At 43.8% G+C, this 144179-nt stretch overlaps 5 protein-coding genes across 9 annotated transcripts; all 5 read right to left on the reverse strand.

The window, feature by feature from the left end:
* Positions 1–39074: 39074 nt before the first annotated feature.
* Positions 39075–40508, reverse strand: LOC133900499 (two pore potassium channel b-like). The gene has a single exon (XM_062341658.1). It carries the CDS (start codon positions 40355–40357, stop codon positions 39284–39286), a length of 1074 nt encoding a protein of 357 aa, XP_062197642.1. The 5' UTR covers positions 40358–40508; the 3' UTR covers positions 39075–39283.
* A 6759-nt stretch (positions 40509–47267) lies between these two features.
* LOC133899992 (ubiquitin carboxyl-terminal hydrolase 5-like) lies at positions 47268–57143 on the reverse strand. 5 transcript variants are annotated; one of them, XR_009906479.1, is made up of 15 exons: positions 56741–57143; positions 55407–55646; positions 54560–54704; positions 54265–54324; positions 54094–54189; positions 53528–53938; positions 52584–52724; positions 52334–52504; positions 51558–51815; positions 51319–51467; positions 50683–51168; positions 48619–48892; positions 47981–48180; positions 47685–47783; positions 47268–47540 (listed from the first exon to the last, which is right to left on the reverse strand). XR_009906479.1 is itself a non-coding variant. In XM_062341056.1 (14 exons), the coding sequence occupies exons 1-13, from the start codon at positions 56869–56871 to the stop codon at positions 47998–48000; spliced, it is 2745 nt and encodes a 914-aa protein (XP_062197040.1). In that variant the 5' UTR covers positions 56872–57143; the 3' UTR covers positions 47268–47783; positions 47981–47997. The 5 variants fall into 5 exon arrangements, 3 of the variants coding, with proteins under 3 accessions (XP_062197040.1, XP_062197039.1, XP_062197041.1); XR_009906478.1 differs by having other exon boundaries at positions 47685–48180; XM_062341056.1 differs by having other exon boundaries at positions 47268–47783.
* Positions 57144–80483: 23340 nt separating this feature from the next.
* LOC133900691 (ER lumen protein-retaining receptor-like) lies at positions 80484–83390 on the reverse strand. Its single transcript, XM_062341904.1, has 6 exons — positions 83116–83390; positions 81951–82216; positions 81598–81713; positions 81074–81147; positions 80916–80979; positions 80484–80839 (listed from the first exon to the last, which is right to left on the reverse strand). Exons 1-6 carry the CDS (start codon positions 83204–83206, stop codon positions 80803–80805), a joined length of 648 nt encoding a protein of 215 aa, XP_062197888.1. The 5' UTR covers positions 83207–83390; the 3' UTR covers positions 80484–80802.
* Positions 83391–108833: 25443 nt separating this feature from the next.
* On the reverse strand, positions 108834–110277 carry LOC133900683 (uncharacterized). Its single transcript, XM_062341894.1, has 2 exons — positions 109572–110277; positions 108834–109378 (listed from the first exon to the last, which is right to left on the reverse strand). Exons 1-2 carry the CDS (start codon positions 109873–109875, stop codon positions 108996–108998), a joined length of 687 nt encoding a protein of 228 aa, XP_062197878.1. The 5' UTR covers positions 109876–110277; the 3' UTR covers positions 108834–108995.
* Positions 110278–111561: 1284 nt separating this feature from the next.
* Positions 111562–120022, reverse strand: LOC133900400 (GDT1-like protein 3). Its single transcript, XM_062341525.1, has 9 exons — positions 119683–120022; positions 119504–119557; positions 119273–119401; positions 118921–119019; positions 114345–114417; positions 113564–113649; positions 112663–112746; positions 112264–112323; positions 111562–112077 (listed from the first exon to the last, which is right to left on the reverse strand). Exons 1-9 carry the CDS (start codon positions 119752–119754, stop codon positions 111889–111891), a joined length of 846 nt encoding a protein of 281 aa, XP_062197509.1. The 5' UTR covers positions 119755–120022; the 3' UTR covers positions 111562–111888.
* Positions 120023–144179: the final 24157 nt, after the last annotated feature.

Consider the following 144179-nt stretch of genomic DNA (forward strand, 5'->3'; position numbering starts at 1 on the left):
GAGAGCCTGAGCTGGCTGGTGAATCTGCTTTGCATGGAACTGGCACGCCCTGCAGCGCCGAACCAGCTCGGAAGCATCCTGGAGAGCTGTAGGCCAGTAGAAACTTTGCCGGAAGGCTTTCCCGACCAGCGTGTGGAACGATGAATGGCCACCGCACTCGCCCTCGTGGACTTCAGCGAGAAGATCGCCGCCTTCTGCCCGAGAGATGCATTTCAGGAGGACACCTCCTGCGCTACGTCGGTAGAGATCCCCATCTACTCTGGCATAGCGTTTGGACTGCCGAGCAACCCTTTCGGCAGACGCCTCATCCCCAGGTAGGAACTTTTCTTTCAAGTACCCTCGGATGTCAGACATCCACGAGGCATCTTGAGAACATTCGGCGAGCACAGCGCACTCGCCGGACGGCGGCGCCCTGACGGGGCTTCCCACTGAGGGCACCGCCGGGGTCCCCTGAATTGAGTTCGAGGTTTCCCCTTCATCCTGTTCGGCAGGCAGGACGGAAGGCCGTGCGAGTCTTTCTTCAAAGACTCCGGCAGGAGCGCGCGCACGTGAGGAGGCCAGGCGAGAGAGCTCGTCGACCGGAGCATTGTCGCGGCGAGGGACATGCCGTAATTCGAGGCCGTCGAAGCGTCTCTCGAGCTTTCTGACTGCATCCACGTACGCTGCCATTTGAGGATCCGTGCACTGGTACTCCTTGGAAACCTGGTTGACGACCAGCTGGGAGTCCCCTTTGACCAGGAGGCGACGAATCCCGAGCCCCACCGCAGCCCGGAGGCCGGCGATGAGACCTTCATACTCCGCCATGTTGTTGGATGCGCGGAACTGCAACTGTACGACGTACCGGAGCTCTTCACCCGTTGGGGAGGTGAGAACCACTCCGGCCCCTGCGCCTTTCAGCGAGAGGGAGCCATCGAAGTGCATAACCCAGTACCCGGGCGCGTCGTGCCCAGGATAGGCAGAGATCTCTTCTGGGATGACGCAGGGGACGGGCGTCCATTCTGCCAAGAAGTCGGAGAGTGCCTGGCTTTTGATTGCCTGGCGACAGACGAAGTGTAAGTCGAACTCCGCCAGCTCGACCGCCCATTTGACAACGCGCCCGGTGCCCTCCCGGTTCTGGAGAATGGGTCCCAGTGGATAAGTGGTAACCACCGAGATCTTGTGCGCCTGGAAGTAGTGGCGCAGCTTCCGGGAGGCGACGAGCACGGCATAAAGTAGCTTCTGCGCCTGGGGATACCTTGTCTTGGCCTCCCGGAGGACCTCGCTGACGAAGTACACCGGTCGCTGTACCCGGCGGGCCCGGATGGTGGCCCCACCCGGGGGGCTGCCACAGCCCCCAGGGTCGGCGGTATGGTCGGGGCTGGCCGGGCACTTGGGCTTGATTCCTTGGCTGGGAAGAGCAGTGTGCTCGGGCTCGACCCCTTGCCTAGGGGGAGCCGCGAGGATAAGTGAGCGGTCGGGGGCCTCTGGGAGCTGGGACCCAGCACCCGGCCCCGAACATTCGTCGCGCTCCACCACCAGCACTATGCTCACGACCTGTGGAGTGGCCGAAACATAAAGTAGTAGGGGCTCACCTTGGGAGGGAGCCACCAAAACGGGTGGCGAGGTAAGGTACTTCTTTAAGTCGCGGAAGGCCTGCTCGGCTTCCGACGTCCAGTCAAAACGACCGGATTTCTTCAAAAGCTTGAAGAGGGGGAGCCCTCGCTCCCCGAGCTTGGAGATGAAGCGCCCGAGGGCTGCCATGCAGCCGGCGAGGCCCTGGACCTCCTTGAGTCGAACCGGGGGTCGCATCTGCTCGATGGCCTGGATCTTCTCCGGATTGACCTCGATTCCTCGGCCAGAGACCAAGAAACCAAGGAGCTTGCCCGCCGGCACCCCGAAGACACATTTCTCCGGGTTGAGCTTGAGGCGGGTAGAGCGGAGACTGTTGAAAGTCTCGGCAAGGTCCTCGAGCAGGGTGGCGCGGTCTCGGGTTTTGACCACGAGATCGTCGATGTAAGCCTCGACGTTGCGGCCAACCTGCGAGTGAAGAGTGATACGAATGGCGCGCTGGAAGGATGATCCAGCGTTGCGCAGGCCGAAAGGCATTGACATGTAGCAATAAGTCCCCACCGGGGTAGTAAAAGCAGTTTTTTCCTCGTCCCCTACGGCCATGCGAATCTGGTGATACCCAGAGTTTGCATCTAGGAAGCACAAAAGATCACATCCCGCAGTTGAATCTACGATTTGATCAATGCGAGGTAAGGGGAAGGGATCTTTAGGACAAGCCTTGTTAAGGTCGGTGTAGTCCACGCACATGCGAAGCTTGCCGTTGGCCTTCGGGACGATGACTGGGTTTGCTAGCCAGTCGGGGTGGAGGACTTCTCGGATGAATCCGGCGTCGAGGAGCTTGCGGACCTGCTCGCGGATAAACTCCTGGCGCTCTGGCGCCTGCCGCCGGACCTTCTGCTTCACTGGGCGGGCGTCCGGACGCACAGCCAAGTGATGCTCGATCACCTCCCTAGGGATCCCGGGCATGTCGGACGGTTGCCAGGCAAACACGTCCACGTTAGCCCGGAGGAAGGCGACGAGCGCGCTTTCCCATTTGCTGCCCAGGTCACTGCCGATACGGACAACCTGGGTAGCGTCTTCGCCCACCTCAACCTCCTTCGTTGGAACAAAGGTGTCGGCGGCGAGTCGGGGTCTGGATGAAGAGGGTCCTGGGCCCCCTGAAGAGCCATCAACCTCGGCCTGCGCTGAGACCAGAGCCATGTATGATTGTTCGGCGCAGGAGACGGCGCCGCCGGAGTCGGCGATCACGGAGATAGAGCCTGCGGGGCCGGGCATCTTAACCGTAAGGTTGCACGGCCATCATAAACTTGGCGAGCGCCGGACGCCCGAGGATGGCGTTGTAGGGGAGAGGGAGCTCCGCAACATCGAAGAGGACGCACTCCGTGCGAAAGTTGTCCCGGCTCCCGAACGTGACAGGCAACTCAACCTGCCCGAGGGGCAGGGAGTGCCCGGGGGTTACTCCACAGAAGGGAGTGACGGCTTTAGGCGTCGGGAGGATACTTGCAGCTTCTCAAAAAACCTCTTTGGAAAGGAGGTTGAGGCCGGCGCCACCGTCGATCAGCACTCTGCCGACCTTGACATTGCAGACAGTGGGGGATACTACCAAAGGTAGCCGTCCCACGGCTGCAGTACTGGAGGGGTGATCAGCCATGCTGAACGTGATCAGAGCATCCGACCACCTTAGGGGTCTTGTGGCCTCCTCGCTCGGGGTTGCCGAGCATACTTTGCGTCGCATGACCTTGATGCCACGGCGCGAGCAGGGTGTGTAAGCGCCCCCGTTGATGAAGGCGACGGTATGCTCGGGCTCCTGGAAGCCGAGCTCGGCGTTGTTGGGGACGACCTCGGCATCGCCTCCTCCGCGGGACTCGTCGCGCTCCCTCTGGCGCTGCTCTACGAGTCCTTTGACCGTACGACACTCCGTGAGGTCGTGCCATCTGGTCAGGTGTATGGGACACCATTTACCTGGCTCGGGCCCCGCGGGAGCGGGGGCCCTCGCTGGAGCAGGAGCTCGGCCAGGGGCCGGGGCTCTTGCTGGAGCTGGCGCCCTAGCCGGTGCCGGGGCCCTCGCGGGCACAGAGGCCCGAGGAGGAGCCCGAGCAGGGGACCTGACGGGGCGCTGATCGACACCCGGCCGTCGCTCTTGCCGGTGATCGGGCTCTTGCGGCTCTCTGTGAGCGGGGACTTGGGCTAGCTCAACGGGAGCGGCCTCGCGCTTCCTTCTCTTTTTCTTTTCCCGCTTATCAGAGCGGGAAGAACTTGGCTGATCGGAAGCGGGGCGAGGAGCATGCCACGCCCTGGCCTCCGCAGCCTTGGCGCACTTATCGGCCAGTGCGAAAAGTTCCGCAGGGGTCTCGATCTCGTGCGTACCTAGCTTCTCGAGCATCCGCTCATCACGGACGCCCTGCCGGAAAGCAACAATAACAGCATGGGGGGCCACTCGCGGAATAGTGTTGCGAACCTGGCTAAAATGCTGTATAAATCGCCGTAGCGTCTCCCCTTCCTGCTGTTGGACGGCGTGGAGGTCGCACTCCAAACCGGGACGTGCGAACGTGCCCTGAAAGTTGGCCACGAATTGGTGGCACAGGTCATCCCAGGAGCCGATAGATCCTGGGGGTAAGTTCATAAGCCAAGAGCGGGCGGAACCCCTCAAGGCAATATGAAAATAGTTTACCATCACCTTTTCGCTGCCTCCGGCCGCTTGGACGGCCGTCGTGTAGATCTGGAGGAACTCGACGGGGTCGATGGACCCGTCGTACTTCTCCGGCAGCTCGGGGCGGAACTTGGAAGGCCACCTCACCCGGCGGAGCTCGGTGGTGAAGGCACGGCAACCGGTGCCGTACCCCGCAGCACGAGCGGGGGTTCTCGGTGGCGAGAAGCGGCGAGCCGGGGATCCCCGGTGGTCGTGGGCCGGGAGAGAGGAAGCCTGGTCCTCTGCCCCAACCCCCTGCCGGGTCTCCCGCTGACGTTCGAGAGTGACTCGGGCATCTTCGTGGCCCCTCCGCTTGTCAAGGTGCAAACGAAGGTCCCGGTCTTCGGACATGGCCAGGGGGACGGCGCTCCGCCTGGAGACCCCTCGGCCCGTGCGGGTGTTGCCCGCTGAGGAGCCGGCTCTGGCGGCACAGTGCTGAGAAGTGGTGCGAGGACTCCCGGCCTGCACCTGGCGACGAGCAGTGCCGACCAAAGCGACGACATCTTGCATCCACCGGCCTTCCGGAGTGTTTGGCGTGGCCTGAACGGGCGGGTGTCTGAGGAGAGCATGTGCTGCAAGCAGCGCGCTCCCTGGGCTGGCTTCACTGAAAGCGAGCCTGCGCCGAGATGGCACCCGACGTGGTCCAGAGGCGGACCTGGCGGCCGGGGTCCCGACCACCTGCTGGGGGTCGGAAAGTATGTCGATAGTGGCGGCGGCGCTGATGGGCCCAGCGCCTTGATCCCCTTGGGCGGGAAAAACCGCGCGCGTGGATGGCGGCTGCCCCGGGCACGCAGCAGCGACGGGGCTTTCTCGGTCGTGGGGCAGCGCTCCGTTACTGGAAGTGGAGCCGGAACGCTGGAGACGGTGCCCACCGGCCATCTTTTCCCTGTGGAAAAAAAAGTGAAACAAACAATCCAGGGATATTCCCCCCTACCTGGCGCGTCAGCTGTCGGAGAGTGAACTCCTGTCGCAGGGATCCCGAGAGACCCCTTTTTAGAGATTCGGCCGGGGGGATGATCCTGGAAAAGCTTGTGTGGGAAATAAGCGGGAACGGAAATAAATGCGATGGCTAGTGGGAGACGATCACCCTAATGCAAGGAAAAGTGGGTACGCCGGGTTTTAGACAGGTTCGGGCCGCACGGAGGCGTAACACCCTACTCCTGTATGAGCGCTATATTTATCCTTGAAGGGGATTCTTCAAGGAGGTATCTGGTTCTAAGGGGAGAACTGTTTACAAAGAGCTTGAGGCTCTTATGTTCTAGCTTAACTTGAGCTGGTTCGAGTGTCTGTCGATCTATCTTTGGCCTGGTTCGCCGGAGATTGTTGGTTGTCTGGTCTCTTGGTCGTCTTGTGGTCGGGGGTTGTCGCTCTCTCTTTTAGTGTTCTCCATCCTTTCCTTTTATAGGCGCGCCGACCTCAACATATCCTGAATGGGAAAGAGGGGACGGGAATGCCAAAGTGCCACGGAGAAAAAGGCGTAATCATTTCCTCTTGGCGAAGTGACAGGGGCGGTGGAGAAATGCGGCGCGCATTCGACCACCAGCTGCTGTGGAAGCCTCTGGGCGCCATAAAAGGGGCCCACCGGGCAGCCTCAGAGGTGCCCGGTGCGCCCACCCCGTCTTGTCCTTTCTGACAGGGCGGGGTGGCCGACGGAGAGCTTTGATCCTGGCAACGTTATCCTGAGGCACCCGGATGAAACGGGACGGGACCCGTGCATTTAATGGACCCACGCCCCCCCCTGCCAGTGCATGGCAGGGTCTGACACTGGGGCGTGGGCAGCTGAGAATGTCAGGACGTCAGGATGTCAGGCCGCGCGTGCCTATTAAATGCGGCATTGGGCTTTTGACTGGATGACATCCTGACGACGGGACCCTTCGGGTCGTCGAATGATCTTGCGCGAACCTTCGGGGCACCGAATCCTCGGGGGCTGCCACGTGCAGCCCCGAGCACTCTCTCCCGAGCACTTGAGTGAGACCTTCGGGGAACCGAGTCCTTGGGGGCTGCCACGTGCAGCCCCGAGCACTCTCTCCCGAGCACTCCGGTGAGACCTTCGGGGAACCGAGTCCTCGGGGGCTGCCACGTGCAGCCCCGAGCACTCTCTCCCGAGCACTCCGGTGGGACCTTCGGGGAACCGAGTCCTCGGGGGCTGCCACGTGCAGCCCCGAGCACTCTCTCCCGAGCACTTCGGTGGGACCTTCGGGGCACCGAGTCCTCGGGGCGCTGCCACGTGCAGCCCCGGGCACTCTCTCCCGAGCACTTCGGTGGGACCTTCGGGGCACCGAGTCCTCGGGGGCTGCCACGTGCAGCCCCGAGCACTCTCTCCCGAGCACTTCGGTGGGACCTTCGGGGCACCGAGTCCTCGGGGGCTGCCACGTGCAGCCCCGAGCACTCTCTCCCGAGCACTTCGGTGGGACCTTCGGGGCACCGAGTCCTCGGGGGCTGCCACGTGCAGCCCCGAGCACTCTCTCCCGAGCACTTTGGTGGGACCTTCAGGGAACCGAGTCCTCGGGGGCTGTCACGTGCAGCCTCGAGCACTCTCTCCCGAGCACTTCTTTCTTGGCATCGGGCTCTGCGGATCATCGGGGAACTAGGGCGCTCGGGAACCAGAGGCGGCGGCCCCAAACACCTTCTCCCGGGACTTAGCTTCTTCCTACCTTGCGGGGTGGTGACACGTGGCGGATGGCCGGCCTGGTTTCGGGACTTAGGGACCCCTGGTTCTGAATACACCGACAATGCTCATGACCGAGAGCGCGATATTTTGAAATATTTTTACACCATGCAGGGGTACTCCTTTACCTACACGACTTGAGAACCATACAGCTTGCATGACCACACAGATCCATACAAAGGGGTACTCATGTCAACCTTTTCCAATAAGCCTCGACCATTTGATCATGCGCTGATAGGTGCGGGGGTCATTCAGAACTACTCCCGGAGCAAACTAGATACCCCAACTGGCCACATGCCTGACACCATCAACCCGCACGCCAAAAAGTCATTGCTACAAAGTTAATTAGCTTATTGTTCCCATATGCGACATGTATCAAGCACGAAAAGTGCTAAAGCCAACTGCAACAATGATTGGTGCTTAAACGATGTAAGCGGTCTATGATATCCGGGTTCCTCTCCCGACCTATCCAGGGGAACTCCGGACAGGACAAACACCCCTAACACCGCCCACATCTTGTCTCATCCTCACCACTCATCCAACCAACATCATCAACCCAACATTGTGATCAATGTGCAAGTAATTAAAGCCTATGCTCGTGAACGATGAAACATTTCACCGCTCGACTTCTACCAAGGACCTAAGCACTTGCTAAGCATCACGAATAACATTTTAAGTTTGATAAAACCATATTAAACCCAGGCTATAAGGATACGGATCAACAATTAATCAAGACAGGAGAATTAGTGCATCAACATAAGTTCTACCCATCACAAACCCAACATCGACTCGAACTCATGCATAACATACATAAAGCGTAATTTATCACTTTAGACACATATGATCTAAAGTACTGGGAGAAATATGCTTAGATGCTTGCCTTGCTCCTCTATCGGCTGCCTGACGCTACCCGCACACAACTCGCAGAAGTGGGGTGCCTCGGTGTCACCCTCGCTCGCCTAGACCGTCTGCTCAATGTTTTCTAAAAGAACCACGGATGCAATGCATAAATAGGAAAACAAAGGAAAAGTACATAAATGATGCATGCTCAAGTAATAGTGGAGTGCTGAGACTCAAAAACATTCGCAAAAGACTGCTAAGGGACTAGGGCTTCGAAGCTTGAAACCCCGGACAAGCTAACTTAAAGTGCACCAAGCCTTCAGTGGTTGGCGCTCAAACCAGCCCCGGGATGGCGGTCAGGCCAGCAACCAGCAAAGAGTTTTAGGGGCTGACGGTCGAACCGATGTTAATCCGGCGGTCAGACCGCCCACCAACGGTCAGACCGGCCCTAGCGGCAGTCTGATCCCTGTATAGAGCCCTCACTTCGGACCTTCCAGTCCCAATTAGCAGTCAGACCGGCCCTAGCGGCGGTCAGACTGCCAGGCCTTGCCGGCAGCGACTTTGTGGGGTCACCGCCGGCGAGAACTTTGGGGAGACTCTAGACCATGGAGGGTACCTAAATGCTCTATGTGACTAGTGGAGTGTTTCTAAAGTGATTTAGAATACCTTCACCGAGCTAAACTCAAAATACCCCATGAATTGGACCTAGGCTAGGTTGAGTTTTGGGCCTAAACGACACAAGGGGGGTCGAATCAAGCTCGAAAACAACCAAAAAATTGTAGCAAAAGCCTAAGCTTTCTAGCAGATGGGTTTTCTTCAGGAAGGCTTCAATTTGCGGATCGACTCCCGGAGTGGTGGTGGAGCTTGAGATGAACGACGGGTCTTTGGCAAGGGAGAAGAAGGGGAGATACTTGGGGAAGTCCTTCAAGAGCTCGTGAGAGTCCCCTCTTACGATTTCCGGCCTTCGAATGCGACAAAATGGAAATCCCTATCTTACTAGGGCTTGATGGAGAGTGAGAGAGAGAGAGAGTGAGTGAAATGAGAGAGTGAGAGGGAGAGAGTGAAATCGACCACTTTAACCCAAGCCTCTGTGTGCTGGTGGTCAGACCGTGGGGAGATCCACGTGGCTGCCCTGTGGCAGCACAGCTAGCGGTCATACCGCGGGTGATCCCGATTAGACCGCGAGAGGGGTTTTGTGCGGAATCTTTCTAAGTATTCTTGTTTTCTATTTCCTTTCTTCTCCAAAGGATCTAGGGCTTTTCTTGGGAGCTCTAAACCATCTCTAGGGTGTTTGAAACACCTTCGAATTGAGCTTGTCGGACAATTACGTAACAACACATGTGATAACACATGCGATAATGGCTATGTCATGGTTAATTATAGCTTATCATTTTTGGGGCGTGACATCGATGAATTGGCCGGGGCTAGTTGGTTCACCATTTTGGACCTCCAAGCGGGGTACCATCAAATTCAGATGGTGATTGGGGATGAATCCAAGACAACATTCAAGATGCATCAAGGCCATTATGAATTTAATGTCATGCCTTATTGATTGACTGGCGCCCCAACTACTTTTCAGAGCACCATGAACATGATCCTGAATCTTTTGCTATGGAAGGGCGTATTGGTGTTCATCAATTATATATTAGTGTACAATTCAACTTTTGAAGAACATCTGAGTACACTCTGGTGGGTCTTTCTCATTCTGGAGGAACACAAGCTGCGAATCAAATGATAAAAATGTGCATTTGGCCATCGCCAATTGACATGTTATTGGCGCAGTGGGTGTTTCTACAGACACTAAGAACATTCAAGCTATCTGCCGCTATCCACATCCCAATTCAGTGAAAGAAGTCCATGGCTTTCTTGGTCTCACCGGGTACTACCCAAAATTTGTGCGAAAATTTTGTGTTCTAAGATGCCCGCTTATAGATCTACCGAAGAAGCATACAGTATTCCGTTGGACTCAACTTGAAGATGAAGCATTCCATTCTCTGAAGGACGCACTGATATCGGCTCTAGTTCTCGCCTTATCCAATTTTACCAGGTTGTTCGAGTTGGAGACCGATGCATCAGAGAAAGGAATTAGGGTGATACTTATCCAAGATAACCATCCAGTGGCATATCTCGGTAAGGCATTGGGACCGCGGCATCAACAATTGTGGACGTATGAGAAAGAATGCCTCGCGATCCTGATGGTCGTCGACCATTGGCGTGCATACCTTCAAACGGGCAAATTTTTCATCCGCATGGATCAACGCTGTGTAATTCATTTGCAAGATTAACATATCTCTACCCCATGGAAACACAAGGCGATGATGAAATTACAAGGCCTCCAGTATCACATTGTATACAAAAGGGGTAAGGATAACACAACAGCGAATGTGTTGTCCCGTTGTCGAACGATGAACACTGAGGAAGTGGCGGCTCTGTCCTCACCAGTACCCACATGGATTTCAGATATCATGGCAGGGTATCAGTCTGATCCAATTGCTCACAATCTGATCACGAATCTCGTCATGGATCCATCCGCATTTTTAGTTGTGTGATGGTGTCCTGCGTTACAAGGGGTGCATTTGGGTGGAGTGAAATCAAGCAATGTAGCAGGCCATCTTACAAGCACTTCATGACAGCACCTTTGGTGGCCATTTGGAAATTCAAGCTACCTATTGCCGCATCTGTAAGTTGTTCGCTTGGCCTAGATTGAAGAAGCATGTGAAGGAATTTGTGGGAACTTGCACAATCTATCATCAGGCGAAGCCCGGACATGTTTGCTACCCCGGGTTACTCTCGCCATTGCCAGTACCTGAGCATGCATGGAAAATCGTATCTCTGGACTTCATCGACGGGTTGCCCAAGTCATCCGGCTTCGACAGCATCCTGGTGGTGGTGTACAAGGTCATGAGGTATGCCCATTTCATACCTCTAGTGCATTCATATACTGCATGGCAAGTTGCTCAAGCGTACCTCTAGAATGTGTACAAATTACATGGCTTACCTTATGCTTGATATCAGATCGCGACCGCATATTCATGAGTGCTATCTGGAAGGATCTTTTCAAGTTAGCAGGCACCAAATTGCACATGAGCTCCACATATCATCCGCAAACGGACAGGCAAACAGAATGTGTAAACCAGTGTTTTTAGGCTTATTTGCAGTGTTTCATTCATTCTTGCCCATCCAAATGGCGATTTTGGCTGGCACTCGTGGAATTTTGGTATAATACTTCCTTTCATTCTACACTCGATTGTTCCCCATTTGAAGCTTTATATGGTCATAGTCCTCAGCATTTTGGTATCCTAGATTCTTTTGATTGTTCTGCTCCAAATTAGTGGAATGGTCACATGAATGACAATTGCGCACAGAGCTTTTGCAGCAACATCTTCATCGAGCATGTCAGTGCATGAAGCATCAGGTGGCTAAAAAGCACTCGGAGAGATCATTCCAAGACAATGACTAGATCTACTTGAAGTTGTAGCCTTATATCCAATCCTTGGTGGCGAATCATGCTAATCATAAACTTTCCTTTCGCTATTTTGACCCGTTTCAAGTGTTGCATCGTGTGGGAAAGGTGGCCTACAAGCTTCAACTTCTGTCGTTCATCTGCATCCATCCCGTTATACATGTGTCCCAGCTGCATAAGGCGCTACCACCACCCACTACTACATAACTGATTTAGTGGGACGCCCCTGTATAGATGGTTACTGTGGAGCCGTCTGTGCAAAGATTATCACAGACAACTCTAAATGGGAACCATCTGTGATAATGAAGAGACGTGTCCAAAAGTGGTGGGACGCTTTTAGTATAGACGGTTCCCATTTCGAACCGTTTGTAATATTAATACAGACGGCTCGTATTTGGAGCTGTTTGTAATAAAATGAATATCACAGATAGTTCCAAATAGGAACCATCTGCAATATTAATACAGATGGCTCATATTTGGAGCCGTCTGTAATAAAATAAATTTCACATACGGTGCCAAACAGGATCCGTCCATAAAATTAGTACAAACGGCTCCAAATACGAGCCGTCTAAGAAAATGGTCGGGGGAGGTGGGGCACTTTGGTACATACAACTGCAAACATAAAGCCATCTGTAATATTAGAACAGTGCATCATCCCCTACCTCCAGATAAAAGCAGAATAGTGACAGCCGAACAGTGAAGAATAGTGTGTAGCTTTTGGAGGAAGAGGCCGGCGGTTTTCACAAAAAAGTTGTTAGATTTTGGTGAAGACTTGAAGATTTATTGGCATTTGTTACTCCAAGGTAAGCATTATGTTTTAATTTGGTTTAGATATGGTTTGGAGAGCTAGCTAGATCAAGATATTTTCCATGATGACATAGTTTTGTTCTATTCATTAGATGATGTAGAAGATATAGATTTGTGTTCTAATTTAGTCTTGATAGGTCAACTATATCTACATCTAGACTTAGATTTTTTTTTTCATGATGATCTAGAATATATTAGTTGTTCTAGATATATATGAAGCTCAAAGTATAAATTAGGTTTAATTATGTGTTACTATAAATGGCTGTTTTGATGTCATAACGGTATTTCACGGTGTTGGTAGTTTGATCCATTCTATAACTTGTGATATCTTACTTGTTTCAAACATGGCATGTATAGAATTTTGTTACCTAGATACTAGGGATACTATACTTCTCTATTTAAAGTGGTGAAAAAATCTTCCATGATAAAAGTGATAGAATGTTGAGACTTGGGAGCAGTCATGCTATTTTTAGAAAATTTACTATCTTATTTTTTAAGGCCAGATTATGTTCATGGCTTTATGACATTGCGTTTTACATGTTGTTGTGATCTATGAGCATATTGATCCTAGCCTTTCTTGGCAATGTATATATGTGATGCTGACTAGCTGAGCGGAGTGGAGCTGTGATAGTCATCATCATGCTTATAACGAATATTTTTTATATGGCCAAAGTAGTTTGTATAGGCCCCTTGTAATTTTTTCCAATGATTATTCTAGTTGTGTGCATGATCTGTCTAGCCTAGCAAAACAATGTCAAACATGACTAGTGATTTGGACATGATGTTCCAGCTACTTCTTTTTGCTTTTTTTGTTGGCAACAAATTTAATGTCTATTGTCTTTGAATGTTCCTAGGAATGGGAGAGACCAGCTGATGATCCTCTCGATGACGATAAAGAAGAGGAACAGGAAGAACAACCACCACAAGAGGATGATCCAGATAAGGAAGAACCTGAGGAAGATGACCCGGACAAGCCAACTGAGTAATTTTGAATGATCTGGCTGTGGTAGATAGACACTGGGCCAAACAAATGTACCGTATCTTTGGAGAATGTAAGATATATCAGTTCAGTTCAGTTTTAACAGTTAGTTCTACCGGCTTATATGTGTATGACTTTGTGACCATTGAATGAAGATGTTTGATCTTCCGTGTGTATGATCTATGTATGATCTGTTATGAATGGAGTTTGAATCTGTTATTGAATGATCTGTGTATATGATCTATTGTCAGTTTACATTCAATAATACATAAATTCAGTATTGTATAAATAAATATACAGACAACTCTAATCCTACAATCGTCTATACAAATACATAACAAACGGCTCTCATTCTGAGCCGTCTGTACTGTTCCTAGTTCACAGATGGCTCGCAATTGGAATCATCTGTATTGTATAATGTTCGCAGATGCCTCAGAACTTTGAGCCGTCTGTGATATTTCCATAGTATAGATGGCTCATGACTGGAGCCGTCTGCACTATTCCTAGATCACAGACGACTCGAAACTTCAAGTTGTTTGTGATATTTCTATAATACAGACGACTCCAATAATGAGTTATCTGTACAAAAGATTTGTACAGACTCTTTTCCACATACAATTCAAAAAATCGTTTCGTACGGAATTTTCGAACCGTCTATATAAATGTTTTCTCTAAGTAGTGGTGGACATCGAGCCAAGCATGTCTTCCTGATCCGGTATCTGAAGGTGATCCAATGCCAGAACTAGAGCAGATTCTTCATCGACTACTGCTGCATCGTCGTGGCTCCAAAGCAGTGGAACAAGTGTTGATCAAGTGGACAGGACAACCACCAGCTATGGCGACATGGTGTAGTAATTTTGAGCTACGCCATCGATTTCTAGAGGCGTCGGCTTGGGGACAAGCCTGTACTGAAGGGGGAGGATGTCACGTCCTCTGCTGCTACTCGGTCGTCAGCACGCACGACTCAGGCTGGAGCTGGAGAATAAATGAATGGTCCTGCAGTCCAGAGGAATGGGGCCCGAGTGCGAAAGCCTACTACATGTTATCCCATCGCCGAATGGGCCCAGTGAAGGAAGCGGTGCCGGGTATTATGAACAGACATCACATAGTGTGATCAATCAACAAAACTACCGTTCGGTTGCAATCAAAGGAAACATCTGTTGGAAGCAACCGTTCACCCCGAACGGACAAGTTTTACATCCCTTAGAATTATATAAATATGTAAATACTGTTCATAATAAATATACGATTCATTCTCTCTATTACTCTCTGTCACTACTGTCTACTTGCAACTCTACTCAAACACTAGCACATAGATTCAACCACTGAGCAATCACTGAGAGCCAACATCACAGAAGAAGAACCAAGGGTCGATCGGCCACCACAGGCACCAGAGGACTCGAAGGTATCTCCCAGACAAAAAGGTAAAGAAATAGATGGCTTCACCTTCGTCCACCACTGGAGAAATTCTTCGTTGTCTGATGAACTAGGAGGCGGAAGTTCTCCGGCACATCTCGCTGCTCAGCCAACCACGTGCTCGTCACTGTCATCGCGCTCGTACACATGGTCATCGCTGTCGTGGCCACCTCCATGGTCCTCCAAGGGCTCCAGCAGCCCCTGCAGTGACTCCCGTAGCCACTGTTTCCAATGGCACACCACCCACAATGGCAGTGCGCAGCGGTGCTGCACCTTTCATCAACAGCACACCGGCGGTGGCATCCGAGGAGGAGGAGGAGGATCCAGAGGAGGAGGAGGATCCGGAGGAGCGCGTGTTGTACTCTCCAGAGTACACTCCGCTGTCTACCTCTATTCCAGTGCCACCCACTGGCACCTTCACCGACATGGCCAACGCAGCTCCCTCTCCTGCGGTGGCAGAACCCAATCCGGAGACCCGCTGCCCCAATTGGATCTTCCGGATCCGTCACGGTAGAAGCCTTCCGGGAGCAATGTTGGACTACAGTCCAACCTCTTCTTCCCAGGGCATCAACCTTAATTTGCCGGCCGAGTTATCTTCCATCGCACTAGCCTTCATCGATTCAAGTTTTGAAGTTGAGGACGATCTCTCCGACGACTCATCCACTAGTATCTCCATGGCTGCCGCGCCGCCCATCCAAGCCAATGGCTCCCCGGCCTTGAGTACCAGCTCCACCGTGGTTGCTCCCACTGCACTGGCCCAATTCACCCTCCGCCGCTTCGCAATAGTGGCAGCCAACCGTCGTCCCGGCCTCCATCCAGGGTCCAGGGCTCTGGCGGCTTCCGACCTCCCCTCCAAAGGCGCCTAAGCGTGCCGGGGCGTGCGCGTGTGCTTGGGGAAGGAGCCCGACGGTTCCTCCATGTGCGCATGAGATGGGAAGGGGGCGGCACGCCCCCTCACTGGCGTCCACACCGGGACGCCTCCACCATGGTCGCCCCCCTCTTCGGCGGTGAGCCCCTCTTCACGGATCGGTCTCGGCCATCCTCCACTGGTGGCCGACCCCTTCCATGGCCATCTCGGCTTCACGGCGGCAAAGGAGCCCAAGCGGCTCGGACGCAATAGAAGGCGCCTGGCCCGGTGGCTGCCTCCATCCTCGCCGGCTCGGATCAATCCCAATCTCCGGCGAATCCGATGGTTTCACCGACGCAAGAGTCCATGCGGCTCCAGCGGCTCAGCTTCGGCGATGCGCCTCCGCCAGTGGCTCGGCTTCCATCCGCCGGCTCGGCTACAGCCACCCCAACCCTCCGGCGAACACCCCCCCACCCTCCGGCGACTCGAGCCCTAGCACAAGGTGGCGGCGGCGCCGCCGCCATAAGACCAGGCAATCTGCCTCTTATATGGGCGGAGGGGAGGGGAAGCCCGTATGGGCTTGAGCTGAAAGGCCAAAAAGGCTAGAGCCCAGGTTAGTTCGGCCCGCCGACCGAAAAATGACTGTGTACTTTGGCTATTTTCCAGGAAACCCCTTGGGTTTCATCTATTTCATAGCCAATTCTATTATTTTTATGTTTACAGTACTGTACAATTTATATTTTAGCCCCTGTCTTTATCTATAATTATGATTCATACTGTTTTATGCTGTAAATATATGTTCTAGACCCTATTTTTTTTAGAAATTTGTTATGTCCCATGCGTTTGCCCTTGTGCATTCCCTATGACATACATGTATGTTTACAACTTTGTTTTTGCATTTGAAATTATATTTCTTACAAAAATACTTATTACTGCGAATTAAGTGATTAACTCTTTCATTTGATATAACACTATGTTCTAAATCTTTGCATATTGGCCATACACTGAGTAGTACTCTAATACTACTACAGGATCTACACTATGTCTAACACATAGTGACTATCCTTAAAGTGCGTACCCAATATTAAATTTGGAACCAAGGTCTACACCTTTTCAGGTGATTACCTTAATTCATATCTCATATTGGCCATACACAAAGTAGTACCCATGTACTACTGTGGGATCTACACTATGTTTACACATAGTGACTATCCTCTACATGCGTACCCAATTTGAATATGAGTTAAATGAAGGTATACATCATTTTGGTGATTACCTTTAAAGTGTTAACACAAGATTTCCATAACACAAGGTAGTGGGATTCAAGGCATCTACTACATAATTACAGATTATACCCCCACTACTGAAAGGTATACACCATTTAGGTGACTACTTTCAAAGTGTTAGCAACATAATTTGAGGTATACACTATGTACTTTAAGTCTCAACTTGACTTTACAGTTTTGCATTATTACAACATTACAATGATTCTTCAATTTACCCACAGTGTAAATTCATTCAATCATTGGTCCATTTGTAGGACAAATGTCCAACATCAAGTTCGAAAGACTCGAGTTAGATGGCAAAAACTATCTAACATGGGAAATGGAGATGAAGATAAGTCTATCGTCCCGCGGACTTATGACGACGATTAATCCTCCTCAACAGGGAGATCCGCCAATTGAAGATCGAATCAAGTATGGGGCTTTATACTTATATAAGGCACCATCTTCATCTAGATTTAAAATCTGAATACTTGATGGATAAAAATCCACATGATCTATGGAACTCTCTCAAAGGGCGATATGAACAGCAAAAGGCAGTAATACTGCCTGAAGCACAACGCGAGTGGTCAAACATTCACCTCCAGGACTTCAAGTCCATTGGAGAATATAAGCATGATGTTCATAAGATCTGCTCTAGGTTGCTATTTTGTGACAAAGCTCCCACATATGCGGAGAAAATTGAAAAAACTTTGTCTATAATGCTTCCTGCCCATAGGGTATTGCAACAACAATACCGTGCTAGCAACTATCAGCATTATTCTGAATTAATTCATACTTTACTTCAGGCTGAAAAACAGGATGAACTTCTTTTGAAGAATCATCACCAGCGCCCTACAGGCACTACCCCTTTACCTGAAGTAAACTCTAATATTCAGATTACTAAGAAGTTCAACAGCAACAAACGCCGCCCAAATAACTTCAAAGGCAATAAGAACCGCAACAAGAAGCAGAAATTCCATAGAAACAGCAAGGGGAGGGGCATTTTCAAGAACAACAAAGATAAATCTAACATTTATCGTAAATGTGGTTGCTACAGCCACACAACTAAGAAATGTCGCACCCCAAAACACTTGGTTGATCTCTACCTTAAGTCCGTCGAACAAAGCCAACCAACTCAAGGTGGAAGATATGAAGCTCATTTCAATCTTCAACCTGACACCACCAAGACGGCAAGTTGTTCCCAAAGTGTTCATCCAGAACCGAACAACGACATCACCCTACAGCAGCAAGAGGACCTTGAGAGCATGGACAATATTCTTGTGGAATTTTTTTTCCAATGACTTAGTTGGAGACCTCAATTAGGCTCCCAACTAATTAAATATTGTTATATCTATGTCCTACATAATGTTGTAATAGGTTGTTGTCATCATATACTATATTGTATATTCCAATAATGTATCAGCACATTGATACTCAATAAAGTTGTATGTATTCTATATATCTATGAAGAATTTTTATATATAGATGTCTACGGGGGACAATCCAATAGAAGAGAAAATGTGCTTAGTGGATAGCTGTACCACTAACTCTATACAAGGGAGACTAAATATTTCCAAACTCTTAAAAAGAGTAAAGGAAATATTTTGACAATCGCGAGACACGATGCTCTGATTGTTGGCTCTGGTCGCGCCATAATCACTCTCCCTATGGGTACTAAATTACAATCGACGATGCACTATTGTATCCCAATTCAACATGTACCCTACTAAGTTATAGAGATATCTATCACAATTGTTTCCATATCGAAACCCATGATGACAACAAAGAGGAATATCTTATCATTACCAAAAATAACGGATATGCCAAACAAATACTAGAGAAAATCTCTCTCTATCTTCAGGATTGTACTATATATACATCAAACCCGTACCACATGTTGCATATAAGGTAATTTTTTCAGAATGTTGACACATTCCAAATATGGCATGATCGCCTTGGTCATCCCGGTGTCGGGATGATGCAAAAAATTATCTACAGTTCAATTGGTCATGGCATGAATACGAACAAATTCCCACAATCTTCGGATTTTGTGTGCACCGCATGTGCCACGGGGAAATTGATTTTAAGATCCTCTTATCTTAAAATCAGAGCTGAACCACTCAAATTCCTTGAACGTATTCAAGGCGATATATGTGGTCCTATCCAACCATTAACTGGACCATTCAGGTACTTCATAGTTCTCATTGACGCATCTACACGATGGTCACATGTGTGTCTATTATCCACATGAAACCATGCTTTTGCCAAAATAATTGCTCAAATTATTAAATTGCGAGCACATTATCCTGAACATAGGATACAATCTATTTGAATGGACAATGCGGCTGAATTCACCTCACGTGCCTTCAATGATTATTGTATGGCCCTAGGAATTCAAGTCCAGCATTCAGTACCATACATCCATACTCAAAATGGTTTGGTTGAATCTCTCATCAAGAGAGTTAACCTTATTGCACGACCATTATTACATAATTGTAATTTACCAACTTCATGTTGGGGTCATGTAGTCTTACACGCTGTTGACTTAATTCAATTGCGACCAACTGCATATCACATTGCTTCCCCACTGCACTTAGTACGTGGAAATCCTCCAAGCATTTTCCATTTGTGAAAGTTCGGTTGCGCTATATACGTACCGATTTCACCATCGCAGTGTACATCAATGGGCCCACACAGGAAATTGGGGATCTACGTGGGGTATAACCCTCCGTCGATCATAAAATACCTCGAGCCCCAAACAAGAGACCTATTTACAGCCTGTACGCTGATTGTATATTTGATGAGGAGCATTTCCCGGTATTAGAGGGAGATTTCAAGTACCAGAAAGAATGCCAGAAAATCAATTGGAATGCCACAGACATTTCCTCCTCAGATCCACATACTAAAGAATCTGAACTCCAAGTTCAGCGAATCATAAATTTGCAAAATATTGCAAAAAACCTGCCAGATGCATTTACCGACAATAAAGGTGTCACTAAATCCTATATTCATGCTAGGAATATGCCGGAAAGAATGGAGGTACCAAATAAAACCACTCAACTCCCGAATCAAAATAAGAGGGGGAGAAGTATGGTCATAAAGGATAAAGCTTCTTGCAAGCTACCACGAAAACAGAGGAATTCTTCCTCCAATACAGTAAATGCAAATCAACATCAAGTTGAAAGACACCCAAGTCCTATGGATACTATACATCCACATCCCAGCTCAACTGTGTACATAAATACTGATGCTGGGACATCGGAACACCCAGACTCAATTGTAATGGAAAATCACGATGAGTCACAAACGGTAGATGAAATTTCCATCAATTATACTGATTCTAGAGAATTATTTGATCGAAAGACTACAATTGTTGACACAAATTTCTCCTCAACGATTGCAAACGACCTTCTCAATGATCCAGCTCCCAAGACCATGGCAAAATGCTGCAAGCGCTGGGTCTAGATACAATGGAAGGATGCAATCCAGGCAGAATTGCACTCGCTCTCCAAAAGAGAGGTATTCGCATCAGTAATACCTACTCCTCGTAACATTTTCCTGTGGGATACAAATGGGTTTTCATCCACAAACGGAATGAAAATAACGAGGTGGTGAGATATAAAGCGAGGCTTATAGCACAAGGGTTCACGCAGAGACCCGACATTGATTTCAATGAGACTTATTCTCTAGTGATGAATGGAATCACATTTCGATATCTAATTTTATTGGCAGTACAAAATCATCTATCTATTCAGTTGATAGATGTAGTGACCGCATACCTATATGGGTCACTTGATTCGGACATATATATGAAAGTCCCCGAAGGACTTGACATTCCAAATCCAAACGCAAACCGCAACATGTATTGTGTAAAGCTTAAAAAGTCACTATATGGCTTAAAGCAGTCGAGAAGAATGTGATACAACTGGCTAAAAGAGTTCCTTCTCCAAAAAGGTACTCTAACAATGATGATTGCCCATGTGTCTTCATAAAGAAGTCCTCAACAGGATTTTGTATTATCTCTGTCTATGTTGATGATCTGAATATCATTGGAAATACAGAACATATAGATGAAGTACGCAATCATCTAAAGACGGAATTTGAAATGAAGGATTTGGGTAAAACCAAATTTTACTTGGGTATACAACTTGAGCATCGTCCTTTAGGAATACTAGTACACCAAGCCGCATATACCCAGAAAATATTAGAAAAATTCAATATGGACAAATCATATCCATTCAAGACTCCCATGGTCGTCCGATCTCTTGATATGGAGAAAGAACCATTTAGACCATAGGAGGAAGGAGAAGAGATACTGGGACCCGACGTTCCTTATCTCAGTGTCATTAGAGCGCTTATATATCTTGCAAATTGCACCAGGCCTGATATCACATTTGCAGTGAACTTACTAGCTAGGCATAGTGCTGCTCCAACTAAATGTCATTAGGCGGAAGTCAAGAATCTTACGATATCTCCAAGGCACTAAAAATCTTGGTCTTTTCTTTCAAAGAAAACAAGATATGAATATAATTGGATACACTGACGCTGGCTACTTATCAGATCCCTATAATGCTAGGTCACAGACAGATTTCGTGTTCTTACACGGTGGAACAGCCATTTCTTGGAAGTCTTCGAAACAGACTCTGGTGGCTACATCCATAAATCATTCTAAAATAATTGCATTATATGAAGCATCACGTGAATACGTATGGCTTCGTAGAATGATCAACTACATACAACAGTCATGTGGTATTGGTTTTATTGAATCACCAATAATTATATATGAAGATAATTCTGCATGTATTGCTCAAATGCAAACATGTTACATAAAGAACAATATTACTAAACATATTGTCTCTAAAATGTTCTATCCTCATGGATTGCAAAATAATGGGGAAATATAAATCTTGCAAATTAAATCATATGATAATCTCGCTGATTTGTTCACTAAATCCTTACCAACTTCTACATTCCAAAAATATGTTCATGAAATTGGTATGCAACGACTACGAGATTTGTAAGGTTTATGGGAGTTGATTCCTGAATAATAAACTGTTCATATTATATTACACTCTTTTCTTTTATGAGTTTTTCCTATACGATTTTTAATGAGGCAATATCTACTTTATTCCTTCTATTTTCCCAAATGATTTTTAGAGGTTTTAATATGATCCAAAGATCATAATCATTGCACTCTAAGCTCACCAATGAGTTTTTCCTTTTAGGTTTCTCATATGAACTTACAATGAGACAATGTCCGATATATGCCATATCATTTTCTCTTTATATTTTTTCATTGGGTTTTAAAGAAGTTTTAATGGCATATCAACATATGAACATATTGTTTTCTCCTCATATTTTTCCCACATGGTTTTAAAGGAGTTTTTTTAGAGAAGTTTATATACAAAATGATTGATCAAGGGGAGTATTATAAATAGACATCACGTAGTGTGATCAATCAACAAAACTACTGTTTGGTTGCAATCAAAGAAACATCTGTTGGAAGCAACCGTTCACCCCGAACGGACAAGTTTTACATCTCCTATACTTACATAAATATGTAAATACTATTCATAATAAATATACGATTCATTCCCTATTGTCTACTTGCAACTCTACTCAAACAGCGCTGAGCGCTGCGGTGGCGAGGTGAAAAGAGTGGAGAAGATACCTCTCTTGAGTCTTGAGTTATTTTCTTCCTCTCCCCCTCTCGTTCCTCTCTCTAAACCTCCGGATCTCTGTGTTTTAATTTTACACTGTAACTCGTTGGATGGTGAAGTGACATTGTAGCACCGCCTTCCTCACTGCACCGCAGCGCCGTGCCGACGTCCTCCACCGTGCAGAATTAGAAAGGATTTCACGCACATGCGGGGTTTAAGCCGATGGCCTTGCATCTATGCGCGCGTGAGGGTATGGTGATGGCTGCTGGGTCCTGCAGAGAATATTGCTTCAGAATATCCTTTCAGATTGGAATTCGGGAAAGGCTAGAAAATGCAAACAAGATAAGAAAAATACCAAATAAACTTTGAAAAATCCAGAGATAAATATTAATACATTTCGAAACTAAATACAATATTTTTGTGTTATGAAAGTGTTTTCCACTATCTAGACTAAATTATTTTTAATTGCTGAAAATTAAGTAAAAAGTCTTTAAAATATGAGAAAGTTACTATTTAATAATTTAAAAATATAACATTCCAATATTATGGAATTTTGGGATGTAACAATTATTAAAAAAATCGTATCTCACACCGATGAACTCCCTCTTTCCTCCAACGATGACAATGGCATTCACGGGATTACAAAATTAGCTCACTAGGTCTGCAAGGGGCAAACTAGTCTTTGCACAGCTATTTAACGGCTTGATTCATGGAATTTAATCAACGATGGCAAAAGGGGTAAGGTTTGCAATATGGATGGCATATTTCAGATTATGCCTTTTGCGATGGCTAATAAGGATATCACTTCTTTGATCTATGAAACACTATTAATGATCTCTAAATCATAATAGAGGTAATTATAAGAGCATATGCACGACAATTAAACCACTAGATGAACTCGTTCCTTGTTGTTTATATTTTCTTGAACGGGTTGCTACTAAATTCTTATGATGTTTTATTGTTTAGGAATATGGGAGAAGCATCACAAGTTCACTTGGATATCATCTCTCGAAGATCAAGTCTACTGGGACTCAAAGATGAGCCATAGTAGGATTCCAAAGTCTACTCGGAGTCTCAGGACAGCACATCAGTAAAATAGGCATAACATTCGCATACGGAGTCCAATTGAGACGTTCTTAGACTTGCTGGAAAGCTTATGATGAGACATTTTCAATGGATCTAGCCTCACCCTTAGATTCCATGTAGATTAATCAAAGTCTATGAAATAAGGTGTTGTATCATCGTTGTGGGCTTTGTCGGGTCTTGTAAGCGTGTCGGGGTCGGAGTCCATATTGTGTATGCCTCTCCCCATGGCTGTACAACCCTCCTAGGTTGAACTCTTCACATCCCCCTGTTTATATATATTAGTCATCATAATTTAGACTCGGGTTTTACTTAAATATTCTATTTTAGACAGTTTTGGTGTATATCTATTTGTGAAACTCCAACTTCGAGTTCTTTATTAGTAATTAGCAATATTCATAATGCATCTACCGTGTTCTTGATTCATTTGTAGGAAAAGCTTTATTGGCGAGGTCAATCGCATTTTAATACGGTTGATAACCACGGAGTAGTGGAGTAGTGGTTGTGATGGTTCTCAATCTGTTCTGGTCAGAGCCTTTGGATCATCAATGTCGAAACTCCATCAAAATGACTTATCACATTACCTTTCGAAATATATAGCAACACTCCCATCAAGTGGTATCAGAGCTTCGACTATCCGTTAGGTAATCTTGTTTATTCCCTTTCGTTTAGTTGTGTTTCATTACCTTAAAAAATTGCCCTACAAAAAGATTTAGATTTTAGTTCTTCGATGTCCAAACCATTTTGTGTCTTCTTGTAATTTTATTTTCAGTTTTTGCATTGTCGAGTTTGAGTCTATCATCGGTGCCTTTGTTGCTGCTCAAGTTATTGTGTTCTAGTTTCTAGCACCTAGCCTTTGCAGTTTTAGTTGTTGTGTATCTCAGCTTAGGGTCTTGCCTGCTATAGCCGAAATTGTGTCACCAGTCGTTTCGAACACCTACTCGGATTCGACCATCTACTCAAGTTCGATCACCTAGTCGGATTCAACCGCCTACTCGAGTTCGACCACCTAGTCGAATTCGACTGCCTACTCGAGTTTGACCACCAAGTCGGATTCGACCACCTACTCTGATTACACCACCTAGTCGGATTCGTCCATCTACTCGGTTTCACCCTCACAACCTAGTCGGAGTCTTTCTGTTTCCGGTTGCTCTCGAACACCCCCACGCACCCATCATATTGTGCATTGCCAGACAAAGTTCGAGTAGCAATTTCATAACCAAAACAGAGCTAGCCAAAGTTCAGAGGGAGAATATCTTTTTATTACCTTTATAACCCTACTCTCCGAAAAAAGTTTGTGACCCACTCACCTCCTTGGACCTAGAAAATGTAGTAGAAGAGTTTTGAGTTTGTGTTACATTCGCAAAAAAAAGAAGCAAGAAGCAAAAAATGCTAAAAAAAGAGAAAGAAAGAAAGAAAGAAAGAAGCAAATAGTGCCAAAAAAGAAGAAGAAGAATTCAGTTTCCTTTGTGAACTTTTGTTTCATTGGGCTTGTATCTATCCTATTTTTGGGCTTTCTTGAGCTAGTTCTAAGAACTCGTTTGGGCCAGCAACTATAACGAGTACTATGGACTTTTATTCAGCTTTGCTAATCTGATTTCATTATTGCTATTCCTTTCTACTAAATATTGCTTGTCCGAGCTCCACTTTCTCTTGATTAGAACAGCTTTCCCCTTGCAACCACCTCACTCGCACCCAATAAGGTATCACGAACCAGCCACTGATTGTTTCACTTGTTGTGATTGGTATGAATACTTATAAGAGCGTGGTAACATGCTTGAGAGAGTATGATTCCACCTCCATCTTCACCACCTAGTAGTTGATAGGGATAATAAGTTTTTGTTGTCTCCTGTTTTTTACTAACCATGGTAGATGAAGCATCGGATGCGCAAGAATGTGTTTTGAGGGAAGAACTCACGATGGTGTTGGATAAACATCGCCATGCTATTAATGACAACATCGAAAAGAAGCTTGCAGAAATAAATACTACATTGTAATGACTCAACGCAAGTATTGCAATACTTAATGCATGCTTTGATAGGTTGGTCAATCAGCCACCGAACAATGGATGTGTGGATCCTCAAGGTGCATCTCATGAACATGAGGAGTCCGTCACAGATGATGAAATTTTTAGACAAGAATGCGACACCTATGATGCACGAGAAATGAAACTGATTAAACTTCAATCGTCAAGGTATGAGAGGCAATAATTTTCAACAACATAACGCACGAGTTACTGATGATTCATTTGCTAAAGTTAAGTTTATCATACCATCTTCTACGGGTGTTTATGATGCTAAAAGATGATGGTAGAATAGAAATTTAATGCTCACTTAATTCCTGAAGTGCATCGAGTCAGGCAAGCCACTAGCAAATTCAAAGATTTTGCCATGATCTGGTGGAATAGGGTATGCAATGATAGTTTAGCGCCTACTACATGGGATGCTTTAAAGGTTGCTATTCATAACAGATTTGTTCCACCCTATTTTCAACATGATTTGCGTAAGAAATTATTCATAACAGATTTGTTCCACCCTCTTTTCAACATGATTTGCGTAAGAAATTGTAGCTCTTAAATCAAGGCAATAGATCCATATAAGAATATTATCAGAAGCTAACAATTAGTATGTTGCGTTGTGATATTGTTAAGGACGAAGAGGCTACAATGACACACTTTTATGTAGGTTTAAGACGTGAAATTCAGGACATAACTAATTACAAAGAATATGATAGTGCTCTTAGATTGTTCTAACTTGCATATTTAGCAGAAAAAGAAATGCAAGGATGACAGCAGAGGCCAAGAAATAATTTTGGAAGCATGACTACACAAGGATCAACTCCGGAATAAGTCAAAACAGCACCACCCTCTGCTACACGATCTGCTACCCCCTTCTCGAGTAGGGCACGTTCAACAGCACCTCTGACACTGTCACAAACACCCGAGGTAAGCAAATCTACTAGTGTGTAGGCTCTAGCCAAGAGTTTTTCTTCATTAGCTTCCACGAGCCGCACAACTGGGATTGTATGCCATCGATGCAAGTGAATGGGCCACATCATGAAGGATTGCCCAAGTCAGCGAGCGTACATTGCAACAAAAGATGGTGGATATGCAAGAGCTAGTGATGTTAAGGATGAATATGCTCTTGCGGCAAACCAATTAGGTGATGAGGATGAACAAGAGACATATATCGACAATAAGGAAGTGTTCGGTGCCACGACTACTAAGAACTATAGGACCCTCATTGTGCAATGAATATTAAGAATTCAAATGGAGCAAGCAGAACAGCTACAACGTCACAATTTATTTCAAATGTTTCTCGTAGTCAAGGATTTTCGTGTTCGTGTCATTATTGATGGAGGAAGTTGCAACAACTTGGTAAGTTCAGATTTGATAAGGAAACTTGATTTGTTGATAAGAACACATCATCATCCATATCACATTTAGCGGTTCAACAACAGAGGTAAGGTGAAGGTAATGCAAACAACTAGGGTACATTTTTCAATTGGTCCATACCATGATTATGTTGATTTTGATGGGCAAACATGCTCACTTTTGTTAGGACAACCATGAGAGTCTGATACTGATATAACATATCATGATAGAAGTAATAAGTACACCCTCATGCACAAAGAAAAGAAAATAATTTTTCTACCTTTAACCCCTGCTGAAATTGTAAAATATAAAAAATAGATAGCTGAAAATAAGAGAAAAGAGCATGAGCATGAATATAAAAATTAGCAAGTAGCGAAACATGTTTTCCCATCCAAAAAGGAGAAAGCGATGATAACTCCTAAATTCAATCGAATTAAATTGAAATGATGTATTATGCTTGCTACTCAATCTGACATTGCTAAAATTTATGATAATGAGCTGTCATGCTATGCTTTTATATGCAAAGATACCTTAGTTTCACTTGAGGATACATCTAGCTCTTTACCTCCTGCTGTTGTTAACCTTTTGCAGTAGTTTGTGGATGTATTTTCAGCTGAGATATCCCCAGGATTACCACCTATTCGAGGGATTGAGCATCAAACTGATTTGATCTTGGGAGTGACTTTGCCAAACTGTGCCGAGTATAGAACCAACCCAGAGGAAACTAAGGAAATTCAGCGATAAGTCCAAGACCTTTTGGACTACGGGTACATATGAGAAAGCCTTAGTCCTTGTATTGTTCCAGTTTTTTTGGTTACTAAGAAAGATGGTAGTTGACGTATGTATGTTGATTGTAGAACTATCAATAATATTACCATAAGATATCGTCATGCTATCACTAGGCTAGATGACATGTTTGATGAGTTGAGTGGTTGTATAATTTTCACTAAAATTGACTTGCGAAGTGGATACCACCAAATTAGAATGAAACTTGGAGATGAATGGAAAACTGCATTTAAAACTAAGTTTGTCTTGTATGAGTGGTTAGTAATACCTTTTGGGTTAACTAATGCATCGAGTACTTTCATACGATTGATGAACGAAATTTTACGTGCTTTCATTGGAAGATTTATGGTGGTGTATTTTGATGATATCTTGATTTATAGCAAGTCACAAGAACTGCATTTTGACCATTTATGTGCCATTTTTAATGCTTTGAAAGATGCATGTTTATTCGGTAACCTCAAAAAGTGCACCTTTTGCACAGATCATGTCTCTTTTATTGGCTATGTTGTTACTCCGCAGGGATAAAGGTGGATGAAGCAAAAATCGAAACCATATAGAGCTGGCTGACCCCTAAGACTATCACACATGTGAGAAACTTTCATGGTCTTGCAGAATTTCAGCATCATTATTGCCCCATTGAACAAGTTAACAAAGAAAGGAGTGGCATTCAAATGGGAACCTGCATAAGAAAAAGCATTCAAGGGGAGGACTGGGGAGGGGTACGCATGGTTCAGCCACTCCAAAACTCTAATTGTGCCCTCTCCACTAGACCTCTCAAAACCCTATTTGTATGTGCAGTGCTAGTACACCAGCGTTGGATGTTCCATCTCAGGACGTGTGGATACCATAGAGGCGTTACTGCTATTGTGGCGCTAATCGGCTCAATGTCGCTCTGACAATGCAATCATGACTAGTCAGAACCCTCTCAACTAGATAGTCAGAATGCCCCTAACAAGGAAGTCGAACCTAGAAGTTGATCTCGACAAGGAAATAGAACCAGGAAGTTGCTCTCGACTAGGAAGTTGATTGTCTACGACAACCCTGCTATGTTCGACTGCTTCCTCTACATCGACACGCACGACGTTGGATCGGTCTGCTCCAACACTTCTTTCACTATGATGCATATCAAGTGGTAACAATCTATGATCCTCTACTCAACGTTGTAATTCTCTCACATTGTCCATGGAAGATAAACTTGCTAGACTCCCCCCTCCTGTTTTCCCTGTTCAAGTTCACGCAAGTCTCACTGAATGCAGTCATGGATTGAGTGGGACTCCCGTGACCCGCACTCCAAAGCATCGTTAACCTCTTCGAAGAGCCAAGGGACTTCGCGTCCTTCAGTGGTGTGCGCCCAATGGTGCACTAGCGTTCGTCGCGAGGAGCAACTACAGTTCGTCCCGTGGGTACTCCAAAGCAATGAAGTCCTTGAATCGGGCATCGTCTCCTACTCGTTGGCAGAGGAAAGACTCTTCAGCAAGCATGTGTGGCATTTGCAGGACGTACATGGAGGGTGGTAGTTTTTAAAGGAAGTTACCTCATCATACACGACTACCGAGATGACTTCACGGTAGTCACAAACCCACTAACGGGAGAAACCTTCGAGCTACCCTGTCTACCGGAGTGACACAGAGGGTGGTAGTTTTTAAAGGAAGTTACCTCATCTTACTTGACTACCGAGACAACTTCACGGTAGTCACAAACCCACTAACGGGAGAAACCTTCGAACTACCCTATCCACCGGAGTGGGCTCAGAACATGAACCCGAAGGGCTTCTTTGTGCACCCGAAGGCAAGGTCCGAGCAAAGAACATTCATTATTATCTATTCATATCGCAACCGCTACCACAAGACGGGTGAGCGCTTCGAAGAGGCATCATGGTGGCAAGTCGGTAGCACCGGTGTCTGGTTCTTCGAGCCAACAGAGGATTTCTGGGCAAAGATATGGCCCGATAAGGGAAAAGAGGCGTGCATCATTCACATTGGGGGCCATGTCCTCCTACTCCGGAGTGACGAGCTATGGGCGCCCCCGCTAGAGAATACCCGATGGGTCTCGCTCCCCCCCCCCCTCGAGCACCACGTAGCTTCGCAGACCACAACATACTTGATGATGGTCGCTGGAGGTTTGGGACGCGGGTGGGTTGGCATGGAAACTCGAAGCTTCATGGCAAGGTTATCCTGCAGAGTTGGGATGATACATGGTATGTGCTCCTAGAAGACAAAGACCTCGTGGAACTTTACAAGGACTACATCTACTTCATCGGCTAGCTCGACCACCACGGTGGTCACCAGTACTATGTGTGGCAGTGGGACATTGAAGCGAATGTCCTAGCTATCCTTAAGACAATTCCCGCAGTGTCTCAGTGGGCACCAGGGACTTGGTTCATACCAAACCTGAAGTTGGATGCTTTGTGAGGCGAAGGGTGATAGTCTATGACATATATCACGTATAGCTACTTTGTATAGGTCGCACGAAGGAGATATGTTGGCACTTTCAGTTGGTAACCTAATCGCTAGTATTATCATGCAAAGGATGTATTTCGATTTCACCGCATGATAGCAGAAGGGTGTACCCTTGTTCAATATATATAAATATATATATCTTCTCCTTAAACTTAAATTAACTTTGTCGATTTTGGGAGTTAACTTCGGCCAGCCAAAAGGGGGGACTGAGAGAAGGGTACCACCCAACTATCTAAAGATTCTCGCCTTCAGAACCCAAAGTTAGGACCAAAACCACTAAGGGGCCACAGTTAGGGGAATGGTACTGTGTGGGCCCCTATTCGTTGGCTTTGGCCATAGCAATCAATTCCAAAGGCAAAGTAGGCTAGTATCAAGTCAGAGATGTTTTGCCTTATGATCTACAGGAGTTAGGCTCGAGAAGGTACATTAAAGCCTAAGGGATGAAGCCCGGAGACGAGGACTGAAGGACGAAGGGATGTGACGAGGCCCGGAGGACAAAGGGTACGATGAAGCCCTGAGGCCGAAGGGAGGCCGCGCAAGGACCTTTGGCAGTAAAGCGAAAGCTCATCTGGGAAGGAGCCAGCAGGTCAACCAGAACCCGACCAGAAGATAGCTGGAGGGAGACTGCTAGCAGCCCTAACAGAGGACTCGATGAGGGCCCCTTCAGGACACGTGTAGGGATTAAGTTGCATAGGACATCATAGGTGGGAAATGACTGTCGTACCTCAAGAATATTCTTAGATATTCTTTAGTGATAAAAGGAATATTCTAATGGGTAAGAGGTACAAATGTAATGATGATAGAAATGGTTGAGATACGTCTATAAATACCACCACTTATCTGATGTCATAAAAAAGAAGAACCGTTATTATACTTATGGTTACAAGTATTATTCACTGTGTTGCGATCACGATCCCAACACTACTAAACATACTTGTGGTGGCGGCGAGGCAGAAAGTGGTGGTGGAGGCGGAAGAGTGGCGGTGAGACGCAATACTCCAAACCTAGCCAACTGATCCAAGAGATTAGTGCTACGCCAATCAGGCAAGGATAATAAATACCTTCTTCATTTTCTACTCCGTGAACTCTCACTTCATGTCCAGGTTGTTTTCCGGCAATAAATATGATGTACAACAACACGGATGCAAAACTCAAACCAATCATCAGCGAACCAAGTAGATCAGGCAAATGCGGAAGTGGATCTGAGGAGAGCTCAGGTAGTCCACAAAGGATCGGCGCACTAATCTATCTATGTTATTCCACTAATCAATATGTACAGCTAACATAGACATTCTGATGAGCTATTAACATCTAATTAATCAACAAAAAGAACAGAGGCATGCTTCTAAACCAATTAAAAAAAAATGAGCGCTAGATCGAAACACCGTCTTCATGATCTCTCGATGCAGTCGACTGGTCTGAGCAGGTCTTGCTTGTCCCAGACACAGAGTCGAGGGGGCACGACTGCTCCGAGTCGAAACAGTCTCATGGCTTCCCCTTGGCCCTTGCCGCTCCAGTGCAGCAAGCTGACAGCGGCGCCGCTGCAATCCGGCTGGCGAGGCCGTGCTGGTTCTACCAGTGGTCCACTGCCATGATTTGGCCGATGAACACGAGCAGGAACGGCGACAACGATCCAAGCTCATAGATGCGCACCTGATTCTCGCTGCAGCTCCATCCACTCCTCGATCTGCGCCGTGTACCGCGTGCACCACCACCATGCGAGGTAGCCATCAAGTGGGCACGAGGATTTGGAGCAGTGGTGACTGGTGAACGAGGAAGGAGCCGAGGAGCGGTTGGGCGCCAACTATTCGGAAGGTGAGAGTGAACGATTCTACGGTGGGAGGTGGATCCGTGATTTGCTCAGAGTGAGCACAGTGGTGAGGAGAACGGGTGCGAGCGGTTTTAGCCTAGTTTTTGGTTCGGCGTTTTAATTCTGTTTTTTTTTTTAACGATGGTGGGGTAAGGGAGGTAGAGGAGACTTAGGAATCAACTCTGTTGAGATTGCTACCATAGAAAAAATAATAGATGTCGGATTATTCTCGGTTAGTTGAAAATCGACAACGATAAAGTATCATGTAGTTCATATCAAGAACCAATAATGATAAACCATTCGAAAGGAACTGACAATGATAATCAAGCATCAGAGTCGGTTTATATCAAATAACAAATTGGAAATAAAAATACCATTATCACTGTTGGTTCATGACATCAACCAACATTGATAATGGATTATTGTCGGTTCTAATTTTGCAGCTCGCCTTTGAAAATGTATACTTTTTCCTATGAAGTTAGATAGAGATAATTTATATGAAATTTATAGCTCTCGACGAGATCTATAACTTTGTAGTTGATAACTTTTTTATTTAAAGTCATCAAGCTACCCAAATCGTCTTTACAACCAATTTGCCATCCTTAACTTATGGTGCTCGACTTTCTTTTATCACAGTTCACTCATGGGCAAGGTTTCACTTACCGTTTGAGGTTCGGTTACTGAGCCCAACTGGTAACCGAAAATTCACGGTTATCGCGATAACCGCTCGAAATTCGACTGAAATTCAGACAAAATTCAATTGCTAAATTTGAAATTTGATCAAAAATTTGTCAGAATCATCACTCAGTAACCAGTCGAATCGGACCGGTTACCTAGCGGTTTGAGCAATAAACCGAGCGGTTTATGTGATAACCGAATACTAATTTACCAAGCGAATTTGATCGATAACCGAGCGATTTGTAGCGGTAACCGACCGGATAAACTCATAATCAATGATTTTGTAGAAAAATAAAAAAACAAAAAGTCAGGAAAAAAATAGTAACAAATGTGGCATGAGATTTGCTATGCTTTATAACATCAAAAAAAATTTGGTGTGACCTTTGCTATATTTTGGAAGTTTCTAAGACAACAAATAGATACTGATAGCAATACGAGCATGAATATATAATTATTTCATCGAATATATGCATACATTATATATGTAGCACCTCAAATTAATAAATATATGTCGAATTGTCTGTACTAAAGCTAAAAACGCAAAGTGATAGTCGATGCTTAAAATATAGTTTGCATAGTATCTACTCCACGTGCAACCTACGAGATGAAAAAAAATTAGTATAATACTATGGTATGGAAATAAAGTAGTTGCAAAAGGCAAATTTTCATCACTTTTAGAACCACCAGCTGGGGAGCGATTAAATTCACCTGTATTGTACTCCTCGGTGGACATGAGCATTATCTGTCGTATAGATATCAACTCTGCCTTAAACTCTGCTCAAGTTTTCCCCGTCCATACAGAAGTGGTTGACCATTGTCCTTGCAATATGGCATAAAACTCAGGTTCTTGCCACTCATAGACCCACTGAATAGGAGGCTCTGACTGAGCATCGGGGACAGGATAGTAGTACGGATACGATCTAGAACTACTCTCCATACCATAATTGTTGGAATAGCTCCCACTATCTTGTGGTCTATCGTGGCCACCCTGTATGATATGCCTTTGTGAGGATGAGGCACCGCGGTCCTGTTCCTATGTGGCATGTGAAAACTGACTCTCACCAGTGAATTGCACGAGAGCAACGGCAAAGGATAGGCATGGAGGAACATCGCCGCTCTGACTATCATCGTCATCGCTATCTGTCTTTGAGCTGCTATCATTCGATTCTTGGTAAGTTGGGCTCTTTGGGTTACTATCCATACTCTCATCACTTTGCACTTGTCTTTTGCCCTTACCCTTAATCTTCTTGCTCTTCTTGTATATGCCATTTGCTTATTTCTCTTTCCTGTGTGTGTCACCTACCACTTTAGCAGCCCATTGCTGTAAATCTTGTGGGTTTGCTGTGTCTGTCACCAGGTGAGTTGGCCAGGGTATGTCACTGTCTGTGTCCTCCTCATCAAGCTCAGGGGGCAGTATTTGATCTACCGGTCTCCATCCAGTCCCAGAGCGAATTGTTTTCCTCGTTCAATGTGAGCTCCATAAGCCGCTGAAATGGATCATCATCAATAATCGACCTGATGCATGTATCCAAATTGTTCTGTATTCTCAGGTTGTAGTTGACATATACCAACTTATGGAGCTTCTTGTAGCTTAAGCGGTTGCGAACTTTGGTGTGGATAAATGCAAATGTACTACAGTTCCTCTCACACCCACTAGATGAAGCGCACTGAGACAGTAGGCGCTTGGCAAGCATTGTTAGTGTAGGTGTAGACGAACCAAACATAGACCACCATTGCGCTACAAGTAGATAAAGTGATATAAGGGTTGGAAAAGTAGATAAAGTGATGCAATGGTTAGATATGTCAATGCAATTCGTACTAGGTTGAGTCCTGCCATCACAAGCCATCAGTAAAGCGAGCAGACCTGCGAACGACAGAGACTTTGTCCAATATGTTTCAACCTCAATAAGTGCTTCTACAGCAGTACTAACATCGGTCATCCTCTCGAATGCCGCCCGGAGATCTTTAAACAAGTTTGGACTCGTGCCATACACGTAGTGCGTGCGGGGGTTCAGGGCTGCCGCTGCAAGTTGATGATCGAAGCATTAGTACCATAAGCATAGAACCATAAGCATTAGTACAATAAGACTGCAAGTGGTAGAAGTGTATCATTGGCATCCATGTAGGTCCTTTTCACTAGATCATGCATTTTTCGATCGATAATTACCATGTACTTTTCAAAAGAATCCCTATCATTGTAATACAATGAATCGTACTCCTGCTTGACAACGGTGTATCTCAGGAGCACCACACTCAATGTTGGCACCTTGTCTTGATCAGCAAATCGGAGGAATGCATACAATGGCTGAATGGAATCGACAACCATTTTAAGATTGTCCCACCATGGTAAGCTGGATAGGAAACTATATGCAAATCTCCCAATATCATAACTAATGTAGCGAGACTGCTGGAGCTCACTAGATGCCATCTATTGCATGAACATATCCTTTCGACGTAGAAAGCTATCAAGAAACAGATAGTTTATGCTAAATCTTGTGGCATTCGACCTCACCAACTCTGCACCAATCGCGGCCTTCATCATTTCATGTAGCTTTGAATGATTATACAACCATCGCGATATGGACCTTGCACTTTGAATGACCATGTCATGTTCTCTAAATTCACCAACTGATTTCAACATTAAATTTATCGTATGAGCCACACAAGGCTACCACACATTAGTAGGATATTCCCTTCTGAGAACCTGACCTCACCTGCCCTTCTCTTGAACTTTTCCTTGTCCCTCGACTGAGACATGACACGCTGCACATGTTCCTCTTCCATGTCCACATTATCGCTTGTCAAATCTACCTGAACTCTTGCTGACTCTTGCCTCCGAAACCTCTCCTCAGCCTTTTCCTTCCTCTTGTCTCTTGCCCTATCTAGCTCTGAAATAATCACGCACATCTGGAGGTACCCTATCACAATGTATAACATTCGATTCGCGCCCTGCCAAATCTTCTTTCAACCTTGTGGCACCACCGCCTTTCTTTTTCTTATTGCAGTAATTGCACCTAAACCCAGTGGCCAAATTGTCCCCGTGCTGCCACACCACATCTCTATCCGCCATCGATTAGTTTATATTGTCTCGGTTGGAAGAAGAAAACTCAATGGTTAACCTACTAATAATTATGTCCATGCATGTTAAATTAATAAATATGTGTTGTCATGTTGCTAGTCATGCATAAATATCTCAAGAAACAATTAACTTCAACGAATATTAACAACATTTGCCAGTACAAGGTAACCGACACAATAGGGTCGATAACCAAGCGAATCAACCACTAAATCGCCCTAATCAAGCACACAATGAATTGCCCCGCTACTAATAATGATTACCGAACATATTACATGAAAAATAACTAGGAAATGGTTGATTAACTTGAACGAATATTAACAACATTTGCCTGTATAAGGTAAACAATGCAATAGGATCGATAACCGAGCGAATCAACCACTAAATCTTCCTAATCAACCACACAACGAACTGCTGCCCTACTAATACCGATTACCAAACATATTACACAAAAAAATCACTACTAAATGGTCAATAACCGAGCGCATCAAGCACTACATCGTCAGAATCGATCGCACAATTACCTACCGCCCACCTCACCACGATTAACGATCGAATAACACGAGAAATCACAGGGAAAGCTCAATTACCGAACATGATTCATCGATAATCGCTCTACGCCAGGGAGCCCGCGCTGCTCTTTGAAGTCGGACGGTAACCACTGCGATGCGGTCGGTTACCGCACCTATCCACTCGAGAATCGCCGCTCGGTCGTCGGAGTGTCGCGGATTTGGCTGGCCGGGCGATGAAGGTGCTATTTTGGCTGTGGAGAGAAGCGTGGGGAAATTTCTCTGTGCACAGAGCTGACCAGAATGCCGAGGAACCTTATCCCTTCCAGCTGTGCCGAAATGGGCCAATTTTACTGTGCATTCGACCTGTTTCGCTCTTTACAGCTTCTCAGCCCGTTTAACCGACCACCCCACTTTGATCACCTATTTGGTGATGCAAACAACATGTTTTTAAAAATTATTTGCACAGGTACTCTTAGAATTACCTCTAGTTTTTTATGGAATTTGTTTATGAATTTTTTGAGTTTTTTCAAAATTAATTTGAATTTTTTGAATTCAAATTCGGTTACTAGTCACATTACAAAACCGAGCCGAATCGAGAGGGTCGGTTACAATGCATTTCAAGCGGTAACCGACGCATTTTTCAACCCTACTCATGGGCGCACCTAACACTAAAAATGAAAAAGGATCAAACTAGTAAGAACACAATATAATGATAATATATGTAATGCTTAAGCACTAAATAATGATTAACATGTTATGTATATATGAAATGCACTCATCCAAGCTCTTCTTTGACTTCCATGTGGGTTAACTTAGTTCCCCCTCCAAGAATATAAAATGATACAACAATATAAGTTAAATAAATGAACATCTCTAATAGTAGTAATTACATGGTGGAATAATAATATGTTTAATGTTTAAGTTGGTTCATATTGAAGCGGGGGAAAACAAGTGTTTGTTTGCATGTTTCTACTAAGATATTCGGAAATTTCTAAAATCTTGATACGAAGTCGAATGGAAAAAATGTTAATACAAAAATTAAAGCTCTCGATGATATTCACAATTTTGTATGTGTTAGAATTTTCATTTAAAGTCATTTAGATGCCCAAATAATTAACACAAGTTTTGGACAACAAGAGTCAAAAGAAAAAAAAATATCTCATTGCTATCAGCAGTAAGTGATAGATGAGATAGTAAGGAGGCTTCGCATGAGGTGAGATGTTGCGGATTCAACTTCCATGAACTGCACACATATGTATTTCACACGAAAAACTATGTGACTTGTGACTTGCGACCGCGTGTGTGGGGTCGGGTGCAAAAAAAATTATTGGTTTTTTTGCCCGTAAAACTAATTTTTTGAACCAACTATCACTATCAGTTATGAAATGTTAGTTCAATAACCGACAGTAATACTGATTATAAACTGACACTATATCTGTTTCTACAGTAGTGAATAACACAAGCATGTAAATGTGTACATAACTTGTACACTGAAAATCTGAGAATAATAACTTGTTACAGTGAAAGCGTTGAGGTGATGAACGTGATGGACTTCTTTATCTTTCTCTCAAAATACCCCAGATATTGCAACAACAACATTATTGATGATGATCATGGAAGGGTATATCAGAGGGATTTATTTATAGCCAGCTTGGCAAGGAATCGCTCTTTAGCATATATATAGGTGTCGTTATTTGTCGTCCAAGCAAGTTGGTCAGATAAAACCGATTATGGGTAAACTAGAACAATTTAATCTAGAAAAACATAGAAGAATCTAAATAAATCTAAAATTACTCCTAAAAATGACAGGTAATCCACCACTCCACTCTGGCAAAGAGAGGAGATGGACCGACCGTGAAAACATGGAAATGAGTAACTCCTCCATCACCGTCACTTTTCCATTTGGCAATACCTAGATGACAAAACTTATGGTTCAGTCGCGCGCCACTTGAATCACACAACGCAAGTCGTGGGCCCCACAATTTTTTAATTCCCTGCATGATAACTGCTTCGCACTCTTTAGACCATCTCCAACAATATTCCATTTATTTCGTTCTCTTTTCGATTCTCTTTCTCGTTCTCATTCTCTTTATTTTCTCTCATCTCCAACAGCTTCCATTCGAGAGGAATCACGAAAGGAAAGTAAAGAAAATCCCATTATGAAAGGAATAATCTTGAGAATCTCTTTGTGACGGGAACCGTGAAAATAAACCGTTGGAGCGTTGAAGGGAACGAAAATCTCTTCACGACGAGAATTTAAACAGTAAAGAGAAATTGACCATGATCTTATCACGCGTTCTCGCCCTCTCTCTGTGTATCGCTCCAAGCCCTCTCACCATGGTTCAATCTCCTCGCTCCCCCTTCTGGATCTGCATTGGAAGTCGGTGAGGGCGCCACCGTCGAAAGTTGGTGATCGCCAAATGCATCCCTGTGCTCTGTCAACCTCCCTCCCTCCTGCTTTATCTCTCCTTGTCTCTCTCACATAAGACCGGTCGCCGGCGGAGGGATGGGGTGTGGAGGCCAAGAACATCGCCGCCAAGTAGCAGCCGGCTACCGCATCACCGCTGTCCCTGTTGTGTATTGCCTTAATTTTCGTTTACCCATTTTGTCGAGGTGAAAGTTTTAGCACAATTTTCCTGGCAGACTTTTTTTGGAAGAAAGCTTTGATTGAAACTTCTAGTAAGAAGCTTGGGTGAAATTTTTAGCTCAATTTTTTCTTGTGAATTTGTGTCACCACCACTGGCGAAGGAATCGGGTAATCTGATGTGATAGAATTTGTTTTTTCTATCTCCTCTCTTTCTTCCGATCTCAATTTTTTCCGAAGTTTTGAGGCTATCTTTTTAGCAATACTTTTTTGTGAATTTTTCTAAGAATTTTCTTGTCTCAGTCTGTTAAAAGGGGAAGGGGTTTGGCGTCGCTTGCTGAAAAGGTTAACAAGGGGATGATTTGGGTTGTCGTTTTGCTCTAGAACTTAGCTTGAAAGGGTTGTCGGAGCGTGCACGAGGGGGCTGCTCGTGCTCGCCCTAATTAGCAGCCCCCTGAAGACTGGCCAGACACAAACATAATTAACAGCGCCATTTTATGCCAAAATTGGGGCCGAATAAGTCAGAACATCTGATGCCCTCTTTGGCCCAGGACTAACTACAAGATAACTGGGCTATGAGTGTGACAGCCCATCAGAAAATCAGCCTAAAGCATTCAGTAGCTGTGCTGATTTTTGTAAAATAAAATTTTATTAACTCTCATCATTACGAAAACCGATATAACCCTATAAGAGTTTCAACCTCAGCAAACATGCTGATGTGCATCCCTCTACATGTCTGGCTAACCGGGTTGCGCGACGGCCAGGTCGTGCGCCGAAAGGGAGCCAGTGTGGTTGGGGTCGAGTTTGTCAAACTGATCCAGGAACTCGGCAATGTCCTCTTGGTTGATCTTCCCCAGCTCCTTGAGTTTGTACAGTACGAATTCTGTAGCGATGACCCTATGGTCGCCGTCGAGGTCCGCCGCCTCGAGGTCCATGCTGGTAGTCGGCCGGGTGAGCACCCACCGTGCCAGTGCTCTCTGCCGCCTCTCCGCGCCCAGTTCCGCCGCGTACAGGAAGAAGAGCGCCACCACCACCGTGCTCACCGTGATCCACACCGCCGCGAACGCACGCCCGCCCGACGACGAGAAGCTACGATCGCCGTACCCAAGCGTCGTCACCGTGGCGCACACGCAGTAGAAGGCGTCCACGGGGCGCATCCCTTCTGCCATTACCAGGAACGCCGTCCCAGACGCAAGGAGTGCGGCCACGAGCGCGGCGGAGGTGTAGAGCTTGTACCGGACCTTGTTCGCCTCCATGTCACGCCGCGCCTCGCGGTCGTCAGCGTGGTGGAGGTGGATCGCGCGGTAGAGTAGCGCTTCCTGCTTCTCGACGATGTAGTCCGCAGCTTTGCTGAGGAAGGCGCCGACGAGGGCCACGCCGGCGAAGGCGAAAGCGCACGCGAGGAGCTTGGCGGCGTCGCTGTCCGGGACTAGGTCGCCGTAGCCGACGGTCGTCATGGTGACCACGCAGAAGTAGAGCGCGTCCAGCGCGCGGCTCGTTGTGTGGTCACCTGAAATGTTGTCCATAGCGAGGTAGAAAGCGGTGGTCCCGGCGAGCAGGTAGGCGAGCATGAGGATGCCGACGAGCTGGAAGCTGGGTCGCGCGCAGGTCAGCAGCTCTTTCGGCGGCACGAATGGAGAGGCGGCGCTCGCGCCTTGATGCCTTATATTCTGGCTGTGGGGAGGGGATTCTTGCACGGCGTCGGACAAAGGCGCCGTCCTGCAGCGCCGGAACCTCCTCGCCCCTCCCGGCGGAGGCTTCTTTTGATGACCCTGGTCGTGTAATAGGGGTTGCTTGACGCCATTCTCCACCATTTGCTTCTGGAATTCACTGCTGGAAAGAGTGTGGGGGGGGGGGGGGGCGAGCAGAGGAGATGAGATGAAGAATTTACCTGAAATTTGAGAGTTTCAGCAGCAACGTATAACCTCTCTCATTATCTCTCACTCTCTCAGCCACAGAAGAGCGTGAGGTGTTGCAATTGCGAGGTGGACATGTAGGAATGTGGTTGCTCGGGGAACCTCTCCACGGCTCGACCTGTTCTACTACCTGTCACAGTCCAGCATTGTTGGCTTCTAGCTAGATCAAAACAATCACGCGAACTCGAGAAATAATGAAAACCACAATGGATTTTTGTTCAAAGGCACAACTTTTGGCAACGCTGATTATATATACAGATATCAAAGCCACGAGGAGTCAAACGTGGACACTCCTTGACCTTCTCTCCAATTTAAGGTTCCTACAAAGATGGAGAGACCTCATATTAATTCTTCTTGTGACCTCTACGTCGAGAATAGTTCTCAATGGGACTCCTCCTTGACCTTCTCTCCAATTTAGGGTTCCCACAAAGATAGAGAGTCCTCATATTAATTCTTCTCGTGACCTCTACGTTGAGAATAGTCCTCAACGGGATCCCCAGTGAGCCAATCACGTATGGGAAGGGACTTAGACAAGATGACCCTTTATCTCTCCCATGCTATTCACTTTGGCCATCAACCCTCTCCAGCGGCTGCTAGCCTTGGCCAGTCAAAGCGGACTCCTTAACCGGCTTGGCGGTGGCTTCAACACTAAAAAGATGCAGGTGCCAATGTACGTCGACGACACGGTGGTTTTCATAGCACCTTCTGCTCAAGAAGTAGCAATGCTTGCCAGCATTCGTAAGTCCTTTGGCAAGGCTATGGGGCTAGAGACAAACTTTGCCAAGATATCGGTTACTCCTATCCAATGTGTTGACATAGATCTGCCTATGATCCTCTAGAAATTGTCGGTGGTCCTCTCCAACCTTCCAGTCACTTACCTCGGCCTCCTGCTTACTCCTAGCAGCCTGAAAGCATCCAACTTGCAATCAACGGTGGATAAAGTGATTGGAAAGATGTATTCTTGGAAGGGAAAGAACATGGCACCTTCTAGCCGACTGGCCCTTGTGAAAGCCATGATGACCTCCTAGCCCAATCACTTCTTGTCGACCATCAAAACCTCTAGCTCAATCTTGCTGCAGATAAGGAGGCAATTCCTTTGGATGGGCTACAAACCAATTAGGGGTGGCAATTGCAAAGTGATTTGGAGGAGAGTATGTAGGCCAAAGAGGCTAGGTGGCCTTGGTGTCCTTCACCTCGATTTTTTTGGCCGAGCGCTCAGACAACAATGGCTCTGACAGGAATGGACAACGACCCAGAAAGCTTGGGTTGGTGCAGAGATTCCATGTGATAGCACAGATTGGCTGCTCTTCGCGACTACAACCTCAAGCTCCATTGGGTGCAACGAGAAAATCTCCTTCTCGCACTCATCTTGGGCACAATGCCTCAGGCCCAAAGACCATGCGCAACCATTTTTTTTCCATTTCTAGGGCTAGGCAACACTCCCTTTAGGAGACGATTTTTTTCAAAGACCATGGATTCCTATCATGGCCACCCTTCAACACGCTTCATAGGACCACATCGCACAATTCATTTAGCTATCGGACATGACTAGAGCAGTAAACTTACAGCCAGACCTCCCCGACTCCATAACATGGAAATACTCGACTAGGGGACTTACTCTACAAGGTCAGCGTACACACTAATGTTCAAGGGCTCACCCCAAGTTGATCTAGAAGGCATGAGCGCAACCTAAGTGCAAATTCTTCACCTGATTGGCCGTACAAAATAAGCTTTGTACGGTGGATCACCTCACTCGTAGGGGATGGCACGGCAACCCTCTTTGCCCCCTTTGTAAGCACTTGAATGAGACTTGTCTGCACCTTACTGCGGAATGCTCCTTCACCAAAAAAAGTTTGGTGAAGACTAGGCATACAACTAAATCAGCAACCCATCCCCCCGAAACATGTCTCCAAAGCTTCTCAGTTCTCAACTGGTTGGATTCTCTAGCTCATTGTATCCCTTCATCAAGGAAATCCCTAAAATCTCTCTCATGCTAGTCACCTGGTAAATCCGGAAAGAATGGAACATACACATCTTCGACCACAGAGAGTAGTCGGCGGCCCAAATAGCTCATTGTATCCATTGGGCTTTTTTTTACTCTTTTAATATAACAGGCAGCTCTCCTGCTGGTTATGTTTTAAAAAAACTTGGACACTAAGGTGGTGTTTGGTTAGGGAATGTAAATGGAAATGCAAACATAATAAAGCAAAAGAGTGAATCATACAAAACTACAAGTATTATGCTATTTGTAACATAAAACTACAAGTATTATGTATAGTAACACAAAATTACAAGTATTATGCACTAATTTCACATAAAACCTGATTTTAATTAGATTAAAAAAAATGGTCTTATGTTTCTCAAAAAAATCCTAAAACTTTCTGTACGTGTTCCATAATCCATGTGCAATCTATTTTAATTGGATTAACCCAAAAAGCGTGTGTAGAATTTAAACTAAAATTCTCTAAAAGACTACTTTTATAACTCTTAACAATTGTTAGGGCCTTAAATAAAATCCCAAAAATATGAAAAAATTCACTAATATTTTTCTTATATGATGGACTAATTTATAACTATTTACAGCCCTAGGTTATATGATGAAAAATAAGTTCTTTTGTAATTCTCCATTTATATGCTCCATTTATATACTTACAAAAGAACTCATTTTTTCATTATATAACTTAGGGATGAAAATAATTTTAGAAATTATTTCATCATGTAAGAAAAATATTAATAAAACTTTCCATATTTTTGAATTTTATTTGAGGTTCTAACAATTGTTAGGAGTTATAAAAGTAACCTTTTTTGAAGAATTTTAGTTTAAATTCTACATCGTTTTTTTAGGTGAATTCAATTAAATGAGTTGCACATGAATTATGGAACACGTAAAAAAGTTATAGGATTTTTAAGACATATAAGACCACTTTTTAGGTGAATTAAAATAAAATCGGGTTTTGTGTGAAATTAGTGCACAATACTTGTAGTTTTGTGTTATTAATATAATACTTGTAGTTTTATGTTAGTAGATATAATGCCTATAATTTTATGTTATAAATAGTATAATACTTATAGTTTTATATAAATCACTTAAAAAAACACTGGTAATGTAAACGATGTAACCAAATACCGACATTGTTTGATTCACTCGCGTAATGAAATCAGAATAAAGGGAGAGACGACACATCTGGGGAGCAGGGAGCTCCCTGGCCGATGCCACAAGAGCACGAGGGATCCTTGCAAGATACCTGTGATCCTTGCTGACGTAGACGGAGGTGATTGATCGGAGCGCAGCTTGCACATGTTCTCTTGAAGTAGCTGTTCATCCCCCTTCAACGGCGTCGCCAGACGCGGCCTAAAGGGTATGGGAGATTTGCGTGGGAGACGATAACTGTGTCAGAGATTTTCTTTTTCTAGACTATTCTCAACTATATTTTTTTTATTTCGTTTTTCTCTGATCCACTTCTCCGTTTATATTTCTTTTATTTTCTCTCATCTCCAACAGCTTCTCCTTGAGAGGAATTACGAAAGAAAAGGAGAAAAAATCTCGTTCTGGAGGGAATGACCTTGAAAATCTCTTCGTGATGGAAACCGTGAAGAAAAACTGTTGAAATGCTAAAAGAAATGATAATCACTTCACGACAAGAATTTCGTTCCCGAAAGAAAGCCGTTGAGAATGGTCTTACTTTGAGTTCTCTCCCTACCCTCACCAGTCAACAGAAATGTGATGTGCCAATTGCATTGCGCGTGCTTCCAATCAGTGCAGGGGCTGAATGGAAGCCTAGACCTAGCACAGTCCAAAGTCCTTCAGTTTCAGGCTCCAAAAGATTTAAGGCGATTCTACCTCACACTAGCCTCTCACAGTCTAAATTAACAAATGAAAGGTCGTAGGGCATCTCTCAAATGTATGGAGCCAATGAGGAGTCCCATACTCCCATCTGGACTTCTTTTCCTTATTAACTAGACCCAATGTTTAAGACTTACGCAAAAGGCGAGAACTGACTGTTAAAAGTATTATATCTGTGTGTCTGTTTATAGGGATTCTCTTGTTGTATATTATAGACCATTTATAAACTTTTGTGCATATAGAAAAAGAGGACGTGTTATAAAAAAATAGTTTTATGTTCATATGTGGCACTTACACTTATATAGGAGCTGTGTACACTCATAGTTATTATAAGATATAACATGGATCCTCCACTTACCATGTGGCTCAGACACTATTTCAATTAATGTGTGTACTCCACATCAGATCAGCCACAGTGTGTCAAAAAACCGATGGTTGAATAAAGAGAGAAGTTTATGACATTGATGCCACCCACTGCAGCTATCGATGCCTGGGAAAAAATGTAGCACCGGCGCAGCTTGTTGCTTCCATCCTGGTGAATAAAGAAGAGAAGAGCGATGCCGAAGTTGTTGATTTGGGGCCATATTTGTTTGATTTTGGGGCTGAGCTGGATCGATATATTTGTGCTGGATTGGGAGGATATGTTGCTGGATTGAGAGGATTTGAGGCCAGGGTGGACGTGGAAGAACAGTGTAAGATCCGATCGAGTGCTCGCCTGCACCGACCACCTTCAGATCCACGACTTGAACAAAATCGGTTGTGGGTATGCAAAATAGCATGAAGGGATTCCGTATTGCAAAAGAGACGGCCAAAGTCCAACGAATTTGAGAAACCAAGTTAAGATGTATCGTGTTTATTGTTTATGATAGTAATTGATAATGTGTGGTTTTAGTTGGGTTTTTGTTTGATTGCAAATGCATAGGTATGTACTGTAATATTAATCTTGTCTTACCAAAGTTGCAAAGGATTGGAGATTGGCTAGGTGCAGGGAGTTCGCACTCATCGGATAATCTAGTGTGTGACAGTTTTTACCTCATCGGATAGTTTGGTGTGTAGTAGGTGTGCACCGGACTAATTCTTGCAGAGAAGATTTTTGGCGCCAAATTTGAAGTGAATGCTGGATTGTCCGGTGTAGGCATAAGATGATCACCGGACCAATATTTTTAGAGATGTTGCAAAACTTAGTTTCAGTGGGGATGTACTCATCGGATGGTCCGGTGTATGCTCAAGTGATCACCAGGTTATATTTTCCAAAGAGGGGTGAAAATGGAAAGCCTGGAAGAGTTGAACTCACCGGATTGTCCGGTGATGAGCAAGGAGGCACACCGGACAGAGTTTTCTAAAGAGGTTGTAAAACTTAGTTCCCGTGGAATTATACCTACCAGATGATCCGGTGATGAGCATGAGTATGCAACCAGAGCATATTTTCTAGAGAGGAATTTTTCTTGGTGCAAAATGAAGATACACTCACCGGATGCTCCAGTGTTCAGAGGATGAACTCACTGGAACATCCGGTGTTCACATTTTGTGTCTCAACTGTCTTTTTGAAGGGATTTTGAATTGGACTAACTTGTGATGTGTTAACATGGGTTTGGAGATGCATGTTTTCTTGTCTTATGTTGTGCAGGTGATGGATGCAACTTGGTTGTCGACGGTGGATGATCAGGGCCAAGCGGGGTGCTTGGTGCCGGATGATTAAGGAGGCCGGGTAGAGTCAAAGGTGATTCTAGCGGTACACATGGAGGTTAAGCAAGGCATGTGATGAAGGTTGATGAATGCGGTGTGTTGACAAAGTCAAACGAAGAGGATACCGGTGCAAGTGACAAGGTGACCCAAGGGATCGGGAGCGGGAGAGACTTGCCAACGATCAAGATTACAAGACGGAGGACATATGTCATCATCGAAGCGCTTGCTTCAAGTGGAAGTAAGTGGCAGCTAGTCACGCTTTGAGAAGCGTGCTAGGGTTTCGTGGCTTGACCTTAAAACCATGAGAAGACTAGAGGTCTACGTGGCATCATCACGAAGCTAAGTCATAAAGGCGCCACGACCTTCTGATGGATGGAGGAGAAAATGAACTAAAATACCTTCGGTGGTAAGTATAAGTGTACTAAAGGGAAGGGTATTTTAGGAACAGTTAAAAAAACTTAGGGTTTAAGTTTCCTAAGCTATAAATATAGGGGTATGGCTGGTTGGGGATCCTATCTTTTGAGCCATTCACATGAGAGTCTTATGCTAAGGTTTTAGATGAGAAGGAGAGGAGTGCTTAGCCTATATCGTATGCAAATTTTCTCGGCTTCCGATGCAACGCACTTCTTGCATGGTTGTGTGTGTCACTTTTGTTTAATAAATTTTTGACATCTGTAGTAACGCACAGATAGATAATCTAGTATGAGCAAAGCAGGAAGGAGGTTTACTTGTGTTTACCGACTTATCTGCAGACCAAACGGACCAAGACCAACGACTGAGAAGAACCGGGTCCTGCATCCTAATATATCGTTTTCCATGTCGAATTTGGCAAGTTAGGCTATTCATCTATCACTAATGCTTGTAACGTGAAAGACTAAGGGTAGCGAGATCTGGTCGAAATGGATGCCGTATAGCTTCACTTGCAAGTGTGGCAAAAAAATAGTCTTCGAAAACCTCCGTTGAGGCGTGATTTGCAACATTTTTCGAAGTTCACGGTGACAGAAAGTTGGACCATTTCCAAAACTCGGATTACGAGGATAATAATGTGAATTTGTAATCAGAATTCAACCATGAGACTTGGGAACCCAAGGTTCTCACCTTTTCTACCTGCTTTCTCTTCCATGATTAAAGGCCATCATCTCACTCAAAATGATCATTCACTGCAAACACACGCTTCTCAGTCTGTACTAAAACATTGGAACTGAGAATTATATGCGCCTTAGTCCGACACTAATACAAATAGAAGTGTCTCAACTTATAGAATTAAGCTCCAGCACGAAATGAGCAAAGGGCAACAAAACAAAATATGGTTTTAAGATCTCAGCACTCGCAACACATTTTACAATCTGGGGTCTGTTGCCAATACAATACAATTACAACACAGTTACAATTCTTGCTGTAACAACAAAACACCATAATGTTGTTTAACGAACTGACAGTGTCAAGGCCCACTTCCGGTTCCAGAATCTGGTGTAGTTGGGCATAGCTTGGCCACCACAAACATAAACCAATACTGGCACCCATCTCCCTTGGTCTACGAGACTCGGACATCTAACATTCACGGTGTGAGAACAGTCAGTGTACAGTAACTAGATCTAAAAATGGAACAAAAGGGCGCCCTAAAAGTTTTCTTTCTCCCTTTTGTTACCCTCTTCTAGATACAACCAGAACAAAATGCCGCCCACTCATACCTACCTACTCAAGCTGTATATGCATTTTATAAGAGTTAACCGCTCCATACATCCGCCTTGTGCAATCATGAATCTGCATCACCCGATACTCCATTCTCCACTGCTGCAGAAGTTTGCAATAATCTTTCACAAACTTTGCCTGAATAATTGTATCACGACAACTCCATGAAGCCTGCCTTTCCAAGCCATATTAACGGTATCTCTTACTCCTTGCAATGTGCAGTACAAAACAAACGCAGGGTTCCGCTCAAAAAAGAAATGCAGGGTTTCATACTCAAAATCCTCCTATGTTGGACAAACCTGGGGAATGAATGAGACTATCTTTGGCTAGATCTGTGATTTCTACTCACAGATGGCTGAGCTCCGTTGCTATCTGCTTCATCTTGCTCTCTGACCCTTCTGTAGAACAGCACATAAGCTGCACCGGACTTCACATCTTCTTCATTCATGGCAGAAACTTGGCTGTCATCAAAATTGTACCACCGGTTCTCAGCCAAAAGCTGTATAAAATGAAACTTCGTGTCAGCATTCCAGAATACAGAGAAGCATCAACAAGGATTCTAGAACACAAAGTGGTGCTGGACAAATTGGGGATTTGTCGTCTCTGAGAAGTCACAAATCAAATGAAAATATTGCAGCTGGTATTATCTGTTTGGCAAGCCATGTTATACTCAAGTAAATCTAGACTGCAGATTGAAATGAAGAACTGACTTCACAAGGACAACAATGGTAAGAGATTGAACATGGACCATTATAAACCACGTGATATCAAACTTCAGTTCCTACTTCAAAAAAGTCATAAGCACATCTGCAAACAGCAAAACTAAAACAGACAAACAACAGGATATAGACAGACAGCCCTTTAATATCTTTATCCAACTCTCAATTTCTTGCAGAGAAAATTAAATTGTATAAATATTTCGAATCCAGAAATGAACCTTTATGAATGCGGTATAATGCCCACTTGCCATGCTGCCGTAATGATTGCTCACAGCATACAACTCATAGATTTGGCGGTGTGAACTCTTCTTGTTGGCAATATAGTGTGTCAAATCCAAGTTATGTATTGGAAAATTGACAAAAGTTTCTAGTTTATGTTTTGTTGATCTACTAAATGAGAATCTTTTCAAATGTATAACTAGCACTTCTGGAAGTCTCCACAAATCCAGCTTTTTGCTAGCTTGCCTTTGCTCCTTGCACCTTGGACAGTACCTAATACAATAACATAACATCATTATCATACGGCGTACACAATGAAGGCTATGACATCAGGCAGGAACATTTTTCAGTCCAAACTGTAACTCTAATTTCTACCAAAGTTCAAGCAATGGAACAAAGGCTTCAGCTAGTTTGCTATGGGCTGAAAATTATGCTTCAGGATCACTGCATGAGCAAGAGAACTAATATAGATACCGCAATAAGCAACCATACAACACAAATTAAGCTCCCTGGTTTGATGGATACACAATTTTATCATGTCAGAATAAGCATCTAAACGTGTAATTCTTAGATGATGCAAACAACACATGCAGTTTATTATCCCATTTTCTCATCGTGCATTGCAGCAGTGAGACCTTCTGATACATTTCAAGCATTTTTTTCTCCCTCTTGTCCATTTATACGGCATGAGGGAGAATATGTTAGTCTTAGTGGAGAGGTGGTTCCCAAGAAGGATACCTTTCGATATTTAGGATCGATGCTACAGAGGGATGGTGATATCGATGCAGATGTTAGTCATAGAATCAAAGCCGGATGGATGAAATGACGACAAGCTTCTGGCATCCTTTGTGACAAGAAGGTGTCACAAAAGCTGAAAGGTAAGTTCTATATGATGGCGTTTCAACCCAGGCGTCGAATGTTGACCAACTAAAAGACGACATGTCCAACAATTAAGTGTAGTAGAGATGCGTATATTGTGATGAATTTGTGACTATACAAGAAAGGATCGGATCCAAAATAATGATATATGTGATAGGGTAGGGGTAGCGCCAATTGAAGAAAAGTTTGTCCAATATCGGTGAGATGGTTTAGACATATCCAACGAAAGCCTCCAGAGTCACCTGTGCATAACGGGATACTGAGGCGCGCTGATAATGTGAAAAGAGACAGGGGTTGACCAAACCAAACATAGGAAGAGTCTGTAAAGAGAGACTTGAAGAAATAGAATATCCTTACAGAACTATCCACGGATAGAAGCACGTGGAAATTAGCAATCCACGTGCCAAAACCATAAATTATGCATCAGTCTCCTTATACCGTTATTACTTTTATTTTTTTACTATTACTAGTACCTTTATTATCATTATTTTAGGTGGATCTTATGGGTTTCATCTTTAGCCTACCCAACTTGTTTGGGACAAAGGTTGTTGTTGCCTGTCCATTTATACAGCAGATATCAACTAGGCAGAAAGGTTAAGAAGGCTATAAATTTGAGGAATCCACAAAAGAAAATGACTTGAGAGTGCCCCCTCTGCTTTTGAAAGCAAAGAGATTATGGTTCATGCATTAATGCTTAAGAGAGTGAGAAAATCATGGGCAAAACAGAGAAAGAGGCAATAAATCTACATGCACATGCTTCAGGATAGATCTGAAAAGCTAGTATGCATCATAAAATGGACCAGAGGGACTACTCAAACTATGTTCACTAGCAAAATGGGCATAACACATCAAAAAGTATTTTTCCTCAGACCTCAATGTGTTAAAATAGGACAGTAACTTTTGCGTAAGTTTTAAAATCTCTAACTCTGCGAAGAACAGAGTATTAAAGCATCCACACCTATACCATATCTTACACCAATTAATGTGTTTATAAATGCTGAAAGGCAAATGCATTCTACACAACTATCACATGTAAAGTAACCACTTATGTTGACTAAATATCGTATTAGCAAGTGCCAAGCACTGGTGTACCATCCAAAATGCACACCATACACCCATGAAGCGATTGTCGATTTTTTTAGGCATGAAAGGTATCACCTTAGAATGAGGGAATTGAAACTAACCACATGTCTTCAGGTACAAGAGGTTCTTCTCTCAAGAAAGCATCCAAGCATGAATAGAGTGAGAGAGGTTCACCACGAGTTCGCTTGGCTGGAGGAGCAAACTTAAACACCTCCGGAAGGTTCTCAAAATGATGAGCGTCAATCTTTTTCAGATCTGCCTTGGACCAATTCACGAAAACTACAGTAGCAAGTGAAGACTGCGGGACCCTGATAGCATCATCCGATTTCTCAATGACTGTGCCACTATCATCAACCAAATTTAGCTGAAATTTGCTACTGTCGGTATGATAACTTTGCATTCTTGTGGAAACAGAACTTTGAACTGCCGAATGCTGAGTGTCCTGATTTCTTAGCATGGGCACAAGCATTTTACGGACAAACTCGTGAATGTCATTACCCGTGACTGTTTCATTACGAGATATTTGTGCAAGAAGAGGAATGCCATAGGGTCTCCAAGATGTCAAGCTGCTATTGTGTCCATGGTCCCTATAAACAGCAAGATGAAGTATTATCAGAAGAAATTTGATTCACAAAGTATTTTTATATTATTCATGTAAATAGCATATTGGCATAGCATGTATATTGGGTCACATGTATATAAAATGTAATTCGATCTCAGTTTGTCCTTTTGCTTACAAGTCTTCGCGACGATGCACAAACTGAATGTAATTTGCCCTCTTTTCCAGTTTTGGGAGCCTATAAACTGCCAGATGATCATCATCGTTAACTGTAGACAGTTGGAGAACTGGATCCTCAAGAAAACGATAGATCCTATGATTTCGTATCTGTATAAATTCAAGCAGAATGTTTACTGACTGACAATCGTGAAACCTGCCAACCTATATATTTAGTTCAAGTGAACGTTTATGACAAACCTCGGCAATCAGAAGTCTCTCCCCATTTCTAAGTGAGCATGAATTGCTAAGGGCATGGAAAAGATCCCTGCACCTACCCTGCTTCGGTACACTTACAGTGAATGGTGTTGGCGGAGCACTCCCATCACATGAAAAGACCACCACAGTCATACTTCGTGTTGAGGCGAATTGTAGGGGTAACGAAAGATACATGAATGGGTCAAAAGTCACTGAAACCTTTCCACAGACTGGACAGACCAAGGTTGACTTGTACTGCCCCTGGAAAACCATGGAAATATTAGCAAAATATCTCTTAGCAACAATTAGGAAGTTAAATACATCACGAGCAATGCTACAGAAACTTGAACCTCATTTTTCTCCATATGAGTAGCAAGCATTGCTCTGGCTAGCATTTGAAAGCAATTGACAGATTAAAAACAATGTAACTCAAGATTCTGAAAGAACCAGTAAGAGGACCATAGCCTCTTTGCAGATCCAAGTCAATTATCATGAAACGTGGAATTGTGTGCAGCTAGCACATCATGTGTCTCTCTGTGTGTAAAGAGGCATATCTAACCACAAAGGGAAGGTCATAGCAAAGAGCTATGAACAGGAACAGGGAAGACCTGAAACTGAAAATGTGCTTACATAATTTCACAAGGTTTTGTTCATCAGAGTACTACATTCAAACCAATGCAGGTAAGAGCAACATGACAGCTGCCAATTGCAATAATTGTTAGCAAGAGCCAACGCATCCACACATTAAGTGAAGCCATTCATACAGGTTTAGGACTAACCTGGCATACATCAACAATGATTGAATTGTTCCTAGCAATATGATTTGCCCAATACTCGTCTGCAACCTCTTCATCTGATCGCCCATCAGCATCTTTCGACCTTATGTAAGGTCTATGTTTCACACGGTTCAAGTCTTCATGGAGTCCATCCAAGAGGAACGCTAACAACTCCTGCAGGAATTTGCCAAGGTATAGATTATAAGAAATCTGAACATAGAAATATAAGACATGTCTGAAGAGCATATCAAACCTGAGAATCATGCTGGTTGTTACCACTGAACTGAGATGCAAACCGAGAAAGCTTCAATTTGAATGGTCGAGGAGAAACTGGGGCACGGCTAGGAGCCCAAAGTTTTCTCAGCAGCTCACCAAATGCTAACGCAAGTTCACCCTACATGACTACCATCAGAACTCAGTACAATTAACATGGGGCACTCAAGTTCACCCTACATCACTGCCATAAGAACTCAGTAAAACTAACAAATGTCATGGATGCATATAAATGTAAAAAAAGAAAAAAACAACTAGTAGTAGCCAGATCTTCCTGCGTGATTAGCAGGCACTATAGCTGTACAAAAAGTGTTTCATCAGAAATGCTCATTTATAATAATTATAGTGTGTAATCAATATGTCACTTGATACATCAAAAGTAAACACGCGAGGTTTTCAACTCTGATGCAAAGGTACAAAGAATTTTTGTTTTAAAAAAAACTATACCTGTCAACGGAAACCAGACATAGGACACCATAAAAACACAAAGGACAGACAATTATCAAAAGCAAAGATCACATTTGACTAATACTTTGGAAAAACAGATCTGCTTTTAGAATGACAAAACTATAAAGCTGAATAAAGAAATTGTAACCAAGATGGTAGCAGTAAGACTACCAGACCGCGAACATATGCAACACTCATGAAAACATATTGCACCTAGGCAAAAATTTAACAAATATAAAGAAGTTGTGGTTGAGCAAATTAAGTATCTGACATCTTGCAGTGCTTTTCGTGTATCAATGATGTCGGATAAAAACCAAAGCAAAAATAAACCTGAAATTTTGACTGACTGCTACAAATAATCATGCTTAACAAGTTATGCCAAAAGCATATAACAGAATATCATCATATTTTCTCCACAAAAGAACTTCAGTTCAAGCATGGAGGCCTCAAGCTCATGCGAGTTGAAAGAGTACTTACCACCATACCAAGCGGATTTTGCCAATTTATTTCGCGGTGGTAATCTTCACAAAAATATCTGGCAAACTCAGGTGTGTGCACGAGACACTGTATGGCACTGTTCATGTAACAAGTATTTCCCAGGTTAATTAGCCCTGTAAGACCTAAAGGTGAGCCCCTCCTGGTCATGCCACTGGTGCCATGCATGTTATCCAGGTCACCGTTGGAAGATCGCAGCAGGTTTTGTGTCAGACTAGAGCCATAGCTTCTGGAAGCATAGTTGTTTGATGCCAACTCCTTTGACAATTCTGATTTTGATGCATCAGCAACCAAAGAAGTTGATCCTCGCTCGAAAAATTCACTTTCTTGAATTGAACTCATGCATCCACCATCCAAACTACCATTTGCATCAGTAGTAATCTCAACTAAAATCTGTCAGAACAATATAAACAGTATATAGGTTAGAAATGCTGTGAACTGTGCTACAAATATAGTGCTACTGTGACCGAAAGGGCCTAGTTCACATCTAAAATGTAAAAAAAAACATAGCTTCCGACAAGGAATTATGATGTAAAGTCAATTCTCACATCTTGATCCATCTGAATGTTAGCATCGTCAAGAGTTTTCTCCAAGTTATCCATCAATGCATGCTTCGTTCGACCATAATAGTCCCAAATGCACACCTGCCAATGGCCACAATGGTAATGAAAAAATTCCTTGCGGGCAAAAAAACATAACCATCAAAATAAAACAGATACCTCATCTGGTATCAAGTCAAAAACCTCACAAGCCTTCTTGTGGAGTTCACCAACTGTATCCTGCACAAGTTCATAGATCATTTTTTCCATTGTTTCTTACAGGAAACATCTAGAGAACTTCCTCAAGAGTTATTAGTGACATTAAAAGACTTTGACAATAGGTTATACTTGCAAAAAAGCAATGACAATTGACATCACAGTTTACATATTTCAATTTATTCTAATCGATTTATGGAAATGCAAAATAAATGAATGGTCAATATGTTTGACAGTAGCCAGAGAAATGAGAATGTACCTTCTTGCTTATCCTTATAACATCTCGCTCTCCTTTTGGCATCAGAAGTAACTGCAGACGTAGAGGATAAACTTCTATTGCTAAATCAGTTTGAGAAAAGCCAGTATTGATTGCCTTTCTTGGTAATGTTGGCCCCCCACCGTACCTGTTGACACATTTTGAGAGTAATGAGAAAAATATTCCACTCACCATCAGATCAAAGGTAGCTGCATAGTTTGTTTTTGCATATGGAAACACCTTATCAAGATAGCATAGTTTCTCACATGAACACAGATGACCAAATTCATGTTGGCTTATCGGAAAAAGCTCTCAACTTCTTAACTTGAATTGACAGTTTAATATCGTCAATCTTGTTTCATGTATTAAGTTCAGACGTCCAGATTATAGTTCACATACTGTGAAATATATGACTGATAACTTTCTGAATATGATTAATGGAAAAAAAAAAAACATTTCTGGTGCTGTTTTCTTCATGCAATCATTTGAAGAAGCAATATGTTGGATAACTTCCAACAAAAATGGATGAGTCTGATAGTCAGTAACCATTCAGCATTCAAAGAGAAGTAATGTTTGATATTTCATTAAACATGTTGAATAAATGAATATATTTGGCATATAGTTATAGGTATATCGCATATGAACTATAAGCACCTTTAATCCATAAAAATACAAAGAAGCATAAAAAGGAAGATAGTTCCATGTGCCTAGAATGATATATTAGAACTATGTAGAACCTTCCAACTAAAAGAAAGCATTGCATAATTAGGCACAAGAAAAGTGATAGGTCTGAGGGTTATCTTTCGAGAATCAAATTCTACATTCTGAAGTCCAAACAAATGTGACGTACCAACCATGCAACTTTTCCCATACTTGCTGAGGAAGCAGTATGTAATCACGACCCTCAACCAAGGTATCATGTAGCTCAATCTCCATGTAGCTCAAATTTGCCGTGTCATTTATCAAATCTGAATTGTCAATAGCTCCTGGCCTTCTTGAAGTGCTGGAGCCAAACTCATGATGATGAGAACCATTACTTGTCGCGCTAGTCAAATCTTGAATGACATAATCAATCCAACTTTGCCACCACCTATTGTGCAACAAAGAAATGTGTATTTATAATCTGAATCAAGAGTAAACAAACGAGGCAAACGGCAGGTTACTTAATAATCAAAATGGGATGAAAAAGAAAAATATACATCAATGTGTGTGCTATGCATACCATCTGAAGCAGGTAATTTGATGGTGTTTATCTGCATCGTATGGCATTTGTAAAACATAAAAAATCACAGAAACAGCTCACCATATCCAAATTAAAGATGCCAGAAGCCGTCTTTTGTTCAACATATCAAGAATGCTTGGAGTGTCCTAAAATGCTCAAAATATTCTAATAATAATTGCATGACAAGAAAGGTAAAAAGATCACATATGCAATTCCTCGAGTACAATGAGCAGCTCGCCAATTACTTTAAAGGTCGCAAAATGCTCAAACTGGCTCAGAGAATTATCGTACAATCCAGCAAGATCCCTACATTGCAATCAAGATCTTTCATGACGCAACAGTCACTAGAACTCCCCCAACTGAAAATAACCTACCATTGGTGCCCATATCTTGGCATCTACGCATCCAATCGGCACCGGAAAGTGATGAATCTAGAGGAGACAGGAATGCTTTGGAGGAGAGAAAGCTCTAAGACTCGGAAGCACGGTCGCCAAATCCAGCTCCCATCCAGAAGCGGAGGCACAACCACGCCACAACATCTTGACTGCACATTCCCCAGCCCGCAAATAACAGCGACCAAAAATAACTGAAACCAAAAAGGATGCTGCTCGCTAGCTGCCAGGTCGCTTCTTCTGTCGACAGCCGTCGTCCTCCACCCCACAGTCATCCACCTCCGCAGTTCCCCTCCACCACCACCCCTGCCCTTGTCCCGTCAAGCCACCGGCGCCGCCGGCCCTGCGCCTGCCCCTAGCCAGTCTGGCGTGACTCAGCCTGCCCTGACTCTGCCCACCGCTTTGTCCAAGCGCGGCGCCGCCCACAGCGCTCGCTAGGATGACTAATCCAACTAAAAATCCAACCTTGCGCACCCGCGAGACCCTCCAAAGCGAGACCAAGAAAACAGCAGCTGAATCCGGGACGAGATCGAGACAGGAGGAGGAGGAGGAGGAGGCAGGAGGTAGGACCTGGTGGTGATGAGGAAGAACGTGTCGCCCTCCTTGGCGTGGGCCTCCGCGGCGACGGTGATGTCCCGGATGAGCGCCATCTCCTCCTCCGCGGGAAGCTCCGGCGCCGGCGCCGCCACCACCATCTCCATCGCCGCCGCAGCCAACGAGGAGGAGGAGCCCGCGGGCCGGGGCTAGGGTTCGGGCCCTCCCCTCGTCTCCCCCTTCCCGCTGTGCCTCCTCCGCTGTCTCGCACTTGCTCCGGGAGCGCCTGGGTTTCTCCGCAGGGAAGGAGAGAGTGGAAGCGGTGGCGGTGGCGGTGGTGGTGGCGGTGTGGTGAGGAGAGGGAGGTGGATCTACAACGTTCTGTTCTTGTTCTTCTTGGCCCGGAGGAGGCGCGGAGCCTGACTTGTTATTAGTTTTTTTCTCCTTTCGTTCCCTCCTCCTAGTTAACGAAGCAATTATTTTAGTTGGAATGGCAACGGTGTATTGAACACGGATTTAAAATGCGTGGTAACCGCTCGATATTTACGGTTATCGATTAATTTGCTGTAGTTTGTATTAAAAATCGACGGATTTATAGTTAAATTCAAATTCAAAATTTAAAAAAAAAATAAAAAATTAACAAAATTCGATCGATTTCTACCGAATTCCACCAAATTATTATCGAAAACCATGAATATCGAAGAAATCGCCGACGCTCGGTAATCCGTCTTGAATCGAATTTTGAAACTTGGTATTGCATTTCCTCCTGTAGTCAGTGAGGGTTGTTTGGAATGTAAAACCTTCCAAGGAATTTTGTGGAAATTTCGTAGAATATAGTTCAGAGCCTTTTGGAACAAAGAAAAGGTGTCAAATTTAAATATTTGAATCATATAAGGAAAATTCCTATGGAACACTTTGGAACAAAGGAAAGGACCTCTAGAATCCTCACTGATTACAGGAAAAGCTACGGAATAGCTTGTTTCGTATGAATTTTCGGGGATATCTAATTTGAGGTCCAAACTCATGGAAAAAGAACTCATTGGTTTATCTCTGATTGTTGCGTTTTTCCTGTGTTTTGTCCAGACCGTTGTTTCTACAGTACTCTTGTGTTTTGGAATCATCTGTTTGCAGTTTGTATTACTATCAAAATCTTTTTTTCCCTATTATTGTGTCTTCCTATTCCGTTCCAAAGAAGGCCTTCGTTCTCCATAATCTGATAAAGTTCTCATGGTTCAAACAGGCCGAGTAAAGTTTTTAACATGGATATATAGCTACGGCACAATTTTGACCACTAGTTTATGTTTGATACTACGACAACACTAGTTGAGAGTTGAGACAAATCTACATATATTATTTTAATATATCTAATTTAATTATTGTAAAAATATAGATAGACAAAGGTTAAAAAATTTGATTGCTCGTTCGAAAAGAAAAGTTTGATTGATCCTTCGGGGAAAGTTTGATTGCTCACAACTCAAGATTTGAAGTTTTTGTCTCAGTGTGCAAGAACTTACAAAATGGTTGACACAAAGAAGAACCCTGCAAAAGGATCAATGCTTAAGGATGATGACCGGTCTAAGTTATTATTTTGATCATGTTTGGTAGAGCTTCGCATTCCGTCTACACGTTAGATTTTAAGATTATAGATTAAAAAGAAAATGGTTTAAATATCAGTTTTTAGTTTAAAATATAGATAAATTGGTTCATCTAAATATCCTCAATATACCTACAGATTCTAGCTCCAGAAGTTTATGAGCTAAAACTCTGCCAAACAAAACATTTATTGGAGGTAGAAAGGTTAATGGGCCACTCTTGGAGTGTTGGAATATAAGACACTTTTATGTTTAATTTAATCGATAAATAATTCATGAGCAGAAACTGGTAAACTAATTGATAATATTACTAGAGCGTAATCTAGACATGTGTATGAAAGCACAACAAATAACTAGATCTACTATACTTGAAATTAGAAATCGCAGGAAATAAAATACAAGTAACATGATTTTACGTACTCATCCTGCGATGTGGAGGTTGCTGAAGATGCTGGTTGTACCGTGTTGATGGCATGATCGATCCTGCTGACGATGCGCCGAAATTGTTGACGATGACAGCGGGCAACGCCCAAGTGACCAGGAAGATGAGCCGTGGTGAATAACTTGAGCAGTCGCGTGGAGCGCTTCCCAAAAACCTTATTCGCCCTATCCCAGTGCAAGATCTCAAGAGCGAGGGTTTCGGAGACCTGCTCTCCTGGTTGCCGGTGCACGCCGACGCCAGGATGGAGTGGACTACAGTGGCAGCACAATAGAAAGAGAAATAGGCAAAAACCCTAACTCTTATATATACTCACATAATGAAAGTGTTCCCAATTTTAGGCTACTCTCAATTAGCAGTCTATGTTTTTCGTGTAGTCAAAGAGGTAAGGGTCCTTGCATATATATAAGGGGAAAACCTCCCACCTTCATCTCTATTAGCAATATGATACTAATAGAGGGTGGGTCTCAACATGGGCCACCTCTTCATAATATGGGCCTTTGAGATTTATTAGGAATTATTATATGTGCTGGTCCCAATAATTCTAACAATCTCCCACCAGATCTTAAAAATCCTATAGAGAATTACCAGTTTCCCACTTTTATTTGATATAATAGTGTTTCAGTGGAGACTGTTAAGTTAAACATCCACCTAGAACATCAAGCTACACTCATTCACAACTTGAACAATGGACTATGCCTTGAATTGCAAATTTTGTGCAAACAAGTTTCAATTAAAGTCATAACTGATACTTGACTGGCAGTAGACTATCTCGCGGGTGGAACATATAAGTCATACTTCATGGTCTCTTCATGACTTTACTAGAGATCACCCAAATCTCATAGACTGCGACCAACAATCAGACTCATATAGGTGTATTTTTTCAAGAATGCCCTGTAGGTCAGCATCTTTGCTATTTAAAGCCAACAGAACACATTAAGGCATTAGCCAACCTGCCTTACAGATCTCTGAGAGTATTGCATCTTCACTCGAGTGGGTCAAACAACAAAAGTGCTCTCCTCCAGTTAGACCAATAGCTTGTTATTCCCAGGTCCTAATTCACGAGATCTCCGATTACATAGGTTGGGTTACCACTATGGTATAACTCACATGGGTCTCATACCCATCTCCTTCGATGCATTATCTATCACACTCCTTGATAGTCCCTTTGTAAAGGGATCTGCTAGGTTCTTAGCTGTTTGGACAAAATCCAAGGTTATCACTCCGGAATTTCTCAATTTCCTGACAGACTTCAATCGTCTCTTTACGTGCCTTGAGGACTTGTCATTATCTTTAGAACTGTTTACTTTGATAATAACCGTTTGATTATCACAGTTCATAAGGATAGTCGGTACCAATTTCTCAACCACAGGTAAGTCCATCAACAACTCACGTAGCCATTCTGCCTCAACAGTGGCTGTGTCTAATGCAGTGAGTTCTGCTTCCATAGTTGATCTTGTCAAGATGGTTTGTTTGCAAGACCTCCATGACACAGCAGCACCACATAGAGTGTATCCACTTGTGGCGTAAATCTCATTAGTATCAGATGTCCAGTTTGAATCACTATAACCCTCTAGTACTGATGGGTATGTGGAATAGTGAAGACCATAACTCATAGTACCAAACACATAGCGCATGACTCGTTCAAGCGCACACCAATGTTCATCACCCGGGTTAGAAGTAAAGCGACTCAATTTGTTCACAGCAAATGAGATGTCAGGCCTTGTAGCACCAGTTAGGTACATGAGTGATCCAATTTTCTGAGAGTATCTCAGTTTGTCCCTGCCACTTTTGTTATTCTTTCGAAGTGTCACACTAGGATCATAAGGTGTTGGAAAAGGCTTGCTGTCCTGATAACCAAAGCGGCTCAAGGCCTTCTCAACATAATAAGATTGTGTAAGAGTAATCCCATTCTCTCCTTTGATTAACTTGATGTTTAAGATTACATCAGCCTTACCTAGATCTTTCATATCAAAGCTTTGAGATAAGAAAGACTTGACCTCATTAACCACATCAATGTTTGTTCCAAATATCAGTATGTCATCAACATACAAACACAATATAACTCCCTCACCCCCACCATGGCGATAGTACACACATTTATCTATCTCATTGACCGAAAAACCTGCAGATGTTAAAGTTCTATCAAACTTCTCATGCCATTATTTAGGAGCTTGTTTAAGGCCATACAAGGACTTCAATAACTTACACACCATACCTTCTTGACCTTTTACTACAAACCCATCAGGCTGTTCCATATAAATTTCCTCGTTTAACTCTCCATTAAGGAAAGCTGTCTTAACGTCCATCTGATGAACGTCGAGACCATGTTAGGCAGCTAAGGAAAGTAGCACTCGGATAGTAGTCAATCTCACAACAGGTGAATAAGTGTCAAAGAAGTCTTCACCTTCCTTTTAGGTATAACACTTGGCCATAAGCTGAGCCTTGTACTTTTCAATAGTACCGTCGGGCCTAAGCTTATTGAAAGTGCCTAGAGGGGGGGGGGTGAATAGGCTTTTCTGAAATTTAAAACTAAAAACAGTGGATTAAACTGCCGGATACTCCGGTGAAGTCCGGATACTCCGGTATGGTCCGGAGTATCCGGTCTAGTCCGGAGTCTCCGGCCTGACAGGAAAACTTAGAATAAATTTGCACTGAGGATCACAGCTAGATTCTATGAGATGCACTAGGTCAAGAAGATGTTACTGAGCTAGAACAACAAATAAAACTAGCAAGATTGATACTATAGCAATTTAAATGACAAATGATTAAATGTGCACGATCAAGTGAGTTTCACAAAATAGAACACGAGAATATATCCCGGAGTTCGGCCACCTCACAAAGAAGTGCCTACGTCTCCGTTGAGGAGCTCACAAAGAGCCGGGTCTTCTCCAACCCTATCCTCACCCGAATATTTCTTCTTGTACATCTTGTTCTTGTCTTTCTTGTATGACTTGACTTTATTGTCTTCTTTGTCCTTTCCCTTCTTCTTGTTTGGACAATCGGCTATAAAGTGACCAATTTCGCCACATTCATAGCATGCCCTTCTTGATGTTCTTTTCTTGGGCATGTCTCTCTTGTACTTTGAATAGCCTCCTTTTCTCATGAATTTCTTGAACCTCTTCACAAAGAATGCCATTTCTTCATCTTCGGAGCTTTCATCATCACTTGTGCTTGATTCTTGAACTTGCTTGCTCTTGCTTGCCTTGAGTGCAATTTCTTTATGCCTTGAGGTTGAGCTTTGTCTAGCATGAATCTTCACTTCATTTGCTTCTTCTTCCATAAGCTCATGAGCAAGAATCCTTCCAAGCACATCACTTGGTGTGAGTCTCTTGTAATCTCTTCTCTCGCGGAGGAGCGTCACCAAAGTGGGATTTCTAGGAGCGAATGCCCTAAGAAGTCTCTTGACCACTTTGTGATCATCAATGTCCTCGCTTCCAAGTCCTCTTAGCTTGTTCACAAGCACCATCATCCGATCATACATTGCTTGAGGAGTTTCATGATCCTCCATCACAAATCTTCCTAGCTTTCCCTCAAGCAATTCTATTTTAGATTCTCTCACACTTGTAGTCCCTTCATGAGCAACTTGAAGTGTGTCCCAAATTTGCTTAGCTTCCTCAAGTCCATCTACTTTGTTGAATTCCTCCGGACTCAAGGCACTAAGCAACACACTTGTAGCTTGAGCATTGCGATGCATATTTTGTTCTTCACTTGAGGTGAGCTCTTGGTCTTCCTCCGGCAGCTCAAAACCTGTGCAAACAATCTTCCAAATACTTGGATGAAGAGAAATTAAGTGCATTTTCATTTTGTGCCTCCAAGCGGCATAATGTGTACCATCGAAGAATGGTGCACGTCCGGAAGGCACGGAAATGTAATTGCTAGAAGAATTCAAACGATCATAATTGAAAGGAACTTCACTTCCCTTTCCTTTACCATTACCATCATCACTTCTTGATGGATCAACTTTCGGACCCCTCGGACTTCCGGATGTCGACATGATAATTCCCTCCAAGCGGTGAAGCCTTGTAGGAGGTTAGGCTCTGATACCAATTGAAAGTGCCTAGAGGGGGGGGGGTGAATAGGCTTTTCTGAAATTTAAAACTAAAAACAGTGGATTAAACTGCCGGATACTCCGGTGAAGTCCGGATACTCCGGTATGGTCCGGAGTATCCGGTCTAGTCCGGAGTCTCCGGCCTGACAGGAAAACTTAGAATAAATTTGCACTGAGGATCACAGCTAGATTCTATGAGATGCACTAGGTCAAGAAGATGTTACTGAGCTAGAACAACAAATAAAACTAGCAAGATTGATACTATAGCAATTTAAATGACAAATGATTAAATGTGCACGATCAAGTGAGTTTCACAAAATAGAACACGAGAATATATCCCGGAGTTCGGCCACCTCACAAAGAAGTGCCTACGTCTCCGTTGAGGAGCTCACAAAGAGCCGGGTCTTCTCCAACCCTATCCTCTTCTAGCGACCACAAAAATCAAGCTAGAAATTCTTACTCAATATGAAGGTGCTTACAAACTTCCCGAGGCACACCACAAGTTTTGGGTGCTCTTCGGGCAACTCCTTTCCTTTTAGAAACCCAAAGCTTCAAAGGAAATGATCGCAGAAAATTGCTCGATGAAGAACTCAATGCTCAAGTGGCTTGAACTCTCTCCAAAACCACACTCTCAAATTTTTGCAAATTTGGCTCTAGAGATGATTGGAGAGGCTTTGAATGCTCTTAAAGTGCTCAAGAGGTCTCAAGGAAACCAGCCACAGCAAGCTCTAAATGCTATGGAGAGAGGGGGCATTTATAGCACTCTCTCACAGACTAGCCGTTACTGTTTTTGTCAGAGCTTACCGGAGTATCCGGTGTACACCGGAGTCTCCGGTCCTAAATCCAAAAACGGCGTCAGAACGGTCACCGAACGTGTCAGAACTAGCCGTTACGGTTCTGTTTAATTGCCGGAGTCTCCGGTGAACACCGGAGTCTCCGGTCCTGACAGTCTTTCCAAAAAGATTAAGTCCGGAGACTAGCCGGACCCTCCGGCAACTTCAGGTACCGGAGTATCTGGTGAACACCGGAGACTCCGGTCTTTTCTATTAAATATCAAAAAGATTAAAAGCTAACCGAGAGCCTCTGCCGGAGTCTACCTCGGAGACTCCGACTGCAAACAAAACATTTTACCGGAGTATCCGGTGAACACCGGAGACTCCGGTCTTTTTCTTGGAAAGATTAACCCGAAGCCGAGACTCTCTGCCGGAGGCTAGCACGGAGACTCCGGCTGAGCGCTGAGTACCGGAGTATCCGGTGAACACCGGAGACTCCGGACTCAGAGAATTTTCAGAAAGAGTTTCGTGTGCGTGAGTGAATGTGTCTCTCAATTTGGTGATTCTAAAGGATCTCTTGAGCATTGAGACACTAATCAAGCAAAATAAATTCATCCATCTAGGAAAAAATCTATCCTAGACTCAATTGCAAAAGTAAAAAGAATTTAAGCCCTATTTAATATCCTTCGATGATTCTTCAATTGTTTCGACGGGCGACAAACGTTACTTGCCTTCACAACTAATGCTCATACCTGTTCAATACTTACAAAGCACGTTAGTTCTTTAATCGTTTTGTCATCAATAAGCCAAAACCCACTTAGGGGGCCTAGAAGCACTTTCACTTATTCTTGAACACCCACTTGCAACCCACAGGTTTGCATCCGTAGGGTCGTTCTGTGACCTCCCAAGTTCCATTTGAGAGGATGGAATCCATTTTGCTCTGTACAACCTCCTTCCAGTAGTCTGCATCTGGAGATGCAAACGCTTCTGAGATAGACTTGAGAGTGTCATCCACAAGGTGCAGAGTGAAATCATCACCAAAAGACTTTGCAATTCTTTGTCTCTTACTTACTCCTCCTAGGAGCTTCACTATCATCCTCCTCAGGATCTTGCTCATGTATTTGTTCAATAATCTCAAGAGGTGGAGGAGGTCCAGAGATTATCTCAGAAGATAGTCTAGACATGCTATGTAAATCTTTCATAGGAAATATGAGCTCAAAAAATGTTGCATCACAAGACTCCATCATTGCATCAACATGCACGTCAGGTACCTCAGATTTAACCACTAAAAACCTATAAGCAATGCTCCGATGAGCATATCTCAGAAAGACACAATCCACTGTTTTAGGTTTGAGCTTGCGCTTTTTAGTTATTGGTACATTGACTTTCACCAAGCGTCCCCAGTGCGCAAATAAGAAAGTGATGGTTTTCTCCCTTCCCATTCTTCATATGGGGTTTTCTCCTTATCTTTGAGAGAAACTCTATTCAGGACATGACATGAAGTCAATAGAGCCTCCCCCTACCATGCCTTAGATAATCCCGCAGTGTCTAATATGGCATTAACCAAGTTAGTCAATCTGCGGTTCTTCCTTTCGGCAACCCCATTTGATTGGGGTGAATAGGGAGGTGTCCTCTCATTAATAATCTCATATTTCTCACAGAATAAATCGAAATCACTAGAGACATACTCTTCACCACGATCCGACCTAATTCTTTTGATCTTTCTCTCTAGTTGATTCTCAACTTCTGCCTTATAGATTTTAAAGTGATCTAGAGCCTTATCTTTCGTTTTCAACAAATAAACATAGCAATATCTAGTCGCATCATCAATCAAAGTCATGAAATATCTTTTTCTACCCTTCATCAACACACCATTCATTTCACACAGATCTGAATGTATAAGTTCTAGAGGTACCAAATTTCTCCTCTCGGCTGCCATATGGGGTTTACGAGGTTGTTTTGATTGCACACAACTATGACACTTAGAACCTTTGACCATGGAAAAATTTGGAATTAAACTCATGTTGAAAAGTCGAGTCATAGAACCAAAATTTAAATGACATAACTGCGAATGCCAAAAACTAGCATTATCATTAGCATTGCCACAAATATGTTTCATAGACTTATTGCTGAAATTAGAAAGGGAAAAACAGAACAGGCCTCTGCACTCATAGCCTTTACCAATAAATTAGTCATGCTTTGACACTACTACTTTATTGTACTCTAACACCACTTAAACCTGTCTCTACAAAGAACTACAAAGAAGGGAGCCGCTAACCATATTCTTGTTCATTGTAGGGACACGCTACACATTCCTTAGCTGCACGATCTTTTTCGAAGTAAACTTCAGATTTACCGTGCCAATACCACGAACAGAAGCATGTGACCCATTCCCTATTAGGACAGAAGAATCATAGACGACCCGATAAGATAAGAACATTGAGATATCAGCACACACATGAATATTGGCCCATGTATCAATCTACCGATTAGTAGACCGAAAAACTGAAAACACTGAGGGTAAATTTTCATACCCTACAGCTCTGTTTCCAGTTTTTCCAATGGTCACCACATTAGCAGTCTTTGAGTTCTGCTTTTGTGGAGCCTTTCTTCCCTTGCGGTATGGACAATCCTTGTCAAAATGTCCAATCTCACCACACACAAAATAAGACAGTTTTGTTGTGTTTATCTTCTTCTTCTTGAATGTGGTAGTTTTGTTTGGCTTATTACCTTTCCCTTTGTTCTTGTTGTGGAAGGGCTTTTACACCATATTGGCGCTAGTCTGTTCCTCGCCTCCTTTTAAACTCACATCCTTAGCCCGAGTTTTCTCCTCGATATCAAGAGACACGATCAAACTCTCAATAGTAATCTCTTGTCTCTTGTGCTTTAGAACAGTGGCAAAGTTTCTCCACGAAGGAGATAACTTGGCAACGATGCCTCCAGCCACAAACTTGTCGGGTACATTGATCTTGAGGAGTTTGAGTTCTTTCACGATGCACTGAACCTCATAAACCTGCTCGACTATAGAGCGATTTTCAACCATCTTGTAGTCATGATACTGCTCCATAATATACAGTTTACTTCCTGCATCTGATACACTGAATTTAGCATTCAGTGTATCCCACAGCTCATTCGAGCTTTGTATGTGTATATACACATCACAAAGACGATTAACAAGAATGCTAAAAATGCATCCTACAAAGAGTGTATTGGTATCCGTGAACGCCTTTTCCTGCTCAGCAGTAAGGGTTCCTTCTGGCTTGCCCTTAGCCACCTAGTAGACATTCATAGCCGTCAGCTACGGAGTGACCTTGACTTGCCATCTCTTAAAGTGCACACCAGAAAACTTATCTGGTCTCAGTGCATCGACAAAATCAGCCATTGATAAACCTAAGTGCCTAAAATAAAGTTTTTGGATTTTTGGAATATAAGACACTTTTATGTTTAATTTAATTCATAAATAATTCATGAGCAGAAACTGATAAACTGATATGATCATATTACCAGAGCATAATCTAGACATGTATACGAAAACACAATAAATGACTAGATCTACTATACTCAAAATTAGAAATCGCAGCAAATAAAATACGAGTAACATGACTTTTATGTACTCGTCCTGCGCTATGGAGGTTGCTGAAGATGCTGGTTGTACCGTGTTGATGGCATGATCAATCCTGCTGACGATGTGCCGAAATTGTTGACGATAACAGCGGGCAGCGCCCAAGCGACCAAGAAGACGAGCCGTGGTGAAGAACTTGAGCAGTCGCGCGGAGTGCTTTCCAAAAACCTTATTCGCCCTTTCCCAGTGCAAGATCTCAAGAGCGAGGGTTTCGGAGACCTGCTCTCCCGGTTGTCGGTGCACGCAGACGCCGGGATGGAGTGGACTATAGTAACAACACAATAGAAAGAGAAAGAGGTAAAAACCCTAACTCTTATATAGACTCAGATAATGAGAACGTTCCCAATTTTAGGGCTACTCTCAATTTGCGGTCTATATTTTTCGTGTGCCCAAAGAGGTAGGGATCCTTGTATATACATAGGGGAAAACCTCCCACCTCCACCTCTATTAGCAATATGATACTAATAGAGGGTGAATCTCAACATGGGTCACTTCTCCACAATATAGGTCTTTGAAAGTTATTAGAAATTATTATATGACCGGCCCCAATAATATTAACATGGAGCACAAGAAATCTTGCTATGGACGATACATTGATGCAAAGAGTTTGCATTTTGTTTAATTTTTAGCTTTCACTTTCCATGTTATGTTTGTGCTACATCTTTTGTAGCATCCACGGAATTCGCTAGTTTAGCCGACTTGAAAGAGTATCCTTCATGCCAACAAAAATGTGTGCTCAAAGAGGTTTTTTTTAAGCTTCTGGCTCCGGATTTAACCTTTTCAAGGGGAGGAGCTTGACTAAGAAAAATTGGGATCGTACTCTAATAGAGAGGCTTAAAAAAAAGAAAAGTTAGGATCAGAGCAGAACAGTCAAAGAGAGAAGGATGCCAAGATGAAATAGGATCCACCTGTCACCTAGAGCATGGGATTCATGCTCCATTCCATAGATACTGCTCCAAAATGTGATTCTTCCTTCTAACGACGAAGAATAGACTTGGTGTTAGATTCATGTGGGGTTCACCTTTTGGTCATCTGTAGTGTGATAATCGCAATCCCTCTTCTCCTGCAGTTGCCAAGCAACATATCGATTGATGAGTTTCTGTTTCTCAACGAGGGGCTGGACAAGCTTCTCAATGGGAATCACTGAGCAATCGTATTTTCTAGCCTGGCAACCATTATCCAAGCTTCTCAATAAGGGGTTGGACAAGAATTTTCTTCCGCTTATGGAATATGTCGAATGGAAATGGCAATTCACCTCCCTAAACCTCTCTTTGTTCATGTTTCTGTTTCTTCTCGCAAGTGATTCCCATTTTCTCTTTGTTCATCTTTGATCCACAGCGACCCGAGCCGCTGATGGCGATATGACGACATAGAAGTATGTTTTTCTGTTGAAGAGACGTTGTCATCTTCGAAATAGAGGATAGTTGTGGAACTTGGTTGAACAGGTTTACTGCATTGTGTAGTCCCCCTTTGAAGCCAATAAAACTTGGTCCAAAACTAAAACAAACAGACCTTTTATAAACTCGGTCAACGGTTTTCTACATTGAGGTCTTTTCTAAGGAGCTTGAACTTCACCTCAGAGGCTCAAACCTGTCAGGTTTCTCTTTCTTAAGAGGCATTATCAGCTTCATATGGATTTTAAAAGCTGAAACCGTATTTCTTCTACTCCAAAAAAGTAAAGCTTTGGGGGTTAAGCTTAAAACAATTTGTGTAGAGATGAGATTTTTCTGAACTCACCAAACCACCACTATCTGCACGACGTTGTCACAGCGCGCTACGCACATGACGCACTCAGCAGACGTGGTCATAGGCGTGCATCTATAACATATATAACTTACTGGCTAACTCGTTACATAAGGCTAAGCAAATCTCAATCTCAACTATATAAAGCACGAGGTAGTTGTGCGTCACCCCTCCCACCTCCCGTTCCCCACTCCACCTAATAAAAAACGAAAAAACTAACAAAAAACAGTGCAGAACTAAGAACCAAGAAAAAACAGCTATCGTGGATTTGTTCCTAACAATATGTCCGAAAATAATGGGGTTACCTTCGTGGATCAAAGATCGAACATGAAGCAAGGCACACGTGATGTATACAGGTTCGGGTCTCCGGTTAGAGTAATACCCTACGTCCTGTGTGGATGATTATATGTATGTATTCACTTGAGTACATGCAATGTGTGTGGCTAACCTATTACAAGGAGCAGATCAGATCTAGTCTAACATAGGGCTAAAGTCACCGAGTTCCTCCTACGTTAAGGTCCTGATGCCTGCCTCCAATAGCCGAGAGAAAAAAGAGAGAGCCCCCCTGGGGATCTAGGTTCCCTCCTTATATAAGGGTGATGTATCGCCTCCTATCCAGTCATAGTCGGTAGAGAGTCATTTTCTTTGTATTCCAAGTAGATAGATCTGTCCTAGATACTAATCTTCTTGAGTTTTGGGTAAGCAATCGAGATCTTCCTAGTATACACCTTCTGGATTTCAGACATACCAGGTACCGTAGATTCGGTTTCATAATATCCGAAGTTGTTAAGTATACACATGGCATACCTTGTCTATATATGGTATACTCTTTATGTGTATATACCCCATAGTTAGATATTCAACCGTAGCACCTTAACTCTACTTAGCAGGGAGGATTTCTGCAAGCACCTACTCGAGTACCGTCAAGTCCAAGTCTGGTCGAGTAAGGTAGATCAAACTCATAGTCAAAAGAATCGAATAAGAAGAGGCTCTGTTCCGAGTATCGAGTGGAAACACTTTTGGGTCGAGCACCCTATTATTATCCGCACTCGAGACACAATAAGGGCTAGTAATATCGACTTCTCGACATCCATCTTTGAGTAGAATTAAAAAACCTTTCAAAATTTGAAACAATGGGTATAGGCGCATTAAATGCGATTAGACGAGTGTGCAGAGATTCGCACGATGCCATCATCCTACTTTTCACGCCGATCGAAGCGTCACAGTTTTTATTCGAAGCAGAAACAATTTCCAAGTCTCATCTTGAGGCAAGGCCTATTTAATTATATGAGGGGAGAACTTCACCGTCAATGTCTTAGCCTTGTTGCCTCCTCTACAATCTCGACCTTCGAATTCATCCACCATTGTTCACCTTCTACTCAAAGACTTCATCTTTCACTTTGGATATTATGGCGGAAACTTCCGATTGGACGACTTTGCCTTTGGGGGTGCTTGACACTATCTCTAACAAATTGCAGCATCTAGAAGATTTTTTCTTCTTCCACTGTGTCGAAGATAAATCCCTGACAGTGATTCCGGGGTATGTTGGACAGTGGGTGCGTGAACGGTATTTCAGGGACCAGGTGTGTCTGTGTGTAGATGATGGATTCAAGGACACCAGGGTTTATATAGGTTCGGGTCTCCTAGAGGATAACAACCCTACGTCCTGTGTTTGTATTATCGTAGATCTCACTTAGTTACAGACAGTGTTCTAGCAGTTTGCCAGAATTGATCTATCTTGGTTACAGACAGGATCCTCATCCCTTTATATAGTAGGGAGAGGGAGAACTCACAAGTGGACCCTACACAGATGATCTCCGCTCATTCTAATATCTAACTCAACTCATCATTACGGAGTATCAGGCATGCCAACTTGCTCTGATGGCTTTGTATATCGTGCTGCCATGCGCCGTCTTTGCTTAGCCCGTAGAGCCTTATCTTGCTGCATTTAATGCGACGGGATGGAACAATGCCCTTCTGCACCGTCCCCGTCCGCTTGCCTCTCCACGTCGTCCCCATCCACTTGCCTCTGCACCGTTCCCGTCCACTTGCCTTCTGCACCATCCCCGTCCATTTGTTTCTATGCGACATCTCCGTCCACTTGCCCTGCCGCATGGCTGACAACATCCCATCTGGTGTGCGGCGCCACGTCGGCCTGTAGAGTCTCACTCTGTAGCCTTTAATGCTACAGGATGGGACAACGCCCCCTGCACCGCCCATGACCTTATTCTTCAGGGCCGGTGCCTGGTGAAGAGAAGCGTTCGGGCGAGTGTCTAATCCAGTCCCGCGACCAGGGGGCTGTTCGTGGGTTTGTGTGAAGGCGTAGTGAGATTGGTCGCTGGAGGCCTTGCACTAGTCAAGGTAGCTCATTGACTTATTAGTGTTTTTGGAGATGTTCCCCTGGCTATTTGCACCCTTTGTGGGGCATGTTAGCTGGAGTACCCCTTTACTTGATACACCGACACAATGTGTATGCACCTCATGGTGTGGAGTGCGTAGGACAGTAGAATTTGCTCCTTGGATCCTGAAGGGACCGTTCATGCATGAGGATGACTTTGTGGAGGTCCATCACTTGGGAAGTGAAGCAGTTTTCGACCTTCGTTTTCGAGGTTTAGTCAACAAGAGCTGGGAGATGATTGGGGCCTCAAACATGCTCTTGATCATCATCGAACGAGGGCATCAAATCAAATGTAGGGTAATTAACACAATGACTGGATGATTCTGTAATCTTCCATCATTTTCTTATGATGCGTTCTGGGTGAACCTGAGGGATTCGTAGTGCGAAAGGATGGAAAATTATTCATCATCATTGTTCCAAGGATGCCATGCTTTCATCTTCAGATGACAAAAGGAGTGCATGTTTATCTTATCAATGGACCACCATGGTGATTTCAGATCTCTAGTGACAAGTTTTGGTAGTGTATTTCGGATTTCCTGGATGGAGTGGCTTCGAGAGCTATGGCAACATTGGAACAATCAATACCTGAGTTTGAGATCTAACAACCTGGTCTAAGTGGTTCTCGACTGCTCCTGGTCGAGTCTTGCATGTTTTTCCTAAATGTTTATGAATAAATTGATGATCCAACCGAGCACAATGCATTGACGTCGGTTTCCCTCCACACATTTGATGATGACATTTGGGAGCCACTAGAATGGGAAGCTATTTCTTGGGTGAAAGAAAGATCAATTCTACTAGGCATGACCTCTGAAGCCATACCATCAGTACCTGGAGTTACCAACCCTGGTCAAATTCTTAGCTTTCGCCGAGTGAACGCAGCGTACCATCGGGATAATTATGACGTGCTTGAAGTTTCCTATCATGATGAGGTTTCTAGGACCATAAACCCCTTGAGGGGAATTCCAAGTAACATTCTTGTAAATGGATATCACCAAAGCTTTCCCCTTAGTCAAGTAGTAGGATTTTTGGTATGCTTTTGTCTGATGGTTTCAATGAAATATTGTCGATATTTTGCCTATCTAAAATGCTATTGTCACTATTTTCTTATCGATGAAATAGAGTTAGCATGAGTAGATGCAATCTTGATCCGTAGGTGTGTAGACCACCTTCAAGACTTATTGACCGAATATCCATTGATATCTGAAAACTCAACTAGACGAAGGATTAAAAATATTGACCCTCGAGTAATCACTTGAGACAATCATAGGAATAAGGAAAAGACTTAGTGTAAAACTAGAAACATAAAATAATTATAGCCTTTTGCAAGCTTTCAATGACTTGCATGCTTGACCAGTGTACAAACATGAACTCGACAGAGAACGGATCGACTAGAACTTCATAACCTTTTATAGCCATGAGACGTGAGATGTCTGGCAATCTCTTGTGTTGTTATGCTTTATTAGGTGTAATTGCCCGTCATCAACCCAACATATGCCTCTACCGGCACTTATCCAAAGCAGTCGATGCAAAGCCATATAAACTTTTGCAAAGGACACTTACGAAAAGTATGATGTTATTATGTAGCCCTCGACTCTATGGTCAAGAAGAATACTCGATCAAGGAATGGAATGAAAAATACCTGTGTTATTTGAAGTGTATAGTGTTGTAGACCTTGACTATCTGCTTGATGACTAGATCGAGTAAAGAGTAAAGCCATAGCATTGAAAGTATACGATGTAGCTCTCAACTCTCTGTTTGATATGATAATCAAGACCGAGAGTAGAGCATATGCACCAAAATATACTTGGCGTGGCCCCTGTCTCTTCGCTCCATGACTGAATTCTAGTAGAAAACGGAGCATAAACACTGACATTATACAATTTAGCTTCTGGCTCTCATGTTGGTATGATAACCGAAAAAAATATGATGTAGCCCCTGACTCTCCACTCGATAGCTAGATCAAGTGGAGAGTAGAACACAAGCATCGAAATTTGTTTCTCGATCTCCTGTTTGGTGGTCCTAGCCCCCGAGCTTGTGGTTGAGATTATGTTATGGTCATCGAGTGAATTCAAATGGTTGGTTAGGTGGGCATTAAAACCCACTCCTATTTGTGCTTGTTTTCACCATGACCTTTGACTTGACACGTCATAATGACATCGCACCCTTCTTTGCAAAGGTTAGATAGGTCATACAATCTTGGCGATACCTCGACTTTCGTCGGATGCACTGCGCGACCGAGGTGATCTTGAAAATGCGATCGCTTTAGATCTTGATAGCTCTATTTACACAGTGCCACCCGTTTCCACAGCTATAAATAGAGGGGACCTAAGGCTGTTTGTTTCTCACCCCATCTCCTTCCTTCTCCTCTACTCGTTATTCCAGAGAACTCGTAGAGCCTGTAGCCATGGCCTCCACTCCACTGTCGTCTCGCGAGCTAAGCCCATAGAGTGAAGAAGCAGGATTCCTCTCCCCCAAGCCCCTCTCCGTGGTCCCTCCCAGGGTCATCATTATTTCCTCTGATGACGAGGAATCGAATGAGAGCAAGGAGGATGAAGAAGATGAAGGGGATAAAGATGGTGGTGATCTTGACAAGATCATCGACCAGGTCACCGATGAGGTCTTCGGTGATGAAGCCCTCAAGCCCCTAGTGGTGAAGAGAGCGTGGTCATCTTCTCCATCGACATCCATCGGATCGGCTCCACGTTCCAATGAGGGCAGCATTAGTCAGCAGCTCTAGCACAGGCAGAGTCTTTGCCTCAGCCACTTTCCCTGGCCCTTATGCTGGTCACCGTCCGGTTCTTAGCACAATCAGTTGTCGTTCGAGGGAGGAGTATAAAAGATTTCTTGACTCGTTCAAGGGGCAGTAGGACATGCACTATTTGCAAGAGCTAGGCGAATACTTTCTATCAACTTTGCACTAGCCACGTAGGTTAGACGGAAAAGAAAAAGTATGTAATCGAGTAGTTAATTAAATCAAATGTAAATGACTTACCTATAATTTACCTTTTCTATGAATGAAACTTTCGAAGTTGATCGATATTCAATGAGTACTAAAGTATCTCACATTTTGGAGTAGATAACTGCACTGATATGGGTTGGGTAACTTTGACCACCATATACGGTCCATAACTTATGCCGCCTAGCCTGTTTCTGCACCTTTCGTAAAATAAGATCCCTAGTAGTGAGTTTTCTAGGCTAAATCTTTTTACTATGATACCTACGCAACGCTTGTTGATATTTAGCCGCTCGAATAGATGCTCGATTGCGATACTCCTCGAGTAAATTGATATCGTCCACTTATAACTGCTCTTGCCCTTCCTCCAAGTAACTTTCCATTTGCGGTGATTCGAACTACAACTCATTCGGGAGCACTACCTCTGCTCCATAAACTAAGAAGAATGGGGTTTCACCGGTAGCCCTGTTAGTCGAAGTACGAATGGCCCATAGTAATGAGGGAAGTTCTTTCACTCACTGTTTTGAGTAAGCCTTTGTCTTGTCCAAGACCCGAGTTTTGATGCCCTGCAAAGACTATACCATTAGCACGTTCAACTTGACTGTTACTTTGTGGGTGAGCTACTGAGGCGAAACGGGTTTTGATGCCAAATTCTTCACAGAACGCAGTGAAGGTCCTGCTTCTGAATCGGCTACCGTTATCCATAATTATCCGATGCGGAATACCAAGGAACTTATAGCCATCTTGGGCCCTTGGGAACGGTCCCAGAATATCCAAGTGCCAGATGGAGAAAGGCTAAAAAAGAGGAATTGTTTGCAGAGCTTAGATAAGCTGGTCGAGTGGTCTGTCTTCCAAAAAATTGGCAGCTCTCGTACTTTTTGACCAGCTCAGAAGCATCCTGAAGGGTAGTCGGCCAATACAATCCTTGGCGAAAAGCTTTTCCGACCAAGGTACGGTAAGACACATGATTACCACATATACCTCCATGGATATCGAGTAATATTTTATTGCCCTCTTCCTGCGTTATGCATTTGATCAAGATTCTATTACTCTCCTTTTGGTAGAGCTTGCCATTTACCAAAGCGTATAGCCTGGACTTACAAGCAATTTTCTCTGCAGACGCATCATCATCAGGGATGTCTCGACCTTCGAGATAGGCTTGGTACGTAGTAATCCAAGTCGGTTCACATTTGAGTAGTGCAGCATCTGTGTCTGCGGGTTCTGCCTCGCTGACTGGATTAGATTGCTGGTCAAGTTGGGCAACATCCATTTATCGAGCAATCGGGACAGATGGTTTGAGGATTTTCTCAACGAAGAGTCCTATGGGTACCGGAGCTCGGGAAGAAGCGAGTCTAGCAAGTTCATCCACACTGGAGTTGTCACTCCTCCTGATGTGCGTTACTTCTAACCCTTCAAACTTCTGCTCGAGTTTTCACACCTCGTTCAGGTAAGCTATCATGTTGTCATCTGAGCACTGGTACTCCTTTTGTACTTAGTTTATGACTAGCTGTGAGTCCCCTTCCACGAGAAGTCTCAGGATTCCATGTGATTCAGCTATACAGAACCCGTTTATTAGTCCCTAGTATTCTGCTACATTTTTTGGAAGCTTTAAAATCAAATTGAACAACGCACCTTAGTTCGTCACCCGTTGGAGATTTAAGTACAATGCTAGCTCGCGAGCCTTGAAGCGTGAGTGATCCATCGAAGAAGAGCATCTAGTGGTCTTCGACCACATTTGGCCTTGTTTCTTCAATGCTTGTCCATTCAGCGATGAATTCCGCTAGTACTTCTGACTTCACACTTGTGTGTGGCACATATCCGACGTCAAACTCTCTGAGCTCGACCGCCCACTACGTAATTCGTCCAGTAGCCTCCCTATTGCGTACGACATCATTCGGCGGTTGCGTCGTCACGACGGTGATCTTATGTTCTTAAAAATAGTGTCGCAGCTTCTAGGAAGATATCAAGACTGCATATAGCAACTTCTGCACTTGTGAGTATTGTAGCTTAGCGTTGTGTAGGACGTCTCTCACATAGTAAACAGGTTTTTGGACCTTGGCCTTTTTCTCAGGGCTTCCCTGTTCAACCACCAGGACCGTACTTACAACTTGTGGGGTAGCTGTAATGTACAAAAAACGCTCTTCTTTTTTGTTAGGCAGTCTAAGAATTAACGAAGACGATAAATACCTTTTTAAATCCTCGAAGGTGCGCTCCTCTTCTTCTGTCCACTTGAACCGGTCGTGTTTCTTCAGCAGCTTGAAGAAAGGCATCCCTCGCTCACCCATCTTAGAGATGAATCGATTAAGAGTTGCAATACATCATGTTAATTTTTGAACTTCTTTTAGTGTTCGAGGCGACCGTATCTGGTCAAGAGCTTCAATTTTGTCAGGATTGGTCTCAATGCCTCAACTTGGCACTAGGAACACGAGAAGCTTGCTGGATGGAATACCGAACATGCATTTTTGGGATTAAGTATCATACGATACTTCCTGAGGCTATCGAATGTTTCCTTGAGATTAACAGTCAATGCATCTTCGGTTCTGGACTTGACTATAATATCATCGGCATACGCTTCTACATTACGCCCAATTTGAAGTTGTAAATAGTTCTGAATACACCGTTGATAAGTAGCACCATCATTTTTTAAATCAAAAGGCATCTTTACATAGCAGAATACACCGAAAGGAGTGGTAAAAGCAGTTTTCTCTTCATCCTCCATTCTCATGCTAATTTGGTAATAGCCTGAATAGGCATCTAGAAAACATAATGATGCATAACCTGCCATGGAGTCGACGATCTGGTTGATGCGAGGAAGAGGGAAAATATCCTTGGGACAGGTTTGTTGAGGACGATGAAGTCAACGCACATCCTCCATCTGCTATTGGCTTTCTTGACGATGATGGGATTTGCTAGCCATGTAGGATGACGAACCTCTCGAATAAAGCATGCCTTTAGGAGTTTGCCGACCTCCTCTTGGATAGCTTACTTCTTGTCCTCCACAAATCTTTGTTGCTTCTGCACCACGGGTTTGGAGTTGGGCTTAACTGCTAGTCGATTCTTAATCACCTCCCTAGGGACTCTGAGCATATCAGACGGTTGCCACGCAAACACGTCTTGGTTTGCCCAGAGGAAAGTGATAAGCTTGAGTTCCTATTAGGGTCGAGGTTAGCCCCAACCTTAACCATCTTGGCTGGTTCAGATAGGTCAAGGGGTATTGCCTTGATGCCACCATCAACCCTTTTGTTATCGGTGACGTTGCTGGTCTCACCCTTGGCAGCATTGTTGGACTTGGAAGTATTAGCAAGACTTACAAGCTTGGAGTCCTTGATCTCAATGGTGGCTTCATGCTTCTGATGCTTGGAATTCGCGCCCTTAGAAGCAGTTGCCACTCGACTGAGGTGTTCGACCATGTTCAGGCTCTGCTTGTCGCATTTGACTATTACACGCTGATCTCCCCTGACAGTTATGATCTCTTTAGGACTTGGGATCTTGAGCGTCTAGTACGCATAGTGCACCACTTCCATAAACTTACCTAGCATTGGGCAGCCTAGGATCATGTTGTACGCTATCTCGAAGTCCGCAACATCGAAGGTAAGCTTCTTTATATGAAAGTTGTCAGGTATGCCAAATGTAACTAGCAACTCGATCTGGCCTAGGGGCATGATCGATGAGTTGGGGGTTATGCCATGGAAAGGCTCGACTCCTGCCTTAAGCTCTGACCTCTGAACCCCGATCTTGTCTAGGGTATTGGCGAAGATGAGGTTAAGCGAACTACCCCCGTCGACCATGGTTCGGAAAATGTTGATGTTGAGGATAGTTGGCTAGACCACGATTGGGTATCGACCAGGGTGTGAAACTGCAACCATATGATCAACTTGATTGAAAGTGATCGGAACCTCTGACCATTTGAGGTATCGAGTAGGCCTAGTCAGAGCCAAATTGACCTCTCATTCGACCGCCTTGTACTGCCTCTTAGATTCATACGCAGCTGATCCTCTGAAGATGTGTGCTAGACTTTGGTCAGTCTTGTGGAATTCATACGCATGTTTGTTGTTATGCTCAGCAACAACGGTCTTGAGATTTTCATCAACCTTCCTTTTGATGACATGGCATTCGTCGAAGTCGTGTTGGCTGGTTCGATGAACGGGACACCACTTCCCTCCACCTCGACTCAGGCCTTGTTGTCCCTAGTGTTGCGTGACTTACTCCTGTTGATCGCGGCTATGGTCGTATCTGGACCCTTGCGTTTGTCGTTGGGTTTGCTCTTCTTCCCCCCATTCTTCGAGGACTCGGGCTTGTTCTTGCCAGATTGAGGGTTCTTAGCGTGTACCTAGGCTTCCTCTCGCTTTGCACACTTATCAGCCAACTCGAAAAGCTCTTTTACCGTGTGAATCTTCCGAGTAGCCATCTTCCCGAGCAGATCCGTGTCTTGGACGCCTCGCTTGAAGGCAATGATGACTGACTCATTGGAGATGAGTGGGATCGTATTACGCTTGTTGCTAAATCAATGAGTGAAATCTCGAAGTGACTCATCCTCACCCTGGTTCAACTGATGGAGATCGTTCTCCGTTCCTAGGCGCTCGAATGTGCCTTACAAGTTGGCTATGAACTGAGACTTCAACTTGGTCCACGATCGCATCGAGTTAGGAGGCATGTTCAACAACCAGGACCTGGTAGGTCCATCGAGCGCAGTCAGCAGATAATTGACCATTACCTTGTTGTTGCCGTCCGCTGCTCGAATAACCGTGGTATAGATTTGTAACCACTCGTTAGGGTTGATCTTCCTGTCATACTTCTAGATCGGGTCCGCCTTGAACTTCTCGAGCCACTGTATTGACCGAAGCTCATGTACAAAAGCTTCACAACCTCCATCGAATTCTTCAGGAGGAGGTCGGGGAGGACTATCACGCATGTTCCTTTGAGTAGGGGAGTTACATCGACCATCTCATCATGGAGATCTACGATCGTAATAACGACGTCCTCACGATGTTCCTCATGGAGGTTGTCTATCACTGTACATAGATCATACAGATAGTGAGGAATACAATTCCTCGGTCTTCCTGGTTCCTGCACCTATAGGTAGGGTAGTTACAGTTTGGCCCGCAAAGTGGTGCTTAGGCTCGATTACTCGAGCTTCCCGTCTGGGATCCCTCAACTTGGGGATACACGTGTCCGTGGTTCGTCGAGCCAGCGCCTTTTCGACTAGAGCACCTGGAGTTGTTAGGATTGTTCGCTCGAGCAGTATGGATCTGGACCGCATCGAGTAAGGTCTTGACTTGATTAACCATAGGGGTTAAGGGATTTGTTGGATCCAACTCCAGAAGGGATCTTATAATTAGATGAGCTCCATGGATATTAGCATTTGGAGTGCTGAAAACATCGCTGCCCAGACTTGACTGTGATCGAGACGATGTTGTTCTGTGGTTGCTATCCTAAGGGAGCTCGTTCCTCGATGCTTGAGCGTTAGCGGTGGAGGTGTGCCCACCGGAAGTTGTCGTTGAAGACCAGAAGATACCTGACCTCCCGTGGTCTATTGATGGAGAGTTGTGTCAGGGACACGTAAAGCTCCAACTGCAGATGTCTCTGGCGGTATTTTACCGGCAACATCGGTATCATGAACGGCGATTACCGCTGTTGGATCCTCGGGAATTTCCGATTGAGTATGTAACCCGTGATTTAGTGGGTATTCCATTCTTATATTCTATATTTCAGTTAGGTAGTATATTTGTTTATTAATTATTTGACCCCAACTGTCCCTACAAAATATCTCTTTCCTCCTCCCATAATTGTTCAGTTAAAACATTTGCATAACCCTATGAGGAAATTTTAGTCATTTCATGCTAGAAAAGGGGAGCACCTTGGAGAATGTGCATTGATCAAAGTGGCCAACTTTTTGGAAACTAAGGGAGTATCATTTCAAGTTTTGAATGTAACAACGAGCTGAAAACATCTATTTTGAACTATAACCGCAACACCTAACTATAACCGACAAAAATTCCCTTCAGTATCCAGATTCTGAAATGGAGCTAGCAATTGCAAACAGGACCTTAGTACAAGGCAGTCTTAACTCGTAACGCTCACTGAGAAGTTCAAAAAGGTACAACGTAATTACAGTTGCTCGGCATCAGAGGCTTTACCATAAGCTTGAAGCTGAGGATCCCTCTAAAAAGGGCCAAATCATGAAAATCTCCAACAAGCAAATACCACATTGTACAGCATGAGATTATAAGATATCATATGAGAATCACTCGCTAAAAGGGTTGCAGTATTACCGCCATGAAGTTCCAAAAGAACTATTACAATGCACAACTTGGTGCTGATCTTACACAGCTCACATTATAAGTTACAAGGCTACCTTGGCTTTCCTCTCCAAATAATAGTAGAAAGATACAAGGATATAAACCCAGGGAACCAAAATGCATTGCCATAGCCTGGTGGGTTATGGCGATGCTTATGCTGTATCATGTCTGCCTATCCATTGTGTTAAACAGTATTACCCTAGTCTGTCTTGGAAGGAAACAACAAGCTCAGGCTGGAAGCTCTAGCTTCACATTGTTCTTCCAGCTGCAAATTGTTTGGAGAACAATCAGTGGAAAGGATCATTTTGCAACAAAATGTTAAGGTAGGCCAAAGGAAATACCTCATTATGTAATAGTAAAAAAAGTCAGCATACAACAGAGTTTGCACTATTCCAGCAACCCAGCCTGCATTGAGAAAAACAAAATGCAGTGGCAACATGAATAATGGTTACATCCACCATCATCGGGAACAGAGACGTATGATGCAAGGAGTTCATACTTATCCAGTGAACAAAATGAGGCTCGGTGAAGTATCGGTAGATCCAGTTAAGGATATAAAGCACACGGTATGCACTGCATCATCACCAAGTAAGTGTGCTTTAGGAATAACATACTGAAGTAGCATCTCATTACAAACTAAAAGAAGGGGCTGGCGAGCCTGAGTGGTTCCTCAAGCCAGCCCCCAGGCCGGTGACCTGGGTTCAAGCCCAGGCGCTGGCCCCTCCCTCTGTTGAGGGTGTGGAGCCTCCTCTAATGAAAAAAAAATTACAAACTAAAAGTAGAAAAAAATAAAGGGGGAAGAATAAAACAGGATCGTAGCATAATATATGTCAAACATCAGAAGATGAAATCATAGAATTCATCCATTATTTCACTGACCAGAGAATTTACTGTTAACTTAATACAGCATCAAATATTGTTCATACGCAACTTTTATCCCATGAAGTGCAGTCCTGTGCTTTGCTCCCATCCAAATACAATTTTTTTTTATGAATTTTCAACCTAACTGATAGCAGTTCTTACCCCAGGAAGAAGACGTATTGACCAGTCAGGTTGTCAATATTCCTCGTGCGCTGTAGCAACACAAGTTGAGGAAATATAGCGACAGCTTCCAAATAAATGGAGAATGCCCACATCACCTGCTTAGAAAAAAAGACATAAATGGTCAGAATAGCACAATTTAGGAAGTAAAATTTCAACAAGAATGGATGGAAGCAGATTTCCATCACATCTAAAAATAATGGCTCCAACAAGGCACCAACCAAAAGTCAAATGTCAGTACATAATCTAGAAAGGTAAAGGGTTAACTGGATTGCATATCTGGTAGTATTAGAGTTAGCAGTTCGCTTAGAGTGCAGAAGATAAAAAAAACTGACCTCTCTAAAAGTAAACTTCTCATTAATGAGAAGAGCCAGAGCCAGACAAGGCAACACTAACAAATAATGGCGAAAGGTGTCATGATCCTTGTCGTAGGTTCTCCTCACAATCTTATGCCGTCTCATGTACCAAACTATTGAGAAAGAGCTCGCCAGGAAGACCAGCTTCATGACAGTGTTATACAGAGAGATGAAATGAATGAACAAGTCCAGGTACCGAGCTGCAAAAACAAGTGCATATAGCTCCTGCGTCTTCAAAGATATGCCTGCAAAATATTTTCAAGTAAAAAGACAGACAACCAATGAACCAAATGGCAGCACCAGCTTATGATGGCAGCAATACGACTTCAGATAAACCTCATGTTTTCACAGATTGGGTAAGATGTGCCCGATAGGTGATTGAAATATACATGATTGAAGTCGTTCATCACCACTGTCCCAACTGACACAGGCGTACAGCAACCATTCGCTAACACTTTTAAAAATCTTCATCATCAAAGTATAGCTGTTATAGTAATCCTTATTATAACTAGAGCAATGGGGACCTAACAGATATGTATTTGTCTATTGAGCTTTATTCAGACTATCTATTAGCTAAACTGAAAGGAAAGTATCTATTAGCTAAAAAGTTGCATCAAAGCATAGGTCGCGCGATCTGCCAACAGATGTTCTTCTCATGCTTGCTAGTCAATCTTATCAGGCGCGCTAAGGTAAAGATAGAGGCCCATCGAAGCGTGCATCAAACTACCGAGGAGACCATAATCGAATCAGATCCTAACTGAACACAGTCAATTACAGGGTGTATTTTAAAACCAGGGACCTACAACCCAATAGTCTCCTCAACTGTCGTCTCCCAATTCAACCAAAGCAATCGCAAGATCCAGAACCTTTGCTCCCTTACACTTGCTTATTTCCTACCGATGAATCCCTCGCTCCGCTCGTCGGACCCTCCCAACGGCACGCATTGCACAAACCATCAGCACCACCTGTTGTCCCCCAAGATCTAGATCTCCGGCTCCAACTCACCACACACACGACACGTACAGGCACAGGCCCAAGAAACCGACAGACGAAGTCCCCAGGAATGCCAGCCTACGAGCTAACTGATCTCATTCCGTTCCGTTCCTAGCCCTGATCCCAGAGGAGAGGCGAAATGCGTTCGCACCTGCGCAGGACTTGATGGTGTGGATCTTGAGGAGGAGCACCACCACGCTGAGGAGGTGGGTCATGTCCCCCGCGAGCCGGAACAAGTTCATCTCCGATCCCTCCTGCTCCTCCTCCTCCCCGTCCCGCCGCCCCTTTCCCCTCAACGAATCAAAGGTCCTCGTCGGCGGGCAAGTGACTCTACGTCCTTGTCGCGGTGGAGTCGGCCGAGAAGGGAGAGCGTCAGAGGGATGGGGAGGGTGCTGATACGGACGTGTTGGATTCGTTGGACCCGGCGCGTTCAAGGCTGAGTCGAATGACTAGTGGGTCCGGAGCATACGATGCGGCATATCAGTGGGTGGAATGGACGGGGAGGGCCCGGAAGGTGGTGAGGGGTGGGGAGCTACGTGGCGTCGCTGAGGTGGCGTGGCATGATTGGAGGTGCCGATGGGCGCACGCGTCACTGGATCGATCCGCCAGCGGCATCAGCAATTCAGGAGTTTTTTTTTTAGTTAAAATTTAAATAAATAGATTCCCGACGAATGTATTTGCAAAACTAGGCGCTGCAGCCCTCTGAGAGAGCGGTTACGGGTGCTAACCGGGTGGTAGGCCTAACCACCCCCTCAGAGGACGGGTACGGCCTTCCCGCCTGACCCGGAGCCTTACCGGGGGCGGTAAGGGGTCCTCCCCGCCCGCCGCGCCGCACCGTCCGCCCGGCCCCCTCTGCTATAAAAAGGCCAAAAATTGGCAAAAAATCATAAAAATCCGAAAAAAGGAAAAGTTGAGAAGAGAGAGGAGAAGAGAGAAGAGGAGAGGGGAGGAAGAGAGGTCGATGAAGCCTTGCTGCATTTGAGCCGCGGATTTGAAGGAAAATTTAGGATAATTTTTTTTTCCTTTTTATTGTTGTTAATTTGTGCAGTAGTAGTATATGACATAGATTTTAGACATTTATGACCTAGGGTTTAGAAAATTGTCAAATTTATTTAGAAATGGTACGATAGCAGTTCAATATAGAATATTATTTTTAGTATATTATTTGTAGTATATTATTTGTAGTATATTAGTTTTAGTATATTATTTTCGGTATGTTATTTGTAGTATATTATTTTTAGTATATTATTTTCAGTATGTTATTTGTAGTATATTATTTTTAGTATATTATTTTTAGTATATTATTTGTACCTGCAGACGTAGGAGGTAATAGTAGATGATAATTTGCGAACCTAGGGTAGCATTTAAAAATTATTTTATCCGATAATCAGAAATATAGTTTATTGTCTTAACATGGGTTATGTTTGCGGGTGTTTCCAAGGATGGCAGATAAATTAATTTTTCAGATATATTATGGTGAGAGTGAAATTAGGTACGGTCCCAGCGGTGTAGATCTGTTTGGATTTCGTCATGTCATGAAGGGGCTTAGTAAAGCTAATGAGAGGACTATTGTGGGTGTGTGCAAATGGCTCATGCGGTTTTTCCAACTGGATCCGCAGCAATATGAGCTGAAGTTGAAAGCTGTCATGAGCCGTGCTAGTCATGGATACTTTGGTGAGCTTGTTCCCATCGAAACCATATCAACTTGGAGGCAGTATGTAGATATATGCTGTGAACGTGGCCTGCCGCTTGTTTTGTTAGCTGAGGCGTACCTGAAAGATCAAAATGAGGTGAACTCTGCAGAAGCAGTAGCAAGACCAAGTGAGGCAGTGGAAGATGAGTCAGAGGCGGCTAATGTAGGGTCTATGGAGGAAGTTGGTGATGTTCCAGAGCTGCAACCGATAGGTGTAGCTGATGAAGGGGAGCACATCCCTAGCATCATTGAAGATATAGATTTGGAGGATGAAGAGTTGGAGGAAGGCCTTGCCGATGGGGATTCTTCTGATGAGGAGGGTAATGCTCCAGTTCCTGCAGAGTGGCGGGATCATGAATTTTCGAATTTGGTGGTTAGCGAGGCTGACCAGACACCGTGGCAGTACCATGAGAATGAGGTGTCACAGGGTGCTATGTACCCTACAAAAGAGGCAGTTATTGATGTAGTGAAATTCTGGTCGTTGTCTCTTCGTAGGTAATTCAAGGTTGTTAAATCAAGTAAAAGAGAGTACGATGTGAAGTGCTTGGTGCCTCAGTGCCCTTGGCAGGTGCACGCATTCAGAGGGAAATGGGTAGACTACTGGCAATGCTCAATAGTTAAAGAACATAATCGTCACATTGAGGAAATAGAGTTCGCCCACCGGAACCTGTCTTCTGCTTTCATTGCAAATGTTATGTACGGAGAGATTGTGGACAACCTAAGGTATGAGCCACGATCAATAATCCGTACTATTGAGAAAAGGTTCCAGTACACAATAAACTATGTGAAGGCATGGAGGGCGAAACAAAAGGCTATTGAGATGAGGTTCGGTACATATGAAGATTCATATCACAATCTACCTCGTCAATTAGCCACAATTTGTGCAAGAAATCCAGGTAGCCACTATGATATCAAGCATTACCCTTCTATTGATGTGGAGTACAGCGAAAAAAGAGTGTTGCAGCGTGCTTTCTTTGCATTCGCTGCAACTATCAAAGCATTTAGATATTGTCGACCCATCATATGCCTAGATGGAACATTCCTGACTGGGAAGTACAAAGGGCAGATTTTGTCTGCAATAGGGGTCGACGGTAACAACCAAGTCCTGCCACTAGGGTTTGCTTTCGTGGAGAGTGAGAACGGGGACAGCAGGTATTGGTTCCTAGAGCGGGTTAAACATGCAATTGTTATTGACCGACCAGATGTGTGTCTCGTTCATGATAGACATGCAGGATTGTTGCAGGCTTTGCTGGATATGCAACATGGTAGCGTGCGACGGGGTGTAGCAGTACAGTGGCCCGATCCCATGCGCCATATGGGTGCGAACTTCTACAGACAGTTTAAAAACAAAGAGTTAATGAAGCTCTTCAAGAAGTTGTGCAGTCAGAACCAGCAATGTAAGTTCAATGCATTATGGGCAAGACTTGATGAACTGACTCTAAAACAACCTGCGGCCCCACGCCATACCCCGCCCGCAACGTACTACGGCACCTCAGCGTGGCCTTCTTCTGCTACACCGTCGTACCACGCAGGTACAATTATACATTTTTTACTACTACTTTCAATACCATATTGTTCGTATCTAACGTGATTATTTGTTCATAGGCCCCTCCAGCCAGTACACATGGATGCCTGCCGAGCCGTCACAGTCCTCCTACCCTAGTCAGGAGGATGAGGCTGGCCCCGACACCGCATACGACATCGTCCGTGACTTCTTCGGGGGCACACCTGACTACGACGTCCTTCAGCGGTCCCAGGTTTCCAGTGCTCCCCTTTGGACACAGCCCACGCAGGACGAGCCCTCGACACCGGTGGTCCCTACTAGGCCTACCAGACACGTTGGTCCACCCGACCCCCTCACCTACTCCAGGGGTCACGTGAGGGTTAACCAGCGGCATCGGGACCACGATGGGGCGCACGGGCGACAGCAACGAGGGAGGTATGAGTAGCATTTTACATTTTATGTAACTAACATATGCATATTCGCTTTGTGATGTACTCCTATGTATTAAGACACGTTTACTTTGGATAGTCGACTTAGCATTTCGTAAATGCATTTCATATTCAGACACGTTCAATGAAGAAGTGACCACAATACTAAACTTTAACCATGACTTGACAACACATGCCTTATACCGCAGGCTTTAAACAAGATGTGACAACACTACCTAGCTTTTTCCAATTAGTAAATGACAACACAGGTACCAATAAACGTGAAATCTCTGACCATGAGCAATGACACAACTTTCCCATTCTTCAAGATGGAATTTGATGCTCCTCCCACCAGCTATGCCCATGCCCTCACTCCTTTCTTCACGAGCGAATCCAATGCTCCTGCCTCCCCCAACTATAATAGCCGAACCTCCTTACGGTGAAGCATCGCTCATTTCTCATATCTCTCAAGTGCAATGTCTTCCTTAGCTCCATCGAGCCCACCAAAGAAACATTAGGGGACTACCATACCTGAAGATCTCGAACCACCAATGTGCTTCTGTGGTGACCTTTGTAAGCTCCGCGAGTCGCAGGACATCTCATACACCTATGGGCTGCGCTTCTTCATGTGTGCCAACTACGAGTATGACAAGTCTCGCCATGCAACAACTGGTTATCGATCGGTACGGTAATAGATATCCGCCTCATCTCTTCCGATTTCGCACCCTCTTTTACTAACCGCTCATCTTGTTCTATTTGTTCAGTCCCCTCCACCGCTCTGTGATTTTATTCAGTGGCTCGACAATGAGCAAAATGATTCACAGAAGCAGTGGGTCGACATGAACATGAGGTGGAGAAGGGAAGCATACGCATGTCGGAAGTACGAGCAACAACAAGAGGAACTTCGCCTCAAGCGGGAGGAAGAAGAGCGCATGAGGAAGGTGGCGCACGACCGTACCGTGGCTCAGGCTCGAGAGGCTGAGAGGGAAAGGAAGCGGGAGAGAGCCCGCCGTGCTAAGACGGCAGGTTCCGATGCTCTCCGAAAGGGAAAGTATCCTAGATGCACGCAGTAGAGACTACCTAATGTAACCCGACATACTTTCCCTCCCTAAGGTATGTTATGATTAGGATCGGCGCACTAATAAGTAGATCTTAGTGCGAATCGTATATGCCACCTTTGTTTCCTCATCGTGTCGTCGCGGTTACAGTGTATTGTAATGTTTTCACCCTATGTTTAATACTATGTTTGTCCTCGTTCACACCCCATACTCACGTAAAATGCTGCGACTACTAATTACTGATTTTTTTCTCCGGCTATTACATAACCTACTCCAAATTTAAATTCTTAATTTCCTTACACCCCTTCCTTTTTATTTCTTTAATTACACAAAAAATTGTATTTTTAGAGGACAAATGGAAAAAAACATTTTTAGAGGAAAAAAAGCCCCTAACCGAGGGCGGTTAGGACCCGTAACCGCCCTCTCAAAGGGCTACAGGCGCCTAGTTTTGCAAATATCTTCGTCGGGAATCTATTTATTTAAATTTTAACTCAAAAAATATAAAAATAAAAAAAACTCAGCAATTCAGCTCTTTGGGCAGCGTCGGCGTACCAGCCCAGCTGGGCCGGCCATCTAAGCTCACCAGCCATCATCTCCTTTATTTATCTAATTTTTTCTTATTACCCCTAAAAAACTGTTTTTATTTTTTAACCGTTGTACAGTAATATTTGGTATACCATCGTGCGTGTCGTAAAATATGGCGTGGCACACTGCCTGCAGTGGTGAGTCTAGGATTTTCAATTTGATTTGTACATACTATGTTATATGTAGTCACATCTATTCGAATGACTGAGAGCGAGAGAGAGAGTTGGCGTTCTCACAGAGCTGTGTGTCATGTCCGTGGCCGTCGACATTAGAGATTTGTCAATGACATCCTCATCAGAACTATCTTCAGATGTCAACACTGCATCAGTTTTATTAGCTCCAAGTTGAACCTCCGGATCAGAAAATCCGTCTTCCAACTCATCCTCCTTATTACCGGAATTCATACCGGCTTGAGAGGAGAAATTCCTACTCCACAATAACTGGCCAAATAAAAATGACAATTGGAATGCAGACGGCTTTGGTTCATGACAACAATCCACTTTACAACAATCTTCCTCACAATGTCCTTCTACATTCTTTGCATCTGCATTTAGCAATATCTCAAGATTTACGCAACTGCTGATCTAGCAAAAGAAGAGCAAACAGACTAACAGTTGATGCATGTCGTTTGGAAGGGAAAAAATTAGCAAGGGCAATGCTATTTGTTCAAACACATTTAGCATAGTCCATGCTTATAACTTGTCATAACTGAATAGGTCTCCTTTCAGTTTCATTTGTATAAATTTGATGTTTAGTACCATGCAGTCACATACAAAATAGGAAAAATTATCCGCATATCATTCCTCTAGTTTAGAGTTATAATCTTGGTGCAACAAGCAGCAACATCAAACAGATACAAACTAAAGAACCAAACGATTGTACTAAAATATTAAGCCATCAAAACTTGAACTGTTGGCATGTTAAAAGAACTATTATCAGTAGCTTAGCTCAGAAAGAAGATAAAGTTGGGGAAGCAATATGAAGAAAGACATTACCAGCTCTATCTGCCTTGCTCGCGCCCGCAGCGCAGCCGCTGACGCGCCGCCCTGGCCCTACTTCACTTGCGCCCCCGGTGCAACCGCTGCCGCCGCGGCCTGCGGCCAACCGCCTAGCTCGTGCTTGCGCCCAAGCCCGAACCACACCCCACCTGGCTCATGCCCGCGCCACCACCGCTGCTGCTGCCCAGATCCATCTCATGGCTGATGGGGAATGGGGAATGGAGCGTGGGACGTGGGGAATGGGGCGTCCGGGCATGGGTGCGTGGTAGTGGGCTGTTTCGCCGTCGGACTTATGGCTACTGTGGCGCTGCGGCTTAGGCCATCGTGGTGAGTTGGCGACGTGGATAACTGTCTATTGGAGAATTTACCTCCTGAATACTACGTATAGAAAAAAATCACAAAAAATTGGGTATATATATACTCTTGTCCCTAAGTGTGTGCAAGGAACCGTCTAAATAGTATTCCAATTAATTATCAGGATGATCATTTGCTTGATCATGACCACGATGATTAAGTGGGATACCATCCCGGTAGTCCCGGCACGTGTTTTATGTCTAAGATCGAAACACATACCTTTCCAACATATAACATTACAACAAAGTTTAAGAAAGTGCGAGTAATTAAATTATATTACAAGTTCTTAAGTATTTAACCATTTACACAATTTACAGCAAAAGGAAGCTATGAGGATAAAGTACAATTCACCTTCTAACCAAAAATAGAAACTACGTAGCGGAAGATTAACATCTATGAACCAGCAAAAACTAGGTGAAGTCATATGCCCTTAGGCTCCACCCAAAAGCACGTCACACAAGTAACTTGCACTACTCATTCCCGCCACCTACATCGGCAGGCGTGAAATAGCCAAACACGAGCTACTCCTCACCTGTGAAACTTGAAAGAGCAGTGTGAGTATGAAAGTACTCGCAAGACTTAATCTATAGTAAAGGCACGTTCTGTAGTAGTGTGATATGATGAAGCATTGCATTCATCCGCATGGAGTCAGAAGTAAATATTATTGCATTTGCAATGTGTTACTGCCAGAATTAATCTTTGTGCAATACTTTTTTTAGGTATAACAAATTTCTACAGTGGAAACCCAATTGTTATTTGCTCCCCCTCCCTTTTTATTTGTTTTATAGGATCGTTCTAGTGGCTTTGTTGCCCAGCATTCAGGGCAACTCTTTAGATTGGTAACTTAGTACACAATCAAGTATCGGAAATGATAACCTCAAAAAAAAAAAAAGTATCGGAAATGATGCAGTACTTGAGTTTATTTTGTTGCCAATTAGGAACAAAGAAAACTGTGAAACATTTATGTCACAAGGATCATGTTAGTTTTGATTGAAGACCAACTGCTGTTTGCTCACTGTTGCGCATAATACTCATCAATGGAGCACATCCTGCCATTTTCTTGTACTTGAATGTCACCTCTTTAAATTAAGTGCTAAGGGAACAAATTATTTTAAGTTCGGACAAGCGTGGTTAGCAAAAGTACCTAAAATAGTTTAATTTGTGCCATGCAATGCCGAAGCTTGAATCATTTAGGGTATAGCAAGTTTTTCAATTTATATTGATTGATCATGAAAACAATATTGGAATTTTTAAAGGCGGCATAAATAATCATATAGAAATATGGAACTCAGTATGTGAGTTGATGGGACGAATCAAATGAGAAACTAGAACATTGAGACCTAGAAACATTGGACACTGACCACCTTACTATTTTTCCCTAGATTACCATGCTTCTTTTTTAGTGTGAGTGCATATCGATTCTTTTGCTTTTCCCTACCAAACAAGCGATTGTTTCTCTTTCTCAAATTTTGTCTTACTGTTGTGTTTGGATCGCCGTTTACGTTTAGGTTGATCTCCAGCCCTGCCCTTGGTTTTGTATTGCCCTGCAAACCTGTGATTTGATCGAGTTAGCTGCACTTTCAATCATGCGTATAAATCTCTCGATCCTGACTTTTTACTTGACATTGATATTCATATGCTTACCCCCTGTGATCATTACCTTTCTTTGTTTATTTGCTGAGACTTTTTGTATCTCACCCTTGTTTCCTAGCCTGTTGCTCACGGCAAAAATAAGCTGAGTAGCATTCACTGGCATAAACTCATGGAAGCACTACGCCAGTTTCGACCTTGATCTTACAAATATTTTCAATAAAATCACATGATTTCAGTTTGTCCTTTATCTTGCGTGAAATGCTTCTTCTTCTTTTTTTGTCTGTTTAAACTACTTGGATTTTTCACTTGTATCATTTTCTTGGATACTTTGGCCGAGTTCTAAGCTGATACTTATTTACATTTTGCAATGATGTTTTGCTTGAGCATGGTGTGTTACGGGCGCAAATCAGTTTAGGTTCGGATAGAGTCCAACTCGGTGTTCAGATAGAGTCCGATTTGATTAGGCTTAGTTGTTGGTTTGTTTCAGATTTGGTTTGTTAGCTAGTTGGATTATGATTTGGTTTGTTAGCCAGTTAGTTAACTGGTTTAGATAGCCGATATGGTTAGTCTTAGACAACTTTTATCTTCAAGCAATTAATAAATAAGTATTCTCTTTATCTCTCTCTTCTCTCTCTGCTCTTAGTTCTTCCTATCTATTTCCCTCATGTCAGCTCTTTCTCTGTCCGACACCCTCTTTCTCTTCTATTCAGCATAGCAGATCATAGCCACAACTAGTGAACACTGGGGATTCAAGCCCCGACCCAAGGTGTATCATAGTTACAACATGTGGAGGACAGGTTCTACCAATTTGACATTGGAGATGACAGGTTCTGACTCTGGTGAGGGCGCTAGCTCTTAGGCTATGGACGCTCTAGCCAAGGTGGTGGCCAACAGAGCGTACAACAACAAATTGGTGACTTAGCGCAACAGGTGGCCGCCATGTCTTCTAAGATGACTGACATGTCTTCGTGGCTGGCGGTGGTCAACAAACACTTGTAGGATGCCTTTTCATAGGTGCCATCGTGGCTGGCGGTGGTCAACAAACACTTGCAGGATGCCTTTTCATAGGTGCCAGCAGTACACACCAGCATGCCGGCCAGTGCAGCAGCACTAGCGCCAACAGAAACCATGCCAGTAACCACAAGCTTCTCTTTAGACATCATGCCATTGCTATAGCATCCCCCTCCCTAACTGCCACCCACCACCACCATCCAACACATTCAATCCCCCCACTAACCATTGCCCATCCTCACTTTTCTGCCTCTCCAATTTCCATCTATTTTGCAGATCAATTGTGCCATGGTCCATGGTCATACTGGTGGCAACACATGTGGTCCTCATTTTCACAAGCTTGAGTTCCTGACCTTCGTTGCCAAGAAGGATCCGCTCGGGTGGCTGAATTGTTGCAAACACTTCTTCTGCGGCCAACACACATTGGAGAGCTACAAGGTCCGGTTGGTAGCCTATCACCTTGTCGGCATCACCCATCATTGGTATTATATACTTGAACGTGATAACAACATGACTTCCTAGGAGCGCTTCAAGGAGATGTGCCACCTTCACTTCAGACCACCACTTCGGAATAATCCACTGGTCGAATTGGCATGCCTGTCCTTCTCGACCATTGTTGATAGAGAAATTCCAGCCACTCCTTCTTGACCTCTCAGCATCACAGTAGGTACAACGGTTTACTGTAGGGTTGTCGGATCGCATTCGCATCAACATCAAGCTTTAGAACCCAAAGGATCTCCAGGTGGCGATGAGTCTGGTGCGCACGTATGAATGCCATGCCCATGTTACGGATGGCTCAGCTGTGACAGGGCGTCCACCGACACACATAGCTGGACGGGAGTTGGCGCCAAGTCCAGTGGTGCTACAACTAGCTAGAACACAGGCACCAAGCATCAGTGCAACCGTGACACGACACCTATGTAACAGCCAACTTTCTAAACTTAAATATTTTTTTAAAGAAAATAAATATGTTAACTAAACAAAACTTAAGGAGTATGTATATGTTTATGTGTACACATGAGTGTGTATGTATGCATATACATATGAAGAGGGATACTCTTGTTAATATATATACATATACATATATAAATAATTATATAAATGCTTTGTTGATTGAATGCTTGTTGTTATATATGTTTTCTTCCCGAGAAACTTTTGCCCTTTTATCTTCAAAAGAACCCATTCAAAGAAGGAGATCAGCTCGGGAATGGAAACATGAAGCCACCAGACTCGTAACCCTAGTCGACTCGAATTAGGACTCCCCGATCGGCCTAGGTATATATAGTAGCCACCAGAGCCATCCCCATACCACGTCACCTCTTTCGCCCAATTCGTCGAAGCGAATTCATACTAGAGAGGTCCTGCACCGAGCTCCAAAAGAATCCACCACCACTTACCGCCGCTAGACTTCTCCAGACCCCGTCGACGGCAACTTGTGCCCGAGGTGAGATTGTCGTGCTCTCTCTCTCTCTCTCTCTCTCTCTCTCTCTCTCTTCTGTCTCTCGTTGTCGTGTTCTGTAGCTACTAGCATCATTCCGACCAACTTCCAGTGAAGCGCCGTCGTGTACGAGCCGTCGTCGTTGCCAATCACGTCAGAATCGAGCGCGATCATGATAGGGCCGTTGGATCCGAAGCTATCAATTGAGATTACATGCTAATGTACCGGTTCGATCAGTTAGATGGGGATCGACTGATCTAGATCAGATGTCCATGTTTTAATGCATCTAATGGCGTCGTCGTCTGGGCATGAGCCGTTAGTAAACTGAGTTAGCGCGTCAGTGTCTATGTTTACATGGCAGTACCATGTCAGTCACCCCGCCACATGGCATGCCTAGTCAGCAAATCTTTTCTTTTATTTATTTTAATGTTGTGATGACATCATATATGCTATATATTATGCAATAAATAATTTTTTAGTAAAAAATAATTCTTAAAAATAGGAATAAATTAGAAACTAATTTTAATAATATTTAATAATGTTTTTATAACGTTTAATAATATTTAATGTTTAGTTATAGTTTTATAGTCCAAATAAATACTAGAAAATAATAGATGACTCCAGAGTATTCTAGAAAAATTCATAATCACATAATTTCATCAATAGTTAATCTTTTTGCCCTATTTTACTCTTTCGGAAGTCGTAGGTTGTCAACCGTAGCTCCGATTTGTCCCATTCTTTCGCCGTCCAAAAAATGTGATCTTGCGTGTAATGATGATTGTTGTTTGATATTTGGTTTTTTTTTATTTTAGTGTTTATGTTTTGCCTTTTTGCTTATGTTTGCGAGTAGACACCAATGTTCCAGAAGAGCTCTACGAAAGTTCGCAAGTAGACTTTGAAGATCCAACTGAGTACAGTGAAGGCAAGTAATATTCTTAAACATATTTATCCTAATTTTTAAAATATTTTGTTTTAAAAATATGCATGCTAATTAATTGTTGAGAATCCCAAGAGTTAGGATTTACCCTAGTTTTTCCTTATCGTCCTTGTTGCCATGGTTTGGTTTTGGTTATGGAAAGGTAGATAATGCTTAACATTGCTTCACGATGGTGAATATGATAATGGCTATATGAAATATGATAATGGTCCTACCCAACTATGATAAAATATGATGATCTACTTTTTATAGCAACATGAAATAGGAATTTGAGCAAGTGGGATGATGAGACCGGTACAGGTTGTACGGTTGGGTTGCGGTAGTCTTGCTTAAATCTAAGGATCCGTTCATGGAGTGATCTTTTTGAGTTAACAGTACAACCATAAGTTTAGTATGAGATGGACCCAGATAATTAGTTTGTATACTCTCAGCATTGTGTAGACTATCCAGTTGTGTAGAATGGAAGGGTGTACTTCCAGGGTTCCATTGGCGCAAGAGGGGGTTTCCGTTGTTGAGGTGTATTCACGTGACAATGAAATCTTAGTGGGTATTCACGTGCTAAGAGAGACATTGTAAAACCTTTGTAGTGGTCACCCAGCGCACACCTCGAAAGTGTATAGGGTACTAATAGGTACCGGTAAAAGAGTTTAATCATGACTTGTGGGTAAAGTGTAGGACCTCTACGGAGTATAAAATTGGTTAATACTCACGGTTACAGATGGCAAGAAAAACCTCATTTGATTAGAATTTGATGGTTTAGTTGGTTCGGTCAATCATAGTGGTGGAAACTAGAGGTATTATTCAACCTTGGTGGTGGGAACTATGGTTGAGGTTTTGGAAGATTGTTAAGTCAAGATGGTTAGAATCTTAAAAGATCACTATTGTTACTCACTTAATTATTATTTTATTTTCAAATGTTTTTACATAAAAGATGTTTTCTGCAAAAGAGTTGTATTGCCATATTATTGTCAAGCCTTCATATGCATATTATTTCTACAATTTGCTAAGTACGACATGTGCTCACTTTTGCTATTATCCAATACTCAGTTGGAGAAGATGCTGGAGAATTCCTCGAGAATGGATCGTTCTGAGTTGCTTTCTACGTCGGTTTAACCTGTGGAGTCGTTGTGAAGGATTATAGTCTACGTGGTTTCGTTACAATTTTATTTGGATCTTGCCTAAACCCTAAAGATCACTTTTGTAAGACATTTACTAACGATCAAGTGTGATATTGAAATGATATTCGTCTATAAAGTCACTATATGTTGGGATTGATTTTTAGGCTCAACGCATAGATAAGATTGGTCTTTTCCTTGGACCGGTCTCGACAGCCTGTCCCCAGCTGAATTGGCTAAATGATGGAAGCAAGGGCTATGTTATAACTGCGATGAACAGCATGTGTGTGGCCACCATTGTCAATGACTCTTCTACATTGAAGCGACCGACTACAACGAAGACGGCAAGCCAGATGACATTGGCTGGCAGCGGAATTCAAGGTTGCCTACCTGTGTTTCAGCTCAAGGACAAGTTGTTTGCCGAGGGAGGAAGTGACGTTATGGGTGCAAATCAGTTTAGGTTTCAATAGAGTCCAATTCGATGTTCGTATAGAGTCTAATTCGGTTAAGCTTAGTTGTTGGTTTGTTTCAGTTTTGGTTGGTTATCTAGTTAGATTAGGATTTGGTATGTTAGCTCGTTGGTTAGCTGGCTTAGGCGGCCGGCTATATATTGTTAGCCTTAGGTAGCGTTTATCTTCAACCAATTAATAAAGAAGTCTTCCCCTAATCTCTCGGTGCTCTTTCCTCCTCTCTCGGTTCTCTCTATCTATTTCCCTCACGTCAACTCTTTCTCTTCTGTTTAGCAAAGTAGATCACAACCATGGCTGGTGGACACCAGGGGTTCAAGCTCGGCCCAATGGTGTATCACAGTTACAACCTGCGGAGGCTAGTGTGAGATCGTGTGATGAAAAATTGGTTTGATTGATGAATTGGCAGAGCAAAGTGATTTAGCATAATGACATTTAGTTGATGTTCATTAGTTGCTAAGATATGCTTGGATAGCATAGTTAGTTTGATGTGCTATAATTAGTTTGGTACGCTTATGTTAGCGTGTTTGTTTTGTTTGGAGTTTGCGTGGTGTTACGTGAACTGATCTTGAGTCAAGTTAGGAAGGATTTATGCTCGTACTCGATTGTTGTTTGATTCATGTGCAGGTGTTGCTCGAAGGCGAACGTGATCGATGACTGAGGTTCGACAACTAGGTTTAGGAGGAACTAAGGTCGTATATATCGAGGATGTCATGCGGGATGTTCAAGGCTTCGCGATGGACGCAGGAGGCGATCTGATCGTGAGAGGACGTGAAGACTAATTCGTGTTCAAGTCGGAGCAGACATGAGGGAATTGTGTGGTGGCTGGACTTTAGAAAAGAGTTAGTTTCGGAGACGAACTCTGAGTTGGTTATGGATATGCATGTGTGCATGGGAGATGTGCATGCATGATTACGTAAGAGTTATTGGCTAATTAGCTTAATTAGTGAAAGTTGTTTGTCTTCTTGTGATTAGAGGAGGATAGAGATCAAATTGAATATGACGGGGAGTTGTAGTTTGATTCGATCACGTTTATGCGTGTGGCTACCCAATAAATAGAGATGTTTATTGTATTGGGTAGGTAAGTGCAGAACAAGGCGCATAACGCAGCAAAGAGATAGGGAAACTCGAGAGAGAGTTGTTTTGGGATTTCGTGGAAATCCTTGTTGGATGCACTGGAGAGGGATCTTGTAAACTCATCTATGCAATGAAAATCAAGTTTTGTAAGTTGATGAGTTGCTGATTCGGAATTTTCTCTATGTTCTATATTCTGCATGTTTGGTTTTGGTTTTCAGTTAATTTCCAGTGTCTTTGAAGTTTCATCTTGGTTTAATCCATCCAAAACCTTGCTAGAATATCTAGTGTTTGATTTGAGAAAATTTCAAGTGGATTTGGTTTATTCTCGAGTAACTTTTTGTCAACTCGACTTAGTTTTGATCTACTCGATACTGGTTGACACAGTCTGTTTCGACTAGGAATAACCAAATTTGAGAGCAATGCGACCAGAAGATCTTTCTATACATCGTTTTTACTAGAGTGTGTACATTCTATTTCGAGTGGAATACCGAGTATAAATCGATTTTTGCTTTGGGTGAGCTAATCTTTGAATTTGGTTTTCACAATCATTCACCCCCCCTCTGATTGGGTATTTTGCGCGTATTCGATCCTACAATTGGTATACGAGCCTTAATCCTTTATAATTGATCTTAATCGGTAATTAGAAACATGGCTTCAAATAGGTGTTCAACAAAACCTTGTGTTTTTGATGGAGTTGATTTTAAGTTCTGGAAGGTGAAGATGGAGGCCTATATTCAAGCACAGGGCTTTGCAATTTGGAAAAAAGTCTACAAGCCATATGTGGTCTCTGAGAATAATGAAGTGATGGCACTGAACATGTCTCATGTCCAGGCGAACAGCAAGGCAAGGAACCTGATCATGCAAAGCTTGGCAAGGAGCGACTTCGATCGAGTAATACGTCTCAAATCGACGTACGAGGTGTGGAAAGCACTCTGTTATTATCATGAAGGTTTAACTACTATTAAAGAGGTACGTCAAGATTTATTTAAGAAAGATTACATGCATTTTGAGATGAAGCCTGGTGAGTCACTAGATGATTTCATTTGCTTGGTTTAATAAATTTTTTAGTAATTTGAGTGCTATCAATATTACATATACTGATGCTGAAAATGCACGTCAATTACTAAGTGTTGGAGCAAGAGTTCGTCTTGTCCCAGCAAGTACGGTGGAGTTTCTTCTAAGGAGGAGACTCAACCTTGGAGATAAAGTTTAAAAGGAAAGAACACCACAAATGTATTGATGCTAGAAAAAATAGATCAATTTGGGAAGAGTATCACAGCGTGACTAGGTGTGTTTTCACCTTTGAGTCTTTTTCACTGTCTAGCCCATGTGTCTTTCCCAAGTGACCATGGCCCCCTATTTATAGGGCCGTGCATAGCTTGGTGTAGAAGTTATCATAATGTATAAATATCTGGGGCCTGGCCGAATTACTAAGCCTTATCCTGGATAATTACTTTCTATCCTATTTGGGAGACAAATATCTACCGTAGTAACTATCGTGGTGCCTGCCCCCTGAAGATGGTGAGCTGGTCACCAATTGCGGCCCGGCGCCGCACTGTTAGGGGTGTCAGGATAGCCTCCATTACGCCAGAGTGTCAGTGCGGCGTCCATCAACCTAGACGTTTAATGCCGGTCACTTCCTTGCAGGCAAAGCACAACCGGTGCTCCCCTTCCGGCAAATCTTTCCTAAGGCCTGCTGACATACCTTGTAGCCTCTTGGAAGGCGGCCCGAGCAGTTGGAGACGGGGGCCTCGTGAGGCATGGCTCTGGGAGGTGAAGGCTTTGGGAAGCAGGACTCCGGAAGGCCGAGGCTTCAGGAGGCCGATGCTTCGGGGGACCGAGGCTGTCACACCCGGTTTTAACGGACAAAACTATGCCTTGCAACATACTGTGTAGTTATGAAAGAATGCGAAGCTCCAAAATCAAACAAAACTGATGCAGGTTGAGAGTTGATGAGAAACATACCGTATACCACATCCTGAACATCTTGAACTTGTTCTGCAGTGACATGGTTGACCTTCCCTTGAACGAAGTTCTGCTGTCCACGATTGTTCTAAACAGGGGTCTGATTTCCATTACGTGCTTGGGGTTGAAATTGAGTAGACTTCGGGGTGTTGGTGTTGACCGAGTTTGGATTCTTCTTAGGGCACATATTCACATAGTGTCCTAGCTCTCCACAATGGAAACATCCTTTGTTGGAACCAGGGGTAACTGGGCTACTCTTGATCTTCGAGGTAGCTGGTGGTGTATAACGAGGAGTCTGGTAGTTGGAACGCTGAACAGGGGCTTGTGTCTAAGGCTTGTACTGGTTGTTGGAGTGGAACATAGGGTCTTGTGGAGAAGCTTGAGTTGCCACACGAGGCCGGGTGTTGCTTGATTGTCCTTGAAAAGACATCTTCCCTTTCTTCTCGTCTAGCTGACGGCGCTTGTGCTCAACCACTAAAGCTTTGTTCACCAGAGCTTGAAAATTGGCAAACTCCTGAGGAAGTAGGGCATATTCAATGGCATCATTCAGAACTTGTAGAAAGCATTCCTGCTTCTTCTCATCTGTATCCACTTCATTTGGAGCGTACCTAGACAACTGGGTGAACTTGGTCACGTACTCCCTCATAATCATTGGTCCTTGCCTCAAGCTCATGAATTCTTTCTTTTCATACGAACATCACCAGATGACACATGGTGAGTACGAAAGATGGATTTGAACTCCATCCAAGTGATAGCTGTTGGATTTTCATGTGCGGTACAGTACGCTTCCCACCAGTCCAGGGCTTGACCGGCGAGTTGATGTGAGACATATAGAACCATCTCTCTGTCATTGCACTGAGCAACTTGTAGCTTCCTTTCTATATCTTTTAGCCAATCATCTGCATCCATAGGCTCCACCGCATGACTGAAGACTAGGGGTTGAGTTCTTTTAAATTCTCCAAGTCTTGAAGGTTGATGGTGTGGTGGAACATGGTTCTGCTGTTGCTACTACATCTGCACCATGGTTTGAGCTAGAGCTTGCAAGATCTGAGTCTGCATAGCCATTTGCTGTTCCAGAGTCATCGGAGGAGGTGGGGGTGGATTCTGGTTGTTGTTGTCCCCCTCGTTGGTGTTGCTGTTCCTTCTTGTGTTCACCATTTGATTAGGGTTGGAAAGAGAGACAAGAGTAGATAAGCAAGACTGGAAAGGATTTAACTAAGGAACCCAACTATAATATATTATGGATATTAAAGATGCGGCCGTGGACAGGGTACCAAAGCATTCCACAGTACACATCGACACTCAAACAAAAGATCCAAATCACACACTTAGCACCATAACAATACTCACACTATCATCATTATCCTTAACGATTACATCGACGCTCGACTCTAGCAAAGCTAAGACGATCTACTGAAGACTCTATTACTGGGACTCCTCTCTAGTGCGGGACCCTGAGGGGGATGAATCGACTGATCCTTCTTCTTCTAAGGCGGGGGAGTTGAGGCAGATCCTCTTGCGCAGAGGTGAGTGGATAGACAAGACTTCTTCTTCATCTTCTACAGGTTCTCCTTGGTTGGCACCATGTTCATCCTTAAGCAGTGAAGTGACGAAGGTGAGACGTTGATGAAAATCTCCCAATTCCCATAGGGCGCAGTCCAGTTCATCTTCCAAGGCCATAGTGAGCGCAACTTGTTCACGTAGCTTGGGGTTTTCTTCGAAAGGGCGCTTCACGAACGACTCAACACTCCCACGAGTTCTTCGGGGACAATATGCATAAGGAGAGTCGACCATCTTTCTATCGTATTGGTCTCGAACACGGGATATGGCTTGACGTGCTGCATCTCGAACACTGGCAGTGAAGGTTGCTCTTGGGGTCATTGCTGAGTGAATGCCCACAACTTGACGAACATCCATTCCTTCATCTTCGCTTCGCTCGTAGTCATAGATGGTGACTTCTACCTTCCATTCCACATATCTAGAGTATTGCTTCTTAATTCCCCTGTAGGTCGGCTTCTGCGTATGTCCAAGTCCAGAGAGTATTCCCTACAGTAGGCGAGGAAGGTGTCCAGTGTGAAGACCGTCACTCTCATAGACGTCAGGAACAGGATCCATATTGTGGAAAGTGGGATCATCAATCTCCTCTTCAGTTGGAACACATTGAAGAATGGGTGGACATACTCACGTTGACTTGCAAGCGGTGAGCAACTGGCGAACCATCTATAAAGGAGAAAATAGGATATAAGAATTAGCCTTAAGGATAGCAAGAGGCGAGTATGAGGACTAAGAAAAACTTCTATGGGTTTAGATGAACTAGGAAAAACCTTAGGACGACCATTCCAATTAGGCTTGTGGTCCTACAGTCAGTATGGCTCTAATACCACCTCTGTCACACCCGGTTTTAATGGACAAAATCAAGTACGGCTTATATATACCCAGGAAGTTTAACACACATAAGGACGTTATAGGTGAAGTAACAAAAGTAATAGTTTAACTTACAATCGTTCACTTCTTACAAAAAGACTTCACCTGAACAACTTTAAAGCTAAACGACAACATCTAAACGACAACAGCGAGACGAAAGCATCGGCGACCAAGCACTCCACAGGCACTGACCGGGAGACATGCTCCTAGAACACCAGGTCGTCGTCTTGGAAATCTCCAAAGTCTTCCACTGAGTAGCATATGTTTTTGTAGGAGATAGCAAGGGTGAGCACATAGAGTACTCAGCAAGTGTGAGAACTAATGATATGCATGCTTATATCAAGAATAGGCTAACACAAGGTATATTTGCGTAAATGCGAGTAAATGAAACAGTAATGTAATTAAAAAACATTAAGCAGTTGTTAAGTGAATGTAACCCCAAACCACCCAACAACTACCCACCCAAAGGTAACCATCCCTAAATCAACACCATCCAGTACCTCCTGTACCAACAAGACCATGACTATAACCATAATCCAACTAATCATGTGAGGATCCAAGTCTCTCATAACCGTGAATACGGCTGTTATAACAGTTTTACACTCTGCAGAGGTTGTCCAACTTTACCCACAAGTCGTGATTTCCATGTTACCATGTTCATGACACACTTAACACACACCAGTGGTGTGCCGCCAGGAGATCACTACGAAGCATTGTCCATTGATTAGGTCCTATTACTCTAACGAATACCTGCCAGGTGTCTAACCAATATGTCTTACCCATATCGGCCTCGTGGTTGGTACGGTAATTTTTGAGTTATCGCTCCACGAACCGGTCCTTATATGTGATACTTGGGCAAAGACTGTCCAACTACCCAACAGGGAAATAACTAACAAAACCTAACATCTCTGCTCAGAACGTATCCACAAGCCCACCACAAGAACCAACATCCCCTGACCCATTCTTTGCTCAGGTCCTAGGGTTTCATGTTTCTAAAACAAGTTCATCATCACCATTGCGTATGTACACTAACATGTATATGATACTTCCCAACATCCCAAAAGCATGGCTAAGCAATTCTACCTAAGAAACTCATATCAACTACCATTTAGGCTTCAAGGAATGTAAAGGAAGAACTAGGTAAATCCTAACATATGTGACTACCCATCATATTAACAGACAGTGCATGCAATTTTGTAAAATAAAACATTTAAAACATAATTCAAGATGATCAAGGACACTTGCCTTCTCCTTGCTGCTGCTCAGTGTATTCTTGCTCCTGGTCTTGATGTTCCTCAAATTGAGGCTTATTTTAATTAAGGAAAGGACTTAATTGTAATTAACAGAAAGTCTAGGGACCTTTTTATAAAAATAGAAGGATCTATATGTAATTTTAGAGAAGTTCAGGGACCTAAGTGTAAAAAGATAGGGCTCTTTTTTAATTATAGAAAAGTTCAGGGGCTAGGCTGCAAAATTACCAATTTATGGGGATTCTTGAATTATTTTTATATTGAAAACATCTATTTAATGCGTGGCTGCTGACTGGCTTACACGTGGCTAACACGTCGGCTAAAGTGATGAGGTGGCAGATGATGTGGCTAGATGATATGGCATGGAGCTGCTGACTAGATTAAGTTGACATGCGGTAGATGGTGATTGGTTGAGGAAGGGGTACGGGATGTTCTAATCTGGACCGTACGGGATGGATCTAACGGCTAGGGTGAGATCAGAGGTCGGAGGGGGAAGTTCTCGGCGGCGCCCGAAGGGATTGCGGTGGCGCACGGCTGGAGAACACGCCGGACGGCGCTCCGGTGACCTAGGAACTCCGGCGAGCGGCGGTATAGCTACGAAAGGGCATGGGGAATCCGATTGGGGCCTTACCATAGGTGGAATGGCGTGGGAAGCAGCTCGGTGACGAGGAGGGCGGCGGAGAAGCTCAGGAACTCATCGACGAGGGTGCTCCAGTGACCAACCGGTGAAGGCAAGGATGGCTACGTGCTGAGGAAGCTACGGCAAAGCTCCTCGACGGCTTGATTGGGACAACGTGGCGCTGGGGTGACTCGATGGCCAGAGCACCCGAAGGCGGCGGCAACGGCGGCTCGGCGAACTCGAATCTCGGCGAGAGGCTTTAGAACTTGGCGAGCTTGGGACGGGAATAGATCAAGGGGGCGGCTGGGGTTATAAAGGTGACAGGATGGGGTCTCGGGAGAGCTCGGGACTCTTAGGCAGCGACGAGAGTCCTACTCGGACACGGCGGTGGTGGCTTCTCCGACTCAGAGATGAAGATGCGGGCGCTGGCTGCCGAGCGGGCCGAGGCACTGGCGCGAAGCTGGGCCGGGACCAAGGCATGTCCCACGTGGAAGAGAAGGGAGGAGACGGGTTGGGCAGGCCAGAAAAGGGAAGTGGGCCGGAGGGAGAAGGGAAAGAGGCCCGAGAGAGTTTTAATCCTTTTCTTTTTTTCCTTTTACTTTCTAAATCCTTTTCTAATTCTATTTCTATTTCTAAACTAAGCAAAACAGCTTCAAACAAAAGCCAACAAAAGCCAATAAAACCCTACATGCCTAATTTAGCATGAATGCATAATTCAAATATATCCTGTGGCAAATTGGTTTTTCTTTTTATAAAAAAGGGTTTTCCTTTTTCAAATGTTTAAACTCAATATAAACTTTAGCAAATTTTAAGAAATTACAAAAATGGAAAATTAGGGTGTTACAGAGGCTTTGGGAGACCGAGGTCTTGGGGGACCAGGCTTCAAGAGGCTGGGTTTTGGGAGGCTCAACCGGTTGAGCCAAGGGAAGGCTTCGCTGGTACGAAGAGGTACCGTGAAAGGACTTGATGACTTCGGAGGTCGAGCATTTAGCTGAGGGTCCGGAGATCAAGGCTCCGGAGGGACCTGGATAGTAATCTTCAACCATTATCCTCAGGCTGGTTTATTTTCCCCCAACAGTACCCTCTCATTCTCGGGCCCCGATATTTCAGAGGGGGGAGAGGATGCAGAGGAAAACCAACCCCAGCCTGGTATAGTATCAAGGATGTCCAATGGCAATTCCCTGTCCTTAAGAAGTTATTTCGTTGGGAGTCATGGGCATCGATGGTGAGGCCCAAGGCTGATGGCATACTGGTGGTGGCGATCTACTCCAGAGTTTGTTGGAGCTAGCATGCGCGGTGTCAGGACCCCAGGCCAGAGGGGTGTCGATGGATGTGGTGTACTCCAGGGTCCGTGCCGAGGCCGATACAGGTTATCCGGATTCTTTTGGCATGGTTCTTCCTGCCTTTTGAGGTCACCAGAGTAGAGGTTACGTGTAGGATTGGGGGACTCTACGCGTTTGCCTGGCAGGATGAGACGTGTCACTGTTGCATCATGACTGGATAATACGGGGGGTCATTTAGGGTCTTGTGCCCACGCCCCTGTCACGCGTCGAAAGGAGTCTGGGTTATCAATGCGACGGGACGTCCGTGTGAGAAAACGAGGCGTTCATCCTGGAACGCTACCAAGTGCTGGCAGAACGACCGGGACATATTATCTCCTTGTTGGATACTTTGGAGAGGCATCTTGTAAACTCATCTATGCAATGCAAATCAAGTTTCGTAAGTTGATGAGTTTCAGATTCGGAATTTTCTCTATGTTCTATATTCTGCATGTCTGGTTTTGGTTTTCAGTTAATTTCAAGTGTCTTTGAAGTTTCATCTTAGTATAATCCATCCAAAACCTTGCTAGAATATCTAGTGTTTGATCTGAGAAAATTCGAGTAGATTTGGTTTGTTCTTAAATAGCTTTTTGTTAACTTTACTAAGTTTTGATCTACTCGATACTAGTTGACACAGTCTGCTTCAACCAGGAATAACTTTTGATCCACATATCTGATTTACTCCATCTTGTTTGATTAGTTTCTTGTTTGAATCTAGTATCTGCTGATCAAATTTTAGAGCAATCCAACCAGCAGATCTTTCTGTACATCATTTTTACTAGAGTGTGTACTCTGTTTTGAGTGGAATACTGAGTATAAATCGAGTTTTGATTTGGATGAGCTAATCTTTGAATTTGGTTTTTACAATCATTCACCCCTCTCTAATTAGGTATTTTGTGCGTATTCGATCCTACAACCAGGTTCTACCATTGTGCGTTGTAGTTAATTACTTGATATAGGAGCAATGGATGTAGGTCTTACAGAAAAACTTCAAAAATGAAGAATCCCACACACCGGTGTGGTTTTTGGTGTACTTTTGATCCTCCCATGCATAGTTAGCCTGATAATTGGTTATCGTTTTGTTCCATTCCAATTTTAATATCACTGCTGTGTATATGTACGTTGCCATTGCCATTGCTATTGCATTGTTTAGCATGCCTCCTATTAGTCAAGCTAGTGGGTTGTGGTAACAATTTTTAATAGCAATCTGACCCCAAAGTATTTTACATATTTAATTGCACAATATTGTATCTTACCTTCTCTCTTAGAATCTCCATGTTTCTGTGTAGCATAATGGACTTTCGTTCAGTATTAAAGATACCAAGTAGAAAAGGTGCATTTTTTTCCTGGCTTGTTTTGCTGTTTGTGTTCGATCTTGTGCATGCAGGCTTGCTTGGAGGGGCTGGGGTCTAACAAAAAAAAGAAGGTAGAATTGCAATGTCCTCTGCCACATAAATGTCTTTTACACCAATTTTTTAATTGCGACGTACTGATTTTCATTACGTTCCAGAATAGGCATGAATCCGGGACTGTATATGCATCGGAGCATACCTAATGGTAACTTTTAAGGAATGGTGTTATTACACAAATGGTGCTAATCATCTTACATCCTTTGTCGCACTAGCAATGGCATACGTGATTCACATATGTAAAATAAATTTAGATATAATAATTTGAAGAAGTAAAAGAATATAGTATAATAAAAGATATATTTGTATTTACGAAATTGTAAGATATATTTGTATTTACGAAATTTACAATATGATCATGTAATTTCAGGAGCGAGGAGAATGACGAGTACCTGGATAAAAGAGTGAAGGAGAATGTATCGTTTAGAGTTAGCCGTCCGTAGTAATATTATGAGAAAGATCAAGATGGTGACTGATTTATGAGAGGATAAAAATAATCCTCGTATAATACTTTAGTGTAAAAATAGTTAACGAAGATAACCTCCGTTATAGACAACGGTGACCTCTGTTATAGACAGCGGAGGAGACGAAGTCACACCAACTCACTCTCTACACGCATGCTAGAGCTACGAACTATATGCACACACGCGCTATGAAAGACTCACGAAGTCAGAGGCTTCATAAGCAACGGGACGTTGCACTACCACTCGCAGCACAGGTACGGGAGAGACCCTAGTGAGCACGTGCGTCGAGCAGCGTTCTAACGCGGGTGAGCTCGTCGCACACCTGACGACTTGCCACCCGAGCTAACGTTCTGTCTCAGTATTGTTTTATCTTAAAGCAGTGGTACAATGCTGTGGAGAGATTGCTGAATAATCGCCTTGCTTATCGGTTTGATGGAAGCGTTGCGTACACACTGCTGGCCGTTTCATTGCACTGGCTGAGAGCCTTTGACCCCCTGAAATTGTTCAGCATTCCAAGGAGTTGATACTGGTGCATGCATGTGCATATATGATTACCAGAGTTGTCCAAAGATGAGTAGTTGTAAGTGGTAGCTTCAACCTTGCGAGGGATGTTTGATAGAGCTCCAGCTGTGATATGTTACACAAATCATAGTGGAGCAGATCCACTAGTTGAGTTAAAACTGTCAGTCTTGAATAGTCCAAGTAGTAAAAAAAAAATTGCACTAGGTCTGAGCAATACTGCAGGCTCGGAAGTTGTGTTGTGAAATTTGAGACAGGACATGGTATTTGGGCCGGACATCGCAACATTATTTCAGTTCTTTGTGATGATACATCGAAGTTCACTTCCCAGGAGTAAGATGAAACCAAGATACAGGGGAGAATACAGTTCATTTTTCAGTCTGAACCCGTTACACCATTTATTTCGTTCGAGCATTTGTAGAGATGTTTGGACATGAGAGATTATGCTACCATTTAGGACTGAGAAGAGCTCATTCCCCAGAAACCAATTTCTAGCTCAAGTACCCGGATGAAGGCCTCTTCAGCACTCTTGACAGCACCATTTAGGATCTTCAGCAATCTTGACAGCAACAGCTGGCACTGAGAACAACATGATTGATTTTATTTGTACAAAGCCTACTTATTAATCAATTTGAGTACATAGACCATGAATACATCAGTCTACCGTTCACATAAGTAAAGCACTAATCCATTCATCCCTCCAGAATAAAAAAAATTCACAAATCTGAGGTGGGATGGCGGTGCCGAGCCTGGATGGACGATAAGCAGGCCGGGGACGAGAAGCTTCGACGCGCAGGAGGTGGGAGGAGGAGACCGGGACGATGAGCGACGGTCAGATGGCGAGGGCAAGTCTGAGGAGGTGCAGGCGGGATGAGCTGGGGGACGCGGCCAAGACGACGGGGAATAGCGGCTGGGTCCGTTTTTCGGTAGCCGGGCGGCAACGGCGACCGGGGCAGGGCAACGACTTGCTAGGGTTTGGGTTGAGCAAGTAGCTACAGTAGGGAGATGAGTTGATATGGGGGAGGGGCGAGGGAATGATGAGGGTATTACCCTCAACTTTATGAGAACTTTGATATCTAAGATCTGTGGAGCATCCATTTACCTGCTCTATGAATTTGTACTGTGAGGAGGGCAACTCTATGGAGTTGACTGCTCAAAAAAAAACATTTTTGTAGTGGTGTTTTCACGATGGTGACAACAATCTTATGATGTCATGCTTTTTTAGAAACTGATAGTCAAAATTAAAAAAGTTTCATTTAGACCAATCTTAAATGGACTTATGTTTGGGATCAAAGGTAGTAATCACTTGCGTTTCTCTCTTTTTTAGCCAGGGTTACATGATGGAACAACATGATTTGGCGAAATGTTTACTCTCTGTTGGAGATAACTCTATCGGTGCACTACTAGATATAGAGTTATCTTACACTGGTCTTTCAAAAAAAGTTATCTCTAACACTCTCCAGTAAATGTCAGTTAACTAAAAATATCAGAATTCTCTGCATACACCGATTCTGCTTACAGCACTCTATATTTTGATCAACGCTTGTTTTTCCGATATTCCGTACACCCGTCGAAAAATTTCAGAGGACTCGTTCCTCTTATCCGTCCAGTAACGCACTGAGCAGGTGCACAACGAACAAGCTGAAACAAAGAAATACCCTTCAGCTCCATTTCAAAACACCACGAGGGACATAACCAAAACAATTTTGAGAAATAAAAAGAGCCATGAAAAGAAGCAAAAAGAAGAAACATCAATGATTACAAACACTATGTGGCAATTTAATTTAATTAACTAAGGGAAACTCTATCTAGCACTCCCATTGTGCTCCTTGCTAGGAGCAGCCAGCGAGGCCATGGCGAGCTCAAACTGCTCAAGGGTAGTGAGGTTGGAGAGGGAGAGAAGCTCCCTCGCCCCCTCCAGCCCCCTCAGGCTCGACATATTGGTGGACCCATCCAGACCGATGTGCGTCACGTGCTGCACATCAGTGGGGAGCCCGATCTCGATACCCATGTCCATGTCCTCGTCCTCATCGTCGTCGTCCTCTTTGTATATCTCGAAAATGTGGGAGAGGCTTTTGAAGCTCTTGATGATCTTCCTGATCCCCGCGAGGAAGTCCCGCTGGCGCCTCGCCTCCTGTTGTTGCTCCTGCTCAGCGTTTCTTGCATCCTCAATTGCCGCTTCCTCATCTATCCAGAAATAAAAGGGTGGAGCCAATATAACCAATGAAAAGATACAAAGCTTATTGACTAGTACCAACTAATAGACATTCTTTTACTCGGCGTGAACACATTGTCATTCACTCAGTGTTCCGAATTTGACAGCAAAAGTTTTTGCTCATTTCTATAATTCTATACATGTGCAAGAAGAACATGTACTTACTTCGAATTGGAGCATCATGCTGGCTTGTTGCAGCTTGTGCCTCCAGCTCCTTGGGCTGCTGCTCACTGATCGGTGTCATGCTTGCTGATGGTGATTCTAGCAGGAGGGAGTGCTCTGGTTGTGAGTGCCTCAGTTCGGTCGCTCCCAGTGTTATGTATAGAGAGAGAGAGAAATAGGAACAGCAGAGATGTAAGTGTGGAGTGCAAGGGAAGGCAGTCAAAGAATGGAGGTGGTTATGGTGGTTATATGGATGGATCGATGCAAAGGTGAGAGGAGGTAGCTGCGGGTATGAGTTGGTTATCATTTGCTCACGGGTCGAGGCGGTGGCCTTGCCTCCCTCGCAAGTCTCTGCTCGGTGCCTCAGTACAGGTTAGCGGGTTACCACTTGTCGTGTGAGGATTGGTTAGTTGTTATCTCGAGGGGGAGTGCACGCATTCCGATGTATGTCTTTTTCGACTGCTACTGTCACAAAATTTTAACCAAAATTTTATTGTAATTTTTGGACAGAGTCGGTGGAGTTCTCGTAACAATCTTCCAAATTTCCTGCGTTGCAAACGGTACGTTATTTAATCCCTCGTTTGATAAAAACATGTTATTGCCAGTTTGTCGTACAATTGTGGTAGTTTTCAGCAATAGACTGGCTAGGTGAAAATAATTACTATAACCAAGTTGTCATGGAAAAACAAACTTCCATAACATTTACGCTTTATACATTTTGGTTAACTTACCGTACCATCCATTGCTAAATTGACAACGAGTCAAACACCTAATTTACCTTAAAAGATGTTATACACTATAGATTCTTTTGAAAAAAAATGTTGGACATATCACATATCGTGTGGAATCATAATTTTGGTGAAAGCATGAAATCATTTTGGTTGGATCACAATATCAAACTGAAAACTGCTCACAAATTTTTTAAGGTAGATGCAAAACTAGCTTCCTAATAGAATAAAGTTGGCCAAATCCTCTTTCCCAAGGGTGCATCACATCGGAATTCACACATATCATTGATGTTTTGGTGTCCCAATATGGGTCACTCACCTCGAAAAGATTCATTCTTCCTTTAATCGTTACGTCAACCCATGTGATTTCCTCTAACAAGATTTCAGGTGGCACACCAGCCAAAGAGGATAGTATATTTGTTTTCGTATAAAAATAGTTAGGAATAATTACTTGGTAGCACATGAAGGTATTATGGTACGATCAGCCGTTACTCATTCATTACCTGTAGTCAGTTTAGTAGTGTGATACTCAATTGCTGCTGGCAACAAATGTTTTTGCCCATGAAACATTGAGTAGCGTCCTTAAATTTGTGAAATTCGAAAGTGTTGGAACTCTCAATCAAGTTTCTGTTCATAACATTTTTGTTGTTGGAAGTAATATTTCAAGTTAACTCAGAAACCGAGACCGCAAACTATACCTGATATCATCACAGCATGTTGAAGCTCAGAAAAGAATGGGAGCATTATCGTACCGTACGGACAGGGTGCAACATATACATCGTCTCAGGAAGCATGGACGGTTAAGATTTGCCATATCACATCGTGCAACGAGAGGTGGTATCAGACACCAACTCCCCAGGAGAAGATGATTTGAAGGACTTCATTCAGGGACCCTGACACTGGCAGCAGCAAAACGGAATAGGAAGGACCACGGTGACCACCAGTACAAATATTCATAACAACCTGGGGTGAATATAACTCCCAAGACAAATTTGACATTCAATCAACCATCTGCTTCAATGATATGCGTACAGACTGTCGCTGTCCTGGGATACCCATAACATCTACAAGGCAGCCAATATAACAAACCGCTTGTTTGGTCAAGCTTCCAGTACAAAACTGACATCACTTAATTCCACAGTAAGCTCAACGGCTCAAGAACTGAAGCTTTGGCCAACGAGGCACCAAATGAAGTCTATGATTTTAACACCTTTCGGTTTTGTAGAAACAGAACTAAGAGAAAAACTGTGATATAGATATAGGCGAAAGACAATAGAGCAACTTTTTCTTGGAAACGAGCTTGGAACATGTACTAAAAGTTATATTTCAGATACAACCAATCAAAAATCGACCATGCTCTAACGCGACAACTACTTCATACGGACTGAAGTAAGGTAGCATGGCAGAGAATACTGTCATTCTGTAAGGACTGTACATGAATTCGAACTCTTGACCTGAGGGATGTTGAAAGAATTTGAATTACTTCATCTTCCTTGTTTCGTTCAGCTGGGGGTGATACTACGTTTCATTCAGCAGGACATGACAGGATTAAAGGCCACCATCCAGGTGGAGGGAGCTGCTTGTACCTTTCATCACAATGGAGGATAGAAGTACGATGAAACAGAAAACCCTAAGAAGAGGACACCTCCGATTGTTGCAACTGTTTGTTGTGAAATCTTGGATGCCAACATGCTCCCTCCTACCACTGCAAGAGACGTGCACACTGTGTGCCCCAATGACGCTCCAACTGCAACTCCAATTGCATTCTTGTGGGTTGCAAGCTGCATGGTGACAACAGAGGAAGTAATAATTAGTCTCATAACAGTTTTAGGTTTAACAACATGCAACTTTCTATAGTATAACACCCCTCAATGAAAAATGAAATACATGGCATGAATGCATGATGATCAACAAAAACAGAAGCTTAGATAGATCAAAGAATTTCGACAAGTTGAATAGTAACCTACCGCAATCGTTGCTATTTGGCTTCGATCTCCCCATTCGGCTAGAAAGGTTAAGATGAAAGCCTGCAACCAGAACAAGAAAATTTAAATTCCAAGGCGCTACAGGTCTCATAAAGAGTTGCATATCACAGGTAATAAAGCAACAAGAGCAAAGTCATACTAAAAAACACAACAGGCAGCACTGACAGCGTGTAATGATCAACTTATTGGAAAAGGAACCGCAAGTCCACAAACTGTACAACATAACACGGTAGGGATCTCAAGAGTTCAAGCAAAAATTTCCTCACAATTGAAAAGGTAAATGCAAAAATGCTTGATCCAACACATCGGTTATATGGTATGGACTGATGCACATGCAATGAGAAGTGTTTGACATGCTTTCATAATGTAACAAAAACTGACCTCCAAAAAGATCGGTGTACAAAATCTTGCAAAGAACCTGCGAATGTTTGATTTTCCTTGACCTGATTCAAGCTTCTCTTCCACCTGCTCACACATGCATGTACATCATTAGTTCAGCACTAGACAAGACAAAAATCTGCAGTCCTTTTTCAAAGCATATATTGTAGTTTAATAGCAGGTAGCCGATCAATCTGCACCTCACTAAACCAAATAATTTTCCAATTAGACCATACAATTAAACTTTTTCATGCCCTTGTTTTCATCAATAACATGTCATTACCAATAGCAGTGTTCCTGCGTAGCCTAGCAGTTGTACTGATGATTTAGGGTGGCCAATAGTGTGCTCGTAATGCTTTGATTGTTTATGACATAAATGGACTTGTAATTCAAGACTCCAATAGGTAACCAACTTTAGCATCGACAGATGGTGCATTACACTACTTTTTCTTTTGCTTATTGTCCTATAATGCATGCAGTCAACCTTTCAAGAATTTGATCACTCACATACGTCAAATTATTTCGATTTGTCACATGAAAATAATATTAGAGGATTTGTCATCACAAACAATTTTATATCATTACAATTCCAATAATTTTTTGCTGCCATATAATTAGATAAGCAATGGTCGAAGGTAAAAGAGAAAGGAGGTAGTAACGTGGTAAGCAGAAAGGAGGCCATATAATTGGAGACCATGCTAATGTCCAAAACAGCAAGTAAAAGAGAAAGGAGGTAGTAATGTGGTAAGCACAACCAAACAACAATCAACACAACAGCATTGTCTGACTATCGCCCATGATCAGCAAGAAGTCATGGCATATAATATAACAAAAGATGCAATAAATTTATAAATGGGCTCAACTATGGATACGGAAAGGCCATATTAAGAAAAAGAGCACATACTTCTTCCATTTCCTTCTTCTGAGATCCCTTCGGGTCAGACTTCCAAGCAATGTACAACAACCGTAGTCCAAAGAAGAAGTACAAAACTAGCAGGTAACAAAAAGAGTAGAGAGAATAGTGAGCAATGACAGAGAAATGTCAGTATGTTTTTTTAAACCGAAACAGGAGGGGAGACGCCTACTGTGATTTTCTATTAAAAAAGATAGAGTTTATGTACAAGCAGGTAGGGAAAGAATATACAACAGAGCAAAACCATGAGAGACTACTCAGCCAATTAGTCATAACTACTTTCAGAGACTCGTTAGCTTTATGGATGACCAAAGAGAAGGCAGTCCTGAACTCCTGCTTCCATCTAGGAAAAGATAAGTCCCTCCACTGAAAATTATGTTGCTACGATGATTCCAAATGGAATATCAGTATGCTATATTACTTCATTTGCAAACATCGCAATTCTAGCCACTAGGATAGATGCCAGCCTATCCTAACAACCCCACCCCAAAAAAAAATCTATGGCTAGATGTGAGAATTGTTTTACTCAATTGCAAAGTGCTTAGAGCCACACTAATGATGGTTAACTTAATACTCACTTGTCTCATCCATCATTAGTGTGCTTTGACACCTTTTCAGTTTAATCGAAACAGTTTAACATCCCGGCACAAGAATCAAAAAAAGGTGATTGCGAAACTGCCAGCATGAAAACTGCAGATACAAAAAGCATGCACAACTAGCATACTGATTAAACAAACAACTTAAAACCTGAGATGTAAAAGAAAATGAGTACCTGTGGCAGCACTATTAGTGTGCTTCCGTGATATCAGGTTGGGCACTATTCTACCAAGTCCAGTTGACAATACCTTGAGGACAAATACATATATTAGAGCATCAACAAAAAATTGTAACATCTTCAAAGGAAATTTTGCAGGTAGCATACATGAAACTAGATGTGAGTACAAGCACCATAAGTTAATGGAATATAATCAGAACACATTCAAAATATGGGCAGAGCACACCTCAAACAAAACAACAAACATTATATAACTTATATCTGAACCTAGATATAGTGATATACTATACACCACAAACAACTATATCTAACTAGTTAAGTGATCAGCAGAATTGCAGAATTCACCCCTTGCTAAGTTGTTCAAAACCTTACATTGTTGCACTTCTGTTGTGTAAAGTATAAGGAATTTGAATTCATGCTTTTTAAGGTGTCCGGGCAGGCTGAAGCACGAGGCGTCGGCCTCACCTTGCTAGCCGAGCGTACGGCGTCCGCCTAGGTGTCTGAGGCGTCGCCTAGTCGCGGTATGGCGTTGCTATGGCGCCCAGAGGCCTAAGGCAGATGTCATTTGGCCGGCCGAGCAGGCAGGCGAGCGGGAAGAGCCCAAAGTGGGAAAAGCAGAGGCGTCATGCGGGGAAAAGAGAGGGAGGGGGAAATAGGCGGCAGGGATTAGAGGGAAATAGAATTAGAGACAGAGGGAGGGAGGGAACCTCGGCAGCAGAACTCCTCAGCGGGCGGGCGAGCTCCTCGGCAGGCAGGCGGAACTCCTCGGCAACAGAAGTCCTCGACGGGCCAATGAAGTCCTCAGCGATGGAACTCCTCGACGGGCGGGCGGAACTCCTTGGCGGCAGAAGTCCTCGGCGCGCCGATGAAGTCCTCAGCGACGGAACTCCTCAGCAGGCGAGCGGAACTCCTTGGCGGTGGAAGTCCTCGGTGGGCGGGCGGTCCTCCGTGAACAGGCGGTCCTCAGCGGGCGAGCGGTCCTCTGCGCGTCAGCAAAAGGAGGCGGCGGCGGCTCAGTAGCGCTCAACGTTTCTGCTCTTCTTGGTGGTAAGTAGGAAGATGGAACTATCTGCTCTTCTCCGTTTCTGCTCTTCTTGGTGGCAAGTAGGAAGATGTATTGCTAAAATCAACCAAGTAATCATTATGTAGGGGCATTGTTAGTAGAAGCTATTGATTACTATATGGTTGCTTACTTGCTTAACTGGCTCAGTTATCTCTGTTTGAGCTGATTGAAGTCTTGCTACTGAATAGGACAGTAATACAGTTCAGTTACACATTGGGATTGTATTACATTCTCCACTTCTATGCATACTCTACAATTGAGCACAGCAGCAGCATATCTGTTAGCTAATTGAAGCTATTTTTTAGCACAGTAGCAGCATTTTTTAAATTTGAGCTGAGCTGATTAAATCCTTCTATTTTTTGTATGCAACACAGCAGGAGCCAACATTGCAATGGCAAGTCCATCTTCTGTCGTCGCTCCCAAGACTGATCCAGCTAGGAAGGCAAAGTCCAAGGATCCAGGCTGGTAGTATGGGTATTGGGCAGACCTAACAAACAAGGATGAGGTGACATGCACCCTCTGTGATGTCAAGGACTCAAGGTTCGTGGAGGAATAAAAAGGCTGAAGCAACATCTGGTGGGTGGCTATGCAGATGCAAAAATTTGTGTGAAGGTGTCTAGTGCAATCAGAAGGGAGATGGAAGCATACTTGCAAGCCAACAGAAGAAGAAGGCCATTGTTCCTGGATGAGGAGGTTGGAGAAGAAGATGAGGTGGAAGTGATAGCAGATGCAACAGCTTAACAAGACCACAGCAAAGCCAAAGGCAACCAAATCAATTATTGATATGCTTCAAAGAACACCTGAAGAGATAGTTGATGAAAGATGTTCAAGGCATTTTCAACCACAATTCAGTCTACCACAAAGACCAAGGAGGAGAAACATTATGTGGATATGCAATGGTCATTGTTTTTCTATGAGTGTGGCATACCATTTAATGCAGCAGCCGCAAGACAGTTTCAGATTGCTATTGAGGCCACCGCACAATATGGTTCAGGGTACAAGTCTCCTACACCCTATCAGCTTGGGGAGCCATTGCTTCAAGATGCTATGAAGTTAAGTTCCATGAGAGAGGACCATGAGAGGGCATGGAAGCATTATGGTTGCCCACTTATGTCGGATGGATGGACAAATAGGAGGAGACACCACTTGATTAATTTTCTGGTGAACAGCCCTGAGGGGACTTACTACTTGGAGTCTGTTGACACATCAAGTGATGTACATGAGAATTTTGGAAAAGACAAGGTTGCTGATTTGTTGGAGAAGAAAATTGAGAATGTTGGAAAAGACAAGGTTGTTCAAGTTGTCACTGATAAGCTTCTAAGGCAGCAGGTAAGCTTCTAATGGAGAGGATTCCTACATTGTTTTGGAGTCCATGTGCTGCACATTGTTTGGACCTAATGCTGGAAGACATTGGAAACTAGAAGGAATTTAAGAAGCCGATTACACATGCAAGACTTGTCACAACTTTCATCTATAGGCATGGGAGGATTCTTAGTACAGTAAGGGAGAAGACAGGTGGGGCCGATCTTGTGAGACCCGCAGCCCCTCGATTTGCCACATCATTTCTTACTTTGAAGAATTTGCACAAGCATAAGGATGCATTAAAGTGCTTTTTTGTCAATGAAGCATGGATTGGGAACAGGTTGGACAAAACGAAAGCCGGCGAGGATGTGCATGACATTGTGCTCTCCATAGAGTTTTGAAATTCAATTGAAGATTGTCTTAAAGCTTCAGCCCCGCTCCTTATTGTGCTTAGGGTGGTTGATGGTGATGAGAAGCCTGAAATGCCGAGGTTGCAGCACTAATGACTCATGCAAAGGAGAAGATCAAGCTAAGCTTCGCTATCCAATCCAAGAATGCTTTGCTCAAGAAGATCATGGATATTATTGAGCGACGTTGGGTAAAACAAATGGATCATCCATTGTATGGGGCTGCACTGTATTTAAACCCAGGCAAACATCATCCCCTCATAAGAGCGGATGATGATGCCACTGTTGGGCAGCTAAGGGGTTGCTACCTTGATGTGCTTGCAAGAATGGTGGAGGATGAGAAAACTCGAGGCAAGATTAATGCTCAAGCCATGGACTATGAATTTCTTAAGGAAATGCATTTTCAAGTAAAATGGCTAACCAAAATCTGGAGTCAATGAGCCCTCGTAAGTGCTGCATTTGCTTTAATTTCAGCAAGTTTACATATCAATAATTTAATTCCAGCAATTCCATTCCTAGCTCCTAATATATGCTTGTATTTGCAATTTTAGTTGATTGGTGGCATTCATATGGTGGGCATGCTATTGAGATACAAAGGTTTGCTAGGCATGTTGTTAGTCTTTGTGATCTATCATCCCGTTGTGAGCGAAACTGGAGTACCTTCGAATTTGTAAGTTACAAAGCAACATCCTTGTGTTTTGATGTTTTCCTATTTCTTATTGTTTTGACCATATTGCTATTTTGTATATTCACACTAAGAAAGGGAACTAGTTGCTACACAAGAGATTGAATGCTATTGTCTTTGTTTCCTACAATCGGAAGATGAAAACTAGCTTTCAAAAAAGACGTGAGAAAAAGGGGAAAATTTTTGACCCTTCGATTATTGAGGAGTTTGATTGGAACAATGAGTGGACTGATTCATTGCATGTACCACCTCAAGGTGGTCGCGGGTATGACTGTGACATTACATGGGAGCTTGTTGATGAAGCTGTTGGTGCTTCACATTCGTTTCAAGGTCGCAATCTTCCAAGGAGAGCTCATAGAAACAACCGTGGTGAGCTATTGACCTACAAGCGTGCAAGAAATTGTACACCCATGGTTGAAGAAAACTTGGGTTCGGACAATGAAGAAGAAGAGGAAGAAAATCAAGATCCACATGATGATGCAGATGTGACCGGTTGTGAGGATGCTCCTAATGGTTCCAATGACGGTGGAGAAAACATGGAGACTGCAAACATCTGTGCTGAGTTTGATGGTGGCTATTGAGATTTGAGAGATGAGAGTTAAGAGTTGAGAGTTGGCTTTTGCTACTTCTGTGTTCTGTTGCACTAGCATCATTTCTTATTATGCTATTGGACTTCAAATTTGTTGTTGTGGACTTATGTTATTGTTATGTAATGCTGCTATTGGACTTTTGCTAATTAATTCTCAGATTTCAGGTTTGTCACTTACGTCATTACATGTTATTCTCAGATTTCAGACTTGTGTTGTGCTAACTATTGAGCTCCATTTTTGTGTAGGTTGCTGCATGGGACAAGAGAAGAGAAGGCACAAGAGAACAGAAGAGGAGAGGAGAGAAGAAAGGTCGGATCATTGACAGCACAAAGGTAAGTATATATGCTAAACTGCTACTAAAATTTAGAGTAATTATAGGTTAGGATGTGAGTATGGTGTCACCTCACGTGCGCCAAACTCGTCAAGCGGCTGGAAGGGGGTGGGTCGCCGTGCCACACCTTACCGCCTTAAAAACCATGTTTGAATTAACAAAGAGTCAAAGACAAACATCAATTTAAGAGCTCACCGTCATAACATAGAGCGCCGAGAGTGCACCGGACAGCACAATCGACTTGGGGTGTCGCATCGCCATCAGCGCAGCGATGATAAAGGTCTCATCTCCAATCTGCATCACCACAAAAAAAAAAGATAATCCAAATATCAATTCCTGTCTCGCAAAAACCTCATCGCCAGCCAACCTGAACCTGCTTCAGTGCAGCCAATGCACATGAGTTCAGTGCAGCTAATTCGCACAACGTCGGGCCTGTGCCCTGGCACCACCAGCGATGTCACGGCCGCACATCCAAATGTCACAGCGAGCTGTCAGTGCAGGCAATTTCCGAACTCAAACCCTCCTAGCTCACCCCACTAAGCAATACCTCGCTGACTAGGATCATGGAAAGGCTGGCGAAGAGCGCGTCAAATAGCCCCGGGCCGACCTCGTCCAGCGCTACCCTATGGTCTCCCTCCACCACCGCGCCCTTCTTCTTCAGGCCGTGCAAGAATCCCTACCAAGCCGCACCCAGCAACAATCAAAAGTCACAAATTTGGCACCAAAACGACACCTTTAACCGGAAGAAATTTGCGAAGAGGGAGCACGATTTCCTCACCCCGGCACGGCGGCCCAGTGAGATCCCCGACGAGTCGTCCTCGGCACCCGCCGCCTGCACGATAAAAACTCAAGAATCTTCAGCAACCTCCTGACGAGAAATCTCGCCCCTGAACAAGCCGGATTCAAAGAAAACCCCCGCTCAAAAATCTGAGCATTTTGCTTGGGTCAGGTCCTTACCACGATCGCGGCGAGCGCGAGGAACACGGCGAGCGCGACGAGGAGGGGGATCGCTCTAGGGCTCGGATCCATCTGGGGGTAGGATCTCACGAACCCTAGGAACGCTCCCAGATTTGGGACGATAGTGAGCTCGGGTGGGATGAGACGGTAGATTGAGATTCGCTCCTCGGATTGCTCCCCTTTTCTTTGGATTTAAAACGCTGTGGGAGGAAGAAAAGGTACGAAACGATGAACGTTCTGCTCGAGCGTTTTTCGGACTTTTTCTCGTGTTGCAGGCTTGCAGCGCGTTTTGGCCAAACTTGGGACGTGGGATTAGTCTCCTTTGGCACCAACCGAGTAATAGTACAAGAGCTGTCATTACCATTCCTTGTGCGAAATAATTGTTTGCACTATGCACGGTCATGAAAATGTTGAAACTCGAAGGAAAAAGTCCATGTTTCCTCGTGCACTTCAACTTTGTCCGGCTTGAAGGAAAGAGTCCTTGTTTCCTCGTGCACTTCAACTTTGTCCGTCTTCTAACTGTACTAAAAATTTTCAAATGTGTTATAGAAATAAGTCAATAACCTTGTAATCATGCTGCTAAATATTACATCCAATCACATATAAGTGTTATTTTAGACATCGATAAGTCTATAAAATATATTTTTTACTATTACTTTTTAATATATATAATATAGTAAAGTTATAATATTATAAAACTACTTTCCGAGACAAATCTAATTATATTATTTTTAAATATTCAAACATAATATATAAAGAATAATTTATAACTAAAGTTTAAAAATATTAACTATATGTAACTCAAAACAATACTTACTTGTAACCGAAAGAAGTAAGATTCAAACTATCAATAAAAACGATTGTGGTTTTTGATCTACTAGACAAGCCCCACAAGGGAAACAAACAGATTTGAGAGTGACATTCTAGAAAGCAGATCAGCCATAACCATAACCGCCAAACATATTATGTATTTCTTTCCCTGTTCTTCTCCCTTTATCACCATGGCCGTGCATATCTCCTCCCAATGTAGGCTTCACCGCGCCAACGCTAATCCATCAAATCATTATAATTGGGATTAACGCAATGGTAGCAAACCTCGTGCTGACGGCTCCTGTTTACTTGCAACAATCGAACAATGTTGCTAGCACCATGCTTGCCCCTCAGTGGATTGTATCGGCAAGCCCAATTACATCATCCTCGGTAGAAATAGGATATATTGCCTCTCTCACCATTGATTGACCACATCATAAGTGTCGTGTAACTTTGGGTACTATTGAGGTTTGGGTTTGACATTGTTGAATGCATTGGTTGCAGCGGCAAAGATTGGTAGAAGTACGTTGTGCATCAGCACCAGGGTAAATCAGAATTTTAGTAGCAATTATCTTATTTTGATTATAAGGGCATTAGGGTAAATAGAGTTTTAGAACCAATATTTATTTTAGATTATATATTTAGCACCATCATCATTTAGATAGTGTTTAGTTGGTAGGATGTCTCTGGATGGGATGATCATATCCTATTTTTGTAGGTATTTGGTTGGAGAATAAGGGGATATGATGATTTTTATATGAGAATATTTCTTTAGATGTTGAACGAGGAGATCTTAGAAAAAATTTCAGATGTGGCCATCCTACTTAGGATGTGAGGATGATGATAGATCCAAAGTCCTAAAATAAGTTCGTCCCATCCCTCTTACCAAACAGATATTTTAAATCATCTCATCCTTAATACATAATGAATAAGGTTATTCTATCCTACATTGTCCTCCAATTAAACACTACCTTAAGTTCTAGCTTGGCCCCATGATTGATTGTGTGTGTAAGTTGTAGCTGCTATTGTTTCATATGGCCCCGCCGTCTGGATCATTGTTTAAGACTAGATATATTTTTTAGGTTTTTATTGAAGCTCAATTCATTGAGCTTTCAAGTCTCATGGTTTTGATCGCTCGCTAGTACACATGCACATATGATGGTGCGTGTCTTGACTGTACCAGCAGTTGGCCCTCTGTTTCTCTGTTGGTCATTCTTTTTAGAAATCTATGATCAGCGACACAATTTGAGACATAGAGCCTGGTGTATCCGTGTAGAGCACCGAAAGGTGGTAAGCAAGGACAAAAGACAACGTACATGAGCAATATGGTAATCCACTGCATAGCCAACACTATGCCAAATCGTCGTTTCTTCCATGTAGAAGTTAGAACGCCAAATCATTGCCAAACCGCCACTGTGCGAAGTTTGGACCAATTTGATGAACCTTTAAAATTCTATGGGTATCTACCTACTTTATGCATCATGGGGTCCAGAATGCACCAAGTTGAAAGCCCTTGATTATTTTTTTTAGAAGTTGACTTGTTCCCAATACTAATACCCACATTTGATTCAGAGTAAATTGCACCGGAGGTACAACAACTTGTATACATGGGTAGAGCTAGGTGGGGGTACAGGTAGGCTGAGGACTATCCAAATTTTTAGTCCAAAATTTTCATAGTACATAGTCTAAAGAAGAAAAGAAAGCTCACAGAAAAAAGAAAGGAGACCTAGAGAAGAAAGAAATGAAAGAAATGAGATGATCTGAAAAAAGAACGAGAAAAAGATAACAGGAGTTAGACTCAACCCAGAAAGGATTAGTATTTTGGTCCAGAGGTTTTTTTCTAAGTTTTATTTATTCTTTTCGTTTTCTATTATATTTTCCAATTGATTAATAAATTCCAGAAATCAAAGTAAGGCTAAAGAAATACCAAAATACTTCAATTAATTCTGTAAAAATTATGGGGGCTATTTGGAACATAAGGACACTCTAAAAAAAATTTAGCTCATGAAATTGCTTTTAGTGATTTCTAATTACCATTTTTATTTTCCGAGTTGAGTTTAATTCAGGGAAATTTCTATAATGCAAGATTAATTGTAGTATTGTAATATTCTATTTGTGTAAGACCTTATTTTATATTTGAACTATTTATATTGTAATTTTTGCAAAATTTCAAACTTATTTGTTTAATTTATGATATTATGAGACCTTTTTAATATATTTATATTATATTTTGGTAAATTTTATACTCGTATATTAAATTTACAGTATTATGAAAATTTAGAGTGCACACCCAACAAAAAAATTCTAGCTCCGCTGCTGCTTGTGTAGTGGCTGCAAGTAAGTCAAATATCTTACAAATTGATCAAACGGTCCCGAAAGTTGATTTGTGGGTGCATCTGATGACGTGTACAGGCTATCATAGAAGGGGCATGCCACTTAGTGCCAGATTTGCGTCCATGTAGGCATGTTTACTCACGCGAGATGAAGTGTTGTTGCCTGTCGGTGTACTTTTGCAAAGGTACCCCGTTGTACCTGTATCACTAATTTGCGACCTTCTTTTCGTTCCTTTAGTCTAGTCCACAGGACGCGCGAATGCTAGTGTCCGCCTCGGCCGGGGCGACGACCCGGGGATCCGGCCCGTCGTATCACGTCCATCGAGCTCAGCGACGTGCTCGACCTCCTCAGCAACGTGCTTTTCGTGTGTGCCACTCTCTCTCTCTCGTTTTTTAAATAATAGTATTTTATTAAAAATTACAAAAATATTATTCAAAAATCTAAATTTTACATAAATAGATGACTATCGACATGTGGGGATCTATCAGCGCTCCAGCATACGATTGGCTAATATGTGGTGGGCCTAGCACCAGTGCGGCGCCAAGTAAGTACTCAGCGCACCGCGGAGACCTGTCAGCACTCAAAGTCGGCACGTACCGACACGTGACACGTAAGGCATGTCAACACATGCAGTGCCAACGGGTTTATAATAACTAGCCGACCACCGATTTCTTTCCTGGTTCGTCTTCCTCTCACAACCTATCATGCGCGACCGGGACAAATGGCAATGGTGGGGAGAGAGAGAGGGGCGGTGGCGAAGGCTGGCGATGAGCAACGCGACCGCGAGTAGCAGTAGCAAGGCGAGGCGTGGTGGCGAGCATAGAAGGCGGTGTACGTCGGCGCGCAGGAAGGTAAGTTTTTTTCTTTTTTTTCTTTTTCAACGTAGAAAGTTAGTTCTAGAAAATTTAGATAGAGACAGAGAGACTTAGATTAAAATAGAAAATTTAGAGTGCAGACATACAAACATAGAGACTAGATCTAGAGTAGAAAATTTAGAGTAGAAATTAGTTCGAAAATTAGATTAGAAAATTTAGATAGAAAACTAGTTCGGAACAATAAATTTATAATAGGAAATATTAGAGAGAAAAAGTTAGAGTAGAAATTTCAAGTATATTTGGAATAAGATATTTAGAATGTTTAGAGTACAATAGTTACATTCGAATATGTTGGAATATTAGAGTATATTTTTTAGAAGATTTTTGAAAATTAGAGTAGAATAGATTTATATTACAAAATTTAGGTGCAAAATTTAGAGACCTAGTTCAATAGAATAAAATTAGAATAGGTAATATTAGAGTACAAAATCTGTTGTATATTTAGAAATGGAGGTGTAGGTTAGAATATTTAGAATATGATACTTAGATTATAATATTTAGAATGAAAATAGAAGAGGAACTATTAGAGAAAATATTTAGCGTATAATGTTATATTATAATATTTAGAAAAAATATAGTAGAATGTTTGGAAGATTTAGTATACTTGTTAGAATATTTAGAGTAGATTTTTCGGTACATGTAGAATATAAAATGTTGTCGGTATTGTTTAGAAATTGTTGGTATATGTAGAATAGGCAATTTGATTTGATGGGAGACATATCTGTAGTAGAAATATTTCGTAGACTTAGTATATAAAATTTTGTAGGTGTATTTATATTAGATAATTTTTGGCAGCATTGAATTTAGAATGCGATGTCAATGTGCATTGTTGAACATTTAGAGTAGAATTGTTGTATATAGTGGTGGTTACATTTGATGGATATGTAGAATAGAAATGTTGATGTCAAAAAGAATATATTGTGTAGATTTGTATGGTCATTAGATTTATTTTAGCTGACGGAATTTAGTATGGTTGTTGCATCAGGGATGTCAGCCGTAGTGGGTTTCAGAGTTTTTTACGATCATACATATGTCATGCATTGTGACAGCATGGTAGATTTGAGTAACTTCCAGTATGTGGACACAACACTGAATAGTCCGGAAGAGATGAGGAAGGTCAAAGTGTTTAGGTAGCTGCATAATCTACTACAAGTTAGTCCGTCACAACAACGATTGACGGTCAGGGTTTTGATTTTGAGGCACCGCAAAACCAGGTGGCAGTGGGAGCTTGGGGAGCTAAAAAATTCAAAGCAATGGTACCAATTTGTGACAATGGGGTTGGCATGGGGTTTTTCCATGTCATCCTTGTAGAAGAGAATGATGTTGGTTCGACAAAAACCTGACCTAGTACCTCAAAGGCTGTTGGTAAAAATATTGTTGTTGCGGAGGAGAATGTGGTTCCGCAGGTTCCTATGAGGACAAGTGCTCCGGAGGAGGTTGAGGCCGCAAGAGAAGATCGTAACAATGATGAAGATGTTCAGGCCACAATGGTTGCTAATCAGGGGGGGAGCAGGATGAGGCACTTGTTGAATAGATGGAGGCATATGACGATGAGTTTTGCATATTTGTGCACTTAGTTGTTGGAACGAAATGGGGTATGAAGAGTGGTATTCATGAGAAATGGACGGATTTTGCAATGGAGAATTTGATAGTTAACGGTACACATGTTTCATGACAATGTCCATTTACAGCATTCAGTGAAGAGATGGTGTTTCTCATAGAAGAGGGAGTTCGAAGTGGTTATTTCACATCCTAGGACATATGATGTGAAGTGTGTAGCTGAATGTTGCACGTGGCAAGTGCATGGTTTCTTGCAATTTGGAGATACCTCTTCCTTCCCATAGGAACATGACCACAAATTTTGTGGCTAAGGAGATATACTCAGAGGTTGTGAAGAAGACTAGTGTTTTCCAGATCTCCATTATGCTTGCTATTGACAACAAATTTGGATATGAAATTTCGTATGACATGGCTTGGAGAGCGAATCAGAAGGTATTAAAGAAGAGGTTTGGCACATATAAGGACTTCTACCACAATCTGCCTTTACCGCTAGAGGTTATTCAGCGGTGAAACTCGGACACCTGCATTGCTACTCATGACTTTGTGAATCAAAATGGAGATTGAGTCCTTCAGTGTGCTTTCTGGTCATTCGGGTGTATGATCGAGGTATTTAGACATTGTCGGCCAGTGATGTACATGGACAGGACATTCCTCACAGGCAAGTATAGGGAGTAGGTACTCACAACTATCGGGGTAGAAGGTGAGAACCAAGTTGTGCATTTGGATTTTGCATTCGTCAAATACGAGTCTGTAGAGAGTTAGTTGTGTCGAAGATTAGTTCCTGACAATATGTCCATAAATTGACTGGATACCTTGGAGTGCAGGGATAAATCACGAGACGAGACAATCGATGTATACAGATTCGGGCCTCCGATTGGAGTAGTACCCTACGTCCTGTGGGGATGTTGCTGTCGTATATTGATGATCTCGAGTACAAGCAATGTGGCTAAAACTATTATAAAGAGTATATCAGATCTAATCTAACCTAAAGCTAAAGTCACCGAATATCTTCTCTACTAGGGTCTTGATGCTTGCCTCAAGTTCCCTCTTTCTCCTCCCAGCCTTTTCGCCTTATATAGGGGTGAGGTACCGACTCCTATCCAGCCGTGGTCAATAGGGAGTTGTCTTACTTGACGTATAAGTAGATAAATTGGTTTTGAGTACTAATCGTATCGAGTTAGGTAACCAATCGAAACCTTCTTGATATGTACTCCCTTGATTCCGAGTGTATCAGGTACCGCTGATTCGGTTTTGTGATATCTAAATCTTCTTAATATATGTTGTACATACCCTGTCCGTATATGATATACTCCTTATACGTATATACCCCATAGTTAGATATTGGACAGTAGTCCCCTAACTCTACTCAGGAGGAAAGGTTTCCATAAGCACCCACTCGAGTACCACCAAGCTTAAGCTTGGTTGAGTAAAGTGGATCAGGCTCATAGTCGAAAGAATTGAGTATAGATAGGTCCTTCCTCGAGTATCGAGTGGAAGCTCAGTCAGGTCGAGCGCCCTGCGGCTAACCGCACTCGAGACCTAAAGAAAAAGACTAAAGAACTCAACTGATTGACACTCGACTCCGAGTAGAGTTAAAAAACTTTTCAAAATTTGAAACGACGGGTGTAGGCGCATTTAATAGAGGCAAAAGGGCGTGCAAAGATTCGCACGTCATCATCATACCTCTTTTCACGCTGGTCGAAGCGTGGTAAAAACGGGTGTGGTTGTCGAAGAGACGGTAAACTTTTGACTATTTACCCGTATGACCCAGACTTGTAGTGGCCATTCCTCGTCATTGCCACCAGTCTTCCTGCACAAGCCTTTCAGTTTTCTCCACCCCAGCACGCACTACCACCAGAAAGAACTTTTAGATCTATGGATCCCAAATCTTCCGTAGAGATCCCGACTTCCTCTTCGTCGGAGAAGCAGTCGGACGCAGCAACTGCTGGCACCTCGCTTGATCAGTACGATGAGGTGAGGTTTATGATTGAGGCCTGGATACCCTCGGCAATGCAAGAATCTCGGCTGGCAAAACTTGAAACTGAAGGAGTGGTGCCGCCATGCAGCTTGGTTGAATGGAGGATGGCATCCGGTGAGAGATTCCCTTCTTGCAAAATTGAGCACGAGTTTGTAGTTTTTGAGTCCTTGTGCCGTTGTGGTTTTAACATTCCTCCTTCCAAGTTTCTCCTCAATGTACTCAATCGATATCAAATTGAATTTCACCTTCTAAACCCCAACTCTGTCGCCATGTTGAGTGTTTTTGTTCATCTTTGTGAGGCTTTCCTTGGTATCGAGCCAAGTTTGAATCTTTTTCTGTACTTTTATAAACTGAAAAGAATTAGTGAGAATAAATGTGTAGAGGGGTGTGGTTACCAATTGATGAGTGGAATGAAGAACTCCTATATCTTGGTTTCCCTAACCTCTTCTTGGTCGAAAGATTGGAAAAAACTTTGGTTTTACGTTTCCAATCCTGACCCAATTGGTTTTCCTTTAATGTATAGAGGTATTTTTTCCGTTCAAAATCCTTCTTGGACACAAGAGTACTGAGAGTCCGACCATACCACCTATTTCGCCAATAGGATTGGCATGTTGAGGCAATTTGGCCTAATCAGGTGGCATGTGGCCAGAGACTTTATTAATAATAGGTTAAGTCCCTTGAAGGCGCGAACACGCTTGGCTTGAGAATACGGTGGGGATGAGGATGCTTCCAGGGATGCAGCCGGATGTAAGGCTTAGTTAGCATTTTGCCCTTTCGTTTTTCCTATGAATTTAGAGTTTTGTCGAGTCTTTGAGGCTTAGTTCGCCTAGTGATGATAGTGAGGAGAGTCCCTCAGACTGATGGTCCATACTGTTCTGGCACTTGTAAAATATATTTTATGATCTGAGAATGCCCGCAACAATGCTACACTTTGCCAGTCTATTATGCTTTGGTCTGTTATTTTCTTGTCGATGAAATAGGATTAGCATAAGTAGATGCAACAACGGATAGATACATGTTGTCATCGTTCTCAAGACCATACGATTATGCATCTGTCAACCTGACATTTTTAACTAAATAAGCTATTAGATGTGCAGCCCTCGAGTACTCAAGAAGATCGTAATAGTAAGGAAAAGACTAATACAGAGCTTCGAAAAAGAAAGAGCATATCAAATTTTCTGCGAACTTTTATCAACTTGCGCATTCAATCAGCATATAAACATGAACTTGATAGAGAGCACACGCGAGGCAGACTAGGACTTAAGAACCCTTTTAGCTGTTAGACGTGAGATATCTGACAATCTCTGTGCCGTTAATCCTCCTAAGGTATAATTGTCCGTCATCGACCCAACACATGTCTTCATTGGTTCTATTCAATATGATCGACGCAGAACCGGATAAAATTTTGCAAAAAACATATAACAGAAATATGGTATTATGATGTAGCCCACAACTCTATGGTCGAGGAAGAAATTACTCAACCGGAGAGTAAAAAAGGATATACCTGTACCATTGATCGGAAAGTAATTTTATTGCTCTCGACTATGTACTCGATAATGTAGTCGAACAAAGAGTAAAGCTCTAGCATCGAAAGTATGTAATGTAGCCCCTGATTCTCTATTTGATGTGGTAATCAAGATAGAGAGTAGAGCATATGCATCAATATATACTTGGTGTGGCCCCTGTCTTTTCGCTCAATGACTAAATTCGAGTGTAAAAAATACTAACATCATAGAACGAAGCAAAAGCATCGACAAACATGATGTAGCCCCCGACTCTACGCTCGGTGTTATAATCGAGTGGGGAGTAGAGCGTAAGCATAAAAAATGCATCATGTAGCTCCCGACTCAATGCTCGATGTGATAATCGAAACAAGTAGTAGAGCATGAGCACCAACACACCATCCTCGACTGAATACTCAAGAGTGCAAGCCCCTGAGCATTATTGTTTTAACTGCAATGTGGATACCGAGTGAGCTCGAACCGCCGGGTAGGTGGGCATTAAAAACCCACTCCAGTTTGTGCTTGTTTTCACCGCAATCTTGATTTGACGCGTCGTAATGACAGCCCATCCCTCTTTGCAGAGATGAGACAAGCCATAATACCATCATGACGTCGCGACTTCCACCGAATGCGCTACGTGACCGAGGCGACGCCATCATTTCAGATCTTGACGACTACGTTTATACACTACGACCTGTTCCCCCGCTATAAATAGAGGGGACTCGAAGCCATCTGTGCTTCACATCGCCCCCTTTGCTTCCTTTTCCCATTGCCTTCTAGCACTTATAGAGCTTGAAGCCATGGCCTCCACTCCATCTCCACCTTGTAGAAGTCCTCTCCCCTAGGCCTCTCTCCATGGTCCCTCTTGAAATCATCATCGTTTCCTCCGATGACGAGGAATCGAGTGGTAGGCCTAAGAAAGAGAGGGAAGAAGCGCCCACCGTAGATAATTTCAATCCCCTCATTCAGTGTGTTCGCCATTACATCAAGACCTATGCTTCAAGCCAGACAGCGCAGTGCTCCGCACGGGGGAGGATGAAGGATGGTGGTGATCTCGATCGGATCATCGACCATGCCGCCATCGAGGTCTTCAGCGTGAAGCCTTCAGGTCATCACCGGAAAGGAGGCACAATCGTCTTCTCCGTCGACAACCGCCAGATCACCTTCGTACCACGTAGAAGACCACTCGGCATCACCGGCGCCAGCCAACAGCTCGAGCAGGGTCTTCGCCTCGGCCACTTTCCCTGGTCCCTATGCTGGTCGGCGGCCGGTTCCTAGAATGGTCAGCTGCCGCCCGAGGGAGGAGTATAAAAGGTTCCTCGACTCGTTCAAGGGCGAATAAGGGTCTATACACTTCCAAACTCTTGGAGTTTTTTTTGCAAGATCTAAGCTGATCCTTCCTGTCAATTTTGCATTAGCCACACGGATTAGAGTGAAAAAGAAAAAACTATGTAATCGAGTAGCCAACTGAATCGAATGTAATTGACTTACCTGTAACCTACCTTTTATATGAATAAAACTTTCAGAGTTGATCGATGTTCCACAAGTGCTTGAGTATCTCGCCGTTTGGAGTAGATAGGCGTACCAACCCAGGTCGAGTGACCTTGATTACTATGTAAGGTCCTTCCCACTTAGGCGATAACTTGTGGCACTGGGCCTGTTTCTGCACCTTCCGTAGGATGAGGTCCCCAACAGCGAGTTGCTTGGGTTGAATTTTCAGGCTTTGATATCTACGCAACGCTTGCTGATACTTAGCCGCTCGAATAGATGCTCGATCTCGGTACTCCTCGAGTAAATTTATGTCATCCACTGGTAAGTGCTCCTGCCCTTCTTCAGAGTAACTTTCCACTCGTGGTGATCTGAACTGGAACTCAGTCGGGAGCACCGCTTCCGCTCCATAAACCAAGAAGAACGGAGTTTCACCGATGGCCCTATTAGTCAACATATGAATGACCCATAGTACCGAGGGAAGCTCTTTTATGCAGTGTTTCGAGTAGGCTTTTAGCCTATTGAAGACCTAAGTTTTGATACCCTGCAAGACTATACCATTAGCATGCTCAACTTGACCATTACTCTGCGGGTGAGCTACTGAGTTAAAACAAGTCTTAATGCCGAATTCTTCAAAGAACGCAATAAAGGTTCTGCTTCTGAACTGGCTACCGTTATCCGTAATTATCCGATGCGGAATGCCAAATCGAGTAATTATGCTACTCATGAACTTCTTGGCCGCTTCAGCAGTTATTTTTCCTATGGATTCGGCCACTATCCACTTGGTGAACGTGTCAATTGCCACGAATAGTAACTTGTAACTACCTTGGGCCCTTGGGAACGGTCCCAGGATATCCAAACCCCAGACGGAGAAAGGCTAAGAAAGAGGAATTATTTGCAGAGCTTGGGCTGGTCGAGTGGTCTGCCTTCTGAAAAATTGGCAGCTTTCGCACTTTTGACCAGCTCGGAAGCTTCCTGGAGGACAGTCGGCCAATAGAATCCCTGGCGAAAATTTTTTCCAACCAAGGTGCGAGAAGACGCATGATTACCACACGTGCCTCCATGGATATCGAACAATATTTTATTGCCCTCTTCCTAAGCGATGCACTTCATCAAGATTCCGTTACTCCCCTTTCGGTAGAGCTTGCCGTCTACCAAAGTGTAGAGCTTGTATTTAAGAGCAATTTTCTCTGTAGACGCATCATCATCAAGGATATCTTGACCCTCAAGATAGGCTTGGTACGGAGTCATCCAAGTTGGGTTGCGTTCGAGTAGTGCAGCATCTGTGTCTGCAAGTTCTGCCTCGCTGACCTGACCAGATGCTGGTCGAGTTGGGTAGCATCCGTTCGCCGAACTGTCGAGACAGATGGCTTAAGGAGTTTCTCGATAAAGACCCTTATGGGTACCGGTGCTCGAGAAGAAGCGAGTCTAGCAAGCTCATCCGCACCAGAGTTATCACTCCTTCTGATATGCGTCACTTCTAGCTCTTCGAACTTTTGCTCGAGCTTTCGTACCTCAAGTAAGTAAGCCGCCATGTTGTCATCCAAGCATTGTACTCCTTTTGAACTTGGTTTACGACTAGCTGTGAGTCCCCTTTCACAAGAAGTCGTTTAGTCCCAAGCGATTTAACTATGCGGAGCCCGTTTACCAGTCCTTCATATTATGCAACATTATTAGAAGCTTTAAAGTCTAATTGAACAACGTACCTGAGTTTGTCGCCCGTTGGATATTTGAGCACAATGCCAGCCCCCAAGCCCTAGAGCATGAGCGATCCATCAAAAAAGAGCGTCTAGTGATCTTCGACCATGTTTGGCCTTGTTTCTTCAACGCTTGTCCATTCGGCGATGAAATCTGCTAACACTCCGGATTTCACACTTGTATGTGGTGTGTAGCTTACGTCGAACTCATTTAGTTCTACCGCCCATTGTGCGATTCGTCCAGTAGCTTCTCGATTATGTATTACATCCTTCAGCGGATACATCATCATGACCGTGATCCTGTGCACTTGAAAGTAGTGCCATAATTTTCGAGAAGACATCAAGACTGCATATAAGCTTCTATACTTGCGGGTATGCTTAGCATCGTGTAGAACCTCACTCACATAATAAACAAGTTTCTGGACCTTGACCATTTTCTCGGGACATTCCCGTTCGACCGCTAGTACCGTGCTTACAACTTGTGGGGTAGCTGCAATATACAAAAAGAGCTCCTCTTTCTCGTTAGGTGGTGTAAGAATTAATGGAGAAGATAAGTACCTTTTTAAGTCCTAGAAGGCACGCTCCGCTTCTTTTGTCCACTCGAATTAGTCTGGTTTCTTCAACAACTTGAAGAAATGCATTCCTCGCTTACCCATCCTGGAAATGAATCAATTAAGAGCAGCAATGCAGCATGTCAGTTTCTGAACCTCCTTCAGTGTTTGAGGTGACCCCATCTGGTCGAGAGCTTCAATTTTGCGCGGGTTGGCCTCAATGCCGCGACTTGACACCAGGAAGCTGAGAAGCTTGCTGGACGACACACCAAATGTGCACTTTTCAGGGTTGAGCATCATGCGATACTTTCTAAGGTTATCGAATGTTTCCATGAGATCATCAACCAATGCGTTTCTGGTTTCCGATTTGACTACAACATCATCGACATATGCTTCTACATTGCGCCCAATTTGAGGTTGTAGACAGTTTTGAATACACCTTTGATACGTAGCACCAGCATTTTTTAAACCGAAAGGCATATTTACATAGCAAAATAGACCAAAGGGAGTAGTAAAAGCTGTTTTCTCCTCATACTCTAATCCCATGTTAATTTGGTGATATCCTGAATAGGCATCTAGAAAATATAACAATTCACGGTCTGCTGTAGAGTCGACGATCTAGTCAATGTGTAGGAGAGGAAAATGATCCTTGGGGTAAGCCTTGTTGAGGTCAGTGAAGTCGACGCACATTATCCATCTGCCATTGGCCTTCTTGACGAGGACGGGATTCGCGAGCCATGTAGGATGACGCACTTCTCGAATGAAGCCCGACTTTAGGAGCTTATTGACCTCCTCTTGGATGGCCCGCTTCCTATTTTCTGCAAATCTTCGCTGCTTCTGCAGCACAGGTTTGGCGCCGGATTTAACAGCTAGTCGATGCTCGATCACCACCCTGAGGACCCCAGGCATATCAGACGGTTGCCATGCGAACACGTCTTGGTTTGCTTGGAGGAAGGTGATGAGCTCGAGTTCCTATTTGGGGTCAAGATTAGCCGCAATTTTAACCGTCTTGGATGGTTCAGATGGGTTGAGGGGCACTGCCTTGACGCAACCACCGGTCTTCTTGTTGTTTATACCGTCATTGATCTTGCCTTTGGCATCGTCGGACTCAGAAGTGCCAGCAAGACTTATGAGCCTGGAGTCTTTGGCCTCGATGACACCTTGGTGCCATTGACGCTTAGATTTTGCATCCTTGGGAGTGATAGCCACTCGACTGAAGTGTTCGACCATATCCAGGCTTTGCTTGTTGCATTTAACTGCTACGCACTGATCTCCTTTAACTATAATGGCCCCCTTAGGACCCGGGATCTTGAACGTTTGGTAGGCATAGTGAACCACCGCAATGAACTTGTCCAGTATTGGGTGGCTTAGAATCACATTGTACGATGTCCCGAAGTCCGCAACATTAAAGGTCAGCTTCTCTATGCGGAAATTGTCAGGCGTGCCAAACGTGACCGGCAGCTCGATCTGGCCGAGAGGCATGGTCGATGAGTTGGGAGTTATGTCATGGAAAGGCTCGACTCCTGTTTTAAGCTCTGATCTCTGAATTTCCATATTGTCCTAGGTTTTGGGGAAAATGAAGTCGAGTGAACTACCACCATCGACCAGAGTTCTGGAAACTTTGATGTTGAGTATAGTCGGCTGAACCACGACCGGGTATTGACCAGGATGTGGTATCGCGATCGGATGGTCAGTTTGATCAAAGGTGATCGACTGTTCCGACCACCTGAGATACCGAGTGTGCCTAGTTAGGGCCAAGTTGACTTCTCGCTCGACCGCCTTGTACTGCCTTTTGGATTGCATCATGAAACTGGGGCTCGTTACCCTCAACGTTTGACTTAGCCTACTTATTGTCACGCTCAACGTTCGCCTTGATCTTTTCATCAATCTTATTCTTGAACACATAGCACGTCGAAGTCGTGTAGGTTGCTCCGATGGATGGGACACCACTTTCTGCCACATCGACTAAGGCCTTTGTTATCCCCAGTGTTGCGCTTTTTGCTCCTGTCGACCGCAGCTATAATCATATTGGGACCATTGCGCTTGTCACCGGGTTCGGTCTTCTTTCCTCCACTCTTCGAGGACTTGGGTTTGTCCTTGCTAGATTGAAGGTTTTTTAGCGCGCACCTGCGCTTCCGCTCATTTTGCGCACTTGTCGGCTAACTTGAAAAGCTTTTTGACCGTATGGATCTTCCAAGTATCCATCTTTCCATGTAAATCTGTGTCCTGAACACCTCGTTTGAAGGCGATGATTACCGACTCATCCGAGATGTCCGCGATCATGTTACGCTTGTCACTAAACCGGCGGATAAAATCTTGAAAAGATTCATTATTGCCTTGGTGTAGTTGGTGAAGGTCGTTCACTATTCCTGGGCACTCGAATGTGCCTTGGACATTGGCTATGAATTGAGCCTTAAGTTCTGCCCACAAACTAATCGAGTTGGGAGGCAAGTTTAGCAACCAGGACCTTTTAGGTCCATCAAAGGCGGTTAATAGGTAATTGGCCATTTCTCGATTGTCGTCACCAGCTGCTCGAATAATAGTGGTGTAGATCTGTAACCACTCATTGGGATTGATTTTCCCGTCATATTTCTGGATCAGGCCCGCTTTGAACTTCTCGGGCCACCGAATTGACCAAAGTTCATGCACGAAAGCCTCGCAGCCTCCGTCGAACTCATCAGGAGGAAGGTGGTGGGGGACTGTCACACCTACCTCTTCGAGCAGGGGAGTCATGTCGACCATCTAGTCCTGTAGATCCGCGATCATAGTAGCGGCGATCATCTTCACGGCGTTCTTCATGGTGGTTTTCGAGCATCGTTTGTAGATCATGACGATTATGAGGAATATGATTCCTTAGGTCTTCCTGATTTCCGCGCCTATGGATAGAGCAGTTACAGTTTAGCCCACATTATCATGTTCGGGCTCGACCACCTGAGCTTCCCGTATAAGATTCCCCTACTCGAGAGCGTTCCCACTCGTGGCTCCTCAAGCCAGGACCGTGCCGACTAGGGGGCCTGGAATCGCTGGGATTATTTGCTCGAGCAACTTGGATCTGAGCTGCATCAAGTAGGGTCTTGACTTGATTGACCATAGGAGTTGGCGGATTCGCCGGATCTAACTCTGGAAGGGATCAGAGGATCAGATGCCCTTGTATGTTAGCGTTTGGAGTACTGAATACGTCGTTACCAAGGATCGGTGGCAGTCGAGCCGATGAAGCTTCATGGTGACTGTTCGGAGGGAGCTTCTCCCTTGAGCCACGAGTCATCACGGGCGGAGGCGCACCCACTGGAAGTTACCGGGAGAGGCCAGGAGGCACCTGCCCTCCCGTGGTCCACCGATGAAGGGATGTGTCGAGTGCACGTAAGGCTCCAGCTGCGGATGTTTCTAGTGGTAACTCGGCGTCGGTACCGTTGGTGGCGACAGCTGTCGCCGGATCTTTGGGAATTTTTGTGCCGTGGTCGACCACGACCTTTGGATTTATCACCATTGGGTCAGCCGATTGGGGGTCGTTGCTTATAATCATATACATGAATCGATCTGTTCGGCTGCTCTGGCTAGAGTTAGAATCACCGTCGCCACCCTCATCGTTGCCGGTGTCCATACATTGGAGAACATTAGGCTCTGCGGGATCCCACTCGAGATATCCCACCTCACGGTATGCATCCACTAGTCTGTATTCGAGGGTACCAGTGTGGATCAGTCCACCTTGGTCGTCCCAATGAAAAATCATAGTTCCGAAGATGATCTCTGAGTCAATGGGAGAGGACTCGAAGCTATCCGCCATCGACTCAAAGTGGTTGTAGAAGCCGTTGTCGGAGAATCCGACGTAAACGTGAGCTCGAGACATGATTATTCCTGCAAAACAGAAGAAGGCCCCTACCTGGCACGCCAACTGTTGAAGATTAGTTCCTAACAATATATCTATAAATTGACTGGGTACCTTTGAGTGCAAGGATTAATCACGAGATGAGACAATCGACGTATACAAGTTCGAGCCTCTGATTGGAGTAATACCCTATATCCTGTGGGGGTATTGCTGTCGTATATTGATGATCTCGAGTACAAAGAATGTGGCTAAAACTATTAGAGAGAGTATATTAGATCTAATCTAACCTAAAGATAAAGCCATCAAATATCTTCTCAGCTAGGGTCTTGATGCTTGCCGCGAGTTCCCTCTTTCCCCCCTAGCGTTTTCGCCTTATATAGGGGTGAGGTACCGACTCCTATCCAGCCATGGTCGATAGGGAGTTGTGTTCTTTGACATCCAAGTAGATAAATCGGTTTTGAATACTAATTTTATCGAGTTAGGTAACCAATCGAAACCTTTCTGATATGTACTTCCCTTAATTCTAGGTGTATCAGATACCGCTGATTCGATTCCGTGATTTCTAAAGCTCCTTAATATGTGTTGTACATACCCTGTCCATATATGATATACTCCTTATGCGCATATACCCCGTAGATAGATATTTGACAAGTTGTAGTTCCTACAATGGGTTAAGAGAGGTGTTGTTGGTAACAGGCCAAACATGTGCATCCTCCATGACCGTTATGTAGGCTTGTTGAACAATATCAACACATTATAGAGTGGTGCAGATTGGGTATTTCTATGGCTAGATTTAAATAGTCGTTGGTGCATGCAGTATCTATGTGAGGAACCGTCCAGATAATATTCTAATTAATCACCAGGAGGATCATTATTCATAATCACAACGTCGATAATTAACCTAAATATCATCCCGGTAGTCCCAGCACATGTTTTGTGCCTAAGATCGGAACACATGAGTTTACAACATAAAGCATCACAACACAGCTTAAGAAAGAGTAAGTAATTAAATTTATATTACAAGTTCTTAAGCATTTACCAAGATATTACAATTTATAGCAAAAGAGAGCTAGGAGGAGACTAAAACCTGCTCAACTCCTAACCAGCAAAAGAAACTATACAGCAGAAGACTAAAAGCTATACAATAAAAGGAGGATGGAGCCATATGCTCTTAGCCTCCATCACAAAAGCACGTCAACTGAGTAGGATGCACTACTAAAGCCCTCCACCACCCTCGGTGGGTGTGAAGTAGTCAAACACCACCTCTTCCTCACCTGCAAAACCTGTAGAGTAGCCGAGTACGAAGGTACTCACAAGACTTAAACCATATAGAGCACATATACATAGCTCGACTCCAAGGATTATGCATTGAGCTATTAGTAAGGAAAAGCTACATGGTTAAGTTAAACATAAGTGGTAAACAACCTAGACACATAGATGTGAGCAACTAACTTAACCAACAACAACATAATTCTACCCGGCCATAATCAACTGAACATAAATAACTGGAACCATTGAACATATATGTAACAAAGAACAACTCAACCATCTCCCACATATCCAAACATCAACCATAAGAGAAAACTCTACGGGCGATGCAGATGAACAAAAGCATGCTCATGACTGACAGCGCGGCATTTTGAAATGTTTTTACACCCTGCAGGGGATACTCCTGGACCCACACGACTCGAGGACAATACGGCTCGCATAACCACGCATGTCCATACAAGAAGGTACTCATGTCAATCTTTCCCAATAAGCCCCGATCATTTGAAACATGCATCGCTCGGCACGGCGATACTAGAACTTCCAAAGCAAACTAGTACCACCACAGGCCCACCAGCTCACACCGTCAATATTCATACCCCAAATAACCACATCTACAAAGGTATTCGGCTTGCCTTACCATTAGATAGGCATATGGTGAGTAAGGAAAGTGCTAAATCCAACGGCAACGACGGACGGCCTTAACTGATGCAAGCGGTCTATGGTGCCCGGGTTCCTCCCCCGGACTGCCCCCAGGACTTTCCTCCGGAGCAGATACACCCCTAACACCGTCCACATCTCACCTCATTCTTACCACTCATCCAACCGTCTCATCATCATCATCAAGTATTTGTGAACCAAGTAGTAAGCCCTAGGCTCACTAACAACGGCGACACCGTCGCTCGACTTCTACCGATGACTTAAGCATTGCTAAGCATATCGACCGACTCTCCCCCAGATGAAGAGAAAATATCCCCTCCCTTTTACTAAGCCATGGGGAGCCCCGAGTAGTTACATCGACCATGTGACTATGGTTACAAGGATATGAATGAACAATAATTTAAGGTAGACGAATCATGCAAACAACATAGGTTCTACCCATTTGACCGACATCGACTCGAAACATATGCAAACATACATAAGCATAATTTATCAATTTTTAGACTCCATTCATTTGAACAAAAGGTGCAAAATGCTTAGTTTCTTGCATTGCTGCTCAGGTGACCAACTGATACTCCCCGCACAACACTCACAGAACTCGGGAAGGTTGGCATCACCTTCAACCACGGTCGGGTCACACGTTGGTTCTTCATTCACTAAAGAACGTGTACAATGATAAGCATGAATGAAGTGCAACAATGTATGCCACCATATGCATATGAAGAAAGGCCATAAAGTATGCTTTATAATGCATGAATATTTTTTCCTAGTTAGAACAAGTCATAAGAAGACTAGCAACATTAGATTCACCAATTTTGGACTTGTAAAGAATTAACGGTGAATTAATGAAGCCTTAACCTAATTAATTCATACCAAAATGTTAATTAATTATTTAATAGCTGGGGACATTTTTAATAGTTATGGGAGGTTATTATGAAACCAACAAAATTGATTTCATAATATTTGGAGCTACGGAGAATTTATTATGAATTTTGCAAGCCTCACATCTCCTGATGAACAGTAACTGCGGAGCCTCCGTAGATTTCTGCGAAGACTCCGCATTTTTGCGGAGTATCCGTGAATTTTGCAGAATCACCGGACTTTCCAGAACAACTGTTCTTCACAGGGAAAAATAGCCAATTTGATTTGCGAGCTTCTCCAATCTAAAGTGAGACATGTTTGAGATAGTTTGGAGAGTCTAGAATTCACTCATCAACCTAGCAACACGATTCCTAAATCATATCACCCCAAATTCTTTAATTTAGTCCAAAACCTCAAGAACTTATGAACTTCACAACCCTAACTCCAAATTCGAAATCTATCCAACCAAAACACAGATTCTTGTCATGGATGCCTAGGGGACTCACCCAAGATGCTTTACCGAGCTTGGGGCTGTCGGTTGAAGAAAGAAAGCTCTGGAAGAGGAAGAACACTGGTGCTTCTTGTGCTTCAACCAGAACACTAAAAGACATCAAAATCGGCTCGAATCCTTCGGGAAAATGAAAATGAATTGGAGGGATATATAGCTTAGGAGCTAAGCACGCGTGAGTACCACATGCATACCTCGATTCCAAGTCTTGAGGTGGGATTTTGAGGGAGGAGAGAGTGCATGAGAGAGAGGGAGAGAGCAGCTCAGCTGCTCTTGTGGCCAGTTGAGCACGGTTGGGAGCAGGTAGGAGAGTGAGGGAGAGAGAGCAGGTGGGGCTGCTGCCTCTTTGAGTGAGTGAGGTGTGGGGCCGGGTGGTGGGTCCCACATGTTAGAGAAAAGCTATGTTTCAATTGCGAATCACATTCTTTTCCCTCTCGAATTTCTTTCTCTCATCCAAATGACTCGGAACAAAGTGCTCTAGTGTGCCTAAATAATTTACCTTGAAACTAATTATGGAGCTAATGATGCATGATTAAGCATAATCACGTGATTACGGAATTTGGGACGCGACAAACCTCCCCCCTTAAAAAAATCTCGTCCTGAGATTCGAAAATCCTTTGGAGAAGGTGATAGAAATGAACATATACATATGAGATGTTCCAATGTGCACATATTACAATGATAATTACAAGTTTTCAAAAAGCTCGGGATACTCAGAGCGGATCTTGTCCTCACGCTCCCAAGTCGCTTCGTCCTCGGTGTGGTTGCTCCACTAGACTTCCACAAACTTGACAGAATGACATCGAGTTTTGCATTTTGCTTCATCCAATATCCGGATTGGTCGCTCACAATATGTAAGATCTAGCTGCAACTCTTGGTTTGCCACTTCAATGACTTCGGTTGGGATCCGAAGATATTTCTTCAGTTGCGACACGTGGAAGACATTGTGAACGACGGAGAGGGATGGAGGCAAGTCCAACTGATATGCTACCTTTCCACACCGGGCAACAATTTGGAATGGTCCCACGTAACGAGGCGATAGCTTCCCTCTGACTTGAAAGCGGCGAACCCCTTTGAGTGGAGACACCTTGAGATACACAAAGTCTCCAATGGCGAATTCAAGATCTCGACGGCGATGATCCGCATAGTTCTTCTGTCGTGATTGTGCCATGAGGAGACACTTACGAACTGCCAGAACATGCTCTTCTGCCTCTTTGACCAAATTCGGGCCTAGAAAAGCTCTTTCACCAGATTTGAACCAATTCAGGGTCGTTCGACATCTTCGGCCATAGAGAGCATCAAACGGTGACATCTCAATATTTCATTGATAGCTATTGTTATATGAGAACTCGGCGAACAGCAAACAAATTTCCCACTTCTTTCCATATATGAGAACACAAGCTCGGAGCATGTCTTATAGAATTTGGTTCACCCGTTCAGTCTGACCATCAGTCTGTGGGTGGTGTGCGATACTGTGGAAGAGCTCGGTTCCCATAGCTTCATGGAGGCTCCTCCAGAAATGAGAAGTGAATTGAGTACCTCGATCAGAAATGGTCTTCTTCGGAATCCAATGGAGGCAAATAATCCGAGTGAGATACAACTCTGCATATTGCTTGACTGATACATGGTCTTGGCAGGAAAGAAATGAGCAGACTTTGTCAATCAGTCCACAATGACCCAAATCGAGTCATAACCTTGGGAAGTCCTTCGCAATCCAGTAATGAAATCCAAGCCGATCTCCTCCCACTTCCCTGGGTAAAGGTTGGAGCGTACCAGCCGGCTTGAGGTGTTCGGCCTTGACTCTTCGGTAGACATCACACTCAGAAACATATCGAGCGATTTCTCGCTTCATGCGAGTCCATCAAAAATGTGGCTTGAGGTCTTGATACATTTTTGTGCTTCCTGTATGGATGGATAACAAAGAGTCATGATCTTCATCCAGAATTTTCTTCCTCAATGCCTAAACTTTCGGAACCACTAGCCATTTTCCAAACCATAGGACACCTTGATTGTCCTTAAAAAAACACGTGGCCTTTCCTTCCTTCATCTTGTCTCTAATTCGGGCCATACCCTTATCACCTTTCTGAGCTTGCTTGATTTCATCTAGAAGGGTGGACTTGATCTCCACATTAGCAAGAAAACCATATGGAACCATTTCAAGTCCAAGCCAGCGGAATTCATCACAAAGTGTGACATTTTTGGGCTTGACCATAACAACAAGAGTGAGTATGGAAGGTACTCAACAAGCCCTATACTACTTTAAAGTGTTGACAGATGTATAATAGGGCAATTCAATGATAAGGCTTTACGGTTTTAGTTAGCGCAAAGCAGTTTTAGCATGTATTCCATTGTATCATCTACTATTGACCTTAAACAGTTTGAATAGTTCAAAAACAAGGTAACAAAATATATCTGGTCGTTTTTGGTCCTAGGAGGGGCTATACCTCACTCCGCAGTCCCTATCATCACAACTAGTGTACCTCTAGTACCACACAACTCCAGACGAATTGAGCCAGTAACCTCATCACACGGACATTTAGTCCACACACTCACTTATCAAGACACACGCACCCGGAGTCTAGTAAAAATAGTTACTGTTGTCGCATGTCCATGACCATAGACATGGCTATTTGAATAGGTTTATGCTCTGCAGAGGTTGTAGACTGTACCCATACGATATGCTTAGCTCCAACCGTTGCAAGTGGAGGAGCGAATCATACCTAGACACTCCAATCACCTTTCCTTCTGGCAATGAATACCACAAAGGTAACTCAAGCCTCCAGGAGCATCCTTATCCAGAGTACTACTCCACATGTCCCTGCCAAAATAGTTTTCAACTATTTTTACACATATCCCACCATATCTCACATGACATCAAGGATTTCACAACCATCACAGAATCCACAACCATCAAGTATTCATAGTATATGAGTTAACATTGATAACAATAAGCATTATCTCCGAAGAGATATATTTTAAAAGCGACATCTCCGAGGAGACGTATTCAATCCTGAGCATACTAGAAATCAAGGCGTCGTCCAACGTTAATATATATAACGACAGGTAAATTCTAGGGTGATATGTATTATGGATGATGACATTATAGGCATGACAAGTGTTTGATAGGATTAACTACTGTAAGTAGTTTGTAAAAGCGCAATATATTGCACATGCGATAATAAGTCAAGTTTTAGTTGATCAAGTAGATTATCTGAAAACATGGGTTCAATATGATCAAGGAAATAGGACCAGCCTTCTTTGAAGTTTTCTTCAAGTTCTTCGTTGTAGCCAGGATCTTCCTCGCTCCTGATGCTTCCCGCGTAACACTCGTAGAATTATGGCGGCTCTGTAATTCTGACTATGATCATCAATGGATTATACTAGAAAAGAATCAAATAACACCAAATAAAAAGCCAAATAAGCCCTAATGGATATCACAGTGTGTTGGATAGATTTTGTCTCAAATTTAGATGAATTTCAATGAAAGAATCGTTGGAATCAGAGCTAGAACGGAGAAGTTATGACTCCCGAAAGATTTAATCTAAAATTAATCGAGAAAATACAAAATGACACTATTCACAAGTGGGACCCACATGTGGGATCCACTGAATAGTAGCCTAGGCCCACATGAACAGTAATTTGATTGGGCCGAATTGGGCTCGGATAGGGCTTGGGTTGTACAGTACTGGGCTACATAGTACTTGGCCCGCTCGGGATGGGCCGGCTGCTTAGCAAGCTGTGGAGCTGGGAAGGCCCACTAGGGCAGCCTTTGGGTGGCAGGGCCGTCCTCGTAGGCTAGTGGTGCGCGGGCCGAGCGCAGTTTGCTAGCATGGGCTATGCGACACATGAGCGGCCTAGCCAGGCAAGAGAGCGTGGGCGCAGCGGTGAAGGGGGAACGACTGGCGGTGAGCAATTGCGGCGAAGCCGCACGGGTGAGCTCGTCGGAGTTGGGTTTCCACCAGGATTCTACAGTGAGGTACCATCGCCGACCACGTACGCGTTATGGGGGACTCGGCTAGAGGCTCATTGATGGCAGCCAGGGACCGGAGTGGTACCAGACGACGACCGGAACAAACAGTGGTAGCGTGAGAAAATTGGGCACCACCCCCTGCACCGGCGTGGGCAACCTGCATGGAAAAGGGGCCTAGAGCTCCCTGGACTACAGGCACAATGGTTGGACCACACATAGAGGCATATGCACACCACGGCGAGCTATTGCACGGTGACAGAGCAAGAACCACAGCTACACACCGCTACGCATGAGAAGAACGTAAGGGGATGGCTACATTCTAACTAGGAGGGTTCATGAAGGGGCTGGGACACTTACCAAGAGCAAGAACAACAAGATGCTAGGAGGTGGTTGATGGAGCAACGGTGTAGTAGAGGTGGAGTGGCTTGGCGTCCGGCGCGGGGGCCTCCTGTCGGGTGTCTGGTCAACGGAGAGCGGCACAGGGACGACGGCGGATTCCTGATGTTCCTCGGTAGCATGCGGGGGGCTGATCGGCGACGGCAAGCTGTAGTGGTGCATAATGGCGACGGAGAGATAGGAAAACAGGGAAATGGGGACCGGGCAACCATATT

Source organism: Phragmites australis, chromosome 19 (genome assembly GCF_958298935.1).
Source record: "Phragmites australis chromosome 19, lpPhrAust1.1, whole genome shotgun sequence".
NCBI classification, from domain to species: Eukaryota; Viridiplantae; Streptophyta; class Magnoliopsida; order Poales; family Poaceae; genus Phragmites; species Phragmites australis.

Bases quoted from the DNA above. Each gene is read 5' to 3' on its own strand.
- LOC133900400 (XM_062341525.1), bottom strand. From the start codon at position 119,754: ATGGATCCGAGCCCTAGAGCGATCCCCCTCCTCGTCGCGCTCGCCGTG. The intron at 119,558-119,682 runs GTAAGGACCTGA...TTTATCGTGCAG, and splicing joins TCGCGCTCGCCGCGATCGTG to GCGGCGGGTGCCGAGGACGA. The intron at 119,402-119,503 runs GTGAGGAAATCG...GCGGCTTGGTAG, and splicing joins CACTGGGCCGCCGTGCCGGG to GGATTCTTGCACGGCCTGAA.
- LOC133900683 (XM_062341894.1), bottom strand. From the start codon at position 109,875: ATGATAACCAACTCATACCCGCAGCTACCTCCTCTCACCTTTGCATCG. The intron at 109,379-109,571 runs GTAAGTACATGT...ATTTCTGGATAG, and splicing joins GCATGATGCTCCAATTCGAA to ATGAGGAAGCGGCAATTGAG.
- LOC133899992 (XM_062341056.1), bottom strand. From the start codon at position 56,871: ATGGAGATGGTGGTGGCGGCGCCGGCGCCGGAGCTTCCCGCGGAGGAG. The intron at 52,505-52,583 runs GTTTGATATGCT...AAATTCCTGCAG, and splicing joins ACAACCAGCATGATTCTCAG to GAGTTGTTAGCGTTCCTCTT. The intron at 48,181-48,618 runs GTTCATTTCTGG...CATTTTATACAG, and splicing joins ATTATACCGCATTCATAAAG to CTTTTGGCTGAGAACCGGTG.
- LOC133900691 (XM_062341904.1), bottom strand. From the start codon at position 83,206: ATGAACTTGTTCCGGCTCGCGGGGGACATGACCCACCTCCTCAGCGTG. The intron at 82,217-83,115 runs GTGCGAACGCAT...AATATTTTGCAG, and splicing joins CACCATCAAGTCCTGCGCAG to GCATATCTTTGAAGACGCAG. The intron at 80,840-80,915 runs GTATTTCCTTTG...AACAATTTGCAG, and splicing joins TTTTACTATTACATAATGAG to CTGGAAGAACAATGTGAAGC.
- LOC133900499 (XM_062341658.1), bottom strand. From the start codon at position 40,357: ATGGTGGAGAATGGCGTCAAGCAACCCCTATTACACGACCAGGGTCAT.